This window comes from Lithobates pipiens, unplaced genomic scaffold (genome assembly GCF_037356315.1).
Source record: "Lithobates pipiens isolate NorthernLeopardFrog02 unplaced genomic scaffold, aLitPip1_a1.2 Scaffold_27, whole genome shotgun sequence".
NCBI lineage: Eukaryota > Metazoa > Chordata > Amphibia > Anura > Ranidae > Lithobates > Lithobates pipiens.
In genome coordinates this window covers 102160335-102304513 of record NW_027507788.1, presented here as the reverse complement: position 1 = coordinate 102304513, position 144179 = coordinate 102160335, and positions in this window count along the sequence as shown.

The window sequence follows — 144179 nt, the reverse complement described above, 5'->3', positions numbered from 1 at the left end:
AAGGAAAGTGCCAGTGTGCTTCCGTGTTAGTGAATTCCTGGGTTACAACCGGTGCGACTTCCGTGTGTAATACAAATGACTGCACTCACCAGCTCCCTCTCCCCATAAGGGGTTAATGCGCCTTCACAGTGTGAGCCCTGTGCCGCTTTGTAGAGCTGATCTGGTTGAAATCCAGTAATTTCAATAATTTATCCTCATTGGAAGCAAAAAAAGGGCAAACATAGTGTAATCCAGTTTATAATTGCGTTTTATTGAATGTATAAAATATTACTCACACAGTAGAAGGTAAAAAACAGCGTCTCTGTTTATCCAGGTCACAGCTTATTTTGAATCCACCGCCGCCGCCGCTGTACGAGAGTGTATTCACCTTGGGCCACGCCCTACGCGTTTCGTCATTGGACGTCGTCTGGAGCGGCCATCTTGGTGCTCCACTCTCTTTATATAGGGTGTACTGTCATTTTCCTTACTGGAATAGGAAGTTTTAATGCCACAATGGGCTAGTAATTGAGTGGCGCTTGCGCAAACCACCAACCATCATCCTCTATGAAGAGAGAAAGGCAGGAATAAAAACATCCGGTGTGTCATTATTTAAAGAGCGGCTTGTTATTTTTGGTGCAGTGGAGGTGAATACAAAAAGGTTACATACATATCAAATGGAACAGAAAACATATATAATTAAAATAAAATGAATTAAAAATGTGTGATTTGAATTAAAGTTAAACTTTACAGGATCCCCATTAGAAATTTCCATGAATATAAATATGAGAAAACACAGACTAAATAAAACTAAAAATGAAAATAAAACTAAAAATAAAATAAAACTAAAAATAAAAATAATAAAAATAAAAATAAAAACAAAAACAAAAATAAAAATAAAAATGGCAGTCATAATGATTGAGGAAGTTGGGGAGAGATGTAAAACCCAAAGGATATATAAGAAATATACAAAAGGTATGAAGAAATATATAAAATATATATGATAACACACTATGGTGTCCCCTATTGTGCAAGCGGGACACTGTGATTTGCAAGTGGGAGGTCAATTCATACCGAAAAAATATTTTTTGTTATATTTGTAGGCTGAGTGTTAACAATAATATCGGAAGTTGGAAAAAAGAAAAAAGAAGAAGGAGGAGCCACTAGTCAGATATTTATCTTTTATGTTGCTCATGTTGTATATTTTGTGTTTTGTAAATTGTATATTTTATATTGGGGGAATTACCATGTCCATATTAGTATCATAGACCTATTCTTAGATATTACCTATTATATGATCTTGTTTCTTTTTGATGCTTCTATTTCTTAATTTCTGTTATTATTCAATGGGCAAGAAAAATAAAAATAAAAATAAAAATAAAAAAGTAAAGAAAAATATAAACTAGTATATTGTATGTAGTAGGGATATTTTTAAAGTGGATTTTTTTATCTCACTAGTATACTACATTTGGACTAGTAGAAAGGGTTGCCTTCAATCTTATTCTCCAAAGGGAATTTGGAAAAAATATATCAATACAAGTAGTGAAAATTGAAGGAAAAAATCCAGGGAGAAGGTTTAAAAATTGGGCTAGTAATTGGTTAAAAAACAGTTGAGATCCAGATCTATATTTAGGCCTACTGGTTGCAACGTGTCTAAGAGGAATATACATTTTGTCTCATTCTTAGAGATTTTTATTCTTCTATCTTCACCTCTCCAGTGACCTTTGATTTTGTCAATGCCATAGAAGGTCATGAGATTGGGATCTCGATTGTGGTGCTCTCTAAAGTGTCTAGAGACACTATGGTTGTGGAAACCTTTTTTGATATTTTTTATATGTTCCCTGATTCTTATGTGCAGCTGTCGTGTGGTCCTGCCGACATACTGTTTTCGGCAAGGACACTCTATCACATAAGTTACATGAGTGCTATTGCATGTGATCAGTTCATTGATTTTATATTTCCTCCCATTTGAAGAGGATACAAACTGAGTTACTTTCTTCTGAGTAGTTTTTGAACTGGTTTTGCAAGGGAGACATCTTCCACATTTAAAAAAACCTTTCAGGTTTTCAAAGTTTTTTATGTTCTTTGGTGGATCAATGGTGTTCTTTGCTAATGAATTTCTCAGTGTGGGAGCTCTTCTATATATGAACAATGGTTTATTTGGCAGTAAAGTTTTTAAGGTTTCATCAGTGTGTAGAATGGGCCAATGTTTTTAAAAAATCCCTTCTAGTGCTTTATACTGTCGGTTATATCCTGTGAGGAATGCTGTTTCCACCCTTTTGTTGTTATTTTTTCTTCGATTCCTCTTAGATGTTCCATCGATTAGATCTTCTCTTTTCATTTGGCTTATTTTTCTTTTGAGGTCACATAACTCTTTCTTCCTGTACCCTTTAGAGACAAATCTTTCTATGATTTGGTTCGCTTGTCTCTCATAATCCATCTGGTTACTACAATTCCTATGAATTCTCATCAACTGGCCCTTGGGGATGTTGTTTAACCATTTTGGGTGATGACAACTTGTAATGGGAATATACCCGTTTCGGTCGGTAGCCTTGAAAAACGTCCTTGTGCCTAACCCCCCATTTTCTCTAAAGATCTGTAAGTCCAGATAGTCAATGCTTTGGGTGTTCCAACTACCCGTGAAGGAAATTCCATATGCGTTCTGACTTATCTCATCAAAAAAATCTTTTAGTTCTTCTACTGAACCGCTCCATACGATAATGATATCGTCTATGTACCTACGGTACATCTTTAGATGTTTTCTCGGTATACTATAGATCTGCTCTTCTTCCCATTTGTTGAGGAAAATGTTTGCTACACTGGGAGCATACTTCGCTCCCATAGCTACTCCTTTTGTTTGCGTGTAGTACTGTCAGGAAAGGTTCCCTCCGCTGGTAATATCAATCATTTGGCATGCAGTACTGCGATCCACCAGCAGGTGTCTCCTGCTGGAATTATGTCATCTTTGGTCCGCAGTACTGGTGTCCACCAGGGGAGGGATCCTGGCAGTATGGAGCAGGTATTGCCCTCTGCAGTCAGGCGTCACATGACTGACAGCAGCCATTATAAATACCCGGCAAGTTCATATACACTTCGCCTTGGTATTGTCCTTGAGCCCTGACCTGCAGCCTGTTTGATACCTGATCCCTGTTACCTGATCCCTGTTACCTGATCCCTGTTACCTGATCCCTGCATCCCTGATCCCTGCATCCTGCCTCCTGTACCTGTTCCCTTCTCCTTGTCCCCCCATCTGCTGACCTCCTATTTTATGACCCCGGCCTGGCTTGACTACGATTCCGGTACTCCCTTTTGTTACATATACTGGTTTATTTACTGTTTGGTTGTTTGGTTGTTCACTTGGTTCGTATTGGTGGTGTGTTCACATTTATATGCGTTTGCTTAATAAATTTACCTTCACTTATTTGTGTCTGGTTCACTTTGTCGCAGTCACACAGTTCTGGTCACATCTGGTTCATGACAGAATACCAAGGCCATTCCTGACCAGAAGTGGCTGCACAGGGGAACCATTTGCTTCAGTTTGGTTGCAAACATGAATGCTGATGAGATCATTTATCTTTCTCTGCTGGCATCTGAGAGTGGTGATTGTTGCCGCCAGGCTTTGAAAGGATGGTCTAGTGACCAGTTGTTTGCAGCTATGCGTTTGGCTCACTCCCTGGTTGATCAGGGTTATATATTGTTTGGGGAGGTGCAGCCTTTGATAAAGATCTGTACTGAGCTAGCCCTGCCCTGTATCCCAGATGGCCGTGATGATTTCACTCCTCCTTTTGATATGAATCAGGTTGTATCTTTAGTATGGCTTTTTGAAGATGATCCTTCTGATTTTCGTGAACACTACTCAGCCTGTTCCCCACAGGTGATTGCTGAGTGCATTGTATCTGCTCAGTCTTTTGTTAGACAGGGAGGCTTAAAACTTCAGTTTGTACAACCCATACTTTCAGCATGGTCTGACATGGTGCAATCAGCCCCAGCCAAACAATCCACCTCTGCCATCAGACATGAGCCTACCCAAAAGTATGTTTCCCCATCAGCCATGTCAACCTCAGTTGCAGCCCAGTACACGCTGCTCCCAACCAAATACTCCTATCCAGTCTCTGCTCCCTGTACTTACCCTGCATTCAACCCACCTGCTTCCTCTCCGCTGTCTACAAACCCACAAGTTCTTTCCCCAGCTACTGGTACCTCTTCTCTGCCATATCACAATCCTCCTTTCCAGTCTGCTGCACCCCTTATTTACAGTCCTGCAGTCACCTACAGAGCTTCAGTAGCTAAGCCAAAGAAAAAGCGAAAGTTTTTCCCAACCAAAATGATCTTACCATTAACCCAACCTGCCTCCACACCTACCAATCTGTCCCAGCCCGGAGTGCCAGAGCTGGAGTTCCAGCCTGATGTCCCGGCCTTCCAGCCTGACGCCTTCCAGCCTGATGTCCCGGCCTTCCAGCCAGACGCCTTCCAGCCTGATGTCCCGGCCTTCCAGCCTGACGCCTTCCAGCCTGATGTCCCGGCCTTCCAGCCAGACGCCTTCCAGCCTGATGTCCCGGCCTTCCAGCCAGACGCCTTCCAGCCTGATGTCCCGGCCTTCCAGCCAGACGCCTTCCAGCCTGATGTCCCGGCCTTCCAGCCAGACGCCTTCCAGCCTGATGTCCCGGCCTTCCAGCCAGACGCCTTCCAGCCTGATGTCCCGGCCTTCCAGCCAGACGCCTTCCAGCCTGATGTCCCGGCCTTCCAGCCAGACGCCTTCCAGCCTGATGTCCCGGCCTTCCAGCCAGACGCCTTCCAGCCTGATGTCCCGGCCTTCCAGCCAGACGCCTTCCAGCCTGATGTCCCGGCCTTCCAGCCAGACGCCTTCCAGCCTGATGTCCCGGCCTTCCAGCCAGACGCCTTCCAGCCTGATGTCCCGGCCTTCCAGCCAGACGCCTTCCAGCCTGATGTCCCGGCCTTGCAGTCTGATGCCTCGCAGTCTGATGTCCCGGCCTCGCAGTCTGATGTCCCGGCCTCGCAGTCTGATGTCCCGGCCTCGCAGTCTGATTCCTTCCAGTCTGATGTCCCGGCCTCGCAGTCTGATTCCTTCCAGTCTGATGTTCCGGCCTCGCAGTCTGATTCCTTCCAGTCTGATGTTCTGGCCTCGCAGTCCGATTCCTTCCAGTCTGATGTCCCGGCCTCGCAGTCTGATTCCTTCCAGTCTGATGTCCCGGCCTCGCAGTCTGATTCCTTCCAGTCTGATGTCCCGGCCTTGCAGTCCGATTCCTTCCAGTCTGATGTCCCGGCCTCGCGGTCCGACGCCTTCCAGTCTGATGTCCCGACCTTGCAGTCCGATGCCTTCCAGTCTGATGTGCCTGCTGTCCAGCCTGATGTGCCCGCCTTCCAGCCTGACGTGCCGCTGCCCGCCTTCCAGCCTGACGTGCCGCTGCCCGCCTTCCAGCCTGACGTGCCGCTGCCCGCCTTCCAGCCTGACGTGCCGCTGCCCGCCTTCCAGCCTGACATGCCGCTGCCCGCCTTCCAGCCCAATGTGCCAGCTTCCCGGTCCGATGTGGTTCTGTCTGCTGCCCTGCTTGAAGTGTCCATTACCCAACCTAATGTGACTGTGCCCATAGCCCAGCTTGACGCAGTGGACTTTCCCCAGCAACTGCTAGTTGGAGCGTCCGGAGGTCGCTCCTTTGAGGGGGGGTACTGTCAGGAAAGGTTCCCTCCGCTGGTAATATCAATCATTTGGCATGCAGTACTGCGATCCACCAGCAGGTGTCTCCTGCTGGAATTATGTAATCTTTGGTCCGCAGTACTGGTGTCCACCAGGGGAGGGATCCTGGCAGTATGGAGCAGGTATTGCCCTCTGCAGTCAGCCGTCACATGACTGACAGCAGCCATTATAAATACCCGGCAAGTTCATATACACTTCGCCTTGGTATTGTCCTTGAGCCCTGACCTGCAGCCTGTTTGATACCTGTTACCTGTTACCTGATCCCTGTTACCTGATCCCTGTTACCTGATCCCTGTTACCTGATCCCTGTTACCTGATCCCTGTTACCTATTCCCTGTTACCTGATCCCTGTTACCTGATCCCTGCATCCCTGATCCCTGCATTCTGCCTCCTGTACCTGTTCCCTTCTCCTTGTCCCCCCATCTTCTGACCTCCTATTTTATGACCCCGGCCTGGCTTGACTACGATTCCGGTACTCCCTTTTGTTACATATACTGGTTTATTTACTGTTTGGTTGTTTGGTTGTTTACTTGGTTCGTATTGGTGGTGTGTTCACATTTATATGCGTTTGCTTAATAAATTTACCTTCACTTATTTGTGTCTGGTTCACTTTGTCGCAGTCACACAGTTCTGGTCACATCTGGTTCATGACAAGTACGTTCCCTGATACCAAAAATAGTTATGTGACATTGCTAGTTGCAATCCTTCGACTATAAAGCTAATTTGTTCTTGTTTGAGATCCGTTAGTGTTTGTAATGCCCAATCCGTGCTGTTCAATGCGTGTTCCTGTTTAATGTATGTCTGGAAGGCCAACAAGGAGAGGTAGACAGTCACGAGCCAATAAAAAGAGGGCAAGCAGGCTCTGTGTCTAGAGGCAACAGTGCTGGTCGTGGACAGGGTGCAGCCTCATCAGCACATGGCTGTGAGACACGCTTGTCCCTTTTTTCGGCAGCTGGCCGCGTTGAGCCGCAACATGCCAAAGACTTGGTAGAGTGGATGACCAAGCCGTCCTCATCCTCCTCATCCTCTCTCATCCAGGCTCAAGGCTACTTTGTCTGGCAAAGCAGCTGCCAACGTGGCCTCTTCCCCCGGCTCAATGGCCTCAGTCACTCCTTCCCTAGCCCCACCATGTCCTCCTGAGGAGTCCCCCAAACTGTTTGACCACAGTGCTCCAGGAGGATGCCCAGTGTTTTTAAGGCTCTGATGATGGTACCCAGCTAGGGGAAGGCTTTAACGTGAGCCCAGAGAGAGGGGGTGCCCAAGAAGGACAGCAATCTGGCAATCATGTTCCCCCAGCTGCAGCATACTGCCAGGTTTGCTCCAGTGATGGGGAGGGGATGATGAGGTCACTGACTCCACATGGGTGCCTGATAGGAGAGAGGAGGAGGAGGCATGTTTCCAATGAGGCAGGATTCCCTCCGGGCCAACTTAAGGGCAGCACACCGACTGGAACACATCGCTCAGCTCCGCATGTGCAGGGCGCTACTGTCTTTGCACATTATTCCAAACGTTCTTTGGTGTGGGCCTTTTTTGAGACGAGTGCATCACATCACACCACTGCTATTTGCAACATATGTCTCAAGTATATCTCATGTGGCCAAAACATCAGCCGTTTGGGCACCACATGCTTGACCAGACATATGTCTACCTGCCATGCAGTTCATTGGCAAGCGTACCAACTAGACCCACACCAAAGAACAAAGTGAACCTCTCCTTGCTCCTCATCAGCGGGGATCTCCAACCCCACTATCCCTTCAGTCCTCTCTGAAACCTGCACTGAGGGGAATAAGGGTGTAGAATTAGGTGTGTCACAGCCAAGTACTTGCGGGCAATCTGCTATCGGTACACCAACGTCAGATTGTGCCAGGCAAATTTCCCTGCCCCAGCTGCTGTACCGCCGAAATAAGTTCACTCCCAGTCATCCACATGCCCAGCGGTTGAATGCTAGCTTGGCTAAATTTACTAGCACTTCAACTGCTGCCTTTTCAGTTGGTAGACTCTGCCCCCTTCTGTGAGTTTGTGGAATGTGCGGTTCCTCAGTGGCAGTTTCCCAAATGACACTTTTTCTCATGGAAGGCAATTCCGGCTCTCTACTGGCAAGGGGAAGGAAAGGTCTTGGCCTCGCTCGACAAGGCGGACAGTGGAAAGGTGCATGGACAGTGACGTTACCTATCTTTCATGGCGCATTGGGTGACTGTTAAGGAGGCAGGACAACGTGCAGTAGTGTTGGAGGTTGTTCCGCCACCACGCCTCCAAAATGCTACTACTGGTTGTGACACACCTCTCTCCTCCACCCCCTCTTCTTCTTCTTCCTCCATGGCCTCTTCCTGTGCTTTGTCCTCGGAACCAGCGGTGCTCCGTAGGCATTCAAGGGGCTACTCAAGTACGCAGGCAAAAATATGCCATGCAGTGCTTGCGCTGGTGTGCTTGGTGGACAGGAGTCCCACTGGGGCAGAGATTCTGTCAGCTCTGCAGAGGCAGGCTGAGAGGTAGTTGACACCACACCAGCTTAAGCCAGGAATGGTGGTTTGCGACCAACCTCCTCTCCGCCCTCCGACAGGGACAACTGACCCATGTGCCCTGTTTGGCTCACTTCCTCAACTTGGTGGTGCAGTGGTTTTTGGGCAGGTACCCGGGCTTACAGGATGTCCTGAGGCAGGCCAGGAAAGTCTGTGTGCATTTCCACCATTCATATAATGCCAGTGCTCAGCTGGCTGACCTCCAAAAGGAATTTAACCTGCCCAAGAACCGCCTAATCTGTGACATGCCCACCAGATGGAACTCAATGTTGGCCATGCTGCAGCGGCTGCACATGCAGCAGAGAGCCATCAATGAGTACCTGTGCGACTATGGCACCAAGACAGGGTCAGGGGAGCTTGTTTTTTTTCCCCATGCCAATGGGCCATGATCAGAGATGCATGCACTGTCCTGTCACCATTTTAGGAGGCCACGAGGATGGTGAGCAGTGACAGTGCATGCATCAGTGACACTGTCCCTCTTGTCCACCTGTTGGAGCACACACTGCATGGAATAATGGACAGGGCACTTGAGGCAGAACAGAGGCAGGAGGAGGAGGACTTCCTTATCTCTCAAAGCCCCCTTTAGCCAGACAGTGTTCCTTCTGGCCTGCTGATCACAAAGGAAGAGGAGGAGGAGGAGGATTGTGTCAGCATGGAGGTGGAGCCTAGCACTCAGCATCAGCAACAGTCTTTAAGGGATTATTTACAGTCTCAGGAAACCCATGGACATGTACGTGGCTGGGAGGAGGTGGCTGCGGATCATGTCCTCCTTAGTGACCCAGAGGACTTCGGACCGAATGCCTCAGCTAACCTGCACTGCATGGCCTCCCTGATCCTGCAAAGCCTGCGGAAGGATCCTCGTATTCGTTGGATCAAGGAGAGAGATCATTACTGGCTGGCAACCCTCCTTAATCCACATTACAAGGGTAAAGTTGCGTACCTTATCTTTCCATCACAGAGGGAGCAGAGGATGAAACATCTTCAGGAGGCCTTGCAGAAAGGTCTGCGTAACGCATTCCCAGAGACTGGGAGGTTACAAATTCCTGGTCCTGGACAACGTGTTGCTGAGGCTTCGGTCAGTCACAGAAGGAGCGGTGGAGAAGGTGGCCGTCTGACCAATGCGCTCAGACAATTTTTTAGTTCGCAGCCCCAAGGTATGATCGCTTCCAGCAACCATTGCCAGCGTCTGATTTACATGGTGCAGGAATACCTAGGGGCAAGATCAGACTTGGACACCTTTCCCACCGAGAATCCTCTGGGTTACTGGGTCTTGAGGATGGATAACTGGCCAGAGCTTGCACAGTATGCAATTGAGCTACTGGCCTGTCCTGCATCCAGCGTTCTTTCGGAACGCACCTTCAGTGCTGCTGGAGGCTTTGTAACCGATCACAGGATGCGCCTGTCCACCGTCTCGTTTGATCGACTGACCTTCATAAAAATGAATCAGTCTTGGATCACCACCAACTATCAAGCACCTGATGCTGATGTAACCGAATAATTTTTTTTAAAATGTCAGATCCCTTCAAGACTGCCTATGCTGATGCTGAGTAACTATCCTGTTATGCTGAGTGACTGTCCTCTTCCTCCTCAATGATCCTGCTGATAGCTTGTAAGAACAATTTTGGTTCTGGACACTGGCTAAGGCCCAATTTTTCAGCCCCTGTTTAATAGGGTCATGTAATTACAATTTTTGATGCAATACTTTGCAGCAGGGCTCATTCCTGCACTCCAACTAGAGTATCTGTGAGGGGTTGCAGTGTTGTGGCACCAGCACCAGAGCCCAAGTCCCAATTTTTCAGCCCCTGTTTAACAGGGGCACGTAATTACAATTTTTAAATCTAATATTTCACAGCAGGGCTCATTCCTGTGCTCAACAAAAGAATCTGTGAGGGGTTATAGTGTTGTGGCACCAGTGCCTAAAGCCCCATTTTTCTGCTCTTGTTTAACAGGGGCATGTAATTACAATTTTTGCTGTAATATTTTGCAGCAGGGCTCATTCCTGCACTCAACTAGACTATCTGTGAGGGTTTGCAGTGTTGTGGCACCAACACCAGTGCCTAAAGCCTAATTTTTCTGAGCCTGTTCAACAGGGACATGTAATTACAATTCTTGATATAATATTTCACAGCAGGGCCCGTTCACACGCCCACCGAGAGTAACTGTGAGGGCTTACAGTGTTGTGGCAACACCACCACACCACCACCAAAGGCCAATTTTTCTAACCCTGTTCAACAGGGGCATGTAATTACAATTCTTGATATAATATTTCACAGCAGGGTCCGTTCCAGCACCCACCAAGAGTAACTGTGAGGTCTTACAGTGTTGTGGCACCAGCACCACCACCACCACCAAAGGCCCATTTTGTCTACTACTGTTCAACAGGGGCATGTAATTACAATTCTTGATATAATAGTTCACCATAGGGCGTTCCAGCGCCCACCAAAAGTAACTGTGAGGGCTTACAGTGTTGTGGCAACACCAACACCTTAGGCCCAAATTTCTACAGAGCATATAGGGCAGGCCCCTACTTTCAAACATCCAACTTACAAATAACTCCTACTTGCAAACGGAAGGAGACAACAAGAAATTGAGATGAAATCTACCCCTAGGAAGGGAAATTCTCTCCTGTAAGAGTTGATATGGGAAAAACGTGTCTTCTCTCCACTGATGCTTCATCACCAATCCTTGTTTCACTAAAAAACCCAAATTTTCAAAAAAACATTTGTCATTGGGACAGAAAGTGAGGTGAAATCTTTGGAAGAGGTGCACAGACAGCAAAACAAATGTGACAGGGGTGATAACCCTTCCCTATGTTTTCCAAAAAGCTTAAAATCGATTTTTTGACTGGAGCTATACTTTAAAAATGTACCAGTTCAAAATTACAAACAGATTCTACTTAACAACAAACCTACAGTCCCTGTCTTGTTTGCACCACCTGTATACTGCTGTTCAGAGTATATAGGATCTGGGGGCCCCGTGCCTTTACTTTTTTTAATTTGGGTGCGAGGTTCCCCTTAACATCCATACAAGACCCAAAAAACCTGGTAATGGGCTGGGGGGGGGGGGGGGGGTACCCTTGCCGTTTATCTCACTGATTTTCATCCATATTGCCGGGACCAGACATTACATTAAAGCCGCAAGCAGTTTTAAATGACTTTTATTCCTTTAAAAAAGTCACTTTGTGCAGGGACTGTTCTAAGCACAGAAAACATGCCCCACTTTACAGGCATACTATAGACAGTGTTAGACACCCCCCCCCCCCGGTATGATATTTAAAGGAATATTTCACTTTTATTTTTTCACTTTAAGCATCATTAAAATCACTGCTCCCGAAAAAATGGAAATTTTTAAAACTTTTTTTTGCATTGATACATGTCCCCTGGGGCAGGACCCGGGTCCCTAAACCCTTTTTAGGACAATGAATTGCATATTAGCATTTAAAATTAGCACTTTTGATTTTGAACATTCGAGTCCCACAGACTTTAACAGGGTTCTAAAGTTCGCACAAATTTTTGGTTCATTCGCAGATTCTGGCACAAACTGAACCAGGGGGTGTTCGGCTCATCCCTAGTGTTGAGCTACAAATCGCTGTAAGAATCTGTAAGCAGTGGTTAGTATTCCTTTTAGGGAGACCCTTGCCCTGGGTGGTGTACAGGACGCCGTGGCTGGGTCCTGGAAGGACGCTATATTTCCCCTCTGTTTGGGTTGTGGTCTTTTTAAATGAATAAAATTGATTAACCCACCTGTTAAGGGAGTGCCTTTAAAAAACAAGACAGGAAGTGGTAGGTGGGTGTGGAGGAGTGGAGAACACATGGTGTTTGTTTGGGTTGCAGCAGCTGAAGTGGACAGCAGTGTCCTGTTTGGAAGGCTCCTGGCAGGGGAAGCTACCTGCCATCAAGATCAAGCTCTGTTTCTGATAAAGACTGCTGTTCTGGACTTTGCAAGTCGGTGAGACTACAAACCTTTTTCCTTTTGTTTTTGGCTGCTGTAAAGCGATTTAAGTTTAATAAACCCTTTGTTGTGTGCAAAGCCTGTGTCCTGCGATCTACCTGGTCCCCCGAACATTACAAGTGGTGCTCGAATGCGGGCAGGACAAAGTAACAGGCGTTTTTTCTTGCTATTTTTATTTTTATTTTTTGCATGGGATTTGAACTGACATTTAAAGGGACAGTACAGTGAATTTATGTCCTGGGTTAAAGCTGCACAGCTGTTGAAAGCTGAAACAATGGAGGAGCTAATTAAACAGCTGTCCTTGGCTAATATACAAGCGCAGACTCGCCATGAGGAAGCTAATCAGCGCTTAGCAACCCAGCTGGAGGTACAAAAAACACACCACAACGAGTTGGTGGCCCAGTTAGCAGCCCAGCTAGCGACCCAACAAGAGGTTATGCAGGCTCAGATGGCGGCCTTAAAAGAAGCAGTGCAGCAGCTTTCTCAGGGCCGTGAACAAGTGGCCGTTGCCCCTGGCAACCAGGTGACCATAAGGGCAAGCCATTTTTTGCAGAAGTTGTCCCTGAGTGATGACGTAGAGGCGTTTCTGGCAACATTTGAGAGGACGGCAGAGAGAGAAGGGTGGCCCCAGGACCAGTGGGCCGGCTTAATTGCTCCTTTCCTCACCGGAGATTCTCAAAAAGCCTATTTTGACATACCACCAGAAGATGCTAAAAATTATCAAAAACTAAAGGCAGAAATACTGGCTCGGTTGGGGGTGACTACGGCCGTTCGGGCCCAACGAGTGCACCAATGGAAGTATCGTTCAAACCGGCCACCGCGATCTCAAATGCATGACCTGGTGCAACTAGTAAAAAAATGGCTGCAGCCCGAAGTGTTGTCTGGCCCCCAAATTGTGGAGCGGGTCGTGCTGGACCGATACTTAAGGTCACTGCCAGATGACCTTCAACGGTGGGTCAGCCATGGAGACCCCAAAACCGCGAACTGCCTTGTTGAGATGGTGGAACGATATACGGTGGTGGAGGATCTGCTTGGCCCCACCAAGCGTCAAGGGCCCAGTCTGCCACGGCCCTTCCGACCAACTGCCGCCCTTCGAAAGGATGTCCCCAGGAGCCCTGGAACCAACACCCCGGAAGGCCAAGAGTCACACCCATTACCCCCTCAGCGACCTGTTCCTGATCGGAGAGGAGGGGATGTACAATGTTGGCGATGTCATGCCTGGGGCCATACCCGGGCCCACTGCCCATTGCAGGAAGAACCCATGGAATGCGGGGTTCTTCGGAGGGAGTCTTTTTATGCCCATAAAGCGTGTACAACACATCTTGACCTTGGAGAGGGGAAGTTTGAGTGTGAAGTCCAAGTGAACCACCACCCTGCACAGGCTTTGCTGGACTCTGGAAGCATGGTAACCCTGGTTCACCCTAGAGTAATTGGGAAGATTGGTCCGGTAAGCAAAATTTTGCGGGTTGTGTGCATTCATGGGGACACTAGAGAGTACCCTCTCATCTCGGTGTCCATCTCCACAGCATGTGGCACTAGTACTCAAGAGGTGGGGGTGGTAAAAAACTTGGTACATGACGTTATCATAGGACGTGACTGTCCGTTATTTGCAAAACTTTGGAGACAAGGAGAACTATCTGAAAGGTCCAGAGACTGGGAAGAAACTAGTCCCTCTGTTCCTGTTGTTGAGGGTAATAACCCTGAGATGCCACATGTTCGTAATACGGACCCAGTTGATAAAAACGCCAAGACTTTGGTTAATAATGATGAAAATAGTGCTGATACTGTTAAGGATGTCAATATGTGGGGGTCTCAGACCTACCTGAACACTGAGGGGGGGGGGAACCTTCCCCGCTCCAGGTAATGCTGGGGGAAGAGGATGAGGAAATGGCCTCTACCCCTGACTTGCCAGATTTGGGTGTTCCCCAGGGGGCATTTGGTACTGCCCAGATGCAGGACCCCACTTTGGCCAGGGCACGGGAACAGGTTGTAGTAATAAATGGGGAGCCCCAAGAGCCAGGTGCTAATGAGCGGTGGCCACATTTTTCAATATGTAATGAATTGCTTTATCGGGTTACTAAAGTGAGAGAAAATGTGGTAGAACAATTATTGGTACCCCAATAGTATAGACGCAAGGTCCTGGACCTGGCCCATGATGATGTGTTAGGGGGACACCTGGGAGTTGAAAAGACGGAGGCACGGATCGCAGACCGGTTTTACTGGCCAGGCTTGAAAGCAGAGGTAAGGAGATACTGTACCTCTTGTCCCACCTGTCAGTTGACCGCTCCAGCGACTCATTTCCGGAGCCCGTTGGTCCCTCTGCCCATAATTGAGGTCCCATTCGAGAGGATAGCCATGGATATAGTGGGTCCCTTGGTAAAGTCGGCTCGAGGTCATTCTTACATACTGGTGATCCTCGACTATGCCACTCGATATCCTGAGGCGCTACCCCTACGGAATACCTCCTCTAAGGCTATTGCACGGGAGTTATTCCAGTTGTTTACACGGACAGGTTTTCTCAAGGAAATTCTCACAGACCAGGGCACTCCGTTTATGTCGAAGGTTATGGCTGATGTATGCAAACTGTTCCGGATTAAACAGCTGCGCACATCGGTCTACCATCCCCAAACAGATGGATTGGTAGAACGTTTTAATAAGACCCTTAAGTCTATGCTCAAGAGAGTGGTACAAAGGGATGGGAAAGACTGGGACTGCCTGTTACCAGCTCTCCTATTTTCTATCCGAGAAGTGCCCCAGGCCTCCACTGGGTTTTCGCCCTTTGAATTGGTATATGGGCGGAGACCTCGTGGATTACTGGACTTTGTTAAAGAAGAATGGGAAAGTGAACCAATTCAGCATAAAAGTGTTCTTGAATATGTCTCTCAAATGCAGGAGAGGATCCGAACGGTGATGCCGCTAGTTAAGGAACATTTACAAAAAGCCCAGGAGGCTCAACGACGGGTCTATAATAGGGCAGCCAAAATTAGGAACTTCCAAGTGGGGGATCGAGTAGCAGTGTTGATTCCCACTGTGGAAAGTAAGTTCTTGGCCAGATGGCAAGGCCCTTTCGAGGTTGTAGAAAAAGTGGGAGAGGTAAATTATAGAGTCCACCAGCCAGGCAAGAGGAAACCCTTCCAGATATATCATGTAAACTTGCTAAAGCCCTGGACAGACAGGGAACCAGTGACCTCCCTGGCTAGTACAAAACTTGAGCCTCTGGTTGGGGTGGAGAGTGTCCAAGTAACAAATACCCTGTCTAAAACCCAAAGTCAGCAGGCAAAGGAGTTCTTGCAGAGAAATAAAGAAAAATTTTCAGACTTGCCAGGGCTCACTAGTGTCATAGAGCATGATATTGTCACAGAACCAGGAGTCAAAGTTTTTGTCCGGCCCTACCGCATCCCAGAGGCTCAAAGGAAGGCCGTTTCAGAGGAAGTAAAAAAGATGTTAGACCTAGGGATTATTGAGGAATCGCAGAGTGAGTGGTCGAGCCCGATTGTGTTGGTACCGAAGCCCAACGGGACTCTGCGATTTTGCAATGATTTCCGGAAACTTAATGAAGTTTCCCGGTTTGATGCCTACCCCATGCCCCGGGTAGATGAGCTTATCGAGAGACTAGGTCCAGCCAGGTATATCACTACGTTAGACCTTACCAAGGGGTATTGGCAAATACCGTTGACTAAGGCCGCTAGAGAGAAAACAGCTTTTTCTACCCCAGAGGGGAGTTTTCAGTACAAAAGGATGCCTTTTGGATTGCAAACTGCTCCAGCCACGTTCCAGAGAGCAATGGATAGGATTTTACGACCTCACCGGAAGTATGCCTCAGTATACTTGGACGATATAGTCATTTTTAGCAAAGACTGGGAATCACATTTGCCCAAAGTGCAGGCAGTGCTGGACTCTCTTTGGAAGGAGGGGTTTACAATAAACCCTGAAAAATGTGCTTTGGGAATGGAGGAGGTGAAATACCTGGGTTATATCGTGGGTAGAGGGGTAGTGAAACCTCAGGTCAACAAGATAGAGGCTATACAGAATTGGCCCCGCCCCCTCACAAAAAAGCAGGTACGTGCATTCCTGGGCATGGTGGGATACTACAGGAGGTTTGTACCCAACTTTGCCACGTTGGCGGCTCCGTTGACCGATCTGACTAAGGGTCGGAAATCGGTCATGGTGGAGTGGAATGCAGACGCTGAGAAGGCTTTTTTGGAGCTCAAGTCGGCGCTGTGCCAACACCCTGTCCTTGTAGCACCCAATTTTTCAAAAGAATTTATTGTCCAGACTGATGCTTCCGATGTAGGATTGGGAGCGGTGTTGTCACAGGTTATTCATGGCTAGGAACACCCGATAGTCTTCCTCAGCAGGAAGTTAACACCAGCGGAGAAAAACTATGCCGTAATTGAACGAGAGTGTCTGGCCATTAAGTGGGCTCTGGAATCCCTCAGATATTACCTTTTGGGAAGGAAGTTTAGGTTGATTTCTGACCATGCCCCTTTAACATGGCTGAGACAGGGAAAAGGGACTAATGCCAGGGTTACCCGGTGGTTCCTGGCACTCCAGGAATTTAAATTTGTAGTGGAGCATAGGCCCGGGAGACTGCATCAAAATGCAGATGCCCTCTCCCGAGTCCATTGTTTGAGCTCCACTGTTGCCTCCACCTCCTTGGCGTTGGGGCACAGGGGGGGGATATGTACAGGACGCCGTGGCTGGGTCCTGGAAGGACGCTATATTTCCCCTCTGTTTGGGTTGTGGTCTTTTTAAATGAATAAAATTGATTAACCCACCTGTTAAGGGAGTGCCTTTAAAAAACAAGACAGGAAGTGGTAGGTGGGTGTGGAGGAGTGGAGAACACATGGTGTTTGTTTGGGTTGCAGCAGCTGAAGTGGACAGCAGTGTCCTTTTTGGAAGGCTCCTGGCAGGGGAAGCTACCTGCCATCAAGATCAAGCTCTGTTTCTGATAAAGACTGCTGTTCTGGACTTTGCAAGTCGGTGAGACTACAAACCTTTTTCCTTTTGTTTTTGGCTGCTGTAAAGCGATTTAAGTTTAATAAACCCTTTGTTGTGTGCAAAGCCTGTGTCCTGCGATCTACCTGGTCCCCCGAACATTACAGTGGGTATTGTTGGTGGGGCTAGGTTAGTCCTTTAAAGTGATTGTAAAACTAGACTAGGTCAGACGGTCTTCCTGACGGACTTTCAGTGGAGTTCTGATGGACTTTCCGAAGGAACTGACTTGCCCACACACAACCGGACTAAGTCCATTCGAAAGTCCGTTCGTTTTGAATGTGATGACATAAACAGGACTAAAAAAGGATGTTCAATAGCCAGTAGCCAATAGCTGCCCTTGCGTCGTATTTGGTCTGTCGGACTAGCACACAGACGAATGGTTTTCCCAATTTTTAGTCAGTCGGAATTGAGTTTGTCGGATAGATTTGAAACATGTTCTATTTCCAGGTCCGTCTGATTTTTTTTTTTTTTTTTTACGAAAAACGATCGGACTAGCCCACACACGATCGGATTGTCCAACGAACTGATCCCGTCGGACCTAGTCTGCCGGAAAGTCTGGTCGCGTGTACACGGCAAAATATATACTTAGTGAAGTGACTGGCCTTAGGGGATACCCAGAGATTAGGGATGAGCTTCGTGTTCGAGTCGAACGTACGTTCGACTCGAACATTGGCTGTTCGTCCGTTCGGCGAAATCCGAACACTTTGGTCCGTTCGCGTCAAATTCGCGTGGCGCTCACGGCCCACATTGCACTGCGATGGCGCAGTGCATTGCTGGCTCATGATTGGCCAAGCATGCACTGTGACCCCGCATGCTTGGCCAATCGCAGCGCCAGCAGCGAAGAGAGCCATGATTGGCCACAGGCAGGATGCCTGTGGCCAATCATAGCTCAGGCTGTGTAGTGCACGCCCCACACTATATAAGGCCGCCATTGCGGCGGCCTCGTGTAGTGTGTTGGCGTCTGAAGCAGTGGGTGTAATGTGTACCTTCAACACAGTACACACCGATCGTTTTCGGCTGATTTTCTATCTTGCTGTTGTGTAGTGGTTATTGTCTGCATGCCCTGACCGCAGTATACACCACTATATTCACGTCACCTATATAGCTAGTGATCTATCTTTAATAATAGAGCTTGCAGTCAGTAGTGTTAGGAGATAGTGCGTGCTGTCTGCGTGCTCTGTACCCAGTACATACCGCTATATCCACCTACATAGCTGTTCTCTATTTGAGCCCAATTGCCATCTGCAGGAGTTATTGGAAGTTGTGTGTGCCTCCAGCACAGCACAGTATACATCTGTATATACCCCTTTATCTCTGCTATTTTCTGGTTATTGTCAGCGTGCCCTGACCGCAGTATACACCGCTATATTCACCTCACCTATATAGCTAGTGATCTATCTTTAATAATAGAGCTTGCAGTCAGTAGTGTTAGGAGATAGTGCGTGCTGTCTGCGTGCTCTGTACCCAGTACATACCGCTATATCCACCTACATAGCTGTTCTCTATTTGAGCCCAATTGCCATCTGCAGGAGTTATTGGAAGTTGTGTGTGCCTCCAGCACAGCACAGTATACATCTGTATATACCCCTTTATCTCTGCTATTTTCTGGTTATTGTCTGCGTGCCCTGACCGCAGTATACACCGCTATATTCACCTCACCTATATAGCTAGTGATCTATCTTTAATAATAGAGCTTGCAGTCAGTAGTGTTAGGAGATAGTGCGTGCTGTCTGCGTGCTCTGTACCCAGTACATACCGCTATATCCACCTACATAGCTGTTCTCTATTTGAGCCCAATTGCCATCTGCAGGAGTTATTGGAAGTTGTGTGTGCCTCCAGCACAGCACAGTATACATCTGTATATACCCCTTTATCTCTGCTATTTTCTGGTTATTGTCTGCGTGCCCTGACCGCAGTATACACCGCTATATTCACCTCACCTATATAGCTAGTGATCTATCTTTAATAATAGAGCTTGCAGTCAGTAGTGTTAGGAGATAGTGCGTGCTGTCTGCGTGCTCTGTACCCAGTACATACCGCTATATCCACCTACATAGCTGTTCTCTATTTGAGCCCACTTGCCATCTGCAGGAGTTATTGGAAGTTGTGTGTGCCTCCAGCACAGCACAGTGTACATCTGTGTATATACCCCTTTATCTCTGGTGTTCTATAAAAAAGGCATCTGCAGGAGTTAGTGGGTGTTGTGTGCCTCCAGCACAATATAAACTACCCAACTGCTGTTTTACCCAACTCCCTTCAGGCCATTACCATGTCTGGAAGGCCAGCAAGGAGAGGCAGACAGGCGCAAGCCGATAAAAGAGGGCAAGCAGGCTCTGTGTCTAGAGACAACAGTGCTGGTCGTGGACGCGGTGCATTGTCATCAGCACGTGGCCATGGGACATGCTTGTCCTTCTTTTCGGCAGCTGGACATGTTGAACCGCAACATGCCAACGACTTGGTAGAGTGGATGACCAAGCCCTCTTCATCCTCCTCATCCTCTCTCACCCAGTCTCAGGGTAGTAGCAAAGCAGCTGCCAACGCATCGTCTTCCCTCCTCTAAATGTCATCATCAGTGACTCCTTCCCTAGACCCACCACGTCCTCCTGAGGAGTCTCCTGAACTCTTTGAGCACAGTGTTGGGTACATGCTCCAGGAGGATGCCCAGTGTTTTGTGGGCTCTGATGATGACACTCAGCTAGAGGAAGGCAGTAGCGTGAGCGCAGACAGAGGGGATGCTCAAGAAGGACAGCAATCTGGCAGTCATGTTCCACAAGCTGCAGCATACTGCCAGGTTTGCTACAGCGATGAAGAGGGAGGGGATGATGAGGGCACTGACTCCACATGGGTGCCTGGAAGGAGGGAGGAGGAGGAGGCACATGTCCAACGAGGCAGGATGCCCTCCAGGGGCCAGCTTAGGGGCAGCACACCGACTGAATCACACCGCAGAGCTCCGCCTGTGCAGAGCGCTGCCTCTGCGCGTTATTCTAAAAGTTCTTTGGTGTGGGCCTTTTTTGAGACGAGTGCATCAGATCGCACCGCTGCTAATTGCAACATATGTCTCAAGCGTATCTCACGTGGCCAAAACATCAGCCGCTTGGGCACCACATGCTTGACCAGACATATGTTGACCTGCCATGCAGCTCGTTGGCAAGCGTACCTCAAAGACCCACACCAAAGAACAAAGCGGACCTCTCCTTGCTGCTCATCAGCTGGCATCTCCAACCCCACTAGACCTTCAGTCCTCTCTGAAACCTGCTCTGAGAGGAATGAAGGTGTAGAATTAGGTGTGTCACAGCCAAGTGCTTCCGGGAACTCTGCTAGCGGTACACCCACGTCCGATTATAGCAGGCAAATGTCCCTGCCCCAGCTGCTGGACCGGCGGAAGAAGTTCACTCCCAGCCATCCACATGCCCAGCGGTTGAATGCTAGCTTGGCTAAATTGCTAGCACTTCAACTGCTGCCTTTTCAGTTGGTAGACTCGGCCCCCTTCCGTGAGTTTGTACAATGTGCGGTTCCTCAGTGGCAGGTCCCCAAACGCCACTTTTTCTCACGGAAGGCGATTCCGGCTCTCTACCGGCATGTGGAAGGCAATGTCCTTGCCTCGCTGGACAGGGCGGTCAGCGGTAAGGTGCATATTACCGCTGACTCATGGTCCAGCAGGCATGGACAGGGACGTTACCTGTCTTTCACGGCCCATCGGGTCACTCTTCTGGCAGCTGGGAAGGATGCAGGACAAGGTGCAGTAGTGTTGGAGGTTGTTCCGCCACCACGCCTCCAAAATGCTACTATTGGTTGTGACACACCTCTCTCCTCCACCCCCTCCTCTTCTTCTTCCTCCATGGCCTCTTCCAGTGCTCTGTCCTCAGAACCAGCGGTGCTCCGTAGGCGTTCCAGGGGCTACGCAAGTACGCAGGCAAAACGATGCCATGCCGTGCTTGCGCTGGTTTGTTTGGGGGACAGGAACCACACTGGGGCGGATGTTTTGTCAGCTCTGCAGGGGCAGGCCGAGAGGTGGTTGACGCCACACCAGCTTAAGCCAGGAATGGTGGTTTGCGACAATGGCACCAACCTCCTCTCCGCCCTCCGACAGGGACAACTGACCCATGTGCCCTGTGTAGCTCACGTCCTTAACCTGGTGGTGCAGCGGTTCTTGGGCAGGTACCCGGCTTACAGGATGTCCTGAAGCAGGCCAGGAAAGTCTGTGTGCATTTCCGCCGATCATTTAATGCCTGTGCTCGGCTGGCTGAGCTCCAAAAGGAGTTGAACCTGCCCAAGAACCGCCTTATATGTGACATGCCCACCAGATGGAACTCAACATTGGCCATGCTGCAGCGGCTGCACACGCAGCAGAGGGCCATCAATGAGCACCTGTGCGACTACGGCACCAGGACAGGGTCAGGGGAGCTTGGTTTTTTTCTCACCATGCCAGTGGGGCATGATCAGGGATGCATGCACTGTCCTGTCACCGTTTGAGGAGGCCACAAGGATGGTGAGCAGTGACAGTGCATGCATCAGTGACACTGTACCTCTTGTCCACCTCTTGGAGCATACGCTGCGTGGAATAATGGACAGGGCACTTGAGGCAGAACAGAGGCAGGAAGAGGAGGACTTCCTTGCCTCTCAAGGCCCCCTTTATCCAGACAGTGTTCCTGCTGTGCCACCCATCACACAGGAAGAGGATGAGGAGGAGGAGGAGGATGATTGTGTCAGCATGGAGGTGGAGGCTGGCACTCAGCATCAGCAGCAGCAGCAGCAGCAGACTTGTAGGGATGATTTACAGTCCCAAGAAACACGTGGACTTGTACGTGGCTGGGAGGAGGTAGCTGCGGATCATGTTGTCCTTAGTGACCCAGAGGACTCCGGACCAAATGCCTGAGCTAACCTACGCTGCATGGCCTCCCTGATCCTGCAAAGCCTGCGGAAGGATCCTCGTATTCTTCGGATCAAGGAGAGGGACCATTACTGGCTGGCCACTCTCCTTGATCCACGGTACAAGGGTAAGGTTGCCGACCTTATCTTGCCATCGCAGAGGGAGCAGAGGATGAGACATCTCCGGGAGGCCTTGCAGAAAGGTCTGTGCAACGCGTTCCCAGACTGGGAGGTTACAAACTCCTGGTCCTGGACAACGTGTTGCTGAGGCATCAGTCAGAAGGAGCGGTGGAGAAGGTGGCCGTCTGACTGATGCTTTCAGACAATTTTTTAGTCCGCAGCCCCAAGGTATGATCGGTTCCAGCACCCATCGCCAGCGTCTGATTTACATGGTGCAGGAATACCTAGGGGCAAGGTCAGACTTGGACACCTTTCCCACCGAAAATCCTCTGGCTTACTGGGTCTTGAGGATGGATCACTGGCCAGAGCTTGCACAGTATGCAATTGAGCTACTGGCCTGTCCTGCATCCAGCGTTCTTTCGGAACGCACCTTCAGTGCTGCTGGTGGCTTTGTTACCGATCACAGGGTGCGCCTGTCCACCAAATCAGTTGATCGACTGACCTTCATCAAGATGAATCAGTCTTGGATCACCCAAAGCTACCAAGCACCTGAAGCTGATGTAACCGAATAATTTTTTTTGAAATACCACATCCCTTCAAGACTGCCTATGCTGATGCTGAGTGACTGTCCTGTTATGTTGATTGTCTATCCTCTTCCTCCTCCGCTGATATGTTGGAAGAACATTTCTGGTTCTGGTTGATGCCATCAGCCCAATTTTTCTGCCCCTGTTTAACAGGGGCGTATAAGTACAATTTTTGATGCAATGCTTTGCAGCAGGGCTAATTCCTGCAATAAAACTAGAGTATATGGCAGAGGTTGCAGTGTGGTGGCACCAGCACCAGTGCCTAAGGCCCAATTTTTCTGCCCCTGTTTAACAGGGGCGCTTAAGTACAATTTTTGATGCAATGCTTTGCAGCAGGGCTAATTCCTGCAATAAAACTAGAGTATATGGCAGAGGTTGCAGTGTGGTGGCACCAGCACCAGTGCCTAAGGCCCAATTTTTCTGCCCCTGTTTAACAGGGGCATTTAATTACAATTTTTGATGCAATGCTTTGCAGCAGGGCTAATTCCTGCAATAAAACTAGAGTATATGGAAGAGGTTGCAGTGTGGTGGCACCAGCACCAGTGCCTAAGGCCCAATTTTTCTGCCCCTGTTTAACAGGGACATGTAATTACAATTCTTGATATAATATTTCACAGGAGGGCCCCTTCCTGTGCCCACCCAGAGTAACGGTGAGGACTTATAGTGTTGTGGCACCAGCACCACAACCACCAAAGGTCAATTTTTCTACCACTGTTCAACAATGGCATGTAATTACAATTCTTGATATAATCGTTCACAGCAGGGCGCTCCAGCGCCCACCAAGAGTCACTTTGAGGGCTTACAATGTTGTGGCAAAACCAACACCTTGTTCCGCCATTTCTGCAGAGCATATAGGGCAGGCCCCTACTTTCAAACATCCAACTTACAAACATCTCCTACTTGCAAACGGAAGGAGACAACAGCAAGTGAGATGAAAAAAGATGGACGACAAAACAAATTATACAGGGGTGATAACCAGGGCTGGACTGGGACAAAAATTTGACCCTGGACTTCATCCAGACCAGCCCACTTTAATTTTGCAAATAAGCACAAAAACAGTATATAAAAGTATACGTAATTGTGCAAAAAAACATAAGTAGCATGACATAAGAAGTCCTCACTAACCTCTTTTATTATTTCACTTATTCTCTTCTGTATTTTTCTCACCTTTCTCACATCACTGCGTGAAGTTGAGGGCAAGCCGCGCAGCCATTACTTTGTCACTGAAACTGGCCCACTGAGCCATCGGCCCACCGGGAAACTCCCTGTAGTCTCAATGGCCAGTACATGCCTGGTGATAACCCTTCCCTATGTTTTCCAAAAAGCTTAAAAATAGTTTTTTTGACTGGAGCTACACTTTAAAAATGTACCAGTTGAAAATTACAAACAGATTCAACTTAACACAACAAACCTACACAGTCCCTGTCTTGTTTACACCGCCTGTATACTGCTGTTCTGAGTATATAGGGCCTGGGGGCCACACGCATTTCCTTTTTTTAATATGGGTACAGGGTTCTCCTTAATATGCGTACAAGACCCAAATAGGCTGGTAATGGGCAGGGAGGGCTACCCATGCCATTTTTCGCAATGATTTTCAACCATATTGCAGGAACCAGATATAAGATTAAAACCGCAAGCAGTTTTAAATGGTGTTATTTCCGTTTAATGTCATTTTGTGCAGGGACTGTTCTAAATACGGGAAACACGTGGCACTTCACAGGCATCCTACAGACACCCCCCCAGGCACCATATTTATTTTTTTTGTTTTCAAAAAAGGTTTTATTAAAGTTATTAACAGAAATACAAAGTCAGCAAAAAGAAACATATTTCAGCATTGGCAGAAAATGTTGGAAGACCAGGTTACCAAAAGGTAATAATCACATAACAGAACCCTGCAGGAACAAACATAGATAAATGATACACTGTATGGGTCTCATATTCCAACCATCAATCATAATAGTAACGAGAATGACAAGTTAAACGAGCTGACCATCATAACCCAATTATGAGAGAAAGATCATGACAGGGAGAAGGGGGAGGGAGAGCAGAGAGAAACTAAGGAAAAAGAGGAGAAAAAGCAAATAGAAAGGAGAAGCAAAAGGAAAAACCTAAGGTGCGATCACTTCTGTAGACGAAACAGGAACCATGGGTTCCATTTAAGGTCATAGATGTGTTCAGTGTCATGTAGAGTGTGAAAGATCTTTTCAGACAGCATTACCTGATCGATACGAGTGAGAACCTGTGCTAAAGGTATAGACGGGGACTTCCAGTGAAGAGCAATAGTCCACAGTACAGCAACACAGATAGAGTGCACTAGTCTTATAAAATGTTTAGGGGTGTCGGGGGGGGTCTGGAATAGGAGACAGTGATGATAAGAGAGGGACAGTGTTCGGCCCGCGAACCCATCCACCAGCCTCAGGACCTCTTGCCAAACAGGGCGAATGAAGTCACAATCCCAGAAAATGTGTATAAAGGAGCCAGGATGATTGCACCCTCTGAAACAGTTGGGGGAAGTAAGGGGATAAATCTGGTGCAAACGTACCGGGGTGTAGTACCACCTAGTGAGGACCTTGATGGCCGTCTCCCTAACAGTTAGGGATCTGGTGCATTTGCGCATGTTGTTCCAACCTTCCTCCCAATCCACCACTCCCGTCTCCAGAGCCAACTCCTCCTCCCAGCGAGCTCTATATCGAAGGGACTGGCACTCCGAATGTCCCTCAAGGGACCTATACATCAGAGAGATCAATCCCTTTTGTCGTGGGAAATTGAAACACACGTCTTCAAAGACAGTGAGCTGTGCTCGAGGACGGAGTCCGTACCGGGAGAGGAAGAAGTGGCGGATCTGCAAGTATCTATAGCATTCAGAGTCTGGGAGTTGGTGCTGGGCCTGCAGAGTCGAAAATTGAACAAAGCCAGAGCCCGTCACAAAGTCTTTCAACTGGGTAAGCCCACAACGGACCCAGATATCAAAAGATTCCGGATGGAGATAAGCCGGGGGGAACCTAGGGTCACCCAGGAAGGAGGCCCCTAAAGAGCGCCCCAGGGTGGTGTCGTATCTCTGCTTGAAGCGGTGCCACAGTTGGAGGCAATCCGCCACTATAGTGTTGCGCGTGGATAGAGTCAGGAGGGGATGATTAGTTGACCACATAAGGCCGGGGAGATAGAGTGGAGTGATCGAGTCACCCTCAAACCTCACCCAGGGGACTTTAGAATTAGGGATCGACCACTGTGCCTGCTGAGTAAATCTACAGGCAAGGTAGTATAACCAAATCTGAGGTACCCCCAGACCACCATTTTTCATAGATCTATAGAGTACCCCTCTCGCAAACCTGGGAGGTCTACTGTTCCAAATAAATCTATTAAAATGTGACTGAAGGCCAAGGAGAAAGCTCTTGGGAAGCTTAACCGGTAGAGAGCGAAATAGATATAGCAACCTGGGTAGGATGACCATTTTGAGGGCAGTGATTCGACCTATAAAGGGGATACGTAAAGAGAGCCAACTTCTCAGGGTGTTTTTAAGTTTGCTAATCAGTGGGGGATAATTGACCCCAAAGAGGTCCCCGAAATTACTGGGAAGACCAACCCCCAGATAAGAAATGTGGGTGGAGGCCCAGGTAAATGAGTAGTTTAGTTTAATAAGGGCCAAATCATTGGGTGTAAAGCCTATAGGGAGGGCTACAGATTTAGACACATTAATGGACAGGCCAGAGATTTTCGCAAAATGAGACAGAGTCAAGAAAAGATTGGGAAGAGAGACATGAGGGTTAGTAATAAACATCAAAACATCATCTGCATACATGCAAAATTTATACGTTTCGGACCCCTTAGTGTAACCAGAAATATCAGGATGTCTAAGGAGAGCAATTGCGAGGGGCTCCAGGGCTAGGGCAAAGATTAAAGGGGAAAGGGGACACCCCTGTCTAGTGCCTTTACCTATGGGGAAGAATTCTGAGTTACAGCCGGGCAACTTAATGCGAGTCATAGGATTATTATAGAGGGCTTGGAATCCTGCTAGATAGCTACCCTGAAAGCCCATGAGAGGCAAAAGTGTGTCTAAATAGTTCCATGTAACACTGTCAAAAGCCTTCTGTATGTCTAAACTCAACAGGAGGAGCTTACGGGAAAATAGGTTGGCATCTTGGATAACATTGGAGGCAAGGCGTATATTGTCAGTGATAAAACGATGTGGAATGAACCCAGACTGGAAGGGGGAAATTAGAGAAGGGATAAACTTTGCTAGTCTGTCAGCTAAGATTCTGCTAAATACTTTGATATCATTATTAATTACCGAAATTGGCCTAAAGTTTTGAGGTAAATTATGATTCTTATTGGGTTTAGGGATCAGTGACATATTGGCTAACAGCATTTCCTCCGGGAAGCTACCACCTAGTAGAATCGAGTTGAAAAGTTGCATCATTCTGGGGGCTAAAATCATGGAGAATTTTTTGTAATAGAGGGCTGAAAAGCCGTCAGGGCCCGGGGCCGAACCCAACTTCAGTGACTTGAGAACCCCTAGGATTTCCGGAACAGTAAAGGGGGCATTCAACGCCTCCACTTGTGAGGAGGAGAGCGTTGGGAGAGGGATGTCCTGCAGCCAGGACAGGTCCTCAAGGGAAGGAAGGGTGCGGGGGGCTTCTAGGAGTTTAGAGTAGAATTGCTCAAAGATCTTGAGAACCTCCTTGGGATGTGAAGATATAAAACCCTCACTATTAGATAGCCGGTAGACGTGAGGCGGTCGAAGTGTGCTAGACAACTTCCTGGCAAACGAGGTCGAGGCAGAGTTGTTGAATAGCAAACTGCGAGCCTTGGCCCAGCGTAGCGTCTTCTCAACCTTGGAAGACAACAAGGAGTCGAGCTCCAGGCGCTTCTGATCTATGGTGCGCCTGGACGAGTCCAAGTGCAACGAAGCTGCGTCTCTGTATAGGAGATCCAATTCTCTGGTTAGTTCTACAATCCTAAGTCTATTAGCTCTATTCCGGGCTGCGGAAAGACTAATAAGTCGTCCCCTGATGACGGCTTTATGCGCCATCCAGAGGGTCGAGGGTAGCATGTCCGGGCGAGCATTCAAGGAGAAATACTCCTCCAGCGACTGAGCTACCTGGGCTTCCACCCCTGAGTCCGAGAGAAGGGATTCATTCAATCTCCAGGAGTGAGGCGTGGGAGCAAGCCTAATGAACTCTGTAGTAAAGGAAATTGCCTGATGGTCGGACCAAACACAGGGGTGGATGGAGGCTTCCACCGAGTTAGCAAGAATAATTGGAGTGGAGTAAATGTAGTCTAACCTCGCATAGCTGTTATGTGGGTGGGAGAAGAAAGTGTACTCCCTGCAGCCTATGTTGTGAGCTCTCCAGGTGTCAGTGAGTTGCAGTTCACGTAGGCCCCTGGAGAGCGATTTTGGGAAAGCTCTAGAAGTGATTGGTGTTGATGAACGGTCGAGAGTGGCGTTGGCAACTGAATTAAAATCGCCACCCACGATTAAGTGAGGGGAGTGGTATTGAGCAATTTTCTCAAAAAATGACCCAAAGAACGTGGCTGATCCTTCATTGGGTGCGTAAATACTAGCAATAGTAAGTTCCCTGTTGTGGACCACACCCTGAATAATAACATAGCGGCTTTCGGGGTCTCTAAATATATGCTTGACCTCCATCGGGAGGGAGGAGTGAAGAAGAATGGCGGCACCCCTGGTCTTGGACGAGTGGAGCGAGTAAAAGGCTTGAGGGAAGTCCTTATGGAAAAATTTAGGGTGAGAGGGGCGGGAGAAATGTGTTTCCTGGAGTAGAAGGATTTTAGCTCCAAGGCTTTTATAAAAGGAGAAGGCTTTACGCCTTTTAGAAGGTGAATTAAATCCCTTGACATTATGGGAAATACAAGTTATTGCCATGGCAAATAAAAAAGGACAACTATAGTGGAGAGGTCAGATATGGTGGCCGGGGGAGAAAGGGAAATTCTCGGGGAATACTCGTCCAACAGGCGCCCGAGGCGCAGGGGAACCCTCATATCATCTGCGGGACAGTAGAAAAATAAGACACAGTGCAATAAATACAAGTGTATAGGGAAAATACCAATCTTGAGTATAAAAGGCGTCTGAGTGATTGTAAGAGCATAGAACAAGTAATATGATCGACCTAGAAGGGAGAAAATCAAAAGACATAAAAGAAGAGAATATGCATCAAAAGGAAAAGGCCCAAAGCCCAAGAAGGGCCTGGGGCCCAACATGAAAGCTAAGTATAATAGCGTGTGGGAAAACATAGCCACACCAAAATAACGATCAAACACCGAGACAACAAGGTCTCGTGCCCAGTAGGGTTGCGCAATGGTAGGGGGAGCCCGCCAAAGAAGCAACCGACCACTGGAAAGGGGAGCCATAAAACAGCTCCTAGGGACTTGTAAATGGCTGGTGGAATGGGTAGGAAAAACCTAGAACACATAAGGCCCCTCACTCCGACAAGCTCCACCGTCCCCCAATAGGACTGAGGCGTGGAGCGAGCGGGAGCTAAGAAGGGGAACCAGTATAAAACCAGAAACTTAAACACACACTACCCTATACCATATAAACCAGAGCAGCATATAAACAGCCATTGAGAACTTATAGCAAACCACAGTCTGAGCCTTCAGATAAAGGAGAGCAAAACAACATCATCGAGGACTGTCTTCCACCCGGTCATCTGCACCATATCTGATTCTGCGTCTGTCTCTTCTGGTCGGAGGGGTTTGCCAAATAGGTGTAGCTCTGGGAGTGGAGGGCAGTCTGCGAACCGCCGAGGCGTCCAAAAGTCCCAGCTTCACCAGGATCTCCTGACCCTCCAGGACCGAGGTAGCAGAGTAGGTCGAGCCGTTATGAGGAATCACCAGGCGAAACGGGAACCCCCAGCGGTACCTGATGCGGGCTGACTGCAGGACAGTGGTTATCTCCTTGAGGTTCCTTCTACGCTCTAAAGTCGCAGGAGCGATATCTGGGAAGATTTGGATAACTTTGTCATCGAGAGTGATCCTCTGTTTGTTACGGGCTGCTCTCAAAATCTCCTCCTTGACTAGAAAGTCCTTCATGCAGAGAATGATGTCCCTGGGAGGTTTGTCCTCCGGGGGTCTGGGGCGCAGAGCCCTATGTATCCGATCACATTTGAACATGGCTGCTTCATGTTCAGGGAGCAAGGACTTAAACAACCTGATAACTACCGGAATAAGCTCAGATTCGGACTCCGGGATGCCACGTATACGTAGATTGTTACGTCTATTTCTGTTATCGAGGTCTTCTATTTGAGACTGTAGAAGTTGGACCGTGGAGGAAAGGGCTTCGTGTTCCCGGCTGAGGTCATTATGAGCTATTGCCAACTCGTCGTGTTTAGTCTCTAGCCTTTCAGTCCTTGCTCCAAGGGCCGATATTTCCTGTGAAAGTGCATGAGAAGTTTTCTGAAGTTCTGATTGAAACTTGGATGCCAATCTGTTGTACATGGAGTCCAGACTGTCCTCTAGGTCCGCTTTTGAGAGGGCACTGGGAGTTCTTTTACCCGACAAAGGAGCAGGAGAAGTAGGGCCCAGTAAGCGAGGCGGGGAGGCCGGGTCCGGGGAAAGGCGCCCATCAACCGATCCCTCACGCTCCATGCTAGGATGTTCTTGAGAGCGGAGAAGGTATTGTGTGAGAGTCTTTTGGGCGGTGCTCCGTGCCTTCTTTTTTTTAGACGGCATACACTAAGGCTCAGCGGGTTAGAAGATGAGGTAAGGAGAAAAAGAAAAATTGTGGATGGGGTGAAACGTGGTGCAGGAATACCTCTGAGATAGATTGAAGTCCCGAACGGAGCTAATCAAGGGTCTTAGAAAATCATTGGAAAACTAGGTGCGTGCGCTGCTACTGTGTAGGGTTGCGGTGCAGAGAAGCAGCAGCAATCAGCACAATGTCATTAGGCAGTCCTTGGGAAAGCTGAGGGCTGCTGTGCCCCTGATTGATAGAGCCGCCCGGCAGCAGCCGGCTCCAAAGTGGCCTGTAGAAGGGGGCTCCCCCCAGGATGAACAACCAACGGGGGGGTTAGGGAGCCAGGAAACAGTCTACAGCCGGGGGGGGGGGGGGAGAGAGGTGTGCCGCACTCACCGCTAGTCCAGGGGTCTCTGGTGCAATAACTGTAGCAAGGAACCCTGCGAACCGCACATGTTGCAGATGAAGAAGTGAAGCCAAGCGGTGGCAGGGAAGACACAGTAGGCCCAGGTAGCTCCAAAACCGCTCCGGCTGAGGGTTAATACTTGCTGAGGGGGCTGGGGAGGCCCTTCCTGGTTCCAATGTTGACCCACGAAGCTTAGGAGAGCAGAATTCAGAGGGGGTGTGCAACTGTGAGCAGTTTTCAGCCTCAGAAGTGCGGGTGGAGGGTTGCGGCCCGCTCCGGGTGTACCAAGATGGCCGCCGTATGCTATAGGAGAACGTTAGGCCCCAGACCTCCAGGCGTCTGTAATGCGCCTCATTCGGGCACCGGACCCGGGCCGGGATGTACCTCTAGGTGGATGCCAAGGGAGGGGAACCCCCCTGAGGCCGAGGGACGTCCAGCCGCTCCGGGAGTCGGGTAGGCCGCAAGATGGCGGCGGAGCGCCTCACGTGTGGGCTGCAGGCCTGGGACGGATCGGGGCTCGCGGACCGCCCGGAGAAGTGCCGCACGGCCTCCGGATGACAGCGGGGGATGCCAGCAGGGCCCGTAGCCCGGAGGAAGCCCGATCGGCGGTGTTAGGGGTCCGGATTGTGTCCGATTCAAGTAGGCCTCAGCGGAGCTCTGGCTGAACGCGTCCGTCCTCAGCGACTTCCGGCCACGCCCCCCCCAGGCACCATATTTAAAGGAATATTTCACTTTTTTTTTTTCACTTTAATCATCATTAAAATCAGTGCTCCCGCCAAAATGGCAGTTTTTAAAACTTTTTTTTGCATTGACCCATGTCCCCTGAGGCAGGAGTCAGGTCCCCAAACCATTTTTAGGACAGTATCTTGCATATTAGCCGTTAAAATTAGCACTTTTCATTTCGAACGTTCGAGTCCCATAGACTTCAATGGGGTTCTAACGTTCGTTCGAATTTGCGGTCCGTTCGAAAGTTCTGGTGCGAACCGAACTGGGGGGTGTTCGGCTCATCCCTACCAGAGATTAAACAAATCCTCCTACATAAGTTGTACCTGTCTGTCTGTAGTCTTTTCTACTCTACAGCTGTTCAAAGTCCAGAATTTATGCAGCTTGTTTAAGTTTTTAGAAAGAAGGCTGCGGGCAGCTGAAATTATACTCTGTAGAACTTAGTGAAAGCCACTCCCCTCTCCTTCCCACAACGCACAGGAAAAGACCTAAAGGCTGTCAATCGCAAGCTGTGTGCTGGAGTTATCCCTTTTCTAGACCTGCAGCTTGTCTGGCCAGAAAAGGAAGGGGCAGAGAATGTGCACCCCACCCCCTCCTGAACCATACCAGACCACATATCTTCAAGATGGAGAGGCCAACGTGTCTTGTCCTTTTGTTTATGGCAGACATGTCCAAAGTCCGGCCCGCGGGCCAATTGCGGCCCGCGGTCCGGTTTTGAACGGCCCGCCTGGTCTTTCTCAATTTATTGTGCTGCGGGATCAGGGCTGTCAGATCAGCCGATCCCCCGCACTGTGAGAAGCTCCGTGAGCTTCAAAAGTGAAAGTAAAGTGCAGAGGAGTGTGCTGTGCTCTCTGCTTCCCCCTACAGTGCAGTACCCAGCTGAATGAGGAAGCTGCAAAGGTACAGTACTACAAGCTAGATTAGTGTTAAAAAGGCCTTTATTCATGTGTGTGTATGTATGTATGTATGTGTATGCATGTGTCTGTATTTGTGTGCATGTATGTCTGTATGTGTGTGTGTATGTGCACATGTGTCTGTATGTGTGTGTGTGCACATGTGTCTGTGTGTGTGTGTGCACATGTGTCTGTATGTGTGTGTGCACATGTGTCTGTATGTGTGTGTGCACATGTGTCTGTATGTGTGTGTGTGCACATGTGTCTGTGTGTGTGTGTGCACATGTGTCTGTATGTGTGTGTGCACATGTGTCTGTATGTGTGTGTGTGTGCACATGTGTCTGTATGTGTGCACATGTGTCTGTATGTGTGTGTGTGTGCACATGTGTATGTGTGTGTGTGTGCACATGTGTATGTGTGTGTGTGCACATGTGTCTGTATGTGTGTGTGTGTGCACATGTGTCTGTATGTGTGCGTGTGCACATGTGTCTGTATGTGTGTGTGTGCACATGTGTCTGTATGTGTGTGTGTGCACATGTGTATGTGTGTGTGTGCACATGTGTCTGTATGTGTGTGTGTGTGTGTGTGCACATGTGTCTGTATGTGTGTGCACATGTGTCTGTATGTGTGTGTGTGCACATGTGTCTGTATGTGTGTGTGTGCACATGTGTCTGTATGTGTGTGTGTGTGTGCACATGTGTCTGTATGTGTGTGTGTGTGTGTGCACATGTGTCTGTATGTGTGTGTGTGTGTGTGTGCACATGTGTCTGTATGTGTGTGCACATGTGTCTGTATGTGTGTGCACATGTGTCTGTATGTGTGGGTGTGTGTGTGTGCACATGTGTCTGTATGTATGTGTGTGTGTGCACATGTGTCTGTATGTATGTGTGTGTGTGCACATGTGTCTGTATGTGTGTGTGTGCACATGTGTCTGTATGTGTGTGTGTGTGTGTGTGCACATGTGTCTGTATGTGTGTGTGTGCACATGTGTCTGTGTGTGTGCACATGTGTCTGTATGTGTGTGTGTGTGCACATGTGTCTGTATGTGTGTGTGTGTGTGCACATGTGTCTGTATGTGTGTGCACATGTGTCTGTATGTGTGTGTGTGTGCACATGTGTCTGTATGTGTGTGTGTGCACATGTGTCTGTATGTGTGTGTGTGCACATGTGTCTGTATGTGTGTGTGTGCACATGTGTCTGTATGTGTGTGTATGTGCACGTGTGTATGTGCACATGTGTATGTGTGTGTGTGTGTGTGTGTGTGTGTGTGTGTGTGCATATGTGTGTGTGTGTGTGTGTGTGCACATGTGTATGTATGTATGTGTGTGTGTGTGCACATGTGTCTGTATGTGTGTGTGTGTGTGCACATGTGTCTGTATGTGTGTGTGCACGTGTGTGTGTGTGTGTGTGTGTGTGTGTGCGCACGTGTCTGTATGTGTGTGTGTGCATATGTGTCTGTATGTGTGTGTGTGCACATGTGTCTGTATGTGTGTGTATGTGCACGTGTGTATGTGCACATGTGTATGTGTGTGTGTGTGTGTGTGCATATGTGTGTGTGTGTGTGCACATGTGTATGTATGTATGTGTGTGCACATGTGTATGTATGTATGTATGTGTGTGTGTGTGCACATGTGTCTGTGTGTGTGTGTGCACATGTGTCTGTATGTGTGTGCACATGTGTCTGTGTGTGTGTGTGCACATGTGTCTGTATGTGTGTGTGCACATGTGTCTGTATGTGTGTGTGTGTGTGTGTGTGTGTGTGTGTGTGTGTGTGTGTGTGCACGTGTCTGTATGTGTGTGTGTGCACATGTGTCTGTCTATGTGTGTGTGCACATGTGTCTGTATGTGTGTGCATTTATGTCTGTATGTATGTGTGTGTGCACATGTGTATGTATGTCTGTGTGTGTGTGTGTGTGTGTGTGTGTGTGTGTGTGTGTGTGTGTATATATGTGTGTGTCTGTATATATGTCTGTATGTACGTGTGTGTGCACATGTGTCTGTATGTCTGTATGTGTGTCTGTATGTATTTCTGTATGTGTCTGTATGCATGTGTCTGTATGTATGTATGTGTGTGTGCACATGTGTCAGTATGTATGTCTGTATGTGTGTGCATATATGTCTGTATGTATGTGTATGCATGTGTCTGTATGTGTGTGCGGCGTGCATTTGTCTGTATGTGTGCCTGCATTTGTGTGCTTGTGTCTGTGTGTATGTTACTTTTAATCCGGACCCCCCTCCCCCCATTCTTATACCATCAAAACTGCTTTTGTAGGGCTTGTGGGTGATATTAACCAGGACTCCTGCTCCTCTGAAAAGCAATCCATGCACAGATCTCTTTGCAGAGGCATTTGAATGGCGGTAAAGAGGCATTATGTTGCCTCCTCACCACCTGTTTTAAGCCTGTAAATGCAACATCTGTGTGGCTGCGTACTCTGTGTAGGGCAGCCCATTCATTTCAATGGACTTCCCTACTCACAAAAATGCAGGGAAAGAAGTTCCCGAGCTTTTTTTTTTTTTTTTTTTATTGCACTGCACCAAAAGCACCCTACATTTTCAATGTGTGGGGTACCATTAAGAATTAACGGTGCCCCCTAAAGTGCAGAGCATTCGTCTGTGTGTTGGGAACGAGTGCGACAAAGGCAAGAGAATTCTTGTTGGGCGGTGTATTAGAGCTCGGATGGACACACTTAGACCGAATATTCAATGGTTCAAAGAATGTCAGGCAAAATGGTCGGCCCTCAGGCATGTTCACTTCATCAAATCCGGCCCACTTTGAAAAAAGTTTGGACACCCCTGGTTTATGGGGTCTGTGGGGGGGTACTTATTAGACATGTGCGATTCGTTTCGTACAAATCGAAAATTCTTACTAATTTCTGGAAATTCGTACATTCGTACAAATCCGAAATACAAATTTTTATGCTTACGAATTTCATACGAAATATGAAATTTCGTTAACGAATTTTCGGATCCAAATTAACAGAAACATGTCTGGTGTTTTGTTCACCAATCAGAGGAAGTCAGCACAGCACAGGGATGGACCCCTCATAATGGACACACAGCAGGTGTACAGACCCGGGAAGTGGGAACTCAGCACAGGGACGTAATGATAAATTCATCATAAGGAACATTCGTAATTGTTACGAAAAGTTAACAAACCTAAAAGTTAAAAACCCAGGAAGTCAGCACAGCACAGGGATGGTGGGAACCCCTCATAATGATAAATTAATCACAACGAACTTTCATTATTTTAACGACAAGTTTACGAATCTAACAAAAATTTGTATTTTGTACGAATGAATCCGAATGAAATTTCGTACACGAATTACGAAATAAGATTTTTTTTTCATACAGAACAAAATGGAATGAAACTAAACCAATTTTTTGACGGCGACCATGTCTAGTACTTATCAGAATCTGGAAGCCCTTTTTAAGACAAGGGTACCCCAGATATGCTGGCCCCCTTCCCTACATGAATAAAAATGGGGTAAGGATAGTATCAATTTACACAGTTCTTTGCATACTATTCATTCACGTCAGTCCCTACTAGGAATACACCAAACGTACCTGAGTTTGGTTTGAGGTAGGTTGGTCATACATCACTAGAGTTCTGGTGCTGAATCCAAAATCCATTGAATTTAATAGGAGCCAAATGTTAAAAAACGTTTGGCTCCTTATGAAGTGCCAGTAGTAGAAACTACCTGAATTTGCTGCATGTGTTGGTAATGCTACCGACACTGGCCCGCATGCTTGTCAGAGTTAGCTGCAGGTAGCTCTTAAAGGAAATGACTGCCAAAAATGTGTTGATACATTTATTAAATCCCCCTAATTGTTTCTCAATAAGCACCATAATTAGGAAAGGAAAGTGACACAGACAACCATGAGAACTTAGCAGACATTCTAATTCATCAATTTTATCTCCAAAACTAATTTAAAATGGCTAGAGTTCTACTTTAACCTTTGATGCAGTTGCATGTACTGTGTGTCAGAGCACTCCCCACACCCAGCTCTCCTATCAGTCTTAAGCCTGGTACACATGGTCAGTTTTTTTTCGTTCAACCCAGCGGGCTGGGCAAAAAAAACCCTGAAGAGCTTGCAGTACTAACTATCCGGCGGACTTAGTCTGGCGGACTTTCCGCCGGACTGTCCGCCGGACTTTCCGAACGAGCTACCTGCCCACACACGGCACTTTTGCGGCTGACTAACACGGCGCACTAAGTCCGCTGGACTATCCGCCGTACTTTTGAAATGAACGGACTTGCCCCCACACGCGGAGGAAAATCCGCTCATTTTGAGCGCGTCTCCAGGTAGCCAGGGCCAGCAAAGGAGGCGTTGCTGGCCCCGTCACCTGGTATGAACTTAAAGGGGAATCCCTACGCCGAAAAATCGGCGTGGGGTCCCCCCCTAGGTCCATATCAGACCCTTATCTGAGCACGCTACCCAGCCGGCCAGGAAAGGGGGTGGGGACGAGCGAGTGCCCCCCCTCCTGAGCCGTACCAGGCCGTGTGCCCTCAACATGGGGGGGTGCCTTGCGGCTCCCCCATCCCAAAGCACCTTGTCCCCATGTTGATGAGGACAAGGGCCTCTTCCCGACAACCCTGGCCGTTGGTCGTCGGGGTCTGCGGGAGGGGGGCTTATCAGAATCCGGGAGCCCCCTTTTAATAAGGGGGCCCCCGGATCCCGGCCCCCCACCCTATGTAAATGAGTATGGGGTACAATGTACCCCTACCCATTCACCTGTGAAAAAAATAAAAAAATAAAACAACACACAAGGGTTAAAATAGTTTATTGCACAGCTCCGGGGGTCTTCTTCCGTCTTCGGGGGTCTTCTCGCCGGACTCCTCCACTATCTTCTGCTGTTTTGCTAGCTCTTTCACTAGCGGAGGAGCCCAGCTTTCTTCTTCGCCGCCACCCTCTTCGCCACCCGCCGCCACCCTCTACCAGGCCATGTGCCGTACCAGGCACATGGCCTGGTACGGCTCAGGAGGGGGGGCGCTCGCTCGTCCCCACCCCCTTTCCTGGCCGGCCGGGTAGCGTGCTCGGATAAGGGTCTGATATGGGCCTAGGGGGGGACCCCCATGTCGATTTTTCAGCGTAGGGATTCCCCTTTAAGTCCATACCAGGTGACAGGGCTAGCGACACCTCCTTTGCTGGCCCCAGCTACCTGGAGACGCGCTCAAAATGAGCGGACTTTTCTCCGGGCGGGAAAAGTCCATTAATTTCAAAAGTATGGCGGACTGGCACACACACTGCCGTACTGTCCGCCGAAATGCAAATCCGGCGGACAGATTGGAGTGCAAAAATACTTTCTTAGTCCGCCGGACTTTTGGGTAAAAAAAGTCCGCCGGAGCCCACACACGGGCGGATTGTGTGGCGGACTTGAGTCCGCCGGACTTTTCCACCGGATTGTTTGATCACGTGTATGAGGCATAAGAGTACCTGAACTTTCTTCCTAACCCTCTGATCCCGATTTAAGAGACTGTTCATTGTTTACGTTTTTGCAAATAAAATCCCTTTGTGCGGATCTATCGGACACCCCTAGACGTGAATTGAGGAAAAGAAGGTAGCGGTAAGCCCATTTAAACAGTAGCTCCTTCGGGGCTTAGTGCTACACTAGTATTGTACATACACAAGAAAGGCAGCAAGGTAGAAGCTGGCAATTATAGGCCAGTGTTTAACATCAGCTGTAGTCAAGTTAATGGAATCAATCCTGAAAAGAAGGATCATTAATCACCTAAAAATATACATCTTGCTGTACCCAAAGCATCATGGCTTTACTGCAGGCAGATCATGTCAGACTAATTTGATTTAATTTTTTGACTATATTACCAATATTTTGGACCAGGGAGGTGCTATGGACATATCTGTTATAGATGTTATTTTTTTTATGCAACTCTATGATGTATCTTTGTTGTACTTGCTTCCTGTGTTGTGTTTCCTGTTCCTGCTGAGTATTATTCAAGGAACATGGCCTCTGTGCAGTAATGGCTTGTGCTGTCTTTACTTACATCACATGAAACACGGGGGGATATTTACAAAAAGGCAAATCCACTTTGCACTGCAGTTGCTCTAAATATAAGGAGTAGATCTGAAATAAGGGGAAGCTCTGCTGATTTTACCATCCAATCATGTGCAAGCTAAAATGCTGTTTATTATGTTCCTTGCATGTCCCCCTCAGATCTACATTGACTTTACTTTCAAGTGCACTTTCAGTGCAAAGTGGATTTTCCTTTTAAAGTAAATAAGTAAAGTTAGTAAATAACCTCCATGGTGTCAGCTGATCTGAATCTGCGCTGTTTCTACAAATTTGATACTGGGAGCCTTAATGTGAGAGTTCTTAGCCCCTGTACACACGGTCGGAGATTTCCACAACCAAATCCGTCGGATTTTGCCTGTCGGATTTTGTCCGAAATGTTGCATACACATGGTCGGACAAAGTTGGCGAAAAATCTGATCTTTCAGAACGTGATGACGTAATTTCGTTACGATGGGACTACATTCAGGCTAGTAGCCAATAGCTTTGATGTAGGAATTTGATCTGAGCATGCGTGGCACTTGGTCCGATCAAAATTCTCTACACATGATCGGAGTATGTCCGATCGGCCCAGTTGGTCAGGAAATATTTCCATGTTGGAAAATTGGGTCCGACGGATATTGCAACGGAATCAGTCCGATGCATACCACATTCAGTCGGATTATCTGACGACACGGTCCGATAGGTCACATTCTGACGGATTCTCCGACCGTGTGTACAAGGGCCAAGAACTGATTGTGCCTCCTATAGCCATTGCAGTCCTGTCCTGGATGTTGAGTATTTGCAGCAAGGAAAACAGCATCATGGCAACTAACAGCATTCCACTGCCTGAGGTAATAAGGGTGAGTGGAGATATCAGCAGTAGGGATGAGCTCAGGCGTGTTCGCATGGAACATGTGCAGAGCCCGCCAGGAAGTCGGCGCAGCGCTGTGCTAATCACAGGCAATGAGACATTGCCTGATCTCTGCAGCCGCACATTGGGGTAATGTCTCACTGCCTGTAATTAGTGCAGCGCTGCGCCGACTTCCTGGCTGGCTCTGCACGTGTTCCATGCGAACACGCCTGAGCTCATCCCTAATCAGCAGTAACTGGGACAATTTCAGATCTGAGTTTGAGGACTACTCCCTAGTCACAGGGTTAAATGAGAAGCCTGTAGCAGTGCAAGAAGCCATACTGAGGAGGGTGATGGGCAGTGAATGCCTCCATGTTTACAAGCATAATCTGAATCTCACAGAGGAGCATAAGAGCACCATTAAAGCCATTCTGAATGCATTAGAAGCTTTCTTCAGGCCTTCTAAAAATGTCATACATGAAAGATATATATTTGGCTGCTGCAAGCGAGAAGACTGTGAATCAATAGACAGGTTTGTCACACGGCTAAGAGAAAAAGCTGCAAGCTATGAGTATGGCTCTCTGAGAGATGAACTTGTTTGTAACAAAATATTTCTGGGTATCACCAGTGAAAGCACACGCTGCCACCTATTGAGGAAACATGATTTAGACCAACAAACAGCAATTGAGATATGTTGTACCGCATAACTTACTGACAAACATATGAAAGCTATTGAGCAGGATAAACTGATTGACAATATCAATGCAGCCTCTAAACAACAGCAAAGCTCCAATAACAACTAGCACAAGTTTTAGCACAAGAGTCACAATGTGCCCCGTGGAATGTTCCTATAGCCATTAAGCCACGGATTAAAGCAGAACTATATATTTTTGAAGCTGAACTTTAGTATCAAAGCCTACAGATTGGATAAGCAGCATGGTGGTTATCAGAAAGCCTGAGAAGATCTGAATATGCATTGATCCCAAGTTTCTGAATATGGCCCTGAAATGGTCACACTACTTAATGCCAACACTCGATATTTTGCACAAACTACCCAAAGCAGTGTCTTCACACTTGTTGATGCCAGGAATGCTTTTTTTACAGTGCAAATAGGATGGCAAGAGTAGCTACATGACCACTTTCTGGACTTCTTGGGGCAGAAAGAGATGGCTCAAACTACCATTTGGGGTCTCTAGCATCTGAGGTATACCAGTGAAAGCAGCATGAACTATTAGGTGGTCTTCACGGAATTGAGCCACTAGCTGATGACATTCTTATTGTTGGCTGCGGTAATACAGATGAGGAGGCTGAGCATGGCCATGATGAAAAGTTAATAGCGCTACTGGATCATTGAAGGCAGGTGATGCTGAGGCTTAGCGTTAAGAAATTGCAGTTCAAGTTGAAAGAAGTCAGTTTCCATAGACATATCCTGTCTTCAGAAGGCTTAAAAGCTGACCCAGATAAGATTAAAGCCATCGTGGACATGCAACAGTCTACTGATGCCAAAGCTGTACAGAGGTTTATTGGCTTTGTGGCATACGTAGGAACTGCATGCCACTCTTATCCGAGATGTGTGAGCCATTAAGGCGACTACTGGATAAAGATGCAGATTGTCACTGGCTTCCCAAGCAGTCCCGGGCAGTAGAGGATTTTACCTCTGCCCCAGTGTTGAAATACTATGGTGTCGTGAAGCCTGTTATGATACAAATGGACTCCACTAAAAATGGCCTAGGCTGTTGCCTTTTGCAGGAAGGTCAGCCAGTTGCATATGCATCCAGCAGCTGAGCAAAATTATGCTCAAATTGTATTTGCTTGCCAGTGTTTCCATAATTATCTTTATGGACAGGATTCAATTACAACTTAAACTGATCACAAACCTCTGATATCTGCCATATTCAAGAAGCCCCTTTTGTGTGCTCTCAAGCATTTGCAGAGCATGATGCTTACAATGGAGCATTGCAACCTCAATGTTGTCTACAAACCAGGATGTGAAATTTACAGTATCTCTTCTTTAGCAAGGCAGTGGTCATCTTGGAGGTGTGTTTGGAATCGTTATCAATACTGGAATACTGCCCTGCAGCCCAGTGTCCAAAGGGAGGGGATCATGCTCTGCTTCAGTATGTCACAGTACATGTTGGCATTCATGGTTCCCTCAATGAACTGTAGCTCCCCAGTGTCCGCAGCACTCATGCAGCCCCAGACCATGACACTCCCACCACCATGCTTGACTGTTGGCAAGACACACTTGTCTTTGTACTCTTCACCTGGTTGCCGCCACACACGCTTGACACCATCTGAACCAAATAAGTTTATCTTGGTCTCATCAGACCACAGGACATGATTCTAGTAATCCATGTCCTTAGTCTGCCTGTCTTCGGCAAACTGTTTTCAGGCTTCCTTGTGGGCCATCTTTAGAAGAGGCTTCCTTCTGGGATGATAGCCACGCAGACCAATTTGATACAGTGTGCAGCGTATGGTCTGAGAACTGACAGGCTGACCCCCCCACCCCTTCAATCTCTGCAGCAATGCTAGCAGCACTCATACGTTTATTTCCCAATAGGGATGAGTCGAACACCCCCCGGTTCGGTTCGCACCAGAACTTTCGAACGGACCGAAAATTTGCATGAACTTTAGAACCCCATTGAAGTCTATGGGACTCGAACGTTCAAAATAAAAAGTGCTAATTTTAATGGCTAATATGCAAGATATTGTCCTAAAAAGGGGTTGGGGACCTGGCTCCTGCCCCAGGGGACATAGTTCAATGCCAATTTTTTTTTTTAAACTGACGTTTTTTCAGGAACACTGATTTTAATGACAATTAAAGTGAAAAAAAAAAGTGAAATATTCCTTTAAATACCGTGCCTGGGGGGTGTCTATAGTATGCCTGTAAAGTGGCACATGTTTCTCGTGTTTAGAACAGTCCCTGCACAAAATGACATTTAACAGAAAAAAAGTCTTTTAAAACTGCTTGAGGTTTTAATGTCTGGTTCCGGCAATACGAAGGAAAATCATTGAGAAAAAAATGGCATGGGTAGCCCCCCCTGCCCATTACCAGCCTCTTTGGTTCTTGTATGGATATTAAGGGGAACCTCGTACCCAAATTAAAAAAAGGAAAGGCGTGGGACCACTAGGCCCTATATACTCAGAACAGCAGTATACAGGCAGTGCAAACAAGACAGGGACTGTGTACATTTTTAAAGTGTAGCTTCAGTCCAAAAAAATGTTTTTAAGCTTTTTGGAAAACATAGGGAAGGGTTATCACCCCTGTATAATTTTTTGGGCCGTCTGTCTTTTTTCATCTCACTTCCTGTTGTCTCCTTCCGTTTGCAAGTAGGAGATGTTTGTAAGTTGGATGTTTGAAAGTAGGGGCCTGCCCTATATGCTCTGCAGAAATGGCGGAACAAGGTGTTGGTGTTGCCACAACACTGTAAGCTCTCAAAGTGACTCTTGGTGGGCGCTGGAGCGCCCTGCTGTGAACGATTATATCAAGAATTGTAATTACATGCCATTGTTGAACAGTGGTAGAAAAATTGGGCCTTTAGTGGTTGTGGTGGTGGTGCTGGTGCCACAACACTATAAGTCCTTGCAGTTACTCTCGGTGGGCACAGGAACGGGACCTGCTGTGAAATATTATATCAAGAATTGTAATTATATGCCCCTGTTAAACAGAGGCTGAAAAATTGTGCCTTAGGCACTGGTGCCACGAAACTGCAACCTCTCCCAGATACTCTAGTTGGAGTGCAGGAATGAACCTTGCTGCAAAGCATTGCATCAAAAATTGTAATTATATGCCCCTGTTAAACAGGGTCTGAAAATTTGGGCCATAGGCACTGATGCTGGTGCCACAACACTGCAACCTCTCCCAGATACTCTAGTTGGAGTGCAGGAATGAGCCCTGCTGCAAAGCATTGCATCAAAAATTGTAATTACATGCCCCTGTTAAATAGAGGCTTAAAAATTGGGCCTTAGGCACTGGTGCTGGTGCCACGACACTGCAACCTCTCCCAGATACTCTAGTTGGAGTGCAGGAATGAGCCCTGCTGCAAAGCATTGCATCAAAAATTCTAATTAAATGCCCCTGTAAAACAGGGGCTGAAAAATTGGGCCATTGGTGGCGTCACCCAGAACCAGAAATGTTCTTCCAATGTCAGGTCACCTAGAGCCCAGGTGACAGGTGCACACCATAGGGTTGGGGATGCACCGCAAGGCTGTGAACCCTACGGCTGACGGCTGCAGACGGGGGACAGATCCCACTGGGGTAAGAGCGTAAGATTCCCTGGGGGGCGGAGTCTAAGAGCCAGCTGGTGTTCACCAGAGCTTCGAGTGGTGAAGATGGTCTTGGCTGCAACTGGCTCCAGGTCGCGACCCCCAGGGTCCCCCAGCTCACACCCACAGTAGGTAACAGGAGGATAGGGATGGTGAGGGACAAAGCCAAGGTCGGGGCCACAAGCAGAACAGAATAGTCGAGTACACGCCAATAGGTCAGGGTCACAGGCAAGCAGGGATGGTCAGAACACGCCAAGGTCGGTAACGGAAATCAGAAGCAGAGCACACGACAGGAAACAGGAAGCTAATACACAAAGGTTGATCAGCAGGATAGGCTAGCAGTGCAAAGGTTAATATAGTGTAGTCTGATAGGGGCTAGGGTGGAGCCATTCCAGAGGAAGGAAATAAAAGCAGTCAGGTGAAGCTCGGCTGGTCTCTAGAAATGAACACATGCAGACAGGTAAGGAGAACAACTCTAATGCATAACCATGACAGTACCCCCCCTCTTACGAGGCCTCCCCCTCCCCCGCCTGGGACCAGGTTTAGAGGGGAACTTCAAATGAAACTTCCTCAACAGACGAGGTGCAAAGACCTCGGAAGCCGAAATCCACGACCTCTCCTCAGGACCAAAATCTTTCCAGTGCACGAGGTACTGGAGAATGCCTCTACAGAGTCGGGAATCCAAAATTTGACTAACCTCGTACTCCTGATCATCCTCAGAGACCGGTGCTATGGTAGGGGAAGGACGAGAGAACTTATTGAGGACTAACGGCTTTAGAAGGGCAACATGGAAGGAGTTAGAGATTTTGAGGCTTTTGGGAATCTGGAGCTTGAAACAAACCGGATTCAGTTTAGAAATTATGGTGTATGGACCAATGAATCTTGGGGCAAATTTGAGGGAAGGAACCCGGAGTTTGATGTTCCTGGTGGAGAGCCATACTTTGTCTCCTGGCTGAAAAGAGGGTGGCTTACGCCTGCGACGGTCAGCAAAACTCTTGAATTTGTTGGCAGCTTTCTGGAGGGAATCATGAACGTCAGCCCACATGGAATTGAATGATTCCTGAACAGTAGCCAAAGCTGGAATGTCAGAAGAACAAATCATAGGAAGGGGAAGCTGAGGATGTCTTCCATAAACAGTGAGGAAGGGTGTTTTCTGAGAACTGACGTTAACATGATTATTGTGGGAGAACTCAGCCCACGGTAATAGTGATGCCCAATCATCATGATGGGCAGAGACCAAGGTACGGAGAAAGACCTCTAACTCCTGATTAACTCTCTCAGTCTGGCCATTGGATTGGGGATGATAAGAAGAGGTAAAATCCAAGGTAATGTCGAGGGATTTGCAAAAGGCTCCCCAAAAACGAGAAGTAAATTGCACACCCCTGTCCGAGACGACATGCGAAGGAACACCATGAAGGCGGAAAATCTCTCGTACAAAAATGGGAACCAAGGCAGGGGCAGAAGGGAGACCAGGAAGAGGAACAAAATGAGCCATCTTGGAGAACCGATCGATTACTACTCAAATGGCCGTATTATTCTCCGATAGTGGAAGATCAGTGATAAAATCCATGGCGATATGAGACCAGGGCTCCTTAGGAATGGGCAAGGGCATGAGAAGACCAGCAGGGGCTTGAGTGGAAGATTTAGACTGAGCACAGACGTGACAAGCCTTAACATAGTCTTTAACATCCGAGCGGAGATTAGGCCACCAGTAGTGACGACTGATAAGCAGGAAGGATCGGAGGAACCCAGCATGACCTGCCATCTTGGAATCATGTCCCCAACGAAGGATCTTGGTTCTTAGCTCCGTGGAAACAAAGGTCTTACCAGGAGGAATCTTTGATTCCAGGGTGGTAGAATGGGCAACAATGCAAGAGATAGGAATGATCGGCTCAGGATCAGGGTTGGACTCCTCGTCCAAGGTGTCAAATGACCTAGAGAGCGCATCAGCTCGACCGTTGCAGGAACCAGGTTTGTACGTAATCGTGAATTTAAAACGAGAAAAGAAGAGACTCCACCTGGCCTGTCTGGGGTTCAGACGTTTAGCATTCTGTAGGTACTGTAGATTCTTATGATCAGTAAAGATCGTTATGGAGTGAGGGGAACCTTCCAAGAGATGACGCCACTCCTCCAACGCCAATTTAATTGCGAGAAGTTCCCGATCACCAATGGCATAATTTCTCTCTGCCTGAGAAATTTTTTTTGGAGAAGAACGCACATGGTTGACGTTTCTTATCAAAGTCCTGAAGAAGCACAGCTCCCACCCCCATCGAAGAAGCGTCTACTTCAATAAAAAATGGGTCTTCAGGATTTGGTCTCCTCAAGAGGGGTCCAGAGACAAAGGCCTGTTTCAGATCATGAAACGCAGAGACAGCCTCGGAAGACCAGTCTTTGGCATTAGCACCCTTCTTGGTCAAAGCGATAATAGGCGCAGCAATGGAAGAGTAATTCCTTATGAACTGCCTATAATAATTTGTGAAGCCAAGGAAGCGCTGTGTGGCCTTGAGGCTAGCAGGAAGGGGCCAGTTGGTAATGGCAGAGACCTTTCCGGGATCCATGCGAAGACCCTCACTAGAAACAAAACATCCCAGAAACAGGACCTCGGAACATTCAAAGGAACATTTCTCCATCTTGGCATAGAGATTGTTCTCTCTAAGGCGCTGAAGTACGGTGCGTACATGATTTCTGTGAGCAGGCAGATTTTGGGAAAAGATGAGAATGTCATCCAGATAGATGACAACAAACTGGTACAGTAGATCCCTGAATATTTCGTTGACAAAGTTCTGGAACACAGCTGGAGCATTACACAAACCAAAAGGCATAACCAAGTACTCGTAATGCCCGTCCCTAGTGTTAAATGCGGTCTTCCATTCGTCACCTTCTCGTATTCGAATGAGATTGTATGCACCTCTGAGATCCAATTTAGTGAAAATGGAAGCCCCCTTCAACCTGTCAAATAGCTCAGATATTAGAGGTAAGGGGTAACGGTTTTTAATAGTCACAGCGTTTAAACCTCTATAGTCAATGCAGGGCCTGAGGGTGCCATCCTTTTTGGCAACGAAAAAGAACCCTGCTCCTGCAGGCGATGAGGATTTCCGGATGAAACCTCTCTCCAAATTCTCAGCAACATACTCAGACATGGCTTGGGTCTCTGGAATGGATAAAGGGTAGGTACGACCCCTGGGCAGGGTTGCTCCAGGGACAAGGTCAATAGCACAGTCAAAAGATCTGTGAGGAGGAAGTACCTCAGCAGACTTCTTACAGAACACATCCCGGAAATCGCTATAAGCCGCAGGAAGATCGGACGAGACAGATGTGGTAGCAATGGGAAGTTTCCTCTTGGGGGTCACCTTGGAAAGACAAGACGAGAAACACGAAGGACCCCAGGCCAGGATCTGCCCAGATACCCAGTCCACATGTGGCGAGTGGAGCTGCAGCCAAGGAAGACCCAATACAATGGGGGTAGATGCCTTGGGTAGGATGAGGAAGGAGATCCACTCCTGGTGGAGTATCCCTACCGACATCCTAATAGGTAGCGTCTGGAAACGGATAGGACCCCCTGGGAGCACAGTGCCATCAATTGCCGAGACTACTAGTGGGGTAGCGAGGGGAGAAAGGGTAAGCTTCATAGAAGAGGCAGTTCTCCAGTCCATAAAATTGCCGGCAGCCCCGGAGTCCAGATATGCTAGGACTGATTGGGGAGAAGTGCCTACATGGAGGAACACCGGAAGAAGGAGACGAGAAGGTGATGTTTCTGGGTCCAATACTCCACCTTCCAAATGTATTAGACCCGAGCGTTTCCCGGACGGAGCGAGCAGGAGTCACGAAAATGACCCTTTCCCCCACAATAAAGACACAAGCCCAGAGTTCTGCGTCTAGCACGTTCTTCGGGGGTTAGTCTGGTCCGGCCCAGCTGCATGGGCTCCTCAGCAGACGGAGGATGCTCCACAGGGCGACGGGGAAAAAGCTCAGGCTGACTAGAACCTGGGGGGTGCTGGCGTCTTTTTTCTAAGGACCTCTCCTGGAAGCGAATGTCAATTTGATTACATAAGGAAATGACTTCGTCTAGACCGGCGGGGATAGCTCTTCCTGCTAATTCGTCCTTCACTCGGTCTGAGAGGCCATGTAAAAAGGTTGCGACCAGGGCCTCATTGTTCCAGCTCAATTCCGCTGTAAGGATACGGAACTGAAGTGCATATTGGCCCACTGAACCAGATTCTTGGCGAAGGCGTAAAAGGGCACTAGCCGCAGAAGAAACCCGAGCTGGCTCCTCAAAGATGTTACGAAAGAGCTTCAAGAAGTCGGACAGGCTGGAAACCACTGGATCATTTTTCTCCCACAGGGGGGCAGCCCAGGCTAAAGCTTCACCGGAGAGGAGGGAAATGATATAGGCTACCTTTGCCCGATCGGATAGAAAGTTTTGAGGCTGGAGCTCAAAATGAATGGAGCATTGGCTGAGGAAGCCCCTGCAGGCCTTGGAGTCCCCAGAGAAACGGGACGGAGCAGGCAGTACTAATGAATGCGTGGATGCGACTGGTGCGATAAGTGCAGTCGCAGACTGTACTTGAGGCTGCGGGTTCGGGGTTCCCAAGGAAGCCTGTAGCTGCTCGAAGCGAGAAGCCAGATCCTGGAGGAATCGCATCACCTGAGTCTGATTAGATTCCTGGGTCTCGAGTCTCCGCACTATGCCCTGCAATGGATCGACTGCAGGGAGCGGCACGTCAGCCGGGTCCATGGCTGATCAAACTGTCAGGTCACCTAGAGCCCAGGTGACAGGTGCACACCGTAGGGTTGGGGATGCACCGCAAGGCTGTGGACCCTACGGCTGACGGCTGCAGACGGGGGACAGATCCCACTGGGGTAAGAGCGTAAGATTCCCCGGGGGGCGGAGTCTAAGAGCCAGCTGGTGTTCACCAGAGCTTCGAGTGGTGAAGATGGTCTTGGCTGCAACTGGCTCCAGGTCGCGACCCCCAGGGTCCCCCAGCTCACACCCACAGTAGGTAACAGGAGGATAGGGATGGTGAGGGACAAAGCCAAGGTCGGGGCCACAAGCAGAACAGAATAGTCGGGTACACGCCAATAGGTCAGGGTCACAGGCAAGCAGGGATGGTCAGAACACGCCAAGGTCGGTAACGGAAATCAGAAGCAGAGCACACGACAGGAAACAGGAAGCTAATACACAAAGGTTGATCAGCAGGATAGGCTAGCAGTGCAAAGGTTAATATAGTGTAGTCTGATAGGGGCTAGGGTTGAGCCATTCCAGAGGAAGGAAATAAAAGCAGTCAGGTGAAGCTCGGCTGGTCTCTAGAAATGAACACATGCAGACAGGTAAGGAGAACAACTCTAATGCATAACCATGACATCCAAGCTATCAGCAGGATCAATGAGGAGGACGAGCATAGTCAGTCAACATAACAGGACAGTCACTCAGCATCAGCATAGGCAGTCTTGAAGGAATGTGACATTTAAAAAAAAATTATTCTGTTACATCAGCTTCAGGTGCTTGATAGCTGGTGGTGATCCAAGACTGATTCATCTTTATGAAGGTCAGTCCATCAACCGAGTCGGTGGACAGGCACACCCTGTGATCGGTTACAAAGACTCCAGCAGCACTGAAGATGTGTTCCGAAAGAACGCTGGATGCAGGACAGGCCAGTAACTCAATTGTATACTGTGCAAGCTCTGGCCAGTGATCCATCCTCAAGACCCAGTAAGCCAGAGGATTTTCGGTGGGGAAGGTGTCCAAGTCTGATCTTGCCCCTAGGTATTCCTGCACCATGTAAATCAGACGTTGGCGATGGTTGCTGGAATCGATCATCCCTTTTGGCTGCGGACTAAAAAATTGTCTGAGCGCATCAGTCAGATGGCCACCTTCTCCACCGCTCTGTCTGTGACTAACCGAAGCCACAGCAACACGTTGTCCAGGACCAGGAGTTTGTAACCTCCCAGTCTCTGGGAACACGTTGCACAGACCTTTCTGCAAGGCCTCCCGGAGATGTCTCATCCTCTGCGATGGCAAGATAAGGTCCGCAACCTTACCCTTGTACCGTGGATCAAGGAGAGTGGCCAGCCAGTAATGGTCCCTCTCCTTGATCCGAAGAATACGAGGATCCTTCCGCAGGCTTTGCAGGATCAGGGAGGCCATGCAGCGTAGGTTAGCTCAGGCATTTGGTCCGGAGTCCTCTGGGTCACTAAGGACAACATGATCCGCAGCTACCTCCTCCCAGCCACGTACAAGTCCACGGGTTTCTTTGGACTGTAAATCATCCCTAAAAGACTGCTGCTGCTAAGGCTGAGTGTCAGGCTCCACCTCCATGCTGACACAAGCTTCCTCCTCCTCCTCGTCCTCTTCCTGTGTGATGAGTGGGACAGCAGGAACACTGTCTGGATAAAGGGTGCCTTGAGAGGCAAGGAAGTCCTCCTCTTCCTGCCTCTGTTCTGCCTCAAGTGCCCTGTCCATTTTTCCATGCAGCATAAGCTCCAACAGGTGGACAAGAAGTACAGTGTCACTGATGCATGCACTGTCACTGCTTACAATCCTCGTGGCCTCCTCAAATGGTGACAGGACAGTACATGCATCCCTGATCATGCCCCACTGGCGTGGTGAAAAACAAACAAGCTCCCCTGACCCTGTCCTGGTGCCGTAGTCGCACAGATACTCATTGATGGCCCTCTGCTGCATGTGCAGCTGCTGCAGAATGGCCAACGTTGAGTTCCACCTGGTGGGCATGTCACATATAAGGTGGTTCTTGGGCAGGTTCAACTCCTTTTGGAGCTCAGCAAGCCGGGCACTGGCATTATATGATCGTGGAAATGCACACAGAATTTCCTGGCCTCAGGACATCCTGTAAGCCCGGGTACCTGCCCAAGAACCGCTGCACCACCAGGTTAAGTATGTGAGCCAAACAGGGCACATGGGTCAGTTGTCCCTGTCGGAGGGCGGAGAGGAGGTTGGTGCCATTGTCGCAAACCACTATTCCTGGCTTAAGCTGGTGTGGCGTCAACCACCTCTCGGCCTGCCCCTGCAGAGCTGACAAAATATCTATCAGTGTGGCTCCTGTCACCCAAACAAACCAGTGCAAGCATGGCATGGCATCTTTTTGCCTGCGTACTTGCGTAGCCCCTTGAACGCCTATGGTGCACCTCTGGTTCCGAGGACAAAGCACTGGAAGAGGCCATGGAGGAAGAAGAAGAGGAGGGGGAGGAGGAAAGAGGTGTGTCACAACCAGTAGTAACATTTTGGAGACGTGGTGGTGGAACAACCTCCAACACTACTGCACCTTGTCCTGCATCCTTCCCAGCTGCCAGAAGAGTGACCTAATGGGCCGTGAAAGATAGGTAACATCCCTGTCCATGCCTGCTGGTCCATGAGTCAGCGGTAATATGCACCTTACCACTGACCGCCCTGTCCAGCGAGGCATGGACATTGCCTTGCACAAGCCGGTAGAGAGCAGGAATCGCCTTCCGTAAGAAAAAGTGGCATTTGGGAACCTGCCACTAAGGAACCGCACATTTCACAAACTCATGGAAGGGGGCCGAGTCTACTAACTGAAAAGGCAGCAGTTGAAGTGCTAGCAATTTAACCAAGCTAGCATTCAACTGCTGGGCATATGGATGGCTGGGAGTGAACTTCTTTTAACGGTCCAACAGCTGGGGCAGGGAAATTTGCCTGCTACAATCGGACATCGGTGTACTGCTAGCAGAGTGCCCGCAAGTACTTGGCTGTGACACACCTAATTCTACACCTTCATTCCTCTCAGTGCAGTTTCAGAGAGGACTGAAGGTCTAGTGGGGTTGGAGATCCCAGCTGAGGAGCAAGGAGAGGTCTGCTTTGTTCTTTGGTGTGGGTCTTTAAGGTACGCTTGCCAACGAGCTGCATGGCAGGTCAACATATGTCTGGTCAAGCATGTGGTGCCCAAGTGGCTGATGCTTTGGCCATGTGAGAAATACGCTTGAGACATGTTGCAAATAGCAGTGGTACGATCTGATGCACTTGTCTCAAAAAAGGTCCACACCAAAGAACTTTTGGAATAACGCAGCAGCGCCCTGCACAGGCGGAGCTCTGCGGTGTGATTCAGTCGGTGTGCTGCCCCTAAGCTGGCCCCCGGAGGGCATCCGGCCTCGTTGGAGATGGGCCTCCTCCTCCTCTCTAATATCAGGCACCCATGTGGAGTCAGTGACCTCATCATCCCCTCCCTCTTGATCACTGAAACGAACCTGGCAGTATGCTGCAGCTGATAGAATATGACTGCCAGATTGCTGTCCTTCTTGAGCATCCCCTCTCTCTGCGCTTACGCTACTGCCTTCCTCTAGCTGGGTATCATCATCAGAGCCTTCAAAACGCTGGGCATCCTCCTGGAGAATGTACCCAATACTGTGCTCAACAGGAAGCACACAACACCCACTCTAACTTCTTCAGATGTCTGTATTACAGAAACAGAACACCAGGTAGCTTCAGGTGTATACTGTGCTGGAGGCACACAGCACCAACTTTAACTGCTGCAGATGCCTGTATTACAGAAACAGAACACCAGCAATAAGGGGTATCTTCAGGTGTATACTGTGCTGGAGGCACACAACACCCACTTCAACTGCTGCAGATGCCTGTATTACAGAAACAGAACACCATCAATAAAGGGTATCTTCAGGTATATACTGTGCTGGAGACACACAACACCCACTTTAACTGCTACAGATGCCTGTATTACAGAAACAGAACACCAGTAATAAAGGGTATCTTTAGGTGTATACTGTGCTTGAGGCACACAACACCCACTTTAACTGCTGCAGATGCCTATATTACAGAAACGGAATACCAGCAATAAGGGGTATCTTCAGGTGTATACTGTACTGGAGGCACAAAACACCCACTTAATCTGCTGCAGATGCATATATTACAGAAACAGAATACCAGCAATAAGGGGTATCTTCAGGTGTATACTGTGCTGGAGGCACACAACACCCACTTTAACTGCTGCAGATGCCTGTACTACAGAAACAGAACTCCAGCAATAAGGGGTATCTTTAGGTGTATACATGCGTTCAACTCGAACACCGAGTTCATCCCTATTTCCCAAAGACAACCTCTGGATATGACACCAAGCACGTGCACTCCCCTTCTATGGTCGACCACGGTGAGGCCTGTTATGAGTGGAACCTGTCCTGTTAAACCACTGTATGGTCTTGGCCACCATCCTGCAGCTCAGTGTCAGGGTCTTGACAAACTTCTTATGGCCATCTTTATGTAAAGCAACAATTATTTTCTTCAGATCCTCAGTGAGTTATTTGCCATGAGGAGCCATGTTGAACTTCCAGTGACTAGTATGAGAGATTGAGAGCGATAACACCACATTTAACACACCTTCTCCCCATTCACACCTGAGACCTTGTAACACTAACGAGTCACATGATACCGGGGAGGGAAAATAGCTAATTTGCACATTTTCACTTAGGGGGTGTACTCATTTTTGTTGCCAACAGTTTAGATATTAATGGTGGTGTGTTGAGTTATTTTGGGGAAACAGCAAATTTACACTGTTATACAAGCTGTACACTCACTACTTTACATTGTAGCAAAGTGTCATTTCTTCAGTGTTGTCACATGAAAAGATATAATAAAATATTTACAAAAATGTGAGGGGTGTACTCACTGTTGGTAGATACTGTATATCAGTGGTACCCTGAGCAGAGCTATGTTGGATAATGTGGCACCTGGAGGTGACTACAGTAGGTGCCGCCGATATTGTGTTTCCAGCATGATCCTGTCGCGCTGGTTCCCGGTGACAGGCTTCTCTAACCAGTGCAATCCTGTCGCGCTGGTTCTCGCGCTGGCTGCAATAGGAAAATTTCATTTTCCTATAGTAGCGAGAGAGCGGCGATAATGTCGCCTCACTAATGAAGCCTGCATGCCTTCTAGGGGGGCATACCAGGCCCTTAGGTCTGGTAGGGATTTTAAGGGGAATCCCTTAAAATCGGCCTGGTACGGCTCGGGGGGGGGGGGGGGGGGGTGATCGCTTGTCCCCACCCCCTTTCCTGACCAGCCGGGCTGCGTGCTCGGATAGGGGTCTGGTATGGACCCCACGCCTTTTTTTCGGCGTAGGGGATTCCCCTTAAAATCCCTATCGGACCTAAGGGCCTGGTATGCCTCCGAAGGGGGAACCCATGCCATTTTTTTTTTATTTGGCGTGGAGTTCTCCCTTAGGATTCATTACAGTGCCTGGTGCCTGGTATTGGTGGGAATCCAATTCGGATCCCTGCACCAGTGTGAACATGGCCAGCGATGCTTGTCGCCTTATCGGGAAAGGAAAATAAACATTTTTCCTTTCCCGATACGAGCCAGCTCGTCGCTGGCTCCCACGACGGGGCTCGTAGGGTGTCAATCTCGCCGATAGAAGTGGTGAGATTGACACAATATCGCGGTCACCTACTGTATGCGCATTGTGCAATTTGTCTACTACAATAGGAACAAAATGTATTTTCCAACATCAATCAAGCAGACTATCTTAATGTCACAGATCAACAACTACATCAACTCAATGCAGCACACCGACGGGGATGCAATTTTACAAGTTTTGAAGTTCATTGTTTTGAGTGGGTGGTCAGATGGAAAAGAGGCAGTACCTGCAATTGTAAGGGAATATTGGTCCTTTAGAGATGAGATCAGCATACAGGCATGCCCCACTTGTAAGCACACAATGGGTTTTATTTATTAAAGCTGGAAAGTGCAAAATCAGGCTCACTTCTGCATAGAAACCAATTAGCTGCCAGGTTTTATTACCAAAGCTTAACTGAACAAGCTGGGGTTAGAAGCTCATTGGTTTTTATTCAGATTTTTCACTTTCCAGCTTTAGTAAATAAACCCCATTGCGTACTTAAAAGTGGGGTATACCTGTACATAACAGTATCTTGTACAAAGGTCCAAGGGTCATAGTGCCAAAGTCACTGAAAGCAGAGATGTTATTACGCATACCGTATATACTCGAGTATAGGCCGACCCGAATATAAGCCGAGGCCCCCAATTTACCCCCAAAAAACTGGAAAAAATTATTGACTCGTGTATAAGCCGAGGGTGAGACATGCCTGTCCATCCCTGTGTGTCCGTCCATCCCTGTGGGTCCATCCATCCCTGTGTGTGTGTCCATGCATCCGTGTGTGTGTGTGTGTGTGTCCATGCATCCGTGTGTGTGTGTGTGTGTGTGTGTGTGTGTGTGTGTGTGTGTGTCCATGCATCCGTGTGTGTGTGTGTGTGTGTGTGTGTGTGTGTGTGTGTGTGTCCGTGCAGCCTACCTGTGTCCAGCCTGCCTGTGTCCGTCCAGCCTGTGTCCGTCCAGCCTGCGTCCCGTCCAGCCTGCGTCCCGTCCAGCCTGCGTCCCGTCCCGGCCCGGCCCGTCCCGTCCCGGCCCGGCCCGTCCCGTCCCGAGCCGAGCCTCCGTCCTTCAGCTCTTCGTCGGCGGCCATTCTAGGATTCAAAAGCCGCGCCTCCGTCGGTGATAGGCGGAACACTCAATTTCCCACTGACTGCTGTTCCGCCTATCGGATGTCCGTGATAGGCGGAACACTCAATTTCCCAGCAGCCTGTGTTCCGCCTATCACGGGCATCGTCTCATCCTCGTCCGTAGTACGAGGATGAGACGATGTCCGTGATAGGCGGAACACAGGCTGCTGGGAAATTCAGTGTTCCGCCTATCACAGGCGAAGGCGGAGGCGGAGGCGCGGCGTTTGAATGTTAGAATGGCCGCTGTCTGTCTGCTCGATACGCTGATCGAGCAGGCAGACAGCGATGACTCGAGTATAAGCCGAGGGGGGCACTTTCAGCCTCAAAAAAGAGGCTGAAAATCTCGGCTTATACTCGAGTATATACGGTACACTCCAACCATATTGGAGGTGAAGCACGCTACAGACAAGTTTGTGATACTTCCTACTGGCACAACATGCATGGTGAAATCAAAGGCTTTGTCAGTAACTGTCCCACCTGCAATGAATATACCTATTTAAAAAAAAAAAACAACAAAAAAACATGATGTCACTTGAGATTCCTACACGTCCGTGGCAGATTATCATTATGGACTTTTTCAACTACACAGGCAAAGAATACCTTATATTAGTCTATCATTATTCAGACTTCTGGGAAAAAGACTTTCTTCCTTACTTAACGCCCACAGCTACTCTGACCATTCCCAGCCCCCAGATCAAAACAGACAGGCCTAGCTTGCAGCATAGGCCTGCCTAAATTTGCCTGTGCTGGATAACCTAGTAAAAATAAACCTTACTAGCACCCACCTATTGGTAGAAGGTGCTACACTGGATTCAAGGCAGTTGTCTATGACTGGTAACTCTCTTTTCACAGCCTGCTGGAGCATGCTAAAACTTACAAGCAGAGACATTTGGGCTGACTACAACCCACCGTTTTCTGCAGAAAAAATACACAAAATAAATAAAATAAAAAAGACAATGTCAAAATATTCACCTGCTGCAGAATCACATATATGCATGTATGCTATAACCCCGGTATTTCTTTTAGCCGGTGATGCTCTTTCATCTAAAAGCAATCATAAAGGCTGATTAGCCTCCTCCCACCACACATTGGTGCCTCTCCAGGCTCTCCTGTGCGATCGGGGAGCCTGGTATCCGATTCAGCGGTGGTGCCAGCTTGTCGATGACCAGAAGCTCCCAGTCCATCTCTATGGTCTAGGAGGCTGGAAGCAACGTCATTACGTCACTTCTGGCCTCGTGGCCTCCTCAAATGGTGACAGGACAGTGCATGCATCCCTGATCATGCCCCACTGGCGTGGTGAAAAACAAACAAGCTCCCCTGACCCTGTCCTGGTGCCGTAGTCGCACAGATACTCATTGATGGCCCTCTGCTGCATGTGCAGCTGCTGCAGAATGGCCAACGTTGAGTTCCACCTGGTGGGCATGTCACATATAAGGTGGTTCTTGGGCAGGTTCAACTCCTTTTGGAGCTCAGCAAGCCGGGCACTGGCATTATATGATAGTGGAAATGCACACAGAATTTCCTGGCCTCAGGACATCCTGTAAGCCCTGTAAGGGTACCTGCCCAAGAACCGCTGCACCACCAGGTTAAGTATGTGAGCCAAACAGGGCACATGGGTCAGTTGTCCCTGTCGGAGGGCGGAGAGGAGGTTGGTGCCATTGTCGCAAACCACTATTCCTGGCTTAAGCTGGTGTGGCGTCAACCACCTCTCGGCCTGCCCCTGCAGAGCTGACAAAATATCTATCAGTGTGGCTCCTGTCACCCAAACAAACCAGTGCAAGCATGGCATGGCATCTTTTTGCCTGCGTACTTACGTAGCCCCTTGAACGCCTATGGTGCACCTCTGGTTCCGAGGACAAAGCACTGGAAGAGGCCATGGAGGAAGAAGAAGAGGAGGGGGAGGAGGAAAGAGGTGTGTCACAACCAGTAGTAACATTTTGGAGGCGTGGTGGTGGAACAACCTCCAACACTACTGCACCTTGTCCTGCATCCTTCCCAGCTGAAAAGGCAGCAGTTGAAGTGCTAGCAATTTAACCAAGCTAGCATTCAACTGCTGGGCATATGGATGGCTGGGAGTGAACTTCTTTTAACGGTCCAACAGCTGGGGCAGGGAAATTTGCCTGCTACAATCGGACATCGGTGTACTGCTAGCAGAGTGCCCGCAAGTACTTGGCTGTGACACACCTAATTCTACACCTTCATTCCTCTCAGTGCAGTTTCAGAGAGGACTGAAGGTCTAGTGGGGTTGGAGATCCCAGCTGAGGAGCAAGGAGAGGTCTGCTTTGTTCTTTGGTGTGGGTCTTTAAGGTACGCTTGCCAACGAGCTGCATGGCAGGTCAACATATGTCTGGTCAAGCATGTGGTGCCCAAGTGGCTGATGCTTTGGCCATGTGAGAAATACATTTGAGACATGTTGCAAATAGCAGTGGTACGATCTGATGCACTTGTCTCAAAAAAGGTCCACACCAAAGAACTTTTGGAATAACGCAGCAGCGCCCTGCACAGGCGGAGCTCTGCGGTGTGATTCAGTCGGTGTGCTGCCCCTAAACTGGCCCCCGGAGGGCATCCGGCCTCGTTGGAGATGGGCCTCCTCCTCCTCTCTAATATCAGGCACCCATGTGGAGTCAGTGACCTCATCATCCCCTCCCTCTTGATCACTGGAGCGAACCTGGCAGTATGCTGCAGCTGATAGAATATGACTGCCAGATTGCTGTCCTTCTTGAGCATCCCCTCTCTCTGCGCTCACGCTACTGCCTTCCTCTAGCTGGGTATCATCATCAGAGCCTTCAAAACGCTGGGCATCCTCCTGGAGAATGTACCCAATACTGTGCTCAAACAGTTCGGGGGACTCCTCAGGAGGACATGGTGGGTCTAGGGAAGGAGTGACTGGTGACATTGAGACGAGGGAAGAGGACTCATTGGCAGCTGCTTTGCTAGTACCCTGAGCCTGGGTGAGAGAGGATGAGGAGGGCTTGGTCATCCATTCTACCAAATCTTCAGCTCAACACGTCCAGCTGCCGAAAATAAGGATAAGCTTGTCCCATGGCCACGTGCTGATGATGATGCACCGCCTCCACGACCAGCACTGTTGTCTCTAGACACAGAGCCTGCTTGCCCTCTTTTATTGGCTCATGACTGTCTGCCTCTCCTTGTTGGCCTTCCAGACATAGTAATGGCCTGCAGGGAGATGGGAAAACCAGCAAATTAGTAGCTTTAGGTGCACACTGAGAAGATGACACAGTACACCGACTGTAATTACTACAGCTGCCTGCCTGTGTTACAGAAACAGAACAACACCAGCAATAAGGGGTAGCTTCAGGTGTATAGTGTGCAGGAGGCACACAACACCCACTCTATCTTCTGCACTGCAGATGCCTGTATTACAGAACACCAATAATAAAGGGTAGCTTCAGGTGTATACTGTGCAGGAAGCACACAACACCCACTCTAACTTCTTCAGATGTCTGTATTGCAGAAACAGAACACCAGGTAGCTCCAGGTGTATACTGTGCTGGAGGCACACAGCACCAACGTTAACTGCTGCAGATGCCTGTATTACAGAAACAGAACACCAGCAATAAGGGGTATCTTCAGGTGTATACTGTGCTGGAGGCACACAACACCCACTTCAACTGCTGCAGATGCCTGTATTACAGAAACAGAACACCATCAATAAAGGGTATCTTCAGGTATATACTGTGCTGGAGACACACAACACCCACTTTAACTGCTACAGATGCCTGTATTACAGAAACAGAACACCAGTAATAAAGGGTATCTTTAGGTGTATACTGTGCTTGAGGCACACAACACCCACTTTAACTGCTGCAGATGCCTATATTACAGAAACGGAATAACAGCAATAAGGGGTATCTTCAGGTGTATACTGTACTGGAGGCACAAAACACCCACTTAATCTGCTGCAGATGCATATATTACAGAAACAGAACACCAGCAATAAGGGGTATCTTCAGGTGTATACTGTGCTGGAGGCACCCAACACCCACTTTAACTGCTGCAGATGCCTGTACTACAGAAACAGAACTCCAGCAATAAGGGGTATCTTCAGGTGTATACATGCGTTCAACTCGAACACCGAGTTCATCCCTATTTCCCAAAGACAACCTCTGGATATGACACCAAGCACGTGCACTCCCCTTCTATGGTCGACCACGGTGAGGCCTGTTATGAGTGGAACCTGTCCTGTTAAACCACTGTATGGTCTTGGCCACCATCCTGCAGCTCAGTGTCAGGGTCTTGGCAAACTTCTTATGGCCATCTTTATGTAAAGCAACAATTATTTTTTTCAGATCCTCAGTAAGTTATTTGCCATGAGGAGCCATGTTGAACTTCCAGTGACTAGTATGAGAGATTGAGAGCGATAACACCACATTTAACACACCTTCTCCCCATTCACACCTGAGACCTTGTAACACTAACGAGTCACATGATACCGGGGAGGGAAAATAGCTAATTTGCACATTTTCACTTAGGGGGAGTACTCATTTTTGTTGCCAACAGTTTAGATATTAATGGTGGTGTGTTGAGTTATTTTGGGGAAACAGCAAATTTACACTGTTATACAAGCTGTACACTCACTACTTTACATTGTAGCAAAGTGTCATTTCTTCAGTGTTGTCACATGAAAAGATATAATAAAATATTTACAAAAATGTGAGGGGTGTACTCACTGTTGGTAGATACTGTATATCAGTGGTACCCTGAGCAGAGCTATGTTGGATAACGTGGCACCTGGAGGTGACTACAGTAGGTGCCGCCGATATTGTGTTTCCAGCATGATCCTGTCGCGCTGGTTCCCGGTGACAGGCTTCTCTAACCAGCGCAATCCCGTTGCGCTGGTTCTCGCGCTGGCTGCAATAGGAAAATTTCATTTTCCTATAGTAGCGAGAGAGCGGCGATAATGTCGCCTCACTAATGAAGCCTGCATGCCTTCTAGGGGGGCATACCAGGCCCTTAGGTCTGGTAGGGATTTTAAGGGGAATCCCTTAAAATCGGCCTGGTACGGCTCGGGGGGGGGGGTGATCGCTTGTCCCCACCCCCTTTCCTGACCAGCCGGGCTCCGTGCTCGGATAGGGGTCTGGTATGGACCCCACGCCTTTTTTTCGGCGTAGGGGATTCCCCTTAAAATCCCTATCGGACCTAAGGGCCTGGTATGCCTCTGAAAGGGGAACCCATGCCATTTTTTTTTTATTTGGCGTGGAGTTCTCCCTTAGGATTCATTACAGTGCCTGGTGCCTGGTATTGGTGGGAATCCAATTCGGATCCCTGCACCAGTGTGAACATGGCCAGCGATGCTTGTCGCTTGTCGGGAAAGGAAAATAAACATTTTTCTTTTCCCGATACGAGCCAGCTCGTCGCTGGCTCCCACGACGGGGCTCGTAGGGTGTCAATCTCGCCGATAGAAGTGGTGAGATTGACACAATATCGCGGTCACCTACTGTATGCGCATTGTGCAATTTGTCTACTACAATAGGAACAAAATGTATTTTCCAACATCAATCAAGCAGACTATCTTAATGTCACAGATCAACAACTACATCAACTCAATGCAGCACACCGACAGGGATGCAACTTTACAAGTTTTGAAGTTCATTGTTTTGAGTGGGTGGTCAGATGGAAAAGAGGCAGTACCTGCAATTGTAAGGGAATATTGGTCCTTTAGAGATGAGATCAGCATACAGGCATGCCCCACTTTTAAGCACACAATGGGGTTTATTTATTAAAGCTGGAAAGTGCAAAATCAGGCTCACTTCTACATAGAAACCAATTAGCTGCCAGGTTTTATTACCAAAGCTTAACTGAACAAGCTGGGGTTAGAAGCTCATTGGTTTTTATTCAGATTTTTCACTTTCCAGCTTTAGTAAATAAACCCCATTGCGTACTTAAAAGTGGGGTATGCCTGTACATAACAGTATCTTGTACAAAGGTCCAAGGGTCATAGTGCCAAAGTCACTGAAAGCAGAGATGTTATTACGCATACACTCCAACCATATTGGAGGTGAAGCATGCTACAGACAAGTTTGTGATACTTCCTACTGGCACAACATGCATGGTGAAATCAAAGGCTTTGTCAGTAACTGTCCCACCTGCAATGAATATACCTATTTAAAAAAAAAAACAACAAAAAAACATGATGTCACTTGAGATTCCTACACGTCCGTGGCAGATTATCATTATGGACTTTTTCAACTACACAGGCAAAGAATACCTTATATTAGTCTATCATTATTCAGACTTCTGGGAAAAAGACTTTCTTCCTTACTTAACGCCCACAGCTACTCTGACCATTCCCAGCCCCCAGATCAAAACAGACAGGCCTAGCTTGCAGCATAGGCCTGCCTAAATTTGCCTGTGCTGGATAACCTAGTAAAAATAAACCTTACTAGCACCCACCTATTGGTAGAAGGTGCTACACTGGATTCAAGGCAGTTGTCTATGACTGGTAACTCTCTTTTCACAGCCTGCTGGAGCATGCTAAAACTTACAAGCAGAAAGATTTGGGCTGACTACAACCCACCGTTTTCTGCAGAAAAAATACACAAAATAAATAAAATAAAAAAGACAATGTCAAAATATTCACCTGCTGCAGAATCACGTATATGCATGTATGCCATAACCCCGGTATTTTTTTTAGCCGGTGATGCTCTTTCATCTAAAAGCAATCATAAAGGCTGATTAGCCTCCTCCCACCACACATTGGTGCCTCTCCAGGCTCTCCTGTGCGATCGGGGAGCCTGGTATCCGATTCAGCGGTGGTGCCAGCTTGTCGATGACCAGAAGCTCCCAGTCCATTTCTATGGTCTAGGAGGCTGGAAGCAACGTCATTACGTCACTTCTGGTTAGGGCAGTTGTAAATACTGCCTCTTTTTTTTTTGGAGGAAAGCATGAGATCAATTTTTTTTAGAGGAAAGATCTGGCGTCTTATAGGTCCCAGATGTCTTCATAAAGAGAACCTGTCATGACTGATTTCTATCATAATGGATGTTTACATTTCTTGCGATAGGAATAAAAGTGATAAACAAATTAAAATGAACGGGACAGAGCAAAAATATATATTTTTTATAATTAAACAATTTTAAAGCGTGACATGTTAGGTATCTTTTTACTCAGCGTAGCATCTTCTTTTATGATTTACGAAAATATAATACACAAAGTGTATTTGTTTAAAAAATTGCGATTGAAAATACACTGCACAAATACCGTGTGACATAAAAAAAATTGCAACGAGCACCATTTTATTCTGTAGAGCCTCTGCTAAATATATATATATATATATATATATATATATATATATATATATATATATTGTTTGAGGGTTCTAAGTAATTTTTTAGCAAAAAATGTTGATTTTAACTTAAAGTAAGTAAAGTAAAGTGTCAGAATAGTCCTAGTCTTCAAGTGGATACACTAGGTCTCTACACAAACATATAGAGGTAACTTTGTATTTTGAAGAATTAGAAAAACTGTTGTGTTGCAAGTCTTTACTGAACCCTTTCCTTATTTATTTAGGTACCACTACCCAGGAGGGCTTGCTGTTAGTTTAGAGGGTATACTTATTATTGAGATCCACCTCCAACACCTGCTTCAGAATCCTGCAGAAGATGGTCTGACTCCTGTCAGCACAATGCTGCGGATTTACTAAAAAAGAAGGTCATGTTCACTTTACAATGTGAATTCTCGCTTTTCTTACCCAGTGAATGCAATGTAAATTTACATTGCAAAGAATATCCAATCGCATACAAGGAAACATTTTTTTTTACCTAAAATAAGAGAAAATTCTCTTTCAAAGTGAACGTTCACTTTGCAAATTTGTATGCTTTACTTCCTAAGGATATTAGGGTCAATGTGTAGTGATTAAAACATGGCATTCCTTGGTGTAAATCTGAATGTTTGAATCATGTAACTGAAACAAAGGAAGGAAGTAACAGAGGAAAGGATGTCCATTTACACGTTTAGGGTTGTCATGTATCCTCATAACACTTACTTTTGTATTCACAACATGAACTTTTATAATTAACTGGACGGTAAGAATCTTTCAAAAAAGTAACATTAAAAGAAATGCTGGTAGCAGAAGACTGAAATAAATAAATTAGTAAAGTTCACATTGCAAAAAAAGGAAACAAATTTAAACAAACTTAATTTTAAAAATACAATATTGGACTACTGTAGCATGCCTCTTCCATCAGAAACCTGTAATTTGACCACAAATGAGCAAATATCTTCCCAAGAAATAAAGGCCGGAAAACACCTGACAATTTTTGAGGTGTGTGGTGCATGTCACATTAGATGTTGAATTATATCAATTGTTGGAAGAACTTTGATAAGAAGAGCTTGGACTTTTGAGGCACAACAGCACAAAGGTTACAAAAATATAAATGTGTTTAGAGAAAATGACAAACCATGTATAAAATCACACTGATAAAATTAACCTATGAGGGGAATATAAAGCTAGATATAACCGACTTATCGCTACATGGAATCTGACAATAAATACATTTGCTGAATAGTAACAGTGAATCCTAGAGTATGGTTATATTGCAATGAAGTAGTATCTTGCTCTACATGTTACGTGTCTTGCACTTCTTCAGGAGAATTTGAATAACTATTTAAATATAAAGAAAATAAAAATACATAAACAACTTACAATGAATACAAACAATTAACAGTTAATACGGTCTTCCATTTCACCCATCCCCCCCATATGAGGTGGGTAGCCCACAAGGCAACCACACAGACAGTAAAGGCAACCCAGACACCTATGGGGGCTTGCATAACATGATAATAAGAATATAAATAGCATAAAGTATATAGATGTACTTTAGTGCATAGGGTAAAACAAATATTGGGTGTAACCCCAGGTGGCTGTGGAGGGGTCAGGTATTACCATCAGAAAGTGAAGATCTATGACAAATAATGCAGAGTAGGTCAGATAATGGCAAAATAATCTTAACTGGATGTACCAGGGCAGAAAATATAACAAACTCAAGTCATTACTCCGCAAACTCCTGTTCTAGACACTATCAACATGGTATAACAAGATGTGGCAAATGTTCTTTTTGCCCTTGGATTTCTGTAGGCACTCAATTCGTTCTCCCTAATAGAGAAACATTTTCTCCTAATTTTCATGCAGATTGCGACACACAGGGGGTTGTATATCTCATGTCTTGCAAATGTGGCACCTTTTATGTATGGAAAGTAGTCAGGCATTTTCGTTCAAGAATCAAGGATCACGCCTACTACTCAGCAAATGGAAAGATGCTAACGGCTGTGAGTAGACACTTGGACTTCTACCACAATTTTGACATGTCTTTGTTTTTTTTTTATTGCCCTGGCTATGATCCCTAAGGATCCCAGAGGGGGAGAATGGGACAAATTTATTCTCCAGAGGGAGACTATCTAGATTGATCGCCACAATGTCACACATGCCCCTGGCATTAATGAGGCCCAATCATATTGTTTCTCTAAAACTCCCCCTACGATCCCCACATCCCTAACACTCTTTACATCCCTCATCGGATAGAATGTTTTCTTATATACTATTTCGACCGTTCTGGTCATTATCCCTGTTTTCCGTCTTTTTTTTATCAATCTGCCTCTCAGTTTAATCTGATTGTAATGCCCATTAATACCTACCTTTATTCTAAACTTCAATCAGTAGGTGCCCTTAACCACTTGCTGACCGCCTCATGCCGATATACGTTGGCAGAAGGGCTCGTACAGGTAAACTAACGTACCTGTACGGGGCCTTTAAGAGGTGGCCAGTGGGCGCACGCGCCCATGGCAAGCTCCATGAGTCGGGTCGTGGTTCCCTTAAGGAAATCAAGAATAGGGAGGTAGTGATGTAAACAAGCATCTCCCGTTCTGCCTAGTGACAGTGTCACTGATCTCTGCTCCCTGTGATCGGGAGCAGAGATCAGTGATGTGTCACATGTAGCCACGCCCCCCACAGTTAAAAACACTCCCCAGCACACACTTAACCCTTAGTAGTTAACCCCTTCACTGCCAGTGTCATTTACACAGGAATCAGTGCATTTGTATAGCACTGATTGCTGTATAAATGACAATGGAAGACTGTATTAACTGTTAACTGTTTGTATTCTTTATATGTTGTTTATGTATTTTTCTTTTCTTTATATTTAAATAGTTATTCAAATTCTCCTGAAGAAGCGCAAGGCATGTAACATGTAGTGCAAGATACTACTTCATTGCAATATAACCATACTCTTGGATTCACCGATACTATACAGCAAATGTATTTGTTGCCAGATTCCATGTAGCGATAAGTCGGTTATATCTAGCTTTATATTCCCCTCATTGGTTTGTTTTATCAGTGTGATTTTATACATGGTTTGTCATTTTCTCTAAATACATTTTTATTTTTGAAACCTTTGTGTTGTTGTGCCTAAAAAGTCAAAATTCTTTCAATATAAATGGGACGTGGCACCTTATATCTATATAGTATCCACAGTATCACTCTGTGTTGATGCAATAACCATTGTTCATATCCATTGTTGCCACTCTTAGTATTCAAATACTCACAAAGTAAAATACCTAAAGGTGGAGTTCCAGGTTTTTTATGTTTATTAAAAGTCAGCAGCTACAAAAAGTGTAGTTGCTGACTTAATAAACAGACACTTACCTGTTCCATGGTCCAGCGATGCAGCTGAACAGAGTGCTGCTCCTCTTCCCCTCCTGTCTGCCGATGCCTCCATTGGCCCTCTGGGCACCCAGCCGTGACAGCTTTCGGCTTCACCGCCAGGCACGCACGGCGCATGCGCGAGTCGCACTCTGCTTCTGGAGTGGACAGGCGATCTCCTGAGACCTGTCCGAGGAGATCGCCTAGAGGGAGGGGGCCCCTAAGACGAAAGGAGGAGTCGCCTTGGCGGTCCCTGGGTGGAAGGAGGAAGTGGGACAGGAAGTCCCCCTCCTCACGAAGCCCCCACTCCCCCCAAAAAAATGACATGACAAATGTGGCATGTAAGGGGGCGAGGAGTGCTTAAAGTGGAAGTTCCATTTTTGGGTGGAACTCCACTTTAACCACCTCAATGCAGGGCACTTTCACCCCCTTCCTGCCCAGGTCATTTTTCAGCTTTCAGCGCTGTCACACTTTGAATGACAATTGTGCGGTCATGCTACACTGTAACCATGTGAATTTTTTTTGCATTTTCTTCCACAAATAGAGCTTTCTTTTGGTGGTATTTAATCATTTCTGGGTTTTTTATTTTCCCTAAAAAAAAAGAGTGAAAATTTGGAAAAGAAAAAAAAGTTTTTCTTAGTTTCTGTCAGTAAATTTTATAAATAAGTAATGCAAAACGGGTCCAACGCACATCAAGCGTGTGTCAAGCATGCTTCCAACACACTTTAAATGAATGTTAGCATGCAGTCACAAAGACACAGTTATGTGCAGTTTCTGGTGTGAATGGGTCCAAGGGAAGCATTTACACTTACATTAAATGCTTTGCAGTGATGTTTTATAAACAGAAAATAATTCTGTGGATTTAAAAATTATTATTTTTTTGTAGTCATAAACTAAGTCTACTTATGTACTGTGTAAGATGGGAGAGGGTATGTACATTCTCCCTATTTCTAGGAGTTTGAGATAATAAAAGTATAGAAAACATGGGGTATTTTAAAATAATTTTGCATTATATTTTCTATTACTATTACAGAATAATTTTGAATTCTATCTAAGAAATGATTTCAGGTTTAGAACAATGACTGCAATAGCTAATTGACTTGTTTCAATTTAGTACTGACAATCAAAGCAAGGCTAAATTATATATAAATGTCTATATAGTGACTGGTAAAAGCTGCAGGATCAACCCTGTTCTATCAAACATTCTAAAAAAAAAAAAAATACACTTTAATTTAGGTTTGTAAACAATATTTTATATAATGTGTTTTGCCACTTTATTACATTATAAATAATCAACATATTTTATATAAAGCTTTAATTATGAAACATATTTTATGTTTTAGAAAATAAACCGATCTACTGTATATATGAGATATGTGCTTTGAAAATTCTGTCCAAAAAATATGTGCTTGCTAGCCCTCATAGGTAAAATCCTAAAATAAAACATGCCTTGGGACTTATTTATAAAAAGACCTCAAACTATTGAATGTTCACAAGTTAAAGTGGTTATAAACTAGGCATGTGCTGTTCATTTCATTCAAAATTGAAATTCAGACACATTTTTCGTTAGTAGCAAATCTGAATTTCAATAGTAAAAAAAATTAACAAATCTGAAATAACAAAACAACATTTTGGACACAATTCAAATTCAAATAGTTTTGGAATCAAATTTGAATAGTTTGGAAACAAATAGTTTCTGAATTTGAATAGTTTTCAAATTCACATAGTTTTCAAATTTAATTATTATTTCCGAAGAGAATAAAATAGAATAGAAAAGAATAGAATAGAGAAGAATAGAATAGAATAGAACAGAACAGAAAATAAAAGAATAGAATGAAGAATAGAATAGAATAGAAATAATATAGCATCTTCTGAAATTGGAATTTCAAATGAAATAAATTCAAATTTGAATAGAATATAAAAGAATATAATAGAAGAATATAATAGAATAGAATAGAAAAGAAAAGAAAAGAATAGGGAGAAAAACATCAGAAAATAATAAAATAGAAAGAATATACCCTTCTTCCGAAATTCAAATTTTGAATTGAATAAATTAAAATTCAAATAGAATAGAAAATAATAGAATAGAAAATAATAGAATATAATTAAAAGAAACTATAGCATAGAAAGAATATAACCATTTCCCAAAATTTGAATAGAATAAATTAAAATTTGAATAGAATAGAAAAAAACAGATTAGAATAAAATAGAAAATAAAAGAATAGAATAGAAAAAAACAATAAAATAGAATATAAATATAAAGAATACAACCATCTTCCAAAATTCAAACTTTGAATAGAATACATTTGAATTAAATAAGAATAAAATAGAAAATAAAAAATAGAATAGAAAAAAACAATAGAAATAAATAGAAAGATTATAACAATATAACTATTTTCCAAAATTTTAATTTAGAATCAAATAAATTCAAATTTTTCATAGAATACGTTTGAATTAGAATAGAATAGAAAATAATAGAATATAATAGAAACAAAAATAGAACAGGAAATAAAAGAATAGAATAGAAAAAACAATAGAATAGAATGGAACAGAAAGAAAATTGCAATCTTTAAAAATTCTAATTTCAAATAGAATAAATTTGATCTAGAATAGAACTAGATTCACATGTAATTAGAATGCAATTCAAATGGACTTCAAATTCAAATCGATTTTAATTTTCAAAATTCGGTCAACTTGAGTTCAATTCGATCGAATTTGGAACATTTGAATCAGTTTTAATTTGAATAAATGAAACTAATTCCAAAAATGAATTCAAATAAACAAATTCATTCAAATACTGAATCAAAACCAAACATAATTTTTTTTCTTTCTGCACAGGTCTATTGTTAACCTCGGCCATAAAGTCTGAACAAAAAATCTGTAGTGTTTCATTGTGTCTCTCCAAAGCTCTGAATGCTGTTTCTCTCTGGTGCTTCGTTCCTCTGTTATCAGTGAAGTATAGAATGCTGTTATCAGCATAAGTCACCTCTAACAGGTTGTCCTGACACATGAGCTATAATGCCGAGAGGGGTGGAGAGCTCGACACACAGCCTCTCTATTCACAACACAGCTCTGCACCATTCCTTCATTCCTGTGCCATGTGTGAAGGAGGGGGGGGGGGTGTCTCTTTGCTATAATCAGCTCTCACACACTGTACAACAGCTCTAACTGCAGCTCTTCACCCCCTCCTCTGTAATACTGACAGATGCAGACGGATTTACAGCACTTTGAAGCAATGTAGATAGGAGAACACAGTAGATAAACAAGTAAAACATATGTAGGGAGATTTAATTCATCTCTGTGTATCATCTGAGGCTGTTCACTTCACTGGGTATATGTGAGGGTTAACATCCACTTTAACATTACAATTGTGAGCTCCATTTGCCATAGTTTGTGGTATTTATATATATCTGCTGCCTGCAATATACAATGTACTTGTGCTTTGCCTATTTAGGGTCATGTAACTGCCACCGTCCCTACCCCTTATCTTTTTGATCTCCTAACACTTGTTTGAGCCCTATAGGAGCAGAGACAGGGAGCTTTGTATAAGATCTAAATCACGGGTAAAAGTGTTAGAAGAAGACTAATGTCGCGTACACACGATCGGAATTCTCGTCAGAAAAAGCTCTGATGGTTTTCCCGATTGAATTCCGACGGAATTCCGCTCAAGCTGTTTTGCCTACACACGGTCACAACAAATTCAGATCTTTTAGAACGCGTTGACGTACAACACGTACGACGGGACTAGAAAAAGGAAGTTCAATAGCCAGTAGCCAATAACTTCCGTCTCGTAGTTGAATCTGAGCATGCGTGATTTTTAGCATGTCAGAATTGCATACACACGATCAGAATTTCCGATAGAAAGTTTTCCGTTGGGAAAATTGAGAACATGCTATCAATTTTTGGCTGGCGGAAATTCAGACAGCTAAATTCTGATGGAGCATACACATGGTCGCATTTTCCGATGAAAAGCTCTCATCTGTCTTTTTCTGGCCGGAATTCCGATTGTGTGTACGCGGCATAAAAGACATGTATTTAAAGTTAAATTAGACACAGATAGCTAAATACAAAAGTGAAATACATAAATTTGTTGTACCTATCAATCCTGATGGTTACATAGCAATTTACACAGTGTAATCAGAAGACCGATACGGCCTTTTCATCTGTTCTGTTCCCCTCTCTCCTGTTGTCAGCATGTTTCTTTTCATCAGATTTGCACAATACTTAACTGATTGCCCCCAGTGCTGCTTCTCCCTCAACCTCACCTAATTCATTTGCTGTTATCCAATAGATTAACCACTTGCCATCCAGCCTCTGCAGTTGTACTGCAGCAACATATCTCGGCTGTGAGAATCATCATTATCTTACGTCGCTTCCTTATTTTGCCACTAGGGGGCGCGCGCGTCTCCTGCTCTCCCGCGATCGATTGGGGCACATGGAGAAATGGGATTTGTAAACACACAGTTTCCGGTTCTCTGAAAGGAGAAGAGACAGAGCGTCTGTTCATACAGAGTATGAACAGCGATCTGTCATCTTCCCTTCAATTACAACACATATTAGGGAACACATTTAACCCCTTCTTCACCCCCTAGTGTTTACCCCTTCCCTGTCAGTGACATTTTTACAGTAATCAATGCATTTTTATAGCACTGATCGCTGTATTAATGCCAATGGTCCCAAAGATGTGTCCGCCATAATGTCGCAGTCCCAATACAAAATAATAATAATAAAAATGCCATAAAACAATCCCCTATTTTGCAAACACTATAAATTTTGCGCAAACCAATCAATATATGCTTATTGCAATTTTTTTTACCAAAAAATGTAGAAGAATACATATCGGCCTAAACTGAGGAAAAAAATATTTTTTTATATATATTTTTGGAGGATATTTATTATAGCAAAAAGTAAAAAATATTGTGTTTTTTTTAAAATTCTTTTTTTGTTTAAATTAAAACCGCAGAGGTGATCAAAGAAAGCTCTATTTGTGGGGAAAAAAGGGCATCAATTTTGTCTAGGTGCAACGTCATACGACCGCACAATTTTCAATTAAAGCGATGCACTAGTGAATCACAAGAAGTGCTTTGGTCAGGGAGGGGGTAAAATCTTTCGGGCTGGAGCTGTTAAAAGAGACTCAAATCAAGTCAAATCCAGGTACCTAAAATGGCTGCATTTATTTGTTAAGAAATAAGTATCTATCCTATTTTGATAGAAATATGGAGGAGTGAAGGCAGAAAAGAGACCAAGTAGTCCATCAAGTTTGCCCTATATTATAATCTTTTTTATCTATCTATCTATCTATCTATCTATCTATCTATCTATCTATCTATCTATCTATCTATCTATCTATCTATCTATCTATCTATCTGTCTATCTATCTGTCTATCTATCTGTCTATCTATCTATCCAACATCCACACATATAGGACACCCAACATTAGAGGTAATATATTCCTATAAAGCAAATACATCTCTGCTCACTGGTACTGACTAGTAATCCAATGTTTCTCTTCTCCCTCATTTTCTCTCCCTCACACAGCCAATGTGACCCCAGTGCTAATGGAGAGGGGCAAACAAGGATGCTGTGCAGTCTCCCGAGGTCCCTGTTATCAAAAAATAAATATCAGCCTTACAATAAATGCAACTGAAAATTCCTAGCAGATATGGGCAATGCCAGCTAATCAGAGATCTGTCTTGCTCGTAGCTCCATACATAATATTACGACTTGCCATTTACTATCATATTAAGTCTCACAGAGCCAATCTTCGACATAAATTCTTCACGTGGCAAATTAGTTTACAATTCATGCTTATTCATACTGGCAGACATACTGTATGTGATATGTACATATTAAGCCGTAATAATAACAGTGTATGAATTGGTTACTGATCTTCAAAAATAAATCATGCTTGACACAATGCCCAATGGGAATATCACTAAATATAAATAAATTGTATCCATCAACAAAAATTAAGCTCAGGGCCTAGGGACAAATTATTATTTCCCCGTTGTGTTCCTACTTTAATTGCTTTTCTATTTAAGCTTCATGAATTCATGATAGGCTTCCGCAAATAAATCTTTTTTTCTTCTTTTTCATTCTATTAATAATTATTTATACATTAATTCCTGAAGGAGTGCACTTTCTCAAATGTAGACCCCAAAACCAGCTGTGTAAATGTGAATTCAATAAAATGGTACAATCTAAGGCTGGATTCACACCTATACAGTTTTAGTGCATTTTGCATTTTGCAGATTTGCACTACAGTCCATTTAACATTGGTTCCTATGGAACACATTCTGTAGTGCAAATCTGCAAAATGCAAAAAGCATTAAAAATGCATAGATGTGAATCCGACCCTTCAGGTCTGGTATGGATTTTAAGGGGAACCCCGTGCCAATTTTTTTTTTTAAATGGCATGGGGTCCCCCCAAAAATCCATACCAGACCCTTGTCCGAGCATGCAACTTGGCAGGCTGCAGAAAAAGAGGGGGGATGAGATAGTGGCCCCCCTCCTGAACCATACCACCATGCCACTTTTTTTGTGAAATGGTAGGGGTACGTTTGTACAACATTACCAATTCACACAGGGGGGGCGGGATCTGGGGATCCCCTTGTTAAAGGGGGCTTCCAGATTCCGATAAGCCCCCTGTCCACAGACCCCCACAACCACCAGACAAGGGTTGTGGGGATGAAGCCCTTACTCCCATCAACATGGGGACAAGGTGCTTTGGGGGGCTACCCCAAAGCACCCTCCCAATGTTGAGGGCATGTGGCCTAGTACGGTTCAGGAGGGGGGGGGTGCTCTCTCGCCCCCCTCTTTTCCTGTGGCCTGCATGGTTGCTTGCTCGGATAAGGGTCTGGTATGGAATTTAGGGGGATCCCCATGCCATTTTTTTTAGTTTTGGCACAGGTTTCCCCTTAATATCCATACCAGACCGGAAGGGCCTGGTATGGAATTTAGAGGGGCCTCCATGCTTTTTTTTTTTTTTAGTTCAGGGTTTCCATGTGGGGAAATCCCATGCTGTTTTTATCAGTGAAATTTTATGTGTATTCTCGGACCGACATTATAGCCCACGAGTAGTTTTAAATTACTTTTTTTCCTTTAGAAATGTAATTTTGCTGTCAGACTGCTCTAAACATGGGAAACATACGCCCCTTGACAAACATACTATAGATACCCCCCAGGTACAAAATGTAAAGGAATATTACACTTTTATTGTTTCACTTTAAACATTATTAAAATCACTGCTCCCGAAAAAAACTTCACTTTTTAAAACTTTTTTTGCATTGATACATGTGCCCTGGGGCAGGACCCGGGTCCCCAAACACTTTTTTATGACAATAACTTGCATATAAGCCTTTAAAATGAGCACTTTTGATTATTCATGTTCGTGTCCCATAGACTTTTGACAGTGTTCGAACAAATTTTTTGCCTGTTCACATGTTCTGGATGCGAACTGAACCGGGGGGGGGGGGGGGGTATTCGGCTCATCCCTCCCATCCAGAGATGGACAGAACCACATGGAGCCATTACAACTGTGGTTTCATACTTTGGCACTTGGTTCGACAGATGCCCATGTAAGTTTTAAACGTTTTTTTTCTCAATAAACGACATATTCTTCTCAAGGAACTTATAGAGGCTGTTTAATAATTTCACTTACGATAAGACTGTCTTCCCTTAACATCAATATCAAGTTTATACTGGTGTGTAAGCGCTCTAAGGAACTTTTCTGCAGCTCTGTAGTCATTGGGTACTTGGCTACCCTAAAAATGGATGTACGGTTGTGTGAAAATGTATTTGCCCCCTTTCTGATTTTTTTGCATATTTGTCACACTTAAATGACTCAGATCATCAAACAAATTTTATTATTACACAAAGATAACCAGAGTAAATACAAAATGCAGTTTTTAAATGATGGTTTCATTTATGAAGACAACAAAGCTGTCCAACCCTGCCTGGCATTATGTGAAAAAATAATTGCCCCCTAAACCTAATAACTGGTTGTGCCACCCTTGGCGGCAACAACTGCAATCAAGCGTTTGCAATAACTGGCAATGAGTCTTTCACATTGTTGTGGAGCAATTTTGGCCCACTCTTCTTCAAAGAATTGTTTTAATTCAGCCACATTGGAGGGTTTTCCAGTATGAACGGTCTGTGTAAGGTAATGATGCAGCATCTCGATGGGATTTAAGTCCAGGCTTTGACTAGGCCACTCTGAAATCTAAATTTTGCTTTGTTTAAACTATTTGGAGGTGGACTTGTTGTGTTTTGGATTATTGTCCTGCTGCATAACCCTAGTGCACTTGAGCCTGAGGTCCTGAACTGATGGCTGGACATGAGATGAGCCTTTGTGTTCTTTTTGGTCAGCAGTGGCTTTGGCCTTGGAACTCTCCCACGGATGCCATTTTTGCCCAGTATCTTTTTTATTGTTGAATCATGAACACTGATCTTACCTGAGGCAAGTGAGGCCTGCAGTTCTTTAGATGTTGCTCTGGGTTCTTTTATGACCTCCTAGGTGAGTTGTTGTCATTAGGGATGAGCTAAACACCCCCTCGTTCGGTTCGCATCGAAAAAATGCGAACAGGCAAAAACCTTGTCTGAACACGCGAACACCGTTAAAGTCTATGGGACACAAACATGAAAAATCAAAAGTGCTAATTTTAAAGGCTTATATGCATGGTATTGTCATAAAAAGTGTTTGGGGACCTGGGTCCTGCCCCAGGGGACATGTATCAATGCAAAAAAAGTTTTAAAAACTGCCTTTTTTTCGGGAGCAGTGATTTTATTAATTTTTAAAGTGAAACAATAAAAGTGTAATATTCCTTTAAATTTCATATCTGGGGGGTGTCTATAGTATACCTGTAAAGTGGCGCATGTTTCCTGTGTTTAGAACAGTTTGAGTGCAAAATTACATTTCTAAAGGAAAAAGTAATTTAAAAGCCCTATCGCTATAGCCGGCTATAATGAATTGTCGGTCCGGCAATACACATAAAAGTTCATTGATAAAAATGGCATGGAATTTCTCCACAGGGGAACTCCGAACCAAAAAAAAAAATGTGTGGGCGTCCCCCTAAATTCCATACCAGGCCCTTCAGGTCTGGTATGGATATTAAAGGGAGCCCGCACCAAAATTTAAAAAAAATGGCGTGGGGATCCCCCTCAAAATCCGATTTTAAGGGGAACTCCGTGCCAAAAATTTTTTTTAAATGGCGTGGGGTCCCCCCAAAAATCCATACCAGACCCTTATCTTTTCTTGGCCAGTAGGCAAGTGGTTAAAGTCTGAGAAATATGCAAAAAAATACAAATTTAAGAAGGGGGCAAATACTTTTTCACAGCACTGTATATGTATATCAGAATATTTGATATACTAAACAGTATCAGGGAGCAAGTGTGCATGTGTGGCTCATCTTCAAGGTGAGTCCCACACTCTCATATATGGCTACAATAGATTGTGATATACAGACTATGTAATGAAATGATACAGGCGGTCAAATATAAGCATACATTATATTATTTTCCTTCATAGATGTGTACTGTGTAGTCTTCATAGGCCCAGATGAAGCAGTGGTGAAACGCGTCGGTAGTTTATCAGTGCTCATCCTTTTGCAATATAATTTCATGCAGAATATTGCCCTGAGCGGCTTTTTTATTCTGTGTCTTATATTAGATGTTCATGTTGACAATGTTTTAATGTGATTAATAAATGTTTTGTGTTTTAACAAATCCTGATTAGTCACTTATTTGGGCACAGGCTGATCTTCTCTTCAATTTTTTCTACTGTCCTTCTCATAAAGTTTATGAGAAACATTGATGTGGAGACATGACAAGAACACAAATGAGGAGCATAACAGGGTGGTGTCAGGCACATATTACCAAAAGTATTGGGGCATCTGCCTTTATACACACACACATGAACTTTAATGGCATCCTGGTCTTAGTCTGTAGGGTTCAATATTGTGCAGCTATAACAGCTTCAACGTAGGATTCAATATTGAGTTGCATCCTTTTGCAGCTATAACAGCTTCAACTCTTCTGTTAAGGCTGTCCACAAGGTTTAGGTGTGTGTCTGTCTGAAGGTTTGACCATTCTTCCAGAAACATATTTGTGAGGTCAGGCACTGATGTTGGAGATAAGGCCTGGCTCACAGTCTCTGCTCTAATTCATCCCAAAGCAGTTCTATCGCAGTGTAGCTTAGCCCTGCCCCCTTATCTTTCCTCCTCCAATGGCTCCTTCTGCTGCCTCCATGTCCAGTGATGAGGAAGAGAGCAGAGAGAGCTGCTGCCTCCATATCTTGGGCATATCACTGAATAAAAATTGGGCGCAGGTGAATATTTAACTGCTTGCCGCTGCCTACTGTCAAATGATGGCGGGGAGGTGCAGCTCTTGTTCTGGGACGCTGTCATATGACGGCGGCCCAGAACGGCTGCTCTCGCACGCCTGAGGGGACACACAGCACGACGATCGCGGCCTCGCCGTGTTTCTAGGACATGGCGCGACCCAGATCTGTGTAAAGAGCCACGTCCACGGCTCTTTAACCATGTGTTTGGCTGTGTTAAATCTCAGCCGGTCACATGTAAACATGGAGATGCCGGTAATTGTCTCTCCTCGCCTCTGACAGAGTGTGAGGAGAGGAGAGCCGATCAGTGGCATCTCCTCACAGGGGAACATCTAGGCATGTAATCAGGGCACTGATCATCAGTGCCCTGATTATAATAAAGAAATAAAGTTTAAGAATCAGTGCCCATTAGCCATGCCAGTCAATGCTGGCAATTAGTGCCGCCTATCAGTGCTGCCCATCAATGCCCATCACTGCTGTCCATCAATGCCCATTAGTGTCGCCCATCAGTGCCACCCATCAATGCTCATCAGTGCCCATCTGTACTGCCTATCCATGGCACCTATCCGTGCCCACCAGTGATGTCCATCACTGCCCACCACTGCTGCCTATAAGTGCTCACCCGTGCCACCTGTTAGTGCCCATCAGTGCCACCTAACAGTGCCCATCAGTGCCACATATCAGTGCCACCAATCAGTGCCCATAAGTGCAGCATATTAGTGCCTCCTCATCAGTGCCACCTCCTCAGTGCCCATAAGTGCCACCTCATCAATGCTCAGCAGCTCAGCCTATCAGTGTCCATTGGTGCCGCCTCATCAGCGCACATCAATGAAGGCGAAAAATTACTTAGTTACAAAATTTACTGACAGAAAAAAGTAAAAAAATATTTTTTTTCCAAAATGTTTTGTCTTTTTTTTTGTAAAAAAAAAAAAAAACAGCAGTGAGACCGGACCAATTTGCTGGTCAAAGACCAGACCACTTTTTGCGATTCGGCACTGCGTCGCTTTAACTGACAATTGCGCGGTCGTGCGACGTGGCTCCCAAACAAAATTGACGTCCTTTTTTTCCCACAAATAGAGCTTTCTTTTGGTGGTATTTGATCACCCCTGCGGTTTTTATTTTTTGCGCTATAAACAAAAATAGAGCGACAATTTTGAAAAAAACACATTATTTTTTACTTTTTGTTATAATAAATATCCCCCAAAAATATATAAAAAAACATTTTTTTCCCTCAATTTAAGCCGATACGTATTCTTCTACATATTTTTGGTAAAAAAATCGCAATAAGCGATTATTGATTGGTTTGCGCAAAAGTTATAGCGTTTACAAAATAGGGATAGTTTTATAGCATTTTTATTAATAATTTTTTATTATTTTTTTTTTTTACTAGTAATGGCGGCGATCTGCGATTTTTATTGTGACTGCGACATTGTCGGGGACCCATCGGACATTTTTGACACATTTTTGGGACCATTGTCATTTATACAGTAATCACTGCTATATAAATGCAGTGATTCCTGTGTAAATGACACTGGCAGTGAAAGGGTTAACCTGTGGGTGGCAGTGTAGGGGTTAAGTGTTCCTAGGGGTGTGTTACTAACTGTGGGGGGTTTGGGCTTTCATTTACTGTACACTGATCTCTGCTCCAATCACATGGAGCAGAGATCAGCGTCACTAGTTGCTAGGCAGAATGGGAAAATGTTGTTTATACAGCATTTTCTCCATTCGGCCGCTCCGTGAGACGATCGCGGGGATGCCCGCGGCGATCGAGTCCGCGGGTCCCGCGACTGGACTCACGGGGGTCCCGACCAGCGCGGGAGCGTGCCGCCGGCGGCGCGCTCCCGATGGCACGGCGGCAACGAATATTGGACGTACATGTACGCCAATATGCCTGCCCGTACCATTCTGTCGACGTACATCGTCGTGCGCTGGTCGGGAAGTGGTTAAATACCACCAAAAGAAAGCTCTATTTGTGTGATGAAAATGATAAAAATAAAATTGTTTGGGTACAGTGTAGCATGACTGTGCAATTGTCATTCAAAGTACGACAGCGCTGAAAACTGAAAAATGGCTTGGGCAGGAAGGGGGTGTTAGTGCCTGGTAGGCAAGTGGTTAAAGGGGCTGGGTGAGGTAGCTGGACAAAATAGGTTTTTACCCTAATGCAAAAATTAAGTTGAGGTTACATTTTTTTTTACCTTTTCAACTACTTTAAGGGAATAAGAGCAATTTAAGGACAATGATGGTTTGGTGCAAAGTAATGGCATGTACACACGGTTGGACATTCCGACAACAACATCGGTCAGATTTTTTCTGGTGGATTTTGGCCCAAACTTGTCTTGCATACACACTGGTGACGTGCAACACGTACAACGGGACTATAAAGAGGCCAGTAGCCAATAGCTTTTGTCTCGTAATTTATTCTGAGCATGTGTGGTACTTTGTGCATCGGAATTGTCTACACACAATCAGAATTTAAAAGATTGGACTTTGTTGTCGGAAAATTTTAGATCCAGATCTCAAACTTTGTGTGTCGGAAATCCTGACGGAAAAAGTCAAATTGAGCCCACACACAATCAGAATTTCCTGCAACACAGTCCGATCGCACATTTTCCAATGGAAAGTCCGACCGTGTGTACAGGGCATAAGGTTAGGAAAAGTTTTCTTTACTTCATTAAAGAGGCATCTGAAGCTAAGATGACCCTAACTTGAACATATCTAAGCTTACCAATGATTTGTCTCTTTATTGCAGCTGTCTAACAATAATGCACACATTTTACTGTCCAGTAATAGGTTTCATAACCCATTAACTAGAAAACATTTTATGCTTAGTAGTTTACAAGACTGCAGTTTACAGGGACTGGGAAGTAGTTAAGACACAGATCAGAGCAAAGGGAAATTAAACAAGTAAAGCCTGCTATGTTGGCAGTTCCTCTAATCTTTTCCTTTGATTTTGTTTTATCTTTATCTCTTCCTTTTTTGTATGGGCTTTCATTCCTCAGTGATAGTAGCTTGGTGTAAAAGGCATACACCTTTTATCCCTAGAAAAGGGCCTGGCAAGCCAGCCTTCTGCTATACTGAAGCTAACTTTCAGGTTCACCTAAGTAAGGTCACCTCCAGCTATGGAGAAAACTCCATAGCTGGAGTTTTTGTGGGGCACTCTTTTTACTCTAAAAAAATATTATTGCATCCCTACAATCCTCCCCTCTGTGCATTATAACTTACTCCTTGCCTCCATTTTGATTTAGGTTACAATGATTTCTTCTCTGCTCCTGAAGCTCTTTGGGATGCGCATGTCACATATGCTAGGTGGCATTAGCTTCAACACAGTGGCTGGAGGATGGCGAACGTGGCGGAGCATCATCAGGGATATACAGACAGTCCCAGGGATATCAGAAAGCATACCTCCCAACTATTGAACATCAGAATGGGGGACACTTGAGGAAGAAAGTAACCTTGCATAGCGCTCCGTAGAAAATGTGGGTGTGGTCAAACTTCTGACAGTGGAAGGGGCTTACGGGGCATCATTAAACAAAACTCGGCCTTCCTTGTACCTATAAAATATGCTTTAATTATTGTTCCACAAGCAAGAGTCTCATGGATACATACAAAATCCAGCACATTCATTAAAAAAAAGGATAAAAGCATCCAGGGTTTGGAGTGTATTACGTACAGAGTGTATGGTTCTGGGATGAGCTATGTAACTATGTTACTATGTAACTATGTACAGAGTGCAGGGTTCTGGGATGAGATAAGTACGGTAGGTACGCTGATATTGTGTCAATCTCGCCGCTGTTAGCGGCGAGATTGACACCTGCGAGCCCCGTCGCGGGAGCCAGCGCCAAGCTCTGCCGCTCCTCCCACTCGCCACCCGCAATGGATTCCTATGGGTCTGGCATCTCGTGGGGGTAGCAAGAATAAGAAGCACAGCCTCACAGCAGTGATTTCCAGTTCGATCCCATTGTGCTGGAAATGCAATATCGGCGGCAGGTACTGTAAAAAGTGCAGGGTTCTGGGATGTACTATGTACAGAGTGCAGGGTTCTAGGGTGAGCTATGTACAGAGTGCAGGAATCTGGGATGAGCTATGTACAGAGTGCAGGGTTCTGGAAGGAGCTATGTACAGAGACATTTTCTGGTAGTTCCTGCCAGTGGTGTCAGTGTGGACTGTGAATGGTGTCAGTCAGTACAACAGTGGATGTGGTCAGTAGAGCAGTGCACATGGTAAGTAGAGCAGTGAACATGGTAAGTAGAGCAGTGGATATTGTCAGTAGAGCAGTGAATATTGTCAGTAGGCAGTGAACGTGGTCAGTAGGGCAGTGGACGTGGTCAGTAGAGCAGTGGACAGATTCAATAGTTTTTATTATTTTCTTTTTTTACTATTTTTTTCCATTATATTTTATTTTACAATTTAATTTTTTATAGTTTTTTGATGGCAGTATGATGGGAGGGATGGCAGTGGAGGGCAGTATGATGGGGTGGAGGGCAGTATGATGGGAGAGGGTGGCAGTGGAGGGCCGTGGAGGGCCGTATGATTGGGAGGAGGGAAGTATGATGGGAGAGGGTGGCAGTGGAGGGCAGTGTGATGGGAGGGGTAGCAGTGGGCAGTATGATGGGAGGGGTGGCAGTGGAGGGAACTATGATGGGAGGGGTGGCAGTGGAGGGCAATATGAGTGGGTGGAGGGCAGTATGATGGGAGGGGGTGGCAATATGAAGGGGTGGATGGCAGTATGATGGGAGGGGGTGACAGTGAAGGGCAGTATGATGAGAGGAGTAGCAGTGGAGGGCAGTATGATGGGAGGGGTTGAAGGGGCGGGCAGTATGATTGGGTGAAGGGCAGTATGATGGGAGGAGTGGCAATTGACGGGAGTATGATTGCGTGGAGAGCAGTATGATAGGAGAGCGTGGCAGTGGAGGGCAGTATGATGGGAGGGGTAGCAGTAGGCAGTATTATGGGGTGGAGGGCAGTATGATTGGGGGTGGCAGTGAAGGGCAGTGTGATTGGGTGGAGGGCAGTATGATGGGAGGGGGTGGCAGTGGAGTTTAGTATGATTTGAGGGTCTGCAGTGGGCAGTATGATGGGGTGGAGGGCAGTATAATGGAAGGGGTGGCAGTGGAGGGCAGTATGATGGGAGGGGTGGCAGTGGAGGGCAATATGATTGGGTGGAGGGCAGTATGATGGGAGGGGGTGGCAGTGGAGGGCAGTATGATGAGAGGGGTGGCAGTGGGCAGTATGATGGGATGGAGGGCAGTATGATGGGAGTGGATGGCAGTGGAGGGCAGTATGATGGGAGGTGTGGCAGTGGAGGGCAGTATGATGGGAGGTGTGACAGTGGAGGGAAGTATGATTGGGTGGAGGGCAGTATGATGGGAGGGGTAGCAGTGGGAAGTATGATGGGAGGGGTGGCAGTGGAGGGAAGTATGATGGGAGGGGTGGCAGTGGAGGGCAATATGATTGGGTGGAGGGCAGTATGATGGGAGGGGGTGGCAGTGGAGGGCAGTATGATGGAACGGGTGGCAGTGGGCAGTATGATGAGGTGGATGGCAGTATGATGGGAGGGGGTGCCAATGCAGGGTAGTATGATGGGAGGAGTAGCAGTGGAGGGCAGTATGATGGGAGGGGTTGAAGTGGAGGGCAGTATGATTGGGTGAAGGGCAGTATGATAGGCGGAAGTGGCAGTGGAGGGCAGTATAAGGGGATGGGTGGCAGCGGGCAGTATGATGGGGTGGATGGCAGTATGATGGGGGGAGTGGAGGGCAGTATGATGGGAGAGGAGATAGTGTAGGGCAGTATGATGGGAGGGGGTAGTGGAGGGCAGTATGATGGGAGGGGGGTAGTGGAGGGCAGTATGATGGTATGGGGTAGTGGAGGGCAGTATGATGGGAGGGAGGATAGAGGAAGGCAATATGATGGGAGGGGTGGTAGTGAAGGGCAGTATGATGGGAGGGGGTGGTAGTAAAGGGCAGTATGATGGGATAGTGGAGGGCAGTATGATTGGAGGTGTAATGGAAATTTGTAGGTTCTGTATATAATTGTATTCTATTTTATATGTATTGCACAATGCCCTCACTGTGCACACGGCACTAACAATGTTTTCAGTACATGTTTTGCATTCTTTCAAGTCCTAATTAGAATTAGCCTGCCTATGTAACGCCCCTTGTTACCATAAATGTACAATTGTAATATTAATGTGATACCTACGTAATCATGTGTATAAAAACCTTCACATGCGTCATAATAAAGGAGAACGGTTATTTGGAAAGATGCTGAGCGTATCTTTTGTGTCTGTTCCCTACTGCAGTAGTTATTAATTTGGAACCACTAATCAATATGAGGATAGGAGTTGCCTATCATCAAAATATCCATTTCAGAGGGAAGGCAGTATGATGGGGGTAGTGGAGGGAAGTATGATGGGTGGGAGACCAGTATGATGGGAGGGAGGGCAGTATGGTGGGAGGGGGGTAGTGGAGAGCAGTATGATGGGGGGAGTGGAGGGCAGTATGATGGGAGAGGGTATAGTGGAGGGCAGTATGATGGGAGGGGTGGTAGTGGAGGGCAGCATGATGGTAGGGAGGTAGTGGAGGGCAGTATGATGGGAGGGGGATAGTGGAGGGCAGTATTATCGGGGGGAGTGTAGGGCATTATGATGGGGGTAGTAGAGGGCAGTAGGATCATGGGAGGGAGATAGGGGAGGGCAGTATGGGGGGGGCTGTACAGCATGACTGGAGGGGCAGTTTATGGGAGGGAGCAGAGTGACCATAAGCATCCTTAGGGCAGGAAGCATTTTTCCTATCTTCCAGAGCAGGAACAGACATCAGGCAAGTCCCATTTGCTTGGGCAGTGAGCCAGGCAGTACCTGGGCGTTAATAATAAATTGCAGCGGGATTCGACCAGCAGTACACCGGGCAGTGAGGGCCAGCAGTCACCCCCAGTTTGGTTCGCACCAGAACACCTCGAACAGGCAAAAAGTTCTAGCGCAGTGGTCATCAACCCTGTTCTCAGGGCCCACTAACAGGCCAGGTTTTATGTATTACCTTGGGGAGATGCAGATTAGAATGCTGCAATCACTGAGCAGCAAATTATATCACCTGTGATGTATTTCAGTTATTTTGCAAACCTGGCCTGTTAGTGGGCCCTGAGGACAGGGTTGATGACCACTGTTCTAGTGAACCTGCGAACTCTATTAACCACTTAAGGACCGCCGTATTGCCATTGTACGTCATCGCAATGGCACAGGCAGGCACAAGCACGGAGATGTACGTGCCTGCCTTCCAGCGAGTGGGGGGTCCGATCGGACCCCCTCCCACTGGATACGGCGGTCCGTTTCCCTCCAGGAGCGATCCGTGATGAGGGGATGGCCGTTGGTTTCTGGCCACCCCTTCTGGATCGCTCCTGACCAATGACGAACTTCCTCCCACTGTGTATTGTTTACACAGGAAGGAGGAAGTGATGTCATTCTCCTCGGGGCGGTCTTTTTGACCGGACTACGAGGAGAAGACTAAAAGTAAGTGCACCAAAACACTACACTGACACATAGGTACACAGGTACACAAACCCCCCCCCGATCCCCCCCCCTGATCGCCCCCCCTCCCCCCCCAGTCACAGTGTCACTGATTGCATTGATCATTTCTTTACTGATCAATGCATTCAGTGTCAGTTGTAACAGTTAAAACTGTCAGGGCAGTTAGTGTTAGGTCCAGGGTAGCCCCCTATCACCCCCCAATAAAGATTTAACCCCCTGATTGCCCTTAGAGTTAACCCTTTCACCCCCTTTTGCCAGTGTCACTAAGCGATCATTTTTCTGATCGCTGCATCAGTGTCGCTACTGTCGCTAGGTAGCTAGTTATTTTTTTAGGTTCACCGCCAGGTTTTTATATCGCTAGGTACCCCGATATACTGCCCAATAATGGTTTTAACCCCCTGATTGCTCCTAGTTAACCCTTTCACCCCCTTTTGCCAGTGTCACTAAGCGATCATTTTTCTGATCGCTGCATTAGTGTCGCTACTGTCGCTAGGTAGCTAGTTATTTTTTTAGGTTCACCGCCAGGTTTTTATATCGCTAGGTACCCCGATATACTACCCAATAATGATTTTAACCCCCTGATTGCCCCTAGTTAACCCTTTCACCCCCTTTTGCCAGTGTCACTAAGCGATCATTTTTCTGATCGCTGCATCAGTGTCGCTACTGTCGCTAGGTAGCTAGTTATTTTTTTAGGTTCACCGCCAGGTATTTATAGCGCTAGGTACCCCGATATACTACCCAATAATGGTTTTAACCCCCTGATTGCCCCTAGTTAACCCTTTCACCTCCTTTTGCCACTGTCACTAAGCGATCATTTTTCTGATCGCTGCATTAGTGTCGCTAGTGTCGCTAGGTAGCTAGTTTTTTTTTTAGGTTCACCGCCAGGTTTTTATAGCGCTAGGTACCCCGATATACTACCCAATAATGTTTTTAACCCCCTGATTGCCCCTAGTTAACCCTTTCACCCCCTTTTGCCAGTGTCACTAAGCGATCGTTTTTCTGATCGCTGCATTAGTGTCACTAGTGTCGTTAGGTAGCTAGTTATTTTTTTAGGTTCACCGCCAGGTTTTTATAGCGTTAGGTACCCCCATATACTACCCAATAATGGTTTTAACCCCCTGATTGCCCCTAGTTAACCCTTTCACCAGCGATCACAATATAAGTGTCACTGGTGACGCTGGTTAGCCAGTTAGTTATTTAGGTTCCCCGTCAGGTTTTTGTATAGTGCCAGGGACCCCCATATACTACCTAATAAAAATTTGAACCCCCTGATTGCCCCTAGTTAACCCTTTCACCACTGATCACCGTATAAGTGTTACGGGTGACTCTGGTTAGTTTGCTTTTTATAGCATCGGGGCACCCACCATTTATTACCCAATAAAGGTTTAACCCCCTGATCACCCGGCGGGTGATATCAATTAGGTTTTAGGGTCAGGGTCTGCGTCGCCCCAGGCAGCGCTAGGTTAGTGCCAGTACCGCTAACACCCACACGCAAAGCATAAACCTCCTGTAGTGGTATAGAATCTGAACAGATCAATATCTGATCTGATCAGATCTATACTAGCGTCCCCAGCAGTTCAGGGTTCCAAAAAAACGCATTGTTAGCGGGATCAGCCCAGATACCTGCTAGCACCTGCGTTTTGCCCCTCTGCCCAGCCCACCCAAGTGCAGTATCGATCGATCACTGTCACTTACAAAACACTAAACACATAACTGCAGCGATCGCAGAGTCAGGCCTGATCCCTGCGATCGCTAACAGTTTTTTTGGTAGCATTTTATATTTAAATCCGGAAGGCAGTGCTTGGTTTTTGGGGTCCCGTACGTGGCTAGGCTCCCAAAAAGTCCCCCACATGTGGTATCCCCGTACTCGGGAGAAGCAGCAGAATTTATTTTGGGGCGCAATTTGACTTATGCCCATAGCGTGTGTGAGCAATATATCATTTAGTGACAACTTTGTGCAAAAAAAAAAAGTTTGTAATATTCCCGCAACTTGTGGCAAAATATAAAATATTCCATGGACTCAACATGCCTCTCAGTAAATAGCTTGGGGTGTCTACTTTCCAAAATGGGGTCATTTTGGGGGGTTTTGTGCTATTTTGGCATTTTATGGCCTTCGAAACTGTGATAGGTAGTGAGGAGTCAAATCAAAAATTTGCAATATTGCATGACCGCGCAATTACCAGTTAAAGCAGCGCAGTGCGAAATTGGAAAAAGACCTCTGGTCCTTAACCACTTGCCGACCGCCGCACGACGATATACGTCGGCAGAATGGCACGGGCAGGCATATGGGCGTATATATAAGTCCCTGCCTGCCCGCGGGTGGGGGGCCCGATCGGGCCCCCCCCCGGTGCCTGCGGCGGTCGGCATTTCTTCGAGAGCGATCCGGGATGAGGGGGCGGCCATTCATTCATGGCCACCCCCTCGCGATCGCTCTCGACGAATGGAAATCCCCCGTGACATCACTTCCTCTCCTGTAATGTAAACACAGGAGAGGAAGTGATGTATTCTCTCCTCCGTGTCGGTATTTTCCGTTCCGACACGGAGGAGAGCGGATCGGTGAGTTGCACCAACACTCTACACACACAGTAGAACATGCCAGGCACACTCACACCCCCCCTTTACCCCCCGATCACCCCCCCAATTACCCCTGCCCCCCAGTCACAGTGACACCAATGTCATTTTTTTTTTTTTTTTTTTTTTTTTTGCATTGGTGTCATTTGTGACTGTAATAACTGTTAGGGCAGTTAGAGTTAGCCCCCTTTAGTTCTAATGTACCCCCCTAACCCCCCCAATAAAGGTTTAACCCCGTGATCACCCCCCGTCGCCAGTGTCACTAAGGCTGGGTTCACATTGCAGCGGTTTATGAGAACGAATGTGATTCGCACCGCACTGCAGTGCAAATCACATCCGATCTCTGTGCGATTCGAGTTCAGCCATTCGCCGCACCCGCCGCACCCGCCACACCCGCCGCACCCGCCGCAAATTCGCACGGGACCCTTTTTTTGGCCCGCAGCAGAATCGGATCGCATGGGTGTTCACACCATGCGATCCGAGTTTGCAGATCGCACTGCGATATGCGAACTGATCTGGGGGTGTCAGTAACATTTCACTGACACTCCCAGCAGTTCGCATAGGGCAGTGTGAACTGCCGCCGGGAGGCATGCGATGCGGGAACCCGCCGCGGATTCGCGGCGTTTCCGCATCGCTCCAGTGTGAACCCAGCCTAATAAGCGATCATTTTTCTGATCGCCGTATTAGTGTCACAGGTGACGCTAGTTAGGCAGGTAGGTATTTAGGTTCGCCGCAGCTTTTTATAGCGCCAGGGACCCCCATATACTACCGCATAAAGCCCCCTGATTGCCCCCTAGTTAACCCTTTCACCAGTGATCACCATATAACTGTTACAGGTGACGCTGGTTGGTTAGTTATTTTTTTATAGTTTCAGGGCACCCGCCATTTATTACCTAATAAAGGTTTAACCCCCTGATCACCCGGCGGGTGTCATTTGTGACTAATAACTGTTAGGGCAGTTAGGGTTAGCCCCCTTTAGTTCTAAGGTACCCCCCTAACCCCCCCAATAAAGGTTTAACCCCGTGATCACCCCCCGTCGCCAGTGTCACTAAGGCTGGGTTCAGATTGCAGCGGTTTGAGAACGGATGTGATTCGCACCGCACTGCAGTGCAAATCACATCCGATCTCTGTGCGATTCGAGTTCAGCCATTCGGCGCACCCGCCACACCCGCCGCACCCGCCGCAAATTCGCACGGGACCCTTTTTTTGGCCCGCAGCAGAATCGGATCGCATGGGTGTTCACACCATGCGATCCGAGTTTGCAGATCGCACTGCGATATGCGAACTGATCTGGGGGTGTCAGTAACATTTCACTGACACTCCCAGCAGTTCGCATAGGGCAGTGTGAACTGCCGCCGGGAGGCATGCGATGCGGGAACCCGCCGCGCATTCGTGGCGTTCCCGCATCGCTCCAGTGTGAACCCAGCCTAATAAGCGATCGTTTTTCTGATCGCTGTATTAGTGTCACAGGTGACGCTAGTTAGGCAGGTAGGTATTTAGGTTCGCCGCAGCTTTTTATAGCACCAGGGACCCCCATATACTACCGCATAAAGCCCCCTGATTGCCCCCTAGTTAACCCTTTCACCAGTGATCACCATATAACTGTTACAGGTGACGCTGGTTGGTTAGTTATTTTTTTATAGTTTCAGGGCACCCGCCATTTATTACCTAGTCTCACTAGTGTACCCCTAAATTTAGGGGTGTCTACTTTCCAAAATGGGGTCATTTGGGGGGGTTTGTGCCATCTTGGCATTTTATGGCCTTCAAAACTGTAACGCCCTTAGAAAGCCTGAAGGCGGTGCTTGGTTTTCGGGGCCCCGTACGCGGCTAGGCTCCCAAAAAGTCCCACATATGTGGTATCCCCGTACTCAGGAGAAGCAGCAGAATTTATTTTGGGGTGTCATTTCACATATGCCCATGGCATGCGTGAGCAATATATCATTTAGTGACAACTTTGTGAAAAAAAAAAAAAAAAAAAAAGTTTGTAATTTTCCCGCAACTTGTGGCAAAATATAAAATATTCCATGGACTCAACATGCCTCTCAGCAAATAGCTTGGGGTGTCTACTTTCTAAAATGGGGTCATTTGTGGGGGTTTTGTGCCATCTTGGCATTTTATGGCCTTCAAAACTGTAATAGGTAGTGAGGAGTGAAGTCAAATATTTACGCCCTTAGAAAGCCTGAAGGCGGTGCTTGGTTTTCGGGGCCCCGTACGCGGCTAGGCTCCCAAAAAGTCCCACATATGTGGTATCCCCGTACTCAGGAGAAGCAGCAGAATTTATTTTGGGGTGTCATTTCACATATGCCCATGGCATGTGTGAGCAATATATCATTTAGTGACAACTTTGTGAAAAAAAAAAAAAAAAAAAAAAGTTTGTAATTTTCCCGCAACTTGTGGCAAAATATAAAATATTCCATGAACTCAACATGCCTCTCAGCAAATAGCTTGGGGTGTCTACTTTCTAAAATGGGGTCATTTGTGGGGGTTTTGTGCCATCTTGGCATTTTATGGCCTTCAAAACTGTAATAGGTAGTGAGAAGTGAACTCAAAAATTTACGCCCTTAGAAAGCCTGAAGGCGGTGCTTGGTTTTCGGGGCCCCGTACGCGGCTAGGCTCCCAAAAAGTCCCACATATGTGGTATCCCCGTACTCAGGAGAAGCAGCAGAATTTATTTTGGGGTGTCATTTCACATACGCCCATAGCATGTGTGAGCAATATATCATTTAGTGACAACTTTGTGTAAAAAAAAAAAAAAAATTTTTTTTTGTCATTATTCAATCGCTTGAGGCAAAAAAATAAAATATTCAATGGGCTCAACATGCCTCTTATCAATTTCCTTAGGGGGTCTACTTTCCAAAATGGGGTCATTTGGGGGGGTTTTGTACTGCCCTGCCATTTTAGCACCTCAAGAAATGAGATAGGCAGTCGTAAACTAAAAGCTGCGTAAATTCTAGAAAACGTACCTTAGTTTGTAGATGTGACAACTTTTGCGCAAACCAATAAATATACAATTATTGACTTTTTTTTTACCAAAGACATGTGGCTGAATACATTTTGGCCTAAATGTATGACTAAAATTGAGTTTATTGGATTTTTCTAATAACAAAAAGTAGAAAATATCATTTTTTTTCAAAATTTGCGGTCTTTTTACGTTTATATCGCAAAAAATAAAAATCGCAGAGGCAATCAAATACCATCAAAAGAAAGCTCTATTTGTGGGAAGAAAAGGACGCAAATTTTGTTTGGGTACAACATTGCATGACCGCGCAATTACCAGTTAAAGCAGCGCAGTGCCAAAGTGTAAAAAGACCTCTGGTCATTTACCAGCAAAATGGTCCGGTCTGAAAGTGGTTAAGGTGTTTATTGGTCCGGGGCTGTAGTGGTTAAAGTCTCTGGGACAGAAACATGAAAAATCAAAAGTCTTCATTTTAAAGGCTTATATGCAAGTTATTGCCATAAAAAGTGTATGGAGACCCAGGTACCACCCCAGGGAACATGCAAAAATAGTTTTTGAAAAGATTGTTTCAGGAGCAGTGATTTTAATAATGCTTAAAGTGAAACAATAAAAAATAGATATTCCTTTAAATATCATGCCTGGGGGGCCCCTTAGTCTGACTGCAAAGTGGGACATCTGTGCAATGTGTAGAACAGTGGTGCAGCAATAATGGCATTTCTAAAGGAAAAAAATTCATTTAAACATGCTTGCGGCTGTAATGTATTGCTGGCTCCCAGCAATATAGATGAAAAATCTATGAAAATTATGGCGTTGGGTCCCCCGCAGTCCATACCAGGCCCTTCGGGTCTGGTATGGATCTTAAGAGGGAATTCCACGCTAAAATGTAAAAAAAAAATTTGCGTGGGTTCCCCCTAAAATCAACACCAGACCCTTACCCAAACATGTAGCCTGGATGCCAGGATAGGGGAGGATGAGCGAGTGCCCCCCCTCCTGAACCATACCAGGCCATGCCCCCTAAACATGGGGGGGGTGGGTGCACCTTGTCCCCATGTTGATGGGGACAAGAGCCTCTTCCCGACAACCCTGAGCTGTGGTTGTCGGGGTCTGTGGGTGGGAGGCTTATCGGAATATGGAAGTTCCCTTTAACAAGGGGGCCCCTAGATACCACCCCCCATGTGAATCGGTATTGGGTACAATGTAGCTCTTATATAGGCAAGGGCGAGGCCACCCGCTGACTTAACCGGATGACCCTGTCCTCTCTGACGTCACATGGCGTCAACGGGTGGCCCTGCTCCTGCATATATAACAGCTGTCAAAGAAGACAGCAGTCGCCGTGAGTCCTCCCATGGAGGCAGAGCTTTTTAAATTTTTTCTATTTTCTGGGTCCGTTGGGACACTTTATTTTCTTTTTTAATAAAGGAATTGTCAAAACCTGTCTCTTCTGGTTTTTACTTTTTGACACTTTTTTGGTGAATGGGTAAAGGTACAATGTACCGGATGGGCGGTGCAGGATCTGGGGGCCCCCTTGTTAAAGGGGGCTTCCAGATTCCAATAAGCCCCCTGCCCACAGACACGGACAACCACCGGCCAGGGTTGTCAGGAAGAGGCCCTTGTCTGCATCACCATAGGGACAAGGTGCTTTGGGGGGCACCCCAAAGCACCCTCCCCATGTTAAGGGAAAGTGGCCTGGTTCAGGAGGGGGGCGCTCTTGTCTCGTCTCTTACCTGGCCTGCCAGGCTGCATGCTCAGATAAGGGTCTGGTATGGATTTTGGGGGGAACCCACGCCATTTTTTTTTACATTTTGGCATGGAGTTCCCCTTAAAAACTATACCAGACCCAAAGGGCCTGGTATGCATTTTGGGGGGGACCTCACACCATTTGCTTTCTTAATTCTGTCATAGGGTTACCCTTAACCACTTCAATACACTATGTTATATACTCTGCAGTGCATATATTATATATACTACACAGACTACACTATATACTCTGAGCTGTATTATATATATTACACTAACTGCACTATATACTCTGCACTGTATTATACAGTATCTCACAAAAGTGAGTACACCCCTCACATTTTTGTAAATATTTTTTTATATCTTTTCATGTGACAACACTGAAGAAATGACACTTTGCTACAATGTAAAGTAGTAAGTGTACAGCTTGTATAACTGTAAATTTTCGGTCCTCTCAAAATAACTCAACACACACCCATTAATGTCTAAACTGCTGGTAACAAAAGTGAGTACACCCCTAAGTGAAAATTTCCAAACTGAGCCCAAAGTGTCAATATTTTGTGTGTCCACCATTATTTTTCAGCACTGCCTTAACCCTCTTGGGCATTGAGTTCACCAGAGCTTCACAGGTTGCCACTAGAGTGCTCTTCCACTCCTCCATGACGACATCATGGAGCTGGTGGATGTTAGAGACCCTGCTCTCTTCCACCTTCCATTTGAGGATGCCCCACAAATGCTCATTAGGATTTAGATCTGGAAACATGCTTGGCCAGTCCATCACCTTTACCCGTAGCTTCATTAGCAAGGCAGTGGTCATCTTGGAGGTGTGTTTGGGGTCGTTATCATGTTGGAATACTGCCCTGCAGCCCAGTCTCTGTAGGGAGGGGATCATGCACTTCTTCAGTATGTCACAGTACATGTTGACATTCATGGTTCCCTCAATGAACTGTAGCTCCCCAGAGCCGGCAGCACTCATGCAGCCCCAGACCATGACACTCCCACAACCATGCTTGGCTGTAGGCAAGACACACTTGTCTTTGTACTTCTCACCTGGTTGCCGCCACACACGCGTGACACTATCTGAACCAAACAAGTTTGTCTTGGTCTCATCGGACCACAGAACACGGTTCCAGTATTCCATGTTCTTAGTTTGATTGTCTTCAGCAAACTGTTTGCGGGCTTTCTTGTGCATCATCTTTAGAAGAGTCTTCCTTCTGGGACGACAGCCATGCAGACCAATTTGATGCAGTGTGCGGCGTATGGTCTGAGCACTGACAGGCTGACCCCCCACCCCTTCAACCTCTGCAGCAATGCCAGCAGCACTCATAAGTCTATTTATCAAAGACAACCTCTGGATATGACGATGAGCATGTGCACTTAACTTCTTTGATTGACCATGGCAAGGCCTGTTCTTTGTGAAACCTGTCCTGAGTGGAAGCTGTCCTGTCCTGTTAAACCACTGTGTGGTTTTGGCCACTGTGCTGCAGCTAAATTTCAGGGTCTTGGCAATCTGCTTATAACATAGGCCATCTTTAAGTAGAGCAACAATTCTTTTTTTCAGATCCTCAGAGAGTTCTTTGCAATGAGGTGACATGTTGAACTTCCAGTGACCAGTATGACAGAGTGAGAGCGATAACACCAAATTTTTACACACTTGCTCCCTTTGCACACCTAAGACCTTATAATACAAACAAGTCACATGATGCCAGGGAGGGAAAATGGCTAATTGGGCCAATTTGGACATTTTCACTTAGGGGTGTACTCACTTTTGTTGCCAGAGGTTTAGACATTAATGGCTATGTGTTGAATTACAGTATTTTGAGGGGACAGCAAATTTACACTGTTATACAAGCTGTACACTCACTACTTTACATTGTAGCAAAGTGCAATTTCTTCAATGTTCTCACATGAAAAGATATAATAAAATATTTACAAAAAAAAAATGTGTACTCACTTTTGTGAGATACTGTATATACTACGCTGACTGCACACACCCTTACGACCTGCCTAATCTCTATTCATTCACTATATACGGCCACCGTGTAAGCAGCAGCCTTATATAGTGTGGGGCGTGGTCCTAGATCCTAAGCCATGATTGGCCAAAGGAACCCTGCCTTTGAGCAATCATGGCTCTCACAGCACATCACGCTGGGATTGGACAAAACATACAGGTCAGGTGTATGCTTTGTTCAATCAGCAGCCATCAATGCACTGCCATCTTGCAGTGTATTATGGAGCACTCCTTGGTGGATGAACTTGCCGCGAGCACCCCATATGTTTGTTTCTTCTATGAACAAACGAAAACTTGATGTTCGAGTCTAACTTATGTTCGACTCAAACATCAGGACCATCCCTAGTGCCTTGTTACTAGTTGTAGCAGTACACTCGTAAGGGCTGCTGAGTGTTGTAGTTTGTCTGTCACCCTGCATAGCCATGCACACTCTTTTAAAGCATCCAAAGGCATGAAATAGTCCTTGACTTGTTTTTATGTTTTTTTTTTTTATTGAGGGGAATAAACTTGGATGGGGATAGTGAATTTATGAGATGCCCTGTTGAATATTAAACAGTTCAGGGCCTTGAGAATATATACAAGTTGTCAGGTCACCTGAGACCAGGTGTCAGATGCACCCCATAGGAGTCGGAAGTGCACCGCTAAGATAGTGGACCCTAGGACTGACTGCTGCAGATTGTACCCAGGGAGGTTCAGGAAGCAGGTCTACTGGATCACTAACACAGATCCCAGTGGAGGCTAGAGCATAGATCCCCCAGGGCGTGGAGTCTAAGAGCCAGCAGGTGTTCACCAGAGCCTCAAGTGGTGAGGATGGACTGCGCTGCAGTCTGGCTCCAGGTCCCGGCCCCTAGGGTCTCGCAGCTTACGCTCATGGTAGACTACAGGAAAAGGAAGCAGCAGGATGGAACAACAAGGATAGTAAAAAGATAAGGCAGAGGTCTGGGCGACTAGCAGACAGGAACAACAGAGTACACGCCAAAGGTTCAGGGTCACAGGCAAAGAGGGATAGTCGGGGACATGCCAAAAGGTCAGGGTCACAAGCAGACAAGAATAGTCGAGAACACGCCAAGGTCGGTAACAGAGACAAACAAAGAGCACACGGCAAGCAGGAAACAGGAAGCCAAACACACAATGAATACACAATGGTTGATCAGCATTGCTGGCTTGCAGTGCACAGGTTAATATAGGGTTCCCTGATAGGACCTGGAGTGGAGCCATGCTTAGAGGAGAGGTTATAAATACAGCCAGATGAGAGTGTCTGGCCTCTTATTCTGAACACATGAGGAGAGGTAAGCAGACAGAGAAAGATTACTGCATAACCATGACACAAGTCCAATATATACACCTCCTCTCTTCTCTCTAGCATATCACTTACTTGCAGACTATCTCTCCTCAATATCTCCAGCACATCACTTGCTTGGACTTACTGGACCAGCTAGCACTAATTTGTAGGCCTGACTCAGCCAGGCCTTGGCAAATGCCCTTTGCAGGCAGGAACCGCAGGCCCCTTTTTGTGTAGCAAAATGTAGGTAGTCCTAGTGCTAGCTGTCCATGTGGCTACTGAGCCCAGCACCACATCTTCAGGCCCTGCCAGCCCTCCTGGCTGCACTTTCCACAAGCCTCCTAAATGGCTCTGTATCCCTCCCTGACTGCTCAATCCCAGTCCTCTCAGGCGTGCCTCTCAGTCCTCATGACTGTGTGTCACTCACCAGCCCTCTTGGCTGCCTCTGTGGAACTCCCAGAGACTTGCCCGGCTGTGTTCTCTTGCTGTCCTTTCTTGCTCCTCCTGTGCCTCCTGGTCAGGACACCTCTGTGGGTAGTAAGAGGGTCCTCTCTGCAACCGAGCCCAGACCCAAGGACACCCCCCCTATACTGGGGAGCTCCCTCATGGGTGCCTAACACTCCATATCCCACCCGATCACCAACTCTTCCCCAGCTGGAAGTTATAATGCAGATAACAGAGGAACGAAGCAGCAGAAAGACATGGGACCCAGGGCTTTGAAGAGTGATAAGTAAAATAAACAATACAGTGAAGTGAACAGCCTCAGATGATACACAGAGATTAAACAAATCTCCTTACATAAGTTTTACATCTATTTCTGCTGTCTTCAGCTTTCTATATTCTTTAGAAAGTGTACATTGTGTGTTCTTCCTGTGGGAGGACAGTCTGGGCATACCATATGTGACAGCTGATTGGAGGAAAGGCACTCCCCACTCCACATAGGCAGAGGCATAAAGGAATTTGCTGAGCTGTGCTATGAATAGACCAGCACTCTTCTAATATATTTATAGCACCCTCCCCAACACAATTTTTCAGTGCTTTTATCTCCTGCCTGTGTCGGAAAATTTGTCAGAAGTTATAATGCAGATAACAGAGGAATGAAGCAGCAGAAAGACATGGGACTCAGAGCTTTGGAGAGAGATAAGTAAATTAAACACTACAGATATATATGCCCAGGTCAGATTTCACGAAAGGAGTTTACATCCACTTTAACCACTTGACCACTGGGCACTTAAACACCCTTAATAACCAGACCAATTTTCAGCTTTTGGTGCTCTCACATTTTGAATGACAATTACTCAGTCATGCAACACTGGACCTATATGACATTTTTGTCCTTTTTTTCACACCAATAGAGCTTTCTTTTGGTGGTATTTAATCACCTCTCAGTTTTTTATTTTTTGTGCTATAAAAGAAAAAAGACCGAAAATTCTGCGAAAAAATTTATTTTCCTTCGTTTCTGTTATAAAATTTAGCAGATTAGTAATTTTTTCTTCATAAATTTTTGCCAAAATTTATACTACTACATATCTTTGGTAAAAAAAAGTACAAATTGGTGGATATTATTTGGTCTTTGTGAAAGTTATAGAGTCCACAAGCTATGGTGCCAATATCTGAAAATTGATCACACCTGAAGGACTGACGGCCTATTTCAATTCTTGAGACCCTAACATGCCAGAAAAGTACAAATACCCCCCAAATGACCCCTTTTTGGAAAGAAGACATTCCAATGTATTTAGTAAGAGGCATGATGAGTTTTTTGAAGTTGTAATTTTTCCCACAATTCTTTGCAAAATCAAGATTTTTTTTCCTTTTTTTTTTGCCACAAAATTGTCATATTATCAGGTTATTTCTCACACACAGCATATGCATACCACAAATTACACCCCAAAACACATTCTGCTATTACTCCCGAGTACGGCGATACCACATGTGTGAGACTTTTACACAGTGTGGCCACATACAGAGGCCCAACATGCAGGGAGCGCCATCAGGCATTCTGGAGCACCCAGGACAATTCTGACATTTCTCTCCTACATGTAAAAATCATCATTTATTAGCTAGAAAATTACAGAGAACCCCAAAACATTATATTTTTTTTTTAGCAAAGACCCTGGAAAATACAATGGTGGTCGTTGCAAATTTTTATCTCACACGGTATTTGCGCAGCAATTTTTCGAACGCGTTTTTTTGGGGGAAAAACTGTTTTGTGCTTAAACAAAAAAAACAGTAAAGTTAGCCCAATTTTTGCATAAAGTGAAAGATGAAGTTATGCTGAGTAAATAGATATCGAACATGTCACTCTTCAAAATTGCACATGCCCGTGGAATGGCGCCAAACGTCGCTACTTAAAAAATCCCCATAGGTGGCGCTTTAAATTTTTTTTACTGGTTACATGTTTTGAGTTGCAGAGGAGGTCTAGGGCTAGAATTATTGCTCTCGCTCTAACATTCGCGGCGATACCTCACATGTGTGGTTTGAACATCGTTTTCATATGTGGGCGGGGCTTACGTATGCGTTCGCTTCTGCATGCGAGCACATGGGGACAGGGGCGCTTTAAATTTTTTTTTTTTTTTTTATTGTTCATTTTACTTTATTTATTTTAGTTTGACATTTGTTTCCCCAAAAATAAATTTTTGATCACTTTTATTCCTATTACAAGGAATGTAAACATCCCTTGTAATAGGAATATGGGGTGACAGGTCCTCTTTACAGTGAAATCTGGGGTCAATATGACCCCACATCTCACCTCTAGGCTGGGAAGCCTGAAATAAAAAAAAAAAAAAGATTCTGGCTTTGATCGTACTGGTGAGTTGGTAGAAGCACCGGAGGGCGGTGAGGGGGGGGGCGTCTATGGCTGGGTATTGCAGAGTATCACCGAGTATGGCTGGGTATCTCAGAGTATGGCTGGGTATGGCAATTTATGGCAGGGTATTGCAGAGTATTGGCGGGGTATTGCAGAGTAATGGCAGGGTACTGCAGAGTATTGGGGGTACTGCAGAGTAATGGGGGGTACTGCAGAGTAATGGCAGGGTACTGCAGAGTATTGGGGGTACTGCAGAGTAATGGCAGGGTACTGCAGAGTATTGGGGGTACTGCAGAGTAATGGCGGGGTACTTCAGAGTAATGGCGGGCTACTGCAGAGTAATGGGGGGGTACTGCAGAGTAATGGCGGGTACTGCAGAGTATTGGCGGGTACTGCAGAGTATTGGGGGGTACTTCAGAGTAATGGCAGGGTACTGCAGAGTAATGGGGGGTACTGCAGAGTAATGGCAGGGTACTGCAGAGTAATGGGGGGTACTGCAGAGTAATGGCAGGGTACTGCAGAGTATTGCAGGGTATTGCAGAGTATTGGCAGGGAATTGAGGGGTTAAATTCGGTGAGCAGCGATGTGGGCACTGCAGATGCAGCCCACAGCGCTGCTAACACCGGTCTCTTTCCCCTCCGCTGTACCGATCGGTACAGAGAGGGGGAGGGAGGAACCGGCGTCATAACATGATGCCGGTTTGTTTACAAGTGATCACTTCGTCATTTGACGGAGCGATCACGTGGTAAACGGCCGCGACGAGCGGCCGTTTACCGTGATCCATGATGCGCCGGGTCCACAGGGGGCGCGCGAGAGCAGAATTCTGGGAGGCCGTTAATTAACGGCCTCTCAGAGTTAAACAACCGCCCTGAAGCCGTTAATCGGCAATGGGCGGTTGTTAAGTGGTTAATTTGTGAACTTATTTGTTTTGGTTTCTTTGTATGTATGGATTGCATGGGTTATTCCTTACATGTGGTGGAAATTTCATGTCAATAGCGCATTTAGAAATATATTTACCTAGATAAATGGTGACGTGTTCAATACTTCTTTTATTTGCTGTATCTATACATATTCCGTATACCCTATAATACCAAAAGTATTGGGATGCCTGCCTTAAAAAACACATATGAACTTTAATGGCATCCTAGTCTAAGTCTGTAGGGTTCAATATTGAGTTGGCCCATCTTTTGCAGCTATAACAGCTTCAACTTTTCTGGGAAGGCTACCCACATGGTTTAGGAGTGTGTCCAGTGGCAGCTGGTGGGTTCTTCTTTTGAGGGGGCGGCAAACAAACACCCCCCTGGCACTGACAGCATCACCCGTGGTGAGGGCTGTGGTGTCCTCTCCTCCTCTCCTGGAGTGTGGACAGTGGCGGCCTCTGGCTCTAATCAGGTGCTTAAAAAAAACACACCCCCACATTAGAATCCATGGTCCGGCACTCTGATATGTAGACATGGATAGGGTAGGTGACGCCTGTGTGCCCTCTATGGACAGGCCGCCCTGAGTGTGTATATGGGAATGTTTGACCATTCTTCCAGAAGCGAGGTCAGGCACTGATGTGGACAAGAAAGCCTGGCTCAAAGTCTCCACTGTAATTTATCCCAAATGTGTTCTATCGGGTTGAGGTCAGGACTCTGTGCAGGCCAGTCAAGTTCCTCAACCCCTAACTTGCTCATCTATGTCTTTATGGACCTTGCTTTGTACACTGGTCCAAATCATTTGGTGAAAGGGGGATTATGCCCCACATCCTAATCCCCCTTCACCAATTATTTTGTTGTTATTATATTGTATATATTTGTTATATATTATATTATTTGTTGATATTGTTTTTCAGGGGTTGGGCTTGGCCCCTTAGTTCCAATGAAGGGAACTCTTAAGGTGTCAGCATACCAGACATTTTGGACAATTTCATGCTCCCAACTTTGTGAGAACGGTTTAGGGATGGCCCCTACCTGTTCCAACATAACTGTGCACCAGTGCACAAAGCTGAATTGGGCTACCTCAGGCTACTGCCACCTGCCTTTTTCCTGGTCACAGACGTGGCTCAGGGCTAGATCTGTGTCAGGCAGGGAAATCAATGGGTGGCCTGACCAGTCAATAAAAGCCTCTGACTGAAGCAGATGTCAACCCACAATGCAGCTGTGACCATGAAAACAGCTGGTAAAAAAAGGGTCATTAATCAAGCGTAAGGACATTTTCGGGCTAGTCTGCACAGAGTTATGGTATCAGTTAAGATCAATTTGAAATCAGGATGTGTTTTCCCATATTCCGTCAAGTCAATGTGAATGCATGGCAAATACACCTCATATTCCTCTCAAAGTCCTAAGTACACTAGCCCTATGAGGACTGTTATTATTACTTTAGAATAGTGAGCACAGAGGGAAAACCTAAGTTAAAGACAGGGTTTAGGTCTGCTTTAAGATCACATTAGCAGCTTGTGAGCAGAGCTTTAATAAGACTACATGTGTCTTGCAGCTCTCAGCACACATGTATGCCTAGCGTCTTGGGTAATTATAATAAGAAGCTTAGCTGATGGGTCACTGCTACTAACCTTCTGTGAGGTGGCCTTCATGGATGATCACACAGACTAAGGTAATTAAAAATAGACAATCCCCACATGGACAGCTCATGTTGGCTATTAACTGACAAATTGTTTTTACATATGTAGATTGCTGTCAAAACAGAAGACACCCATCAAAGGTGGTCTGAGTAAATCTAGAAATCACAGGGAAAGCAAACATCTGCAGCATGGATTCACAATATTTTACATCTGCTTTATAAAATACTAAATGAAAAACTCTAGTCTGGGATTATCCAGTACTGCAATGCAAAATCATAAAAAATACAGTAAAACCTGTGGCACCTAGTGCCTAGAGCTTTTGTACATCATTATTGGTGTTTACCATGCATTTTTCTTGGTTGTGTCTGAAACGCCTAAACAACAACCTCCTATCATATTCAAAAAACTGGGTGGTTGTCATACATTATTTTATGTTGGGCTGATTTCATAGTAAAGAAAGTCCCGGGAACGAGAAGGAGGGAAACGAGTGGTAGTGTAGGGACAGCATGACAGGGTGATGAGGGCACAGGAAAGGGTTAAGTAAAGTAAATGGTGAGGAAGGGGGGGGTGGTTAGAAGAAGGGGTGGGTAGCCCTTAAAAGGAGTCAAACAGGAAGAGGAGGGGTAACAACGTTAGGAGCACGAGGAGAGGAGAGTTTCCCGCCCACCCTCCCTTTTTGATTTAGGGGTTGATGGGAACACTAATTACTTTGCGTTGCAGGTGGAGTTTTCGTCATGGCAGCTGTTTTTTGCAGGCGGTGGTGGTGGCTTGTATGGTGGTACCTGACCCAGGAAATGGAAGTGTGGGGGGGCCCATTAGGGACATGGGCTCCCTGGGTTACAGCTAACGCGGGTTAGCTGATTATGGGATAGTGGACACTGCGGGTAGGGAGTTGTCTCCGGGTTGATGCTATCACGGACGGAGGCCTAGTACGGTTAGCTTGCCCGCAGTGTAACAAAGTGAGATGGTGTTGGGAAAGTGCCATACAAGCCACCGGGTTCAGAAAACTGAGGAGGTTTCAGAGTTATATGGAGGTTTATCGAGGTTAAAATGGTTTAAATGGTTAATTGTTATATGTTTTGATATATATATTTTATATATATTTATATATTTATAAATAAAAGGCTGCTGTGGCCGGTTATACCCCATAAAAGGTGTGGTCTCATTTCTATAGATAAGAAACGGGAGACAGGTTGGGGGGTGTAACGGTGGGCCACAGTGGGGAAAAAGAAGAGGTGCATCTTATCTACACTAGTCATGCAGCTTGATGTCTCTTAGTGAACATTCAGAAAGCCGTATTCATTTTTCTGGTCTTAAAGTGGTTTTAAAGGCTCAAGGTTTTTTACCTTCATTCCTTTTGTGTGCAGCATCCCCTACCCCCCAGCCCCCCTAATACTCACCTGAGCTCCCTCTCGACCCAGCAATGTACATGAGAGCTGAGCTTCTCCCAGGTCTCTCATTCTTCATTGGCTAAGACAGCAGCGGTAGCCATTGGCTCCTGCTACTGTCAATCACAGCCAGTGAGCCAATGAGGAGAGAGCAGGAGATGGAGAGCAAGTAAGTAAGACATGTTTGTTTGTTTTTTTATAAACCTTTAATGTCACTTTAACTGCCACCCTGATTTTGGATTGGGTGAATTGGTTACTTAACTGCTTGCGGACCGCCCTCCATAGATATACTGCGACAGGGGGACATCTCTGTGCTAGATCACATACATAGTATCTGATCCATGCGGCGGAGTAGAGAACACGCCCCTTCCACCCCGGCTGTGCTGCGATTGGCTGCCAAACATTACCTAAGAGAGCCCTGTGTAGGTAGGGCCACACAAGGCTCTCTTCTGACAGGAGCAATGTGCTGTTATTTTCTTCCTGCAAAGAAAAAAAGTGTCAGTTAGGTGTTCAATTTCTCTGCCACAATATCGCAGTCCCACTGTAAGTGTCAAGTAAAAAATAAAAAATCCATACAAATTCCATAAAAATATCCCATAGGTTGTAGACGCTATACCTTTTACGCAAACCAATCAATATAAGCTTATTGTGATTTGTTTTACCAAGATATGTAGCAGAATACATTTTTCCTTAAATTGATGAATAAATTAGATTTTAAAAATTTTTTGGATATGTTTTATAGAAAAAAGAAGAAAGTAAAAAATAAGATTTTTAAAACAGCTTACCTGTAAAATCCTTTTCTTTGATGTACATCAGGGGACACAGAGCCATAGTAATTACTATGTGGGTTATAATCGGACCGACAGGTGCTGGACACTGGCACAACCCTAAGGCGTGTACTTCCCCCATATAACCCCAGCCATTACTGGGAGTCCTCAGTTTTGTAGCCAAACAATACAAGTATATAAGAAGAAGGGAGGGACCTCTGTGTCCCCTGATGTACATCAGTAATTACTATGTGGGATGTCCCATAGCAATGGAAACTGAATGGGGGGAGACAACAAAAAACAGGAGGCCAGAGGACTCATACTGCAGCCTGCAGTATATGCTGTGCCCAAAGGCAATATCTGCATGACCTTTAATATCAATATTTGATAAAATCGGATAAACATATGAACCAAAGACCAAGCCGCGGCCTTACAGAGCTGAGCCATAGAGGCCTGATGATGCACCACCCAAGATACACTAATCGCCCTGGATGAGTGTGCTCTTAATATGAGAAGGAAGACTTTTCTTCTTTAAGCTGAAGCTTGAACAATCACAACAATCACTTTGACAAATCCATTTGGAAAATAGTGGATCTTGATGCTGCCTGTCCACATCTTGGACCCTCTGGCAGTACAAACAAAACCTGTGTTTTGCGAACCTGAGTTGTCGCCCTTAAATAGACTCTGATCGCTCTTACTACATAAAGAGACTGTAGTGCCTTCTCTTCCCTAGATTAAGGCACTGGGAAAAAGAAGGAAGAATAATATCTTGGTTTAAATGAAAACCTGTTACCACCTTTGGTAGGAATTCAGGATGAGGACATAAAACCACCTCATCTTTTCTTGTCAAAGAACCAAGGGAATTTCTCGTAAGGTTCAAACAGCTGATTCAGCAAAGCTGATAAGACCAATTTTAAATCCCAAGGATTTAGAGGTACCTTAATAGGGGGAATAAACCGTGTTACCCCCTGAATAAGCTACGCACCAAGAGTGGGACGCAAGAAGCCATAGGAAAAGACACCGACAAGGCCTGGATCTGGCTCTTGATAGAAGTCAAGGCCAGCTTAATTTCAGGAATCAGGAATCCTGCCTATTGACATACTTCCTGGGGTGCCAACCCCCAGATCCTCACCAAGAAACCTGTGCCTTCCAGACTCTAAAGTAAGTGATTCTGGAAGCCGGCTTCCTGGCATTAGTCAAAGTAGACACTACCGAAGGAGATCACCCATAATCTTTTATAGAGTGGGATTCAACAGTCAAACCTGTTAAACTTTTTGTCTGCAAGGTAGGATGAAGTACCGGACTTTGTGCAAGAAGGTCTGGCTATAATGCCATCTTTATGATCTCGGTAAATTAAGATCTTCTGGGACCCGCTGGGGCTGCCAGAATCACCTCCTTTTGTTCCTGCTTAATCCTGTGGAGAAGGCATGGAAGTAGCAGAACTGGAGGAAATGCATGGGATGCATGGGAAGACTAATGCGTCTGTTCTGCCTGCTAGCGGACCCCTTGTTCGATATAAAAATTCGCCTGAAAAATTTAAATTGCCGATAGGCAAGGAGTGTTGTGTTCTGCTCAAGCTAGAACATTATTCACCACTTTTTGGGCTGCACGACTTCTCGTGCCTCCCCTGGTGCTCGATGTAAGCCACCACCGTGGCCTTGTCAGACTGAATCCTGTTAGAACAGTCCCATAGTCTGACCGCCAAGATTCTAGGGCCAGATGTACTGCCTGAAACTTCCAACAAAGTTGATAGGCAAGGTCCTCTAACCTGGACCATCTACCCATGACAGAATCCTCTTGTCAGGAGCCAAGCGTATTGGAAACAAACAAGGCCTGAATCTTCTTTATTCCAGACTGACAGGATGGTGTCTTGAAGCAGTCTTTGAATAAAACTGTGCGTTAGGGACGGCCTTGAAGGAGGCCACCATTTCCTCTAAAAATCTCCTGCACAGCCGAATGAAGGAATTTTCCTTTGTTCTGATAAGTTGAATTAATCCTACAATGGAACTGATTCTCGTCTGGGGTAAGAATACCTTCTTCTGTATGGTATCTATAACCAGCCCCCTGAGTACCGTAATCTCCTTGATGGTTTGAAGGAGAATATTCCTAGGTTGAGAATCCAGCCTAGAGATTTCAGATATTTAATGAGATCAGACTCTGGTCTTAGACCTGAAACTGAATGATCTATTAAAAGTATCTTCTAATAGGCTAGGACCGCTATGCCTGGCTAAAGGAGGTGCCAGAATCTTTCAGAACACTCGTGGTGCTGTGGCTAAGCCAAATGGCAGGGCCAAAACTGCAAAAAAAAATTATATTTCAAACTGCAGAAATTTCTGGTAAGCAGGAAACTTTGGCACATGGAGATATTCAACTCCCCTCCTTGGAGGATGGACACAGCTGATCAAATTATGAAAGGATCAGATGTTTACGTAACGATTCAGATCTTCGAGATCTAGAATGGGGCTTACCTCTTTGTTTAGTTCTGGAACCTTAAAAGGTTTGAGCCAAAACCCCCTGTTCCACTAAGGGAACCTCTGATATCACTGACTATGATAACAGCTGATCCAGAGGGCAGAAAGAGAGACTTCTTTTCTTCTTCCCTTTTTTTTTTTTCCTGGATCCTTAGGAACATTCTCTGAGGAGACAGAAACTCTTGCATAAAGACCGCCGCATCAGCAGCTCAAGGACCCCACAGGCAGTACCCAAACAGGGACCCGAACCCCAGACCCTCAGATCAAAGATGACTGAGACATCCAGGCTCCTGGAACTCTAGTTGTAACCTAGAAAAAAAATTGTAGAAATCCCTCTGCTCTTGACATTGTTCCTGCCAGACTCTAAGAATCGCAGGACCTTTCCCCTCACCCAAACGAGTGGGGGTGCTCCTTCATGAGAAGGCTTTAGCATTCTGCTTTATGGGATTTCTGCCCCCAAGATCCTGGTGCTGCTCTTGGGGACTTTCCCCTGAACCTGACGATTGAGACCGCTGAGACTGCCTAAAGGCAGATGCCCTAGGCATAGGAGAGGCAGCACGATTAAAGGAGAAATGTTTGCACCTCCTTTTACTGGTAAAGAGAGCTTTACCCCCTTTTGGATGTACTTATCCACTCTAAATAGCCATACCCCAGGAAGGGACACAAACTGGCTAAGAGTTTTCACACGGGGCTTTGGCTGATCAATATTTCAGCCACGGAACTCTGCTAGAATGCACTAGTCCAAGTATAAGCCACAAGGCTTAAACGATAGAGTCTTTCATAGGATCTGTGAGACACAGTACGTCCGATACAACAGCCCATTTCCGGGCCTGTTGATCAGGCAGAATTTCAGGTATCTCACAAACTGTTCCTTAACCCTTAGAAATCCACATTTTTCCATGAATTATCGTGACTCAAAATGTGCTCCATTAAAATAGTGGAGCAGACCTTAAAGGGTTAATGGACTGAGATACACCAATTGCAGCAAGAACTGCAAAAGACATTGTGTCTTTTGCTGGATCCTTTAACATCAGTGCATTATACACTGGACATGTGAGACTCTGCCCACTGAGGTGATTGCAGCATCAATTGCCGGAACCCCCCATTTCTTTATAGAAATGTTCCCATTCAGAATACATAAGCTATGCATGAATAGGACAAAATATCCCCAGGTGGGGGAGGTTAAAATGAACCTTATTAGAGGTAGATACCTTAAGAGCCTGTGCTGTAGGCAACAAAAGGGTTAAGTAATGGAGTAGACAAACACCTGACTGAAGAGGCTACTCCCTCCCTGTTAGGATCCTCCAAAGAGGAAAAATAAGTATCTTCCAATATTAGGGGAGATCTACCTGATCCCCAGCCTCCTGCACCTCAACAAAAGGGTCATGAGGACTAGATGGGAATCTGCTATGCTTAGTCCTACTATGGAGAGACATCATAGCAATAATTTTTTTTGTTTTTAAATGGTAGAAGAAAAAAACCTGTTTGTATGATATATACAGGGATTGAAGTGTTCTACCCTTGACAGCTCATCTGACTAGCCGTATACCTCTCAGGGGAGGATGACATTCTTCTTTTGGAAAGGGTTCTTAGCTTACTGTATACCATTGACCCCTTAGAACCCTTAGAGGAGTTCCTGGTCCCTTTGCCACTCATAGCTTACAGCACAAAGCAGAGGCACTACCAGCAAAAGAATACAAACTTGCTAGGCTATAGTACAGTACAATAACTGCTATTAATCCTAGCTTTTAAAGTACAATGTTGTCAAAGGGAAATGTCTGTGTCACCAAACCTGATCCAGTCAACCTCTCTGCTCTGTCCCTCCACTGCCAGGCAGCAGCTTCCATCACAGTGCTTTAAAACACTTACTGGACCTGTGGCTGCCATCTGACACCGTTATCCAAGCCCCCCCTCGTGGAATACGCCCCCCGTTTTTCCTCTTTCAAAGGAGCTGATTTTCGCATTCAAGCGGCGTCTTACAGCATGGTGAGGGGTAAATCCTCCGCTTTTTAAAAAAAAAACAAGGCAAATGGTCTGGCATGTCCCTTGAAGAGAAAAATGCCAATCTGGGGGCACAGAAAGACATCAGACCCCCCTTTTCTTACCAGAGATTCTGAGCCAGCTGAAGGAGAGGAAAGTGAAAGCTTCTGCTGTTTCCAGCATCAGGATGGTGAGTGCTCAATACAGCCCCCAGTGGAGACACATAGACATGACAACACAATACATAGAAGAAGAAATTCCTGAGAAAATCTCCCTGACCTCATCCTCGCAGCACGGTTTTATAAGAGATAAAAAGCCAACCTTCACCCTTCACGGTACAGCTCCGAGACCTTAAAGGAAACCTTCAGGAACCGGGGAACTCTCTGATTAACCTACAATCCTGGACCTGCGACAAGACACTGCCAGTAAAACTGTATGGCCTTACTACCAAAAAGTACTGGATCCCAGGGCCCAGCTCTCAAAGAGAAGCATTCACAAGCAAAACCTTGTTTCTTCGGATTACGAGGCCTGGGTACCATTCATTTAGCCCATTACAAGACATCAGAATGGATCCGGTCAGCATGGTTGGCTCTCATCAAAGGATTACTGCCTGTGGAGCTCAGCACAGCACATCTTTACTCGTGCCCAACACCTTAGACACTGGCGAAAAAACGGAGGACTCCCAGTAATGGGAGGGGCTATATGGGGGAAGTACACGCCTTAGGGGTGTGCCAGTGTCCAGCACCTGTCGGTCTGATATAACCCACATAGTAATTACTATGGCTTTGTGTCCCCTGATGTAAGAAAATAAATAATGTTTTTTTCAAAATTGTCATTTTTTTTTGTTTATAGCACAAAAAATAAAAACCACAGAAGTGATCAAATGCCACCAAAAGAAAGCTCTATTTGTAGAAAAAAAGGACACACATTTTATTTAGGTACAGTGTCACGTGACCAAGCAATTGTCAGTTAAAGTAACGCAGTGCTATATCGCAAAAAAGGGCCAGGTCATGAAGGGGGTAAACCTTCCGGAGCCTATGTGGTTAAAAAAAAACACTTTACACAACTGTGATAGTTTAATGTGCACACTTAAAGAGGTAACTACAGTGGAACCTTGGATTACAAGCATAATCCGTTCCAGGAGAATGCTTGTAATCCAAAGCACTCACATATCAAAGCAAGTTTCACCATAGAAGTAATTGGAAACTAAGATAATTTGTTCACATTGATTTCTATAGCATGCAATACTGCATGTGACCAGGGGTGGGGGGGCACCAGAGAGACTCGGAAATACTCAGAGACCCCTCGGCTGCACTCGGAAACCCTCGGAACAGAGTATTCCCCAGTGTTTCCAAGTGTTTCCAAGTGTTTCTTAGCCCCTGTACACACGGTTGGACATTCTGCCAACCAAATCCATCGGATTGTGTCCGACGGATTGTGTCCAAAACTGTTGCATACACACGGTCGGGCCAAGTTGTCTGATTTAGCGGTTGCCAAGAACGCGGTGACGTAAGCCGCGTACGGCGGGACTAGAAAAGGGAAGTTCAGCTCCACTTCCGGCACCCTTTGGGCTCCTTCTGCTGATCTCGTGTCTATCGCGTGTTAGTAGAAGTTTGGTGAGAGACAATTCACGCTTTTCAGATTAGTGATTCAGATCGCTACCGCTCTTCAGTTTGTGCTTGTCTTCGCGTATCTGATAATCAGTGCGTGCAGTCATTAAGTATTTGCTTCTCATTGTGGACTATATCTTGGTATAGTACGCTTTGAAAGGCATTTTTTATTGTCTGCTTGCTTCTGCTATTCAGGTCGTTCTTTCAGGCCTTGCTGTTTATCGGTGCTTTCTGGTGTCCGTTCTGACCAGCCGACCGTTTTCAAACCATGTTTCTTCTACGTACTCGTCGTACAGTTTTGCTGTGCAGGGGCTTCGTGTTGGGGTTCTTACTTTGACACAAGCCCGGTCCATGAACAGGGAGGGGAGGTGTTTGTGGACCAAGAATTGGTTGCGCCAGCGTCACCAGTTCTCGCACATGCCTTTGCTCCGTGAGATCCGCGAGAATAATCCAGATCATTTCTGGATTTTTCTCAGGATGACGGACCCCGTTTTTCACCGTCTGCTGGCTTTGCTGACCCCTTATATCACCAGGCAGGATACCTGCATGTGGCAAGCCATCACTCCGGAGCAGAGGCTCTTTGCCACGTTGCGCTACTTGGCGACAGGGAGAAGTCTTCAGGACATCAAGTTCTCTACAGGCATCTCCCCCCAGGCTCTGGGGATTATTATTCCAGAGACCTGTTCTGCCATCATTCCGCTCCTGCAGAAGGACTATATTATGCTTTTATCCTTAAACATCACATTCTATGTATTTCAAGATTGCTAATGTCTTGCATTTCTTTCCTCCTTCCCTAATTACCATCATTGCAATATGCTCTAATACAAATATATTCTGCCCCTTTGTCCTCATGCATATTTGCCTCACTAACTTCCCCACCATGCTCTTCTTGGCCCCTAAAACTATAGTCTAGTCACTTAATAATGTCTTTTGGCAGCTCCATAGTATTGCTTTTCCCTAAACACCCCGTAAAATGTCTACAAATGTGATGTGTGTGCTTCAATTCATGCAAAGTGACCTTTTTTTTATTTTTGGAGTTGTGCCAAACTCATTAGTAACCCCCCTCTCCCCAACTGGTACCTCAGCTGATAGCAATCTTCTATCTGATGACTTGACCCAACCCAATACACACTATACCTACCTTTTTCATGATCACATTTATGGACGAATTCACCAAAGCATGTAGTGTAAGGGCCTGCCTCAATACTTTCAAAAGCTATTTTTATTTTTTTAACACATTAATTTCCTTGCTATGTACTAGCAGAATGTCAAAATGTGCTTCCATTTAGTTATTATGACACTTCTTACCTGTCTGGTGGGCTACCACTAGTGTAAGTAAGGAGGGGCTTCCCAAAGTATCACACATTATTTAGTCATTCAGCTCTCAATCAAGTGGAGAGGGTTACCTGTCCTAAACATCCCCCCTCATTTTTTAGCAAGGGCCCATCATATGGGGGGGGGGGGGGGGGTTATGACTCTCATAAGGGGACCTTATACTTTAGGCTTTAAATACTCAGTTCTCAAAATGTTATAAGAATTTTGACCAAAAATGTGAGTGTCTAATCTGCTTGCAATGTTTGTCAAATTACTAGTTTTTGTTCTTGTTTCACTACACAGTGTCCTTCAACGCCACAGGAATGGCAGACTGTGGCCTCTTTCACCAACAGTGCAAACCCAAGTTCAGAGTGAGATGAGGGGACAGTCTCTTCTTCAGATAATCTTATTATGTTGTGGGTCTGCTACACACACACCTTCTTTTTGTTACCGAATGTATGTAGTGCATTACTGACCCAAATTGTGCTCATTTTCAGCACCATGGCAGGAAAATGGCATGATTGTCCAAATTTATACCTCACTCTGGGTGTTTTTTTACTAAAGGCACATCCACTATGCACTACAAGTGCACTGCAAAAGTACACCTGAAACTGCACTTGGAGTGCAAAGTGGAGTTGCCTTTACCCTGTTTCCCCTAAAATAAGACCTAGCCTGATTGTCGGTGTTGGCTGCAATATAAGCCATACCACCCAAATAAGCCCTACCCTGTTTCCTCAAAAATAAGCCCTACCCTGAAAAGAAGACCTACAATGACTTTAACTAGGGCTTATTTGGGGGGTAGGGCTTTTATTGCAGCTATCACCGACAATCACACTAGGTCTTATTTTAAGGGAAACAGGGTATTAAATCACACTCATTCTCAGCACCAATTTTTTTTTTACTACAAATACATTTTATGCCCAATGAAAAAGGAAGCCACACATTGTTGAGAATTCAACTTTTTAATACAAGCACATTCACAAGTGCATTTAGTAAAGGTTTTTACAACAAACCAAGAGATTTTGTGTATCCAAAACAGAGTTTAATCAGATTTTTGTTTCCTTGTTGTTTTTGTGTAAATAGGCATGTATCAAACCGTAAAATACAGAACACAGAAACTTACAAAGTTCAACTTGGAAAAGTGAAGACTAGGGATGAGCCGAACACCCCCCGGTTCGGTTCGCACCAGAACTTTCGAACGGACCCCAAATTCGAACGAACTTTAGAACCCCATTGAAGTCTATGGGACTCGAACGTTTGAAATTAAAAGTGCTAATTTTAACGGCTAATATGCAAGATACTGTCCTAAAAAGGATTTGGGGACCTGGCTCCTGCCCCAGGGGACATGGGTCAATGCCTAAAATGTTTTTAAAAATGGCCGTTTTGGCGGGAGCACTGATTTTAATGACGATTAAAGTGAAAAAAAAGTGAAATATTCCTTTAAATATGGTGCCTGGGGGGTGTCTGTAGTATGCCTGTGAAGTGCCACGTGTTTCCCGTGTTTAGAACAGTCCCTGCACAAAATGACATTAAATGGAAATAACACCATTTAAAACTGCTTGCGGTTTTAATGTTATATCTGGTTCCTGCAATATGGTTGAAAATCATTGAGAAAAATGGCATGGGTAGCCCTCCCTGCCCATTACCAGCCTATTTGGGTCTTGTACGCATATTAAGGGAAACCCTGTACCCATATTAAAAAAAGGAAATGCGTGTGGGCCCCAGGCCCTATATACTCAGAACAGCAGTATACAGGCGGTGCAAACAAGACAGGGACTGTGTAGGTTTGTTGTGTTAAGTTGAATCTGTTTGTAATTTTCAACTGGTACATTTTTAAAGTGTAGCTCCAGTCAAAAAAACTATTTTTAAGCTTTTTGGAAAACATAGGGAAGGGTTATCACCCCTGTATAATTTGTTTTGTCGTCCATTTTTCTTCATCTCACTTGCTGTTGTCTCCTTCCGTTTGCAAGTAGGAGATGTTTGTAAGTTGGATGTTTGAAAGTAGGGGCCTGCCCTATATGCTCTGCAGAAATGGCGGAACAAGGTGTTGTTTTGCCACAACATTGTAAGCCCTGAAAGTGACTCTTGGTGGGCGCTGGAGCGCCCTGCTGTGAACGATTATATCAAGAATTGTAATTACATGCCATTGTTGAACAGTAGTAGAATAATTGACCTTTGGTGGTTGTGGTGCTGGTGCCACAACACTATAAGTCCTCACAGTTACTCTGGGTGGGCACAAGAACGGGCCCTCCTATGAAATATTATATCAAGAATTGTAATTACTAGTCCCTGTTAAACAGAGGCCAAAAAATTGGGCCTTAGGCACTGGTGCTGGTGCCACGACACTGCAACATCTCCCATATACTCTTGTTTTATTGCAGGAATTAGCCCTGCTGCAAAGCATTGCATCAAAAATTGTAATTAAACGCCACTGTTCAACAGGGGCAGAAAAATTGGGCCTTAGGCACTGGTGCTGGTGCCACCACACTGCAACCTCTCCCATATACTCTATTTTTAGTGCAGGAATTAGCCCTGCTGCAAAGCATTGCATCAAAAATTGTAATTAAACGCCCCTGTTAAACAGGGGCAGAAAAATTGGGCTGATGGCATCACCCAGAGCCAGAAATGTTCTTCCAACATATCAGCGGAGGAGGAAGAGGATAGACAATCAACATAACAGGACAGTCACTCAGCATAGGCAGTCTTGAAGGGATGTGATATTTAAAAAAAAAATATTCGGTTACATCAGCTTTAGGTGCTTGGTAGCTGTGGGTGATCCAAGACTGATTCATCTTGATGAAGGTCAGTTGATCAACTGATTCGGTGGACAGGCGCACCCTGTGATCGGTAACAAAGCCACCAGCAGCACTGAAGGTGCGTTCTGAAAGAACGCTGGATGCAGGACAGGCCAGTAGCTCAATTGCATACTGTGCAAGCTCTGGCCAGTGATCCATCCTCAAGACCCAGTAAGCCAGAGGATTTTCGGTGGGAAAGGTGTCCAAGTCTGACCTTGCTCCTAGGTATTCCTGCACCATGTAAATCAGACGCTGGCGATGGTTGCTGGAACCGATCATACCTTGGGGCTGCGGACTAAAAAATTGTCTGAAAGCATCAGTCAGACGGCCACCTTCTCCACCGCTCCTTCTGACTGATGCCTCAGCAACATAAGATAAGGTCGGCAACCTTACCCTTGTACCGTGGATCAAGGAGAGTGGCCAGCCAGTAATGGTCCCTCTCCTTGATCTGAAGAATACGAGGATCCTTCCGCAGGCTTTGCAGGATCAGGGAGGCCATGCAGCGTAGGTTAGCTGAGGCATTCGGTCCGGAGTCCTCTGGGTCACTAAGGGCAACATGATCCGCAGCTACCTCCTCCCAGCCACGTACAAGTCCACGTGTTTCTTGGGACTGTAAATCATCCCTACAAGACTGCTGCTGCTGATGCTGAGTGCCAGCCTTCACCTCCACGCTGACACAATCATCCTCCTCCTCCTCTTCCTCCTCCTCATCCTCTTCCTGTGTGATGGGTGGCACAGCAGGAACACTGTCTGGATAAAGGGGGCCTTGAGAGGCAAGGAAGTCCTCCTCTTCCTGCCTCTGTTCTGCCTCAAGTGCCCTGTCCATTATTCCACGCAGCGTATGCTCCAAGAGGTGGACAAGAGGAACAGTGTCACTGATGCATGCACTGTCACTGCTCACCATCCTTGTGGCCTCCTCAAACGGTGACAGGACAGTGCATGCATCCCTGATCATGCCCCACTGGCGTGGTGAGAAAAAACCAAGCTCCCCTGACCCTGTCCTGGTGCCGTAGTCGCACAGGTACTCATTGATGGCCCTCTGCTGCATGTGCAGCCGCTGCAGCATGGCCAACGTTGAGTTCCACCTGGTGGGCATGTCACATATAAGGCGATTCTTGGGCAGGTTCAACTCCTTTTGGAGCTCAGCCAGCCGAGCACAGGCATTAAATGATCGGCGGAAATGCACACAGACTTTCCTGGCCTGCTTCAGGACATCCTGTAAGCCGGGGTACCTGCCCAAGAACCGCTGCACCACCAGGTTAAGGACGTGAGCTACACAGGGCACATGGGTCAGTTGTCCCTGTCAGAGGGCGGAGAGGAGGTTGGAGCCATTGTCACAAACCACCATTCCTGGCTTAAGCTGGCATGGCGTCAACCACCTCTCGGCCTGCCCCTGCAGAGCTGACAAAACATCCACCCCAGTGTGGCTCCTGTCCCCCAAACAAACCAGCGCAAGCCCGGCATGGCATCGTTTTGCCTGCGTACTTGCGTAGCCCCTGGAACGCCTACGGAGCACCGCTGGTTCTGAGGACAGAGCACTGGAAGAGGCCATGGAGGAAGAAGAAGAGGAGGGGGTGGAGGAGAGAGGTGTGTCACAACCAATAGTAGCATTTTGGAGGCGTGGTGGCGGAACAACCTCCAACACTACTGCACCTTGTCCTGCATCCTTCCCAGCTGCCAGAAGAGTGACCCAATAGGCCGTGAAAGACAGGTAACGTCCCTGTCCATGCCTGGTGGACCATGAGTCAGCGGTAATATGCACCTTACCGCTGACCGCCCTGTCCAGCGAGGCAAGGACATTGCCTTCCACATGCCTGTAGAGAGCCGGAATCGCCTTCCGTGAGAAAAAGTGGCGTTTGGGGACCTGCCACTGAGGAACCGCACATTGTAAAAACTCACGGAAGGGGGCCGAGTCTACCAACTGAAAAGGCAGCAGTTGAAATGCTAGCAATTTAGCCAAGCTAGCATTCAACCGCTGGGCATGTGGATGGCTGGGAGTGAACTTCTTTTGCCGGTCCAGCAGCTGGGGCAGGGACATTTGCCTGCTATAATCGGACGTGGGTGTACTGCTAGCAGAGTGCCCGGAAGCACTTGGCTGTGACACACCTAATTCTACACCTTCATTCCTCTCAGAGCAGGTTTCAGAGAGGACTGAAGGTCTAGTGGGGTTGGAGATGCCAGCTGATGAGGAGCAAGGAGAGGTCCGCTTTGTTCTTTGGTGTGGGTCTTTGAGGAACGTTTGCAAACGAGCTGTATGGCAGGTCAACATATGTCTGGTCAAGCATGTGGTGCCCAAGCAGCTGATGTTTTGGCCACGCGAGATACGCTTGAGACATATGTTGCAAATAGCAGCGGTGTGATCTGATGCACTCGTCTCAAAAAAGGCCCACACCAAAGAACTTTTAGAATAACACGCAGAGGCAGCACCCTGCACAGGCGGAGCTCTGCGGTCTGATTCAGTCTGTGTGCTGCCCCTAAGCTGGACCCCTGAGGGCATCCTGCCTCGTTGGACATGTGCCTCCTCCTCCTCCTCCTCTCTCCTACCAGGCACCCACGTGGAGTCAGTGCCCTCATCATCCCCTCCCTCTTCATCGCTGTAGCAAACCTGGCAGTATGCTGCAGCTTGTGGAACATGACTGCCAGATGACTGTCCTTCTTGAGCATCCCCTCTCTCTGCGCTCACGCTACTGCCTTCCTCTAGCTGAGTGTCATCATCAGAGCCTACAAAACACTGGGCATCCTCCTAGAGCATGTACCCAACACTGTGCTCAAAGAGTTCAGGAGACTCCTCAGGAGGACGTGGTGGGTCTAGGGAAGGAGTCACTGATGATGACATTGAGAGGAGGGAAGACGATGCGTTGGCAGCTGCTTTGCTAGTACCCTGAGACTGGGTGAGAGAGGATGAGGAGGATGAAGAGGGCTTGGTCATCCACTCTACCAAGTCGTTGGCATGTTGCGGTTCAACATGTCCAGCTGCCGAAAAGAAGGACAAGTGTGTCCCATGGCCAGGTGCTCATGACAATGCACCGCGTCCACGACCAGCACTGTTGTCTCTAGACACAGAGCCTGCTTGCCCTCTTTTATCGGCTCGCGCCTGTCTGCCTCTCCTTGCTGGCCTTCCAGACATGGTAATGGCCTGAAGGGAGTTGGGTAAAACAGCAGTGTAATGGAGTCACACAACACCCACTAAGCCCTGCAGATGGCTCTATTAGAGAACAGCAATAAACGGTAGATACAGGTGTATATTGTGCTGGAGTCACACAACACCCACTAACTCCTGCAGATGCCTTTATTATAGAACACCAGAGATAAAGGGGTATACTGTAATTGAGTCACACAACACCCACTAAGCCCTGCAGATGCCTCTATTAGAGAACAGCAATAAAGGGTAGATACAGGTGTATATTGTGCTGGAGGCACAAAAAACCCACTAACTCCTGCAGATGCCTTTTTTATAGAACACCAGAGATAAAGGGGTATATACAGATGTATACTGTGCTGTGCTGGAGGCACACACAACTTCCAATAACTCCTGCAGATGGCAAGTGGGCTCAAATAGAGAAGAGCTATGTAGGTGGATATAGCTGTGTGTACTGGGTACAGAGCACGCAGACAGCACGCACAAGCTCCTAACACTACTGACTGCAAGCTCTATTATAAAAGATAGATCACTAGCTATATAGGTGAGGTGAATATAGCAGTGTATACTGCGGTCAGGGCAAGCAGACAACAACCACTACAGAAGAGCAAGATCGAAAATCGGCCGATAACGATCGGTGTGTACTGTGTTGAAGGTACACAGAACACCCACTAACTGCTTCAGACGTCAACACACTACACTAGGCCGCCGCGCTGGCGGCCTTATATAGTGTGGGGCGTGTACTACACAGCCTGAGCTATGATTGGCCACAGGCATCCTGCCTGTGGCCAATCATGGCTCTCCTCGCTGCTGGCGCTGTGATTGGCCAAGCATGTGGGGTCACAGTGCATGCTTGGCCAATCATGAGCCAGCAATGCACTGCGATGACGCAGTGCATTGTGGGCCGTGAGCGCCACACGAATTTGGCGCGAACGGCCCATAACATTCAGAATTCGCCGAACGGGTGAACAGCCGATGTTCGAGTCGAACGTATGTTCGACTCGAACACGAAGCTCATCCCTAGTGAAGACAATATCAGACATGAGTATGTACAAACTGGGCTGATATTGCTTTCATCACATGGGGTGTCACCCCTGAAAAGAACAAATTTGGAAGATGCACATAGTGTGTCAACATGTGCTATATCCCATCATGGGGGATCAATGTACATGCTTTGGGGCTGCAACCCCTTCATCTCAGACACTTTACACAAAACATGTACATTAATCCCCCATGATGGGAGAGCGCATATTTACACACTCTGTGCATCTTCAAAAATTTTAATTTAGCAAAATACAACAATTAAAAAAAAAAGCAAAAATAAAACCCTATCTATTTTTTTGTGTTTCACACTCTCCCCAAAACATCAATGATGTTCTTCATTTTATTTTTAACATCATTGATGTTTTGTTGGACAATTTCCAAATCCCAATTGCACCCCATTATCTCCCCGATCAAGATCTGGGCACTTTCACTGGTAAAACGGGAATCTTCTTCCACATCACCTACAAAACAAAGCAAAGAAACACACCATGTAATCCAAATATGGTGATATACATTGATGAGCCTACCAGAAACTGTGTTCTCCGACACTCACCTGTTGTGGTGACAATTTGTCCAACCTCCACAATCTCTCCTTCCTCCTCCTGCTCCTGCTCCTCTGTTTCTGCTTTTGGAAGTTGCCCTTCTTTGGGAGGGGTGTGGTCCCTGGTGTCCTCATACTTGCCGAGTCTTCTCTCCCCTAGGTGAATGTAAACAAAGATTAATTAGCACACAGAGGGCAGAAATAGGAATATGAAACATTGCTTGGAAGTGTTGTACAATTGTGTTTTTGGGCCGAGTTACAAGGTGAGAACATTATTGGGGACACTTTGTTAAGCTGGAATACTTCCCTGCAGAACGATGTTTCATACGAACGAATGAAACCATGACCTTGAAAGTGGCCATTTTAAAATGCACAACATGAAATCAAAGCACATGGAGCAGTATGCAAGCAAGAATAATCATATGAACACACGACAACTACTTACTTTTTTTAAGAACACGCTTGATCCTTAGGTACTGCTCGTGCTCCCTCAGTTTCAGGTCTGACCAGCGTTTTCTCAGTTGATCCTTGGATCGGTGTACCCCAAAATTCTTCAGAAGACTCTTCACAACTTTATTCATGATCTTGGCCTTTCTGATATTTGGGTTTGGGTCCATACTTCCCATCATAGTCGGTCCTGTTCAATATGTCGAACCATCTCCAACATCTCTCCAAAAGACATATTTGAGGCCTTAAATCTTGTCTTCCTGGATCGGGACGTTTCAGGCTCCGGGCTTTCCTCACCCTCCTCCTCGTTAGTGGAACTATTATTAGTGCACACCTGCGTTCTCTCCGCCATGTGCTCTCCCCACTGCGCCAGAAGCGAAGGGGCGGGGAATAGCCTGGAAAGAACGTCAGGGGCGGGCGGAGTTTCACGCATGCACACTGTATATAAATCGCAACACGCGTGTATCGTCCGTACGATCTGGGAGGAGAGTGTGAGGCGCGGACGCGACGAACGTGGAAACGAAGGTAACATTTTTTACTTGGTGCTTCACTAGACTAGACTGCTTCTATCTAGGCCGATGTTGGGACAAGATTAGGAGGGTTTTTAATTGCATTATTAGTATTTGAGGGTTTGTCTTGTGTTGTGTCCTGCAGACAATATGGATCCTTTCACAAATGCAAACTTTATGGGGCTATTCATAGAACTGTACATGGAGATGCCCTGCCTGTGGCAGTTTCACAACAAGTTTTATACTGACAGAACAAAGAGGAACGCAGCACTGGAGAAACTGCTTGCTTTGTTGCGGATCATGGTCCCCACGGCAGACATGGCCTATCTGAATGGGAAAATTGGGGACATGAAGCTAACATATCTCAGGGAGAGAAAGAAGCACCTGGAGTCCTTGAGAGCAGGAGATCCATATGCTGTTTATTACCCCAGGATGGTTCACTTTGACAGGCTGCATTTTCTGGTAGACCAAGGGATACCCAGGCCACCACTCAGGCCACCACTCTCCAGGCTTCCTTCAAGGCATCCTTCACCCCCAGCTAAGGCTTCTGATGTCCAACCTGGGCCTTCCAGGCAGCAACATGTGGTGGGGCCCAGCTTGAGACAGGTATTGCATTGTTGAACATATTTCTTGTGTTACATTTAATGATGTTAACTAGATGTTCTTATTGATCAGTAAGTTGTGATTTCTCAAAGTGGTTTACATCTCAATAGACAGTAGTGACCAAAAATGATTGGGACGGGAAAGAAAAATGCTGGGCTCAGAATGATAGTCTGTTCTATTTGGTAACATTCAATTTGCAAAAGCCAGGAGCACAAAACGGTGTGATTGATGATCAAAAAACTAAAACTATGTCCCCTTTTCATACACAGGATGACCTCAGTCGGGGCGAGGCTGTGGCAAGTGGCAGCCAGGAGGTTGACCAACGCCCTCCTCCTCCTGCCCCAGCTACAGGAGCCCAGCCACAGCCTCGAAGGATTTCCTGGTGGGAAGTGCCGAAGGAAGACGAGAGAGTGATAGCCTGGGTTGAGTCTGGTTTGCCAGAAGATGCAGCCTCTTGAAGATCCACATCCTGGGGACAGAAATGGCATCTGAATTTCCTGCTCTCTAGGACTTCGGGACCAGACTTCTCTCCCTGAGATATCTACTCCTCAGGCCACCAATTTTTTTCTATTAGAATTTGTTCATGTCTGCCCTGGGGGCCAAAGGCTACACCAAAGTTAAGAAGTTTCTCTAGTGCTGCCTTCCTATTTTTAGTTTCTAGCGACCAAAATAAAGGTTTTTTTTGTTTGATGAAATACTTGTATAATGTGTTTTCCTTCCAAAAGTACAGTTTATTTGTGAGCAGGCAGGTACATTTCAAAAATACAAAGTGAAATGAATAACAAGGGGTACCAACACTAAACAACCTCCTTTTGATTAAAAGAGAAAAACAAAATATCAAAAATAGAATAATGTTGTAAGTTTACACACAAAAAAAACACAAAAAAAGGAGAAATGAGCAAAATGTCTTTAAAGGAGATTTTTTGTGAATCCCCCAAAAAAAACATCCAAAAAAGAAGTGTGTGTGTGTAGATGTGACACAAAATAAAATTGTATTGCTGAAATGGTTAAAAAAGAGTAATAAAATCAGTTCGGGAGAAGTGTGTGTGACTATGAGCATCAAAAGAAGTTTGTTCTTGCAGCATTGTAAAGAACAAGAGAATGCGCTTGATGAAAGAATTTTTAACATTGTAGTGTGACGAATGTGCTATATCGCTTACGAGCAGTAGCTTTACCTGAATGAGCACTTCCGTGTCAGAATTTGAATGTGAGCATGCGTGGCACTTGGTCCGATCAAAATTCTCTACACATGATCGGAGTATGTCCGACCGGCCCAGTTGGTCGGGAAATATTTCCAACATGTTGGAAAATTTGGTCCGACGGATATTCGGATGCAGTCAGTCCGATGCATACCACACACAGTCGGATTATCCGACGACACGGTCCGATAGGACACATTCCGACAGATTCTCTGACCGTGTGTACAAGGGCTTAGTATTTCCGAGGGATTTCAAGTATTTCTGAATAGCTGGAGTGACCGACGCCCCCGCACCTCTGGCCAAAAGTGGTACTGTACACCGCAGAGGCTTGAATCCTGCTCGTTTTGCAAAAGAACACCCGCAAACCGAGTCAGGTTTAAAAAAAAAATTGCTCATATTGCACAACACTCGTTAACCGCGTTACTTGCAATCTGAGGTTCCACTGTATATAACTGTAAAATTGATCATTTTTTTTCTGTGCAGCCAGCCTTGCGTTCTCTTATATGATGGACTTAGGCTCGCTCATATATTGTGGCTTTTTTAACTTTAAAACTAAACTCCAAGCAGCCATAAATGACCCAAAGCAATGCAATAGTAATTATGAATCCATTTTAAATATATTTTTTAATCAGGCAGTGTATATTTGACTTGGTACTAGCCTATTGTAGGCTTTGTACAGCAGAGCTTAGAGAAATTGAGGGAGAAAAAGCAAAAGGAGCCAGTCAGATGTGTTGTAGTACAAGGAACATGCTGATAGAAGGAGAGCGCAACGTATTCCTTTATTATATGAACTTTCCCTCTTTTCAGATGCCAGCACCATGGGCTTTTACCCTTTTCTGTGAATCTGAGACACCCACTCCTCATGTGTCACTGAATTTGATGCTCCATTGGCTGGCTTTGGGACTCTGAAGCCAGCTGTCACAATTATTTCCAATAAAAATTAAAAAATAAAACTGAGCAGGGGGGGGGGGGGAGAGAACCTGGTCATATGATTTGTCAGAATCATGTGACTGCCCTCGTAACCAATTACAGAATGCTCTCTAAAGCATTCCACAGTCTCCAGACCACAGCCAGTATTTTATGAGATACTCGTAAAATGCAAATGCAGTGTGGTGTAATTACTGCAGTGTCCAGCAGAGGGCAGATTGCGGGATTCACTGTCTGCTACAAATAGGCCCCTTAGTTTAGGAAATGCTCTCGGCTTTAGGGAACTCTTTGCAAAGTGAATGGTTAAATCACCCCAGCACTATGTACAGTACTAAAGAAACCCTTACTATCAGTATTTTTAAAGGACGTTAAAGGATGTTAAATGCTTAGCAGGATAAAAAGGATCCGTAGATGAACAAAATTATGCTTTTATTGCAAACTGGAATTTTGGACTAAAACTTCCCTTTTTTTTCTTTTACATTTGCTGAGAGTGCTTTAAAGCTGGATGTCTTTACAGACATTTACTAGTTTCCTGATTCGTTATTCATCCTCACACTATTTCCAGTGCATGACCCCATTTTTAGCCTTTTTCTCCTCTCAGGGTCTGAATAGAATGTGAACTTTTCAACTTGTTGATATGCGGTGTGAGTGTTAAGAGTAACACCATTGCTCATTTAAGCCTTTCTTCCTACTATCCACCAGAAATCCATTTGTCAACAAATCCAAGAAGTAGTTTTCCATGCAGCAAAGAAAGGATTCATTCTTTAGTAAGAATATTGTGTATAGGTTGTCACATTTTGTAAGATATTTGCACATTCAAATAACATATTTCTGTCATACTGGCTGATGAATAAATAGTACATAAAAGACAGATGTGAAGCCAGCACAACCAGGAATTAAAGCCTGAAATTAGATGCAAGGAAATTATTGACTTTGGATAATATAGGGAGCAGTTTGTTTGTTTAAGTATTCATAACTCACTTCCAACCTGCAGCACAATAAACTCAGATTCATAAATTTGTGTATTGAAAATTCCAGTGACGCGGTTAAGACATATGGAGCAAAAACTACACAAAAGTCAAAATGTAAGAAACTGAATTCCTCTTTTTTATTTTTACAACTAAAGTTTATTATTTTCTGTACTAATTATTGTAAAGGTGAACTTCAGCAAATATATGTATATATAAAAAAACTGCCTAACTTAAACTTATTTTGCTGGAATTTGTAGTTATATGTTAACCATTTTTATGATAATTGTCTATGATGCCTTGACAACCAGTGGGAATTTGAAATCAGCCTAAGGCTTCATGCACACTACTGCTTTTACAGGTGTCCAGTATATATATATATATATATATATATATATATATATATTCATACATACATATGTATGCCTTTGAAATCTGTTTAGTGTTAGCTTACATGGCCATGCACACTGCACATTTAGATCTATATTTTAAGAGCAGTGTATGGAGGCATAAAAAATAATTGGCTTAAAGCTGCTTATGTGCCTAAATGTATTCTAGGGGCTAGAATATATATATATATTCTAGCCATTAAATAAAACTTATTCTCAAATGCTTCCAAGTGATATATGCCTGCATAAATGCTAGATTAAAGGCATTTTTTCTGCCAACTTCTAGCAGCATATTAGAGCATTTAATTAATACATCCAAGTGCATGATGCGTAAAGCTCAGTATAGACAGGCCAAATGTCGGATGGTATCGGCTGGTTCAATAGAAACCGACCAACATTTGGCGAAAAAGGTCTACTTACTGTTACCCAATCAGCGCTCTCAGCCATTGACTGGAGTGTTCTGGTGGGGGCTGTCCCCCGTGTCAGAGCACAATAGAACAGCAGGGGAAATCGTTGTACTAAAATCGGATTGCTAGTACAGTGGCTTCAATCTGAGCTGTCAGTTTTTTTTTTTTTCGTTCAGTCTGCTGGGTTGAACGAAAAAATTAAATAGTAGTCTGTACTAGGTATAAGAATGGAAGTGCTTCAAACTACTGAATGGCCACAGAAGGCAGAGAGTTGGAATGAAAGACACAGCAGAAGCAGAAACAGTATCATATCATATTATATTGCAATGATTACAGATCAAGTTATTGCATACATTCAATTTAATCAAATTTCTTTGGATTGATCACCATGACTATTTGTTTCTGCTTAGTAAAATCAGCCATTAAAGCCCCATACACACTATCAGTTTTTCTGCTGAGTTTTTCCTTCAGATTTACCAAAACCATATAATATGAGGGCAAACCTTAGGAGTTTCAATGTGTATGCAACCAGGCAGGCCCTTGCATTATATGGTTTTGGTAAATCTGAAGGAAAAACTCAGCAGAAAAACTGATAGTGTGTATGGGGCTTTAGTGACATTTTGTACACCAGATTAACTTTTTTGAAGCAAGTGTTATATGAAGCAGTTATATTGTTATATGTATGGCCATCTTAAAGTACGGTGACAACTCTGGCATGTGTCACTTGTCACGGCTGAGATTCTATAGATTCTCTACTAATTACTATATCCTTATACTTTACTGTAGCCTTACAGAAGCAGCAATATTGGGGGGTCTCAGTAATGGGAGCAAAGACTGGCTGTGCCACAAGAGCACTGGCAAATGCTTTTGAAGTCGTAGTCTTTCTTTATCAACTCTTCTAAATACCAAAGCAAATATGGTAATAAAATAAGGGGATTCTGTATGTTACTTACGTACCTATACATGCAATTAAAGACATATACAGTATATATATTCTGCTGAGAATAATACAATTTAGAAATCAAAATGCCTAGATTCCCACATCTCGAAATTCGCTTCATGTACACATAAACAAGAAAATATTTAGGCAGAGTGATAAATTAACCATTCTTTTATCGCAGTTCAAAGTAAACTGTAGACAAGACACTGGGAGTTCCAAGATTTGCAATGAAAACATGGGGAACTTGGCAGGGAAGTCAGGGGATGGGCAGTTATTTGTACAGATGAGAGCTGGCACTGAGAGGTTAATGTGGCTTCCCTTGGAGCAGTACATAATCAGCTTAGCAGTGAGCAATGGTCAAGTAATGGTCATTGCCATTAGCATTCTTCAGAAGGATGCAGGTATTTATTTATTATGCCCCCTACCTACATTATTTCCCTCCCTTACTTTGAAAACAAAATAACAATCCTGCAACACTATTTTCTGACAGAAGTCTGAGGAGTCTGAGAATACTTCTGCTGGGGGCTCCTTGGATTATTAATTCTTAGTAAGTCTAGTTTAGGCTAGGGTTGCATATGCTGCTTTTGTCTGTGTAATCTACAATTATCCACAACTGTAGAATTGCCCATAGTAGTTTACTAGTACCTCTGTGGCAGTATTACCTATCACACTTGTTCTTTGTATAAAAGGATCAGGATCATTTGAATAAAAGGAAAAGGAACAGCGATCAAATGTAGTGTAAATATTTAAGATGAACAACAAACAACACAACTATTTTATACTGGTTGATTCATACTTTCTAGCCAATAGATAAACTATAAAGTATAGATGTTTCTGTTGCTAAACCAGATGTTACTGTCTACACTCTGAACAACCCCCCCCCCCCCACCTTTGGTTTAGCAATAGTCACAGGAGTGATTTGCAGTGTGGTCAATTAGGCAGGTGACCGATGCTTGTCTGTATATATAGATATATCTCTCTCTCTCTCTCTCTCTCTCTCTCTCTCTCTCTCTCTCTCTCCCTCTATTATATATATACAGTGGTGTGAAAAAGTGTTTGCCCCCTTCCTCATTTCCTGTTCCTTTGCATGTTTGTCACACTTAAGTGTTTCGGAACATCAAACCAATTTAAACAATAGTCAAAGGACAACACAAGTAAACACAAAATGCAATTTGTAAATGAAGGTGTTTATTATTAAAGGTGAAAAAAAATCCAAACCATCATGGCCCTGTGTGAAAAAGTGATTGCCCCCTAAACCTAATAACTGGTTGGGCCACCCTTAGCAGCAACAACTGCAACCAAGCGTTTGCGATAACGTGCAATGAGGCTTTTACAGCGTCCTGGAGGAATTTTGGCCCACTCATCTTTGCAGAATTGTCCTAATTCAGTTACATTAGAGGGTTTTCGAGCATGAATGGCCTTTTTAAGGTCATACCACAACATCTCAATAGGATTCAGGTCAGGACTTTGGCTAGGCCACTCCAAAGTCTTCATTTTGTTTTTCTTCAGCCATTCGGTGGTGGACTTGCTGGTGTGTTTAGGATCATTGTCCTGCTGCAGAACCCAAGTTCGTTTCAGCTTGAGTACACGAACAGATGGTCGGACATTCTCCTTCAGGATCTCTTGGTAGACAGCAGAATTCATAGTTCCTTTTATCACGGCAAGTCTTCCAGGTCCTGAAGCAGCAAAACAGCCCCAGACCATCACACTACCACCACCATATTTTACTGTTGGTATAATGTTCTTTTTATGAAATGCAGTGTTCCTTCTACGCCAAATATACTTGGACACACACCTTCCAAAGAGTTCCACTTTTGTCTCATCGGTCCACAGAATGTTGTCCCAAAAGTCTTGGGGATCATCAAGATGTGTTGTGGAGAAATTGAGACGAGCTTTGATGTTCATTTTGCTCAGCAGTGGTTTTCTCCTTGGAACTCTGCCATGCAGGCCATTTTTGCCCAGTCTTTTCCTGATGGTGGAGGCATGAACGCTGACCTTAACTGAGGCAAGTGAGGCCTGCAGTTCCTTGGACGTTGTTGTGGGGTCTTTTGTGACCTGGATGAGTCGTCGCTGCGCTCTTGGGGTAATTTTGGGCGGCCGGCCACTCCTGGGAAGGTTCACCACTGTTCCATGTCTTCGCCATTTGTGGATAATGGCTCTCCCTGTGGTTCGCTGGATTCCCAAAGCTTTGGAAATGGCTTTATAACCCTTTCCAGACTGATAGATCTCAATTACTTTCTTTCTCAATTGTTCCTGAATTTCTTTGGGTCTCGGCATGATGTGTAGCTTTTAAGGATCTTCTGGTGGACCTTACTGTGTCAAGCAGCTCCTATTTAAGTGATGCCTTGATTGTGAACAGGTGTGGCAATAATCAGGCCTGGGTGTGGCTAGAGAAATTGAACTCAGGTGTGGACAACCACAGTTATAGTATGTTTTAACAAGGGGGGCAATCACTTTTTTCACACAGGGCCATGATGGTTTGGATTTTTTTTCACCTTTAATAATAAACACCTTCATTTACAAATTGCATTTTGTGTTTACTTGTGTTGTCCTTGACTATTGTTTAAATTGGTTTGATGTTCCGAAACACTTAAGTGTGACAAACATGCAAAGGAACAGGAAATGAGGAAGGGGGCAAACCCTTTTTCACACCACTGTATATATATATATATATATATATATATATACACAATATAATATCTATATTCATACCCTTTGGTTTCACAACATTACAGCCATAAGTTCCAATATGCTTTGGGTATGGGCTAATTCCTTAATACTCTTTTTAGGAGGTTTATATTCCCAATAATCTCTGCCAACTGACTGCTTCTTGATGTTTTATTATATTTTCCTTGATCACATAGGGTTTTGGTCCTTCTTGAATATTATTGGGAAATATCTTTGGAGTTACTAGATGTATAGGTTATACTATATATACACCACTCTATTTTATATTTTGGTGCTAAATCTTCTGTTATAACGTGGGCATGATATTTTTCTGTAACTACATCTGAACTTGCCTGTGTATTTTGTTAAACCTCAATAAATACATTTGACAAGAAAGATGAAAGGGCCATAGAAGTACCATCTGTGACAATACTGGACTCTCATCTACCCTACAGAGAGATTTTCCATCTCACGGAACAACATTCTAAGCATCAGCAGACCAAGAGCAGACTTAACTGGGGCAGGTTAACTTAACAGTTACCCTTTACGCACACTAACAGTGTGTTTTATTTAAGACATGCGTCATTTACAGAATCTGCTGTAGCAATTCTGACCTTTAAGAAATGTCTGTGGCACTCGCTGCCACACCCAGAAAGAAAGGTAAGGCCGCCTGTCAGTTTTTCAGGCGGACCTGATCTGATGCTCCATGCACTTCATCCAATCCCCCATAGAGAAAAGTGGGGCTCTGACAGGTCCGTCTTTGCACAGTTAGAGGAGATGGACCTGTCACCCACCTGCTCAGCGGGGATCAATCCACCGAGCAAACGGAATCTGTAAAACGGACAAGCACATGGGAAAAGACCCTAACAGAGTTTCAATTATGGTAGCTTTTTTCAAAAAGGTTTTAGGTTCTTTCATTTCTGATTAGAGCCTTTATAGATTTAGCTTTACAATTGTAAAATAAAATTGTAACTTTCAATAAATTTTTATTAATTTTGAAAGGAAGATAATCATGTTACAGCAACAATACGGCAATACGTGTGGAAACAGCAGTTATGCCGCGTACACACGACCAGACTTTTCAACATCAAAAGTCTGACGGAATGATTCCGGCAGACCATTCGATCGTGTGTGGGCTGCAGCGGACTTTTGATTTGCAAAAGTCTGACAGACTTTAGAAATGGAACATGTTTCAAATTTTTCCGACAGAACTCCGCCGGACCCAGTTCCTACTGAGAAATCTGCTCGTGTGTGTGTGCTAGTCCGACGGACAAAAACCGACGCGAGGGCAGCTATTGGCTACTGGCTATGAACTTCCTTATTCTAGTCCAGTCGTTACGTCATCACGTTCGAATCCGTCGGACTTTGGTGTGATTGTGTGTGGCCAAGTCCGTTCATTCGGAAAGTCCGTCGGAACTCTGTCAGAACTCCGTCAGAACTCCATCGAAAGTCTGTCGGACCTAAGTCCGGTCGTGTGTACGTGGCATTAGTCACAGATTACAACTTACATCCAAGTACATGACTTATGGTATTGACTAGTTCTGAAAGACTGAAGATACTGAATACAGTGTTAGAGGGTTAAGCCATCTCCAAAATAAACTAACAAACACTGGAACTAAGAAAAAGGAGTGAAGACACCAAATAAAGGTCAATTGGTGAATTATTTAGGGCCTAAATATGAATCAGTCCAAGAGCTCATTGACAGATCCGGGTGTATCCCTCACCTACACCCTATTACGAGTAAGCAAGGGAGGTGAGTCAGAGGAACCCCCGCCACCCCGAAAAGGGCACTTGCTGTGGCAGGAGACCCCTTCCCCGCCCCCCAGTCCCTTTTTACCGGCCCGCATCTGGACCAAAACGGAGCTGTTAGAGGCCCAACTGGATAGCCAAAAAAGAGTAAATAGAACCACTAATCATAAATAAAACAGGCCGTACTAGGGTCTTAACACCCAGTATCCCAAATGGGCCTACGAGGCCCGAAGCTCTGGCCAGAAAGTAAGAAAGAGGAAATAGTCATAAAGGAAAAGAATATCAATCATAGTCTAGAGAAGGGAAGTGTGAGAGGTAGGATCAGTCAACTCATGAGGTAACGGTTACAGACAGGGTAAGAGGTGTAAAAGCAGGGCGGGGGAGAATGAGAGAAAAGTAGTAAAAGCAAAGGGAGAAGGAAGAAAAGAGGGTCAACCAGGGGGGTTCACAGGGATCGAGATTATAGGACCGGGAAAAGGGAAATATTTTGATAGGTGGCCCAGGGTTCCCATACCCTCTCAAAAGTACGTGACTTATCCTGAATGTGACTTACAATCTTCTCTTGTGTCATTATCCAAGATACTTTTCGTTTCACTGCAGCGAATGGGACTGCAGTTTGTTTCCAGTGAGCTGCTATGGTGATTTTAGTGCCCAATAGGATAAAAAAAAGTAGAGCCTGTGAGAATCTGTCTGCCTTTTCTACTTTGAGGTTGAGTAGCGCTATCTCAGGGGTTTGAGGCACCTGAACCGATACAAACTTATGAATAAGGGCGAAAACCTTATTCCAAAGGCCCCTAATGCGTGGGCATGTCCACCACGTGTGGAATAAAGAACCTACGTGACCGCATCCATGGAAGCATAATGGGAACGCATCAGGATAGATCTTAGCAAGCAGCGCAGGAACCCTGTACCAACGGGTGATTATTTTGATGCTAGTTTCAATTAGAGACACGTTACCTGGTAAAGGATCTTTGGAAACAGGAAAACCATAAATCTCAGTCCCACGATATATTCAGGTCATTTTCCCAGGCGGAGGCATAGGGAGGTTTAGCTAAAGATGATGCCAAGGCGGAATATATTACTGATATCCCTCCCCTCTGACCCATGATGTCAGCGCACCAAGTCTCATATGTTGTGATTTCTGGGGGATTGGGCTTATTGGCCCATATAGAATGAAGAAAATGGGTAAGTTGGGAGAATCTGAATTTTTCAGAAGTGGGCATCTCAAGTTTTTTCAAACAGAAAACAAGTGAGATTGGGCCCGAGGCAGTAAAAAAGTTGCCAATTCTGAACAATACTTTATTGAGCCACCAACTAAATGCAAGGATATTCATACCTGGAGGGAAATCCGGGTTATGAAAGATGTGCACTAGGGGGCGGAGGGCTGAGATCAATGAGGGATTTTTGTGTAATTGATCACACAGGGCCAGCGAGTGAGAAAGAGTGGGGGCCATAATATGGGGTCTATTTTTAGGGGGAGACCAAATTAGATAATCAGTGGTGTGACGAGGAATAGCCCGTCTCTCCATAGATACCCAATCAGGTTTGGGACCTGAGTAGACAATGGAAATCTGAGCCAACTGTGCTGCCTGATAATATCACCAAATGTTCGGTAAGGCTAAGCCCCCTTGAGTTTTAGTCTATACAAAAGATGTTTTGAGCCTCTACAGCCTTTTGGGCCCCAGATAAATTTCAGGATTTTGGACTGAAGGGTTTGGATTTCTGATTTCAATCTCAATTGCTATAGCGAACAGAAGGGGTGAGAGGGGACAGCCCTGCCTGGTACCTTTTTCAATGTGGAATGTCTCTGAGTAACAGCCTTGTAGTCGGACCTGTGCACTGGGAGTGGACTATAGGGCTCTTAGGGTTCCTAAAAAGAGAGGGCCAAAGCCCCATCTCTCCAGGACTTTAAATAGAAAAGGCCAAGTGAGCGCATCAAATGCCTTTTGTAGGTCGATAGATAATAAAAATCCTTCTTGGGGGGACCGCCATCTCAACGGGATTTAAGGATGGAGATGATATCAATTGCTCTCCTTATTTGATCTGGCCCTTGTCTCCCTGGGATAAAGCTCACCTGGTCCTTGTGTATATACCGAGCTATAAATGTGGAGAGCCTATTGGATAACACTTTAGTTAGGATCTTAAGATCATTATTAATGAGCGATATCGGGCGATAGTTATGTACCAACGACCCATCTTTCCCAGGTTTAGGGATGACGGAAACATAGGCTAAGTTAGGGCTTTATCCAGGGGAAAACCAGATCGGGCAGAGTTAAAGAAGTCGACCATGTGTGAGGCAAGGACCGAGGCAAATTTCTTGTAGTAGCCTACAGCAAAGCCGTCGGGGCCCGGGGCCGAGTTAGGTTTCAGCCTTTTGATAACCTCAAGTACCTTAGGGACCAAAATCGGTTCCTCCAGCAGGCTGGCATGGTCTTGAGATAATTTCGGGAGGGAGATAGTGTCAAGAAAATCGTCTAAGGAAGTCTGTGGGTTTGTCACTTCATGTTTATATAGGGAGGAATAAAATTTGTGGAAGGTTGATATAATGCGGAGGGGTTTTTGTGTCAGTTTACCGGAAGAATCTCTTATTTTAGGGAATGTGTAGGAACGGTGCCTCGGGGAAAGTTTGGCTGCTAGTTTTGCTCCTATCTTGTCTCTCTGATAATAAAACCGTGCGCCCGACTTCGCAATTGCTTTTCAGCTTCAGTAGTGAGAGCCAAGTTAAGGGCAGTTCTAGCCGAGTGAAGGGCTTCCAAAGATTCTCCAGTTGGATTGCTTTTGTGAGCCTTGCTTAGTGAACGGAATTCGCGTGAGAGTTTGTCTATGTTCGCCTTCCGTTCCTTCTTAATTTGAGAGGAAATTTGAAGGATCCTCCCCCTAATAACCGCTTTATGCGCGGCCCATAACACTTCTGGGGAAGTCGAGGTACTTTTATTCAAGGAGAAGTATTCTTGGATGTCAGTTGTGAGAGTTGCACATTGAATAGGGTCACTAAGGAGGCCCTCATTGAGGCGCCACGTAAATCGCGTGCACGGGTTATGTGCTCGTTGAAAGTAGAGGAGAACCATGGAATGATCTGAGATTGGGGTATCTCTAATTTCCGACCTTAAGGCTAAAGGAATGGAAAGTGGATAAAAATGTGGTCAATTCCAGCGTGTACTTGGTGGGACACAGAGTAGTGTGTGAAGTCCCTACATTTGGGATTAATTTCCCTCCAGATGTCCACCAAGCCCACAGAGTGCAGAGTAGATGCTATTTTAGTACTCTGTTTAGGGGGTTTCCTGTTGCGGTGGGTGCCCTTTCCTGCTTTATCAAGGGAATGATCAAAGGGGAGATTCGTGTCACCCCCCATTATGACCTTGCCCTCAAGAAGAGGGCTCAGCGTGGACATCATAGAGTGAAAGAAAGATGCTTGGCCCTTATTTGGGACATAGTAGGACACAAAAGAATAAGTTATTCCTTCCAGGGATCCTCTTACCAAAAGGTTCCTGCCTTCCTTATCCCGGACAACATCTGACGGACGGTGAAAATCTCAGGTTCTTGGAGAGACAGATTGCTACCCCCTTTGTTTTGTTTTTGACATTGGCAAGGAAGAACTGGGGGAAGTGACAATGTAGAAAGGAGGGGATGTATGTGGATGGGAAGGGGGTCTCTTGCAGGAAGACAACCTCTATTTTTTGGGAATAGTAAAATTGAAAAAGTATTCTCCTTTTAACAGGAGAGTGGATTCCCTGAACATTATGCGTAGCCACACAGAGGGCAGGGGGGATCTTGGGGTCAGACATCACGAATCAGAGACAAGAACAAACGCTTCAATGAGGGATATCTTACCTTTGCCACTCGCGGGCCCAGATCCGGGCAAGAGGTGACACAGGATGGGGGAATACCGAAGGCTTGGGAGAAGACCCCTGGATGACCCAGAGAAGAAAGAAGGGACAGAAGGGTAGGGTGTGAAGTAGACTGATCCTGTAGAGAAAAAAGAAAAGGCATTAAAAAACAAGCAGGAGCTCGGGTTAGCAGACTAAGCGAACCAGGAAAGGCTCGTGTAGCATACAAGAGTTCCTGCAGGGGAAGGAAATGTTTATCGTTCCCCAGCAGGCTTACCCTGAGACTAATCCTCTCAGGTAACAGCCCCAACCAAATGGGGAGTTTGGAAGTCTCCGAGTGAAGAACCATCACCACTCTGAGACTGGTGGAGGTGCAGTGCAAACCACTCTGGCCTGGCCCCACCCAGAGCCCAGAGGGCCAAACACCAAATTCAAAGTTAAACAAGACAATCAAAAACAATAAGCAGAAAACAGAAAAAAGGGGGTTATTAATAAAAAGTAAAAAGTTATGTAAGGAGAGTCAAAAGCTTATGATGTCCATCATTAGCCAAACAGAGAGGAACATCAATGTGGATCAGGGCCAGACGTCTTCAAGAATTTTCAAGGGGATACCATTGGCACCCCTCTAAATTTGAGAGGGCTCAAAAGGGGTTATGAGCATCCCAAAAGAAAGAACAGTCTAGGCACTGTCCCCGCCAAAAGCAGGGAATAGGAGGTACAAAAAGAGAAGAAGGGAGGCTTCTTAAGGTGGGCGCCCTTCTTTGGGACGCTTCGCTTTGCCTTTTGCCACAAGGGTTTGATGGGGCTTGCTGGGGGTGGCCTCTTTGTGGATCCTGAGGTCTTGGGGTCTGTGGATGGACCCGGAGAGTATGAGATAAGGCCCAGTTGTAGAAGGAGGCGTTCGCCATCCCTGAAATTTGAGAAGCCATACTGTTTGTTTGAATACGTGAAGTTCAACCGAAAAGGGAAGGCCCGTCGTTAAGTAATGGAATTTTGCATGAGGACTTGTAGAAAAGGTTTCAAAGATCTCCTCAGTTGAATTGTGTATGGGGATAGGTCAGAAAAGACTTGGACTGGATGGCCCTGGAAGCTGAGGTTCTCCGTCTCCTGGGCCCTGTGCATAACCTCTTCCTTGATCTTGAAGAAGTGGGGTTTGACCACAATGTCTCTTGGTAGACCATCTTGACGCGGGGGTTGAAGTGCTCTGTGTGCACGATCAAGCTCCAGACGATGGTATGGGAGGTCTGGAATCAGGGCTGAAATGAATGCGCGTACCACTTTATCAGTATCTGTAAAGGATTCGGGGAGGCCTCTAAGTCTAAAGTTGTACCTTTGATTCCCTATTCTCAAGGTCATCCAACTTGGTGTGAGCGATGTCCAATTGTTCATGTAGCTCTGAACTCTGAATCAGAATTCTGCATAGCCCTGGCAACAGTTTGATCAGTTTTAGCTGCGATCGCCTCAATCCTGGCCCCCAGATGTTGTAAATCAGCCTGTATAATAGGGGTAATATGAGAGGCGTTTTGGGCTAGGCCTTTAGAAAGCATTTTGGAGAAGGTCTCCCTTAGGGAAGCGAAGTCTGTGGGGGCAGAGGGAATCTCCGTAGCAGAGACTCCGTGGAAGCAGGGGATAATAGCGACATCTGCGGATTACTCACTGCGGGTTGAAGCTGTCCCGTGTTGTGTGGATCGGAGGGGGCTGGATCCGCGATGGATTCGGCTGGATCATACTGCAGGCCTTGTGCAGAGGGGGCGGCCGCCATCAGGGCGGTGGAACGGAGCCCTCAGGACTTGCGACCGTCCATGGAGCCTTCGCGCATGCTCCCCGTAAAATACAATTTTAATGAAACTAAAAATCAGTGCAAGAAAATATTTACAGAAAATATATCACAAATCATACAGTTGGCAACAGCAAAATAAACTTGGATTTAAAATAAAAAACATTTAAAAAATTTTGCCTGGTCTTCTGTTTAATGCAGGGTACAATTTGCTGCAGTAAGTAAATCCAATCTGATCTATCTGAGTAATTGGCTCTCTTGAATAACTCTTAGCAATCCTTCATAGTTTTGCAGTAGTTGAGAGCTGCTGAGCTGCCAAACCAGTCATCTTTTTTGGTCTTGAAAAGGAAGTTAGCTTAATCAATCAAAGAATCAAAACTGGTATGCTGAAGGAACCTTTAAGGCAGGCCATACACGGTGCAAATTTCTTTCCTGCAACCACGGAACTTGCACGATTCCCTCATCAACAAAGAAAGGGAAGTCCCTCCTGCTGAGCAATTGTCTGTTCCCGACTGGGGGAGTGGTGGGTGCTGGAGGGGGGGGTGTTTGGGGGTGATTATGCACAAGACAGTGATTATCGCTAGTGGCTATAGCAGCCACTAGCGATAATCGCAAGGGAATCCAGCAGGCTGGTTGTACTCAAGTTGATTGCTTAACCACTTTCAGACCGGACCATTTTGCTGGTTTAAGACCAGACCACTTTTTGCGATTCGGCACTCCGTTGCTTTAACTGACAATTTTGTGACGTGGCTCCCAAACAAAATTGACGTTCTTTTTTTCCCACAAATAGAGCTTTCTTTTGGTAGTATTTGATCACCCTGCGGTTTTTATTTTTTGCTCTATAAACAAAAATAGAGCGACAATTTTGAAAAAAAAACACATTATTTTTAACTTTTTGTTATAATAAATATCCCCCAAAAATATATATAAAATGTTTTTTTTTCCCTCGGTTTAGGCTAATACGTATTCTTCTACATATTTTTGGTAAAAAAAAATGCAATAAGCGATTATTGATTGGTTTGCGCAAAAGTTATTGCCGACGTACATCGGCGTGCATCTGTCGGGAAGTGGTTAATCAGCTTGGTAAATTCAGCCTGCCCATTAAAGGTTTGAATCCCAGCAGAAACAGCCGAGATTTAAACCGTGCATGGTCTGTCTAAGTGTTTTATAAGTTCAGCTGACATGCCCTTAATGCTAATTTTTCTAAATGCATTTGTATTTCCATCTTACAAGGTTTTGCAATCTGACAACCAACATATTACTGCACAGAATGAAATTATTATTACTATTATACAATTTGATCAATTATTTTATTAAAGTAGTGGAAAAAAAAAAACATACAAACTCAGCTTCATGTTGCAGCATCAGTGTAATGCTGCAACTGTCCCACGTCGGCTCTAAGACTGAGAACTGAGCGATCACATGATCACTCTGCTCTTCTGAAGGTAAATTGGGTATCTGGGGCTCCAGGAGGCAACACCCTTAGTTTGTAATAATGTACATTTGATTAGTCAGTCTTTAGGTAAAAAACAAAGTTGAACCACGGTAAGGGAGTGATTTAAAAAGAGGCAGCCATCCTCAGAGTGTGTCCAGCGACTCTGAAAAATATATAAAAGAAACGAGGGGGGGGGGGGGGGTGCCTTTCTAAGTGTAATATTAAAACAGTATCATTTATTGCACAAGATCAAAAACATTTACAAGATATAAGTGGGAGTCATGCTCATAATAAGTAGAACTGCCAGGACTGCATAATTATGACAAGCATGACTCCCGCTTATATCTTGTAAGTGTTTTTAATCTTGTGTAATAAATTATACTGTTTTCATTTTTTCCACTCTGCTCTTCAAGTGCTCACTGGAGTGCCAGGAAAGGCAGGGGGTCAGTGCATCTTGCTCTGGTTCTCAGCTATGCACTGAGGGGATGGGTAAGCTGCCAATCAGGCAATAGGTATTGTTGGGATTCTTTCAGAGCCTGGAGTGGCTCTGTCATATCAGCCGATTATGGGCAATGGCATGCTATTAGCTGACTCTGGGCCACAGGAGGGCAAAAGTAAGAAAACTCCTGTGACCCACAAGACAAGTAAAGCCAAAAAAGCTTTGGCCGTGTTTCTTTTTTAACCTTTTCCTCCTTGTCTAATGAATTGGTATTTTCTTATTCATTAGTGTAACCATGATATGTGAATTTAACCCCATCATAGACAGAATTATGGAATTTGTTTGGCTATGATCATTTGATCACAGGGCAAAATCATATTCACAGATGTGTGACATCATTAGACAGGTTTCATGACAAGCCTGCTCTAGAGGCTTTTCAGACTCTACTATGAACCAATAAATTTTATAATACTTATATTTGTATGACCCCTTGCCTGGCATCTAACTTTGGGCTGTTTTTTTCTCATATGTGCTGTAAACTGGAATGTTTTCTTTTGTAAAATGTAAATACTATGAATGCCTGGCACAGATGTGAGATTTAAATCAGTTTTTTTGCTGACTTGCAAATTTCAGAGATATTAGTTATACTGTATTCAGTATGACTTCCCATTCATTCTTCCCACTCAGTTTTGGCTTCATCTGACCTCTTTATCCTCACACCTTCTACTTGGTTGGTGTGCATGATCATGCCCAAAAAGCTTGAGATCAAGGAAAAGTGCTATCTCTAAGCAAGTGTATCATTCCATTCTTCTGGAGTACTGAGAGAACTTGAGTACTGTGATCTTTGTGATACAGGACTGTGTGGGACAGGACTGTGTGGTGAAATTCCATCTGAAAGAGAGAGAGCCACATTGTCTAGCGGCACCTGCTAGCCATGCTTTACCTGAGACTACTGTGAGAGTGCTGATAGGAGGCTGAGGGGAGCCAGGAACAGACAACAACATGGTTTGCCACCGTTCAGCCCAGGCACCCTGCTCAGCAACCTAGTGCCGCCCAGCAGAGACAATCCACACCGCTTCAGGGATCGCAATATCCATCCAGGTGCCCAGTCGGTCCCTGTCCAGTCACCTTGCCAATTTACTGGAGGCGAGCCGATGCCTTACAGCATTGCCAGGAACCTGAACCAGCATTGGGAATCTCCGTTGTGTCATCACACATGGGATTAGAAGCGGGTGTAAACTCAAACGTCCTTCTTAACACAGTACAGACACTGCATGCAGACACATATTCTCCTTTCTAGTGTCAGAGGATGATTGTTTGGAGCTGCCATCTTTAGACACTCCCTAACGAATATCCTAGATGATTACCGTTACCATTTTGCTTGAACAAAGGTCAAAGGGCCCCAACATTTGCTAGCAGAAGATGCTAGTACTCTTCACCCCAGGACCTGTATTGTTACAGAACTGTGAGAAAAAGGGGATAGGGTTTGTGCTATGGGAACAAAATGTTTTGGGAAAAAATACTTAAGTCGCTTAAAGTCGCTTCAAATTAAGTCGCATGTAAGGGGCTGCCACTACCAAAAAAATCCCAACCTAAAAGGTTGGAGAAACATATGAGTATCAAGGTGATAGTTATGGCGCTCTCCTATGACTGTGCAAAAAAATCGCATACTAAAATATTATCTTAAAGTGCTAGTGTTGCATGTTCTAATATGTTGGATCCCAATTCAAAATACTGAAAATGTAAAGGAAACATTTAAAATTAATAAAATTGATAACTGTGGAAAAAAGTGCTTGCGTGCTATAGTGCAAGATATGTGCTTCTAGAACCTATACATTTTATATCATCTTCTTACCAACAACCATTTCAGAACCAAAAAATATATACATTAAGAAAATGTCTTTAAAAATCACAAATGCAAAAAAAATGAAAACACAAAACAAAACAAAAATCTTCAAAATAATTTTCGTGCAAAAAAGAGTTTTGTCTAAAGGATTTTTGCAAAAGTTCAATAGAGGTGATTTGTGCCCAGTGTGTTCTGAATCTCAACCGATGCGTTTTTCCGTGCCTAAAGCAAATTGCTGCACTCACCAGCTCCCCTGCCCCTGCAGGGGTTAACTTTTTTTTTTTTTTAAATTGGGTTTCCATATCCAAAATACCACACAAATGTGAGATCGAATGTAGCGCATCCAATTTTATTGGATGTAGCGCATTCGTACCCCCATTGTTTTTCACAATGGAGGAGTGGTACTTGGAGGCCTCCTAACTAGTCAAGAAAGCATTTTACATACCCTTTAAAATTAAATTAGGGATAAGTCCAATTCAGTCCAATTGTCCTATCTCCTCTTATATTCCCCCAACCCTAATGTTCATATTTATAAACCTTGTCCATATGCGATCGTATGTATTGCATGGGGTCGAATGTAATGCACATGTAATTACATAGCCCACTACATCAAAGGGGCATGATCTTTGTGATTTTGGCGATTTTTGTAATTTTTATATTTCTTGGGATTTTTCCCCTTTGCTCTTTTAAATCTAAAGCATTAATAGCGATTGTTAAAATATTCCCCTAAAATATAGTACACATTTATCACATGTAACTTATTTTATTCTAATTTTTATATATATTTTTATATATATTTTTATATATTTTTGTCTTTTTAATTTTTTATATTTTTGTCTTTCTTACATATTTTATACAGATTTCTACAATTCAGGTTCCTTTTATGTATTTTAATGTTATGTTTTTCCATGTTTATCCATTTTTAATTTTATTGTTCCATTCATGATATTGTTCTATTTTGTTTACCCTCTATGGACTCTATATCCACTTATTTACTTACCTTATACTCACTAATGGTGAACAAAATTCCTAGTCACGTTTTGGTAGGGAAATTATTATGTTATGGTCAACTAAAATTAACATATAGAGTCCCAGAGATGAACAATATACAATGGATGTAACATAATATGCAAAATACTATGTATTGCTTTATTCACCGCCGCGCGGACATATATGTGAGTAACAAGCTGCTGTGTAAATGGTTTTAGAGTACACACCAAGGGCGGATGTAATGCACTAAGTACAGGCATGCTGTAATATAAGATTCACTGTGTTGAAGTCTGATTCCAGACACTAATATGGCACCTTTGCGCTCGCGCATGCACAGTACAGGCATTACACCCTATATCAAGAGATGCACCAAGATGGCTGCTCCAGACGATGTCCAATGACGAAACACGTAGGGAGTGGCCTAACGTACACACTCTCTCCCACAAGGCGGCGGCGGTGGTTTGTGATGCTTACGAACGATTTTTAATCTGTGTTTATGTGAGTAGCCATCTGTTTGTATACAATAAAGGCGCTATTTTTAAAAACAGTATTGCACTATGGATGTTCTATATCTTTTTTATAAAAATGAGGAAACGAGGAACTGAATACCAACCGGACCAGCTCCACACAGTGGCACAGGGGCTTACACTGTGGATGCAAGTTAACCCCTGCAGGGGCAGGGGAGCTGGTGAGTGCTGCAATTTGCTTTAGGCACGGAAAAATGGACCGGTTGAGATTCAGAACACACCAGGCACTGGGCACAAGTCACCTCTATTGAACTTTTGCAAAAATCCTTTAGACAAAACTCTTTTTTGCACAAAAGTTATTTTGAAGATTTTTGTTTTGTTTTGTGTTTTCAGTTTTTTGCATTTGTGATTTTTAAAGACATTTTCTTAATGTATATATTTTTTGGTTCTGAAATGGTTGTTGGTAAGAAGATGATATAAAATGTATAGGTTCTAGATGCACGTATCTTGCACTATAGCACGCAAGCACTTTTTTGCACAGTTATCAATTTTATTAATTTTAAATGTTTCCTTTACATTTTCAGTATTTTGAATTGTGATCCAACATATTAGAACATGCAACACTAGCACTTTAAGATAATATTTTAGTATGCGATTTTTTGCACAGTTATAGGAGAGCGCCATAACTATCACCTTGATACTCATATGTTACAGAACTGTGCTTACTGTACCTGTTAACCCATTTCTTCATTTTGTTTGTGTTGTTACTTTCAATGGTGATTGTGACCCAGAAGGAGCTGAGAAGTTGACCACCTCTCCTCCCTCTCAGCGCCAGTGCAATGTAGATTATTGTGCTTTGTTTTCCATATTTACAGCTAAATATTAGATGTTGTAATTTCTATTGTATTGATACTCTGCAGCAAGGTTTAACAGTGCTGTAAGTTTCAACATTTTTTCCATGATAATATACTCAACCTATCTATCACTACCAGGTGTGTCTGTCTGTTTCTGCCAACAATCCACAGCCAGGATATCGGTATTTTCTACTTGTATTCTTGAAAGTGTTTGTAGTGATTTTTTATATGACCCAGTGTGCCAGAGGGGCTGAGGCCATTCGTGGAGTTGAGGAGCAGAACCGAGGACCCTCAAATCACTAAGTAGCTCCTTCATGGGGGGGCTCTATATTTGTTTATTAATGATGAGTGGTCTGTAAGTAATATGTATTGTTTTTGTATGCAAAATGAATGTCTATTGCATGATCACTAAACAATTGGCGCTCATAATAAAATGGAAAGTATTGGCCGTTAATTACACTGAGCTTACTCCACTGAAGATTCATAACTGTAATGTTACACATCCCTTTACTTATGTCTAAGACTCTACATCATTACTCTATGGCAGCTACTGTTTTGTATAATACAAAAAGCTTCCTAAATCTAATGATGGAAAATTTTATTGAACTCTGCATGTTTCTCTTGCTGCAGGAAGATTAACCCCTTTGTATGAAACACAAGCCCCTTTTCTTATGCGTTGCAGGTTGACAGCGCACAACATACATGGGTATGCGTGCCCTGTCATTTCATGCATGTGTTCCAATGTGACTAAGAATTAGACATGTACAAAAATGAATTTCAATTTGAAAAATTCATTTTAACTCAAAAATAAATTTGAATTTAAAAATTAATTTGGATGTGAAATGGAAACATATTGCAATAAATACAGTAAAGTATACAAGTGAAATAAGATGATGATTCCTACTTGGGTTGCATTTTAGAATATAAAAGAATAGAATAGAACAAATAAACTATAATATAAAATAATAGAATAGAACAGAATAGAATAGAAAATAATGGAATAAAATAGAATATAGAAGAATAGAATAGTTTAGGAAAAAAATAGAATAGATTAGAATAGAATAGAATAAAATAGACTTCCGAAAGTCTAAATTTTAATGGATTTGAAAATAACGAAAATACGAAACAAATCCAAACTTCCCTAAACTACAAACCTTGCTAAAAGACATAAATTGGGATAAAATCTTAGGTGCAAAGAACAGGGAAGAGAGATGGGTTTGCTTTAAGAGGATATTAAATGAGGGCATTAGCCAATGCATCCCATTGGGTAATAAATTCAAAAGAGCGAACAAAAGTCCTGGATGGCTTAACGCTAATGTAAAAATGCATATAAAAGCAAAGGAGAAGGCCTTCAAAAAATATAAGGTTGAGGGATCCTCATCAGCATTCAGACTTTATAAAGAATACAACAAGAAATGGTGCAATAAGGATGGCTGAACGACCGCAACATACAGGGATATACAATGTAATATTGACATATAATCACACACATAGGTTGGACTTGATGGACTTGTGTCTTTTTTCACCTACTATGTAACTATGTAACAAATTCTTAAAACAAATCATTCTAATATAGCAAATGTGATGAATCAAAAGTATTAACTTAATTAACTAATCTAAAATTAAACTTAACATATTTTTTCCATCGTGCTCATCTCTACTGAGCGTTATAAAATGGTACAATAGATCACTAGCCCAAACAAGTTTTGGAAATAGTAGCATAGGGTGTGAAACCCTTGTTATATTTTGTTCTAGGAATAGTGAGATTGTGTCATTCATACATACATTAGAGTAGAGTAGGGACAGCTCAGATAGTTTCAGTGTAGTGTAGAGAGACCATGTCAGTAATCTTTACATTAGTGCATAGCTAGAGTAGGGACAGTTCAGATAGCGTCAGTGTAGTGACGGTTGATTGTGTTACTACCAGTTTAACGCTATTTACTTCTGTGTGCATTACTGCCAGTTTAACACCATAGAGTTTTGTGTGCGTTACTGCCAGTTTAACGTCATATACTTCTGTGTGCGTTACTGCCAGTTTAATACCATACAGTTCTGTTGCATTGCTACTAGTTTAATGCCATATAGTTTTGTGCGTTACTGCAAGTTTAATACCATTTACTTCTGTGTGTGTTACTGCAAGTTGTTGAGCTGTTCTGCATCCAGTATGCTTTCAGAACGGGCATTCAGTGCTACAGGAGGTTTTGTTACTGATCATAGAACGCATCTGTCCGCAGACTCCGTGGACCATTTTACTTTTATAAAAATGAATCAGTCCTGGATTACCAGCTATGATGCCCCTGATGCCAATGTCACTGATAAGTCTTTTTGGGATGTGGAATCTCTGCAGGACTTCAAGGCTGCCTAGCTTTGAGGGTGTTCAATCATTTCATCTGGAAGAATGTTTTGGCATAGTTTTCATGGGCACAATTAACACCCAAAGACCATTTTTTCAGCACCTGTTTGACAGGTGCATATCATTGCATTTTTTTTTTTTGCCTTCATCAAGAGCACCTCTATAGGGTTACAGTGGGAAAGCGCCCCTGACACCCAAAGACCAATTTTTCTGCATCTGTTTGACAGGTGCATATCATTGCAATTTTTACAGGCCAATTCTTGCTTTCATCAAGAGTACATCTATACGGTTACGGTGGGAAGGTGCCACTGACACCCAAAGGCCTATTTGTCTACACCTGTTTGACAGGTACATATCATTGACATTTTTTATAGCAAGGCCAATTCTTGCTTTCATTAAGAGTACCTCTATAGGTTAGCGGTGGGAAGGCAAATACCAATTTTTCTGTACCCGTTACTTTATCCAAAGTCAAAGTGACACTAGAATGTAACCAGAAAATCTCTAATCTTGTTCCCAGTGCACTACATTGTGGCCTCATCATATATACTGGTGCCCCAGCTTTTGCTGAGCAGAATGAAGGCAGCTTGCAGGGACAATATCATTTTTTTGGGCCTTATAAATGCAATTATTGTTTCTAGACACATCTACAGATCTACCACTTTACAGGTAGACTAAGGGGACCCCCCAGGCACTATATTGGAAGGAATTTCTCATTTTTATGTTTTCATTTTAAAAAATAAAAATAAATCCCTGCTCGTTTAAAAATGTTTTTCTTTCACAAACTTTTTTTTCATTGATACATGTCCCCCAGGGCAGGACCCAGGCCCCTATAACCATTGTATGCCCAATTACTTGCATATAAGCCTTCAAAATGGGCACTTTTGATTTTTGACATTTTGGTCCCGTTGGACTTTAATGAGGTTCGTTATTTGGGTCCGCACTATTGCGCTGTTCCAAAGTTCTGGTGCGGACCAAACAGGGGCCTGTTCAGCCCATCCCTAGTTATTAATTGGTAGATGTTCATACAGTAGATGAAATCACTTGTTCTCCAGATTCCATGTCCATTGCAGCAACTATTGGCTTATTTGCTATTAAGCCAATCAAACTAGTAATGTTCATTCTGCTGAGAAGGCAGTAAGCTCAATTTGCTGAGAAGACATTATAGGTGGAGGCTGGCCAAACAAAACCTGAAAGACCCCTTCTGCTGGAGTCTCACTCTTGCTGCAAAAAAAGTATCTGTCCTACTGCTATAAGACCATTCTGGAATAAAATGAAGTAATATATATATTTTTTCAAATCGCAATACCAGCAATAGCATGCATGCTTAAGCCTCATACACACAATCGGATTTTCAGCAGGGAATTGTGTGATAACTGCCTAAAATCCGACCGAGAGTACGCTCCTTCAGATAATTGTTGCCCAACTTTCAGGCAACAAATGTTGGTTAGCAGGCTAGTAAATTTTTGGCAGACAACAGTCTGTTGTCAGATTTTCATATCATGTGTACACAAGTCTGTCACACAAAAGTCCAAAGTACAAACACGCATGATCAGAATAAATGCTCTCCAAACACAACATTAGCAGAAGGTGCCCAAAGGGTGGCGCTCAAGAGCTGAAATTCCACATAGTATATCACTACGTTCGTGTTTGTTGGCTGACAATTGTGTGCCGTTAGTATGCAAGACAAAATCCAGGCATACGCACTTCGGACAAAAGTCTGACGTTGTGTCTGCCAAAAATCTGATCGTATATATGAGGCTTTAGAACTTAGAAGCCCCAGTAAGCAGGTTTTTGTATAAGCTAGTTCCCTTACTAGAAAAGCGAGTGTTGTGGGCTCAGAGCAGACATACTTTCAGTTTACTATAAGCTGCTGTAGGGTGGGGAAAGCTTAAACCAGTTGTAGGAAGAGGATAGAAATGAGCATGTAATTAACAGGGTGTAGGGGTGAGACATGTGTAACATACAGAGCACAGGGGGCAGAAGTGTATAGCATATTGAGTATAGGGGTCAATGGTATGTAACCTACAGTATACAGGGGTCAGAAGTGTTAACGATACAGAGTACAGTGGTATGGAGTATAATGTACAGTGCAAAGGTGAGACATGTATATCAGACCATAGGACATGGTTTCAGTAATCCATTTCCTTAATTTGCTTGTCTTCAGCAAACTGTTTGCAGGCTTTTTTGTGCATCCTCTTTAGAAGAGGCTTCCTTCTGGGATGACAGCCATGCAGACCAATTTTATGCAGTGTGCAGCGTATGGTCTGAGCACTGGCAGGCTGGCCCCCCACCCCTTCAACCTCTGCAGCAATGCTGGCAGCACTCATATGTCTATTTCCCAAAGACAACCTCTGGATATGACGTTGAGCACATGCACTTAACTTCTTTGGTCGAGCATGGAGAGGCCTTTTCAGAGTGGAACCTGTCCTGTTAAACTGGTGTATGGTCTTGGAAGCTCAGTTTCATGGTCTTGGCAATCTTCTTATAGGATAGGCTGTCTTTATGTAGAGCAACAATTATTTTTGTTCAGATCCTCAGAGAGCTCTTTGTCATGAGGTGCCATGTTGAACTTCCAGTGACCAGTATGAGAGAGTGAGAGCGATAACACCACATTTAACATACATGCTCCCCATTCACACCTGAGACCTTGCAACACTAACGAGTCACATGACACCAGGGAGGGAAAATGGCTAATTGGGCCCAAGTGTACTCACTTTTGTTGCCAGCGGCTTAGACATTAATGGCTGTGTGTTGAGTTATTTTGAAGGGACAGCAAATTTACACTGCTATACAACACTTACTACTTTTCATTGTAGCAAAGTGTCATTTGTGCA